The sequence below is a fragment of the Mesoplodon bidens genome (genome assembly GCF_964165515.1).
Source record: "Mesoplodon bidens genome assembly, chromosome: X".
Taxonomy (NCBI): Eukaryota; Metazoa; Chordata; class Mammalia; order Artiodactyla; family Ziphiidae; genus Mesoplodon; species Mesoplodon bidens.
In genome coordinates, this window is record NC_138163.1 from 1439498 (window position 1) to 1551801 (window position 112304).

The following is a 112304-nucleotide window of genomic DNA, read 5'->3' on the forward strand; positions in this document are numbered from 1 at the left end:
TAAATGATAATTATGTGACGTGACAGTCGTGTTAGCTAACCCTAAGGTGGTAACACATTGCAACATAGAAATGTATGAAGTCAACACACTGTACGCCTTAAGCTTACACAGTTATACGTCAATTATATCTCATTTTAAATGAATTTTTAAAAATAACAATAATGTAGAATAGTGGCATGAGGGTGGACTAGGACTGAATATATAAGTGAGGAGGGTCAAGGGGGCTCTGTACCTAAAGCTTACCTTCCTGGTGGATTTGTTACCGCGTCCAAGCTCATACTATTTGGCACATGACAGGCCAATAAATGGAGACACAAGGTGTTGAGGCAAGGAACAATGACTTTATTCAGAAAGCCAGCAGACGGAGAAGATCGCAGATTCATATCCCAAAGAACCATTTTACGCAAGTTAGAATTCAGGCTTCTTTTCTACTAAAAGGGGAGAGGGTGTGGCTGGTTGTTGCAGACCTCTTGGTGCCGGCCAGACCTCAGAGAGGATGTGATAGTCCCTTGTTCTTGCAGGTGTCCACGTAGGTCAGGTCACGAAGTTCCTGTAAACCTTCAGTCAGACATTTTATTTTCTGTTCTATAACGTTTTATGTCTATATGAATGAAAGTGTTGTTATGGCTTTAAAGGTTAAGCCTGGGAGGCAGAGCCTTGAGAAAAGACTATTGTACATTTCAGGCTATAGGCAATGTTCTTTTACTGATTGAAGAGACAAAGGTTCAGAGCCAGCATGACTAAGCACAGAGATTAGAGCTAAAGGAATAGATCGAATATGGAGTTAGGTTTGTTCTTCTCTGTTACAGATTCATGGGCGTTTGGTTTTCTACTATTCCTTGGACTGTTAATGTACATGATACATTATCTTTCTTTTGCATATATGCAATATTTAATAATAATAACATTCTAAATAGCAAAAACAATTTTTAAAAATATGACGGAAAAGATCAGTTTAAACCACTGGAGACCTACTGAAGTGATCAGAACTTAAGGGGCCAACGTGCAGGAGAAAGGAGAACCATGGAAAGGTACACTGGTATTTTGAAGCTTCTTCTCCTCTGGGGACATTTGCCAATTCTAGGGCAGTGAAGGAGGCTGAGAATCCAGGCTTCATCCACGTAGATGGATATATCTGGGGACCAAAAAACCAGCACAGCTTTCAGTGGTCTCACAGGCCTGGAGACACAAAATTGGAGACTTAAGGAGCCAAGATTGCAATGACAAAGGAGAGGTAGAGGACTGAGTCAGAAGCTAAGGAGCTAAGCAGAAAGCCTTTCTAAGACAAAGAAGAGTTTTGTCTCATGTTAAGGAAAAGAAATAAAAGGTATTCATTATTAGAAAAGAAGTCAAACTGCTGTTATCTGAAGACAACGTTTTCTAAGTAGAAAAATCTCATAGACTCTACCAAGAAAAAGCTGCTAGAAGTAGTAAGTGAGTTTAGCAAGGTTGCAGGATACAGGAGGGAGGAACTTCAAAAGGGTATGAGAAAGTTTTATCAAACTGTACACTTTAAATATGTGCATTTTAATTATACCTGAGTAAAGTCATTTAAATAAAGATTAAGTGAAAAAGGAGATGACTGACAGATAGGTAGAGACAGAGAAAGGCAATGCCTGAAGGCCCTGAAGAGGTTGGAAGATGACCACAGTGGGGAGTCTGTAATCAGAGTGGGATGCTTGAATCACTGATTATCAAGGTGGGGGCAGTTATAGGAGATAACAAAGCCTGGAAAGTGGCAGCAGAAGTGTATGGCTGAGGTAGAGGTCACTTCTGTGCCCACTACATACTCCGTTATTTTTGCCTGAGCACAACCTCCCTCACTCTTTGCCTGGCCAGCTCCTACTCATCCTTCAGGTCTCAGCATCCACGTCCCTTCACCAAGGGCACCTCAACTGGCACTCCTGCCTCCATCTAACTTAAGTTCCTCTCTAACATACTCTTGTAGCAGTCTTGTAGTACTTGCCTTTCTCAAGCACTTAACATAACGATTACATATGTATTTCTGCAATTCCTCCCACAATTCAAAGCTCCATGACGGCAGGAAGCATGAGTGGTTTCGCTGTCCATGGTATCTCTAGCACCTGGGGCAATGCATGGCAGAACACAGCTATATACATATTTATTGAATACGTATTTATTAAATATGTAACAGGATGTTAAATGGAATGTTGCCTGTCTCCTCAGGGATTTAGCCCAAACCTGAGGACAAGAGGTGCTAAGTCCCTGCACGGTCTCCGTTCTCAACAGAAATACATCAAAATGCTTGTTATATAAATCAGCCTCAGATGACCTCTGTGTATTGGCCCCTCGCTTTTCTATTTCTATTTCTCAGGCTGAGATTCATTAGCTCAGAATCCCACTGGTGCCAAATTCCAGTTTTTACACATTAAATAGCCCAAACTAGCAGATTATTAGTCAGTTAGGGCCTGCCTGCCTTGCAATTCCCAGGACACCTTACCCCACATCCGCTGGCCATTGATAAGATGCCAAGCCACTGGTGCCCTTCAGAATTCTCTGACCTAGAGATTCCCTGCCATGCTGCTGAGTGCCATCACCAAGACATTTAAGCCTCCTCTCTGATTCCTCTCCCTTAACAGTTACCTTACCCTCCTCTCCTTCTGGGTGGAGTTTCCTTAGCCCACCCATAAGCCTCTGGATGGTCTCATGCTACGGAGCACATGCAACCCAATAAAGCTTGTTGCGTGTGATCAGCTCCCAAATCCCTCAAACAAACCCCCTACAGTGCTGAATTTACTAAAATATGGCAAAGCCACTTCAGCAAGCACCATCCCATCAATGCTATTTAAGAGAAGATACAATCTTTGGAAGGTAATTTTTAAAAGAAATTTTTAGGAGGAAAGATTGTTTTGGCTTTTCTCCTGCCTTCACCATGAAAGAAGAGAAGGAGGAGTACTCTCTATCCTCAAATGAAATGTGTCCGTTCAGGTCCTGCAGGAAGCCAATATGGAGTTAGAAAGTGCAAAAGATTTATTGAGAAAGATAAAGGGGGGTAGGCAGGAAGAGCCTTCAGACCACAGTGAATGTACGACACCTGTGGAAGGAGAGGGAGATGGAAGAAGGGCTGGAAGGGAGCGCCTTAGACGATGGTGCAGCTCTGAGAAAGTCTTGGCCAGCCCGCTGGGAGCTCTGGTGCAAAGACGGCCCACTGAGGAGTCCCACATTGAGCAGAAATAATTCTAGTAGCCCTGCTCTGCTAAGTCGTAGACTGGGTGCTGCCTGGGAATAGCATGACCTCTGTGTAAATGCTGCAGTGGATCCTGAAAACATTGCATCTGGATGCTGTCAGCTGACTGCACTCCTCTCTTAAAGTGACATCTAAGTGGTGAACTCCCATAGCTGCCCCAGTCTGCCCCTTTTGCCACACAGATCCACTATTCCATATACATATGTTCAGGGAGCAGTTTCTCTGTGGTTCCCACGTGCCTTTCTTGAGTGTCCACTTAGAAGAGAGAAATTGGTGGGACAAAGTACAACGCCACTGATGCAGTTGGTCTTGCAGCTGCGACAGCTACTCATTACCTCCCTCCTCCACTGCCTCTGCAGTCTTGGTCACTTTCCCTCAGCCCTGAGGTTTGAGTCCCTGGTATCCATACCCTTCTCAGGGCAGAATTGCTGCACTTGGCCATTCACAGGCACAAATGGGCAAATGAGTACCAAGAAGTCACCTAAGCACATCCTCTGTGTTCCACACATATTCCTGCCTGCCCCAGCTGTAAGAGCAGTTCTACCTCTTCCTTGATAAGTGTTGGTTACCCCTGCTGAAATGGCGACTCTTCCTGCCTGCTGGTCTCTGGACACAGGGGACAAAAAAATGCCGGGCAGCAGTCATCTCTATAGGTACCACAGGACTCTGGCTGTGTCTCCTGGTGAGAGTGCAGTCTTTAGGGACCAGAATATCCTCCCCTGCAAAGTCCAGAGCTAAGGAGATGTGACACACAGTGTCCACCTGAGTAGGTCACTAGGGAAGATGGAAAGTGGGGCCACTCTGGCTTCCACCCCTTGGCTCCCCGTCCCACGTATTCTTCCTATTGGGGACACAGTGCCACATGGAGGTCTCAGATACAGTGCATATATTGCATTCTGGAGGATGGCACCCCATCACTGCAGAGGATCGCCTCTAAGCATGTGCTTTAGCTGCACCTTCAGCAGCACATTGTGGCATGCTACAAAGGTAGCAGCTTCTGGGTGATGCAATGTGTGATACCAGAGGATCCCACGCTCATGCGCCCACTCAGACACATCCTTCAGTCTGAAGTATATCCCCTGACAGTATACCATCTTGTATGGGATGCCAGGCCTGCATTTTTGGTCCCAGCGGCAACAGGGCTGACCAGCAGCGCCCACCCTCCAGCTCTCTGTGCCTCCGCTCTGTTCTCCACTCACTGAGCTGCCCGTTCTGCCACCACAACGGAACAGGCCCTCTCCTTTGCCAAGGACTTCCTGGCCAGAGGCATTGCCGCCACCATCTCCAAGATGGCTGTGGCCCCAATGGAGTGGGTAAAACTGCTGTGAAGGTGCAGTACACCAGCAAGCAGATCACAGCCGACAAGCAGTACAAGGGCATCGTGGACTGCATCGTGTGCATCCCCAAGGAGCGGGGTGTGCTGTCCTTCTGGACGGACAACCTGGGTCATACACTACTTCCCACTCAAGCCCTCAACTCCACTTTCAAGGATAAGTACAAGCAGATCTTCCTGGGGGCCTTGGACAAGCACACGCAGTTCTGGAAGTATTTTGCTGGCAATCTGGCCTCTGGTGGGGTGGCCAGAGCCACCTCCCTCTTGCTTCGTCTACCCCCTGGATTTCACCAGAACCCACCTGGCGGCTGACTTCGGGAAATCTGACATCGAGTTCAAAGGATTAGGAGACTAGTGAAGATCACCAGGTCTGATGGCATCCGGGGTCTATGCCAGGGCTTCAGCATCTCCGTGCAGAGCAGCATCATCTACCAGGCCACCTGCTTCGGCATGTACAGCAGCACCAAAGTCATGCTCCTTGACTCCAAGAACATGAGAGCGGTGGCCAGCATGGTCTCCTACCCCTTCAACGCCAAGTGGTGGTGGATGATGATGCAGTCAGGGCACAAAGGAGCCAACATCATGTACAGGGGGACCCTTAACTGCTAGCAGAAGATCTTCAAAGACGAAAGGGGCAAAGCCTTCTTCAAGGGCGCCTGTCCAACGTCCTCTGCCTCATGGGTGGTGCCTTCATGCTGATCCTGTACGATGACCTGAAGGAGGTCATCTAGGCCCCACCCCTCTGGACACACAGACCAAGAGAACCACGTAGAATACTTAACTTTTATGGACAATTGACCTTCGAGAAATTTCACCATGTTTGTGATCACGACCATTGGCACACTGTGTCCATGTACTGATTAGGGAGGGAGTGGAATCATGATGTCTTCATGGGTCCACAGGTGAGGCAGCTCCTACCAGACCTAGACTTCAGGTGGTCATAGGACCAACTTCTATTTAAGTATTTATTTTAAAAAATCATGTCTCCCATTTGTACTCGAGCATTATTATCTTTGGCACAGCCAAATATTTGCAGTTATGTTCAATGTTGGGCATTCTGCTGCAAAATAATAAAACCAGGACACAGACAAAAGAAAAACAAAAAACATCCCTTGTACCTCCACCCTAACCCATTTAGGGATTTAGATCTTCCCTCCCCCTTTTCTTTCAGGGACATCCCCAGGTGTGGCTAGAATGTAATTGCCATCCATTTTCAACTTGTACCCAAAGACCAAGCAAATCCATCCAAAAGCCAAGCTTAGACCTTTTCCTCCTTCTTCATCTGGCTGTATGGGATCCTGTGGCCATAGTGTGAGCTGAGGGAGGAGCTCTCGTATGACTGTGATGGGTAACCTGAGGGTCTGTGCTACTGCTCACAAACCTTACTCGTACCTCTGTCCCTGCCCAGGCTGCATTCCAGATGCACCACTTCCATCCGACAGTGAGTTGCTGATCGGCCATCTGATTTTGACTTGACAGGACCCAGCTCATGATGAGAAGTTCCAGACACAGAGTCAGTTGGTGTCCCATAGTCAAGCATCTGTCTCTACCAGGGCCCAGAAACACACCAGAGGCTATTTCTAGAAAGACATAAAATCTCTGATGCTGATGGCATGACCCTCCTCCAGAACCCCAAGGGACTGAGTGGCAATTCTCTTACAGGGGCTGGCCTTGAAATTGACACTGCATCCTTGCCCATTATTGATACCTCTGACACCATGGGGTCTGTCGTATAAGATGGTCCACACGGCTACTTGCACCACAGCTTGGACCTGCTGCAGGTTCCTCTCCCGCACCCCACGCCTGCTGCAGGCTCCTCTCCTACACCCTACCTCTGCTGCAGCTTCCTCTCCTGCACCCCACCTCTGATGCAGGTGCCTCTCCTGCACCCCAGCTCTGCTGAAGCTTCCTCTCCTGCACCCCAGCTCTGCTGCAGGTTTGTCTCCTGCACCCCAGCTCTCAGCCTTCTCTGTCACCTGATGTATGGACTGCAGCAATAATCCTGGGGCCTACCAGGTGCACTACTTTCTTCTTTGTGGTGGAGGATTCAAGACGCAATGATTTGTCTTGTACTATGGAGGGGGCATCCTGGCATGCCTCTGATTACTGGACTCCTAAAAACTTCACTAAAATGTCAGGTCACTGAATCTTCCTAGGGTTTATCTCCCATGCTCTTGAGAGGCCATGTGTCTTAAGAGAGGCCTCTTACTCTTCCTGTCCAGTCAGTATGATGGTGTCAGTGTAACTGATCTGACTGATGTTTTATGGGTTGTCTAGATGATCCACATCTCTTTGTACCATAAAAGAGTACAGATATGACATAGGGCAGGAGAGTTAACATGGTAGTAGACCAAATTGTAAATAAAGATGTCCACATAATTGTGAACTGCTTCTTATCCTTTTTCTTTGATTGGTTGGAATAGAAAGGAATGCACCCATCAAATCAATGGCCACGTTGAACATGGACCTAAGGCCTTATTCATCTGCTTGAGCAATTATACCATGTCCAGCACACAGCATCCACAACTGGAATTATTAGTTGGTGAAGCCTGGGTATACAGTCACTCTATGGAATTCATCCAATTTCTGCAGCGAACAGACTGGCCAAGTAAATGGGGATATGATGGGGACCACCACCCCTACATCTTTCAGAGCGGCTCTAATCTCTGCCATGCTTCCTGTGATATTGTCCGTAATTGACTCTCTTGGTTGTGTGTGGGGGGGTGTGGGGGGGAAGTTCCATAGACTTGCACATAATTTCCACCAATGTAACCTGAGAGACAGACAGACACGCACCCAAAATGTGCTTTGGACATGGAGACCAATGACACCACACACACACACACACACACACACACACACCAAGAAGTCAAGAAATGGTTCATTACTTACAGAATCAAGGGTTCTCAAGAGAGCAGGATAAGCCTCTCAACCGGTTGTGAAGTGACTTGTGATTTTACCACGGTGAGGAGGCAGGGCCGAGGTGAGAGTTCTCACATGTGGTCAGGGGCATACATGGTTCTAATCTCCCTCTGGTGCCAAAGGAAGGAGCACCCAGGCTTTCTTACCAGTTTGCCCAGATATCGGGCACAAGGGGAAGAGTGAGGGCTAGCTGAAAAGGAAATGCCAGATTCTACCGAGAATAAGGGACAGGGGCGGTACTCTTCCCTGAACTGCTGGTGCTCTGGGAAATGGGGGCTCTTAGGACTTGAAATATAAGCCTCAAAATTACCTGTGCTGTGCCTGGCCTTAATTCAGGGAGAGGTTTTGCTAGAAAGAATAAAAATCAAATAAGGCTGAAAGGCAGAACCTGACTGTGGAAAGGGAGACAACGAGAGCCACAATCATGTCACCCGGAGTGTAACAGTTGAGCTTTAGTTAAATGACACAGAGGGTCTGTCTGGCATGAATAGTAATGCTAGATGTCTACATAGAAGAGAGGTGTTGGCTCACCATCATTAGCATCTGGGAGGCAGGAGGTTAGATGACAAATAGGACAGTTTAAGAAGCACCCCTCCCTCACGTTTGGACTGACTGCCAGAACTATCAGTAGGTGTCCACCAGGCTCACCAAGGCCTTAGGGGTAATAATTACCCACGAACTGGAAGCAATACATAATGTGATGAAAGAAAGCACAGGTCCCAGACTTACGAAGCCTAGCTCTGCAACTCGGTAATCTGGACAATCCCCTCAGTCCTCTTCTACTCACTTTCTACCACAGAACAAGGAAAGGCTCCATGAACTCTGAGCTAGGAAGAGGCTCCACTGCTCTGCAGGAAGTCCCTGCCCACCCCATCCCCCTCCTTCCCCCACCTCTTAGGAAAGAGGCCCCTTCCCCACGGATCCTCAGCGCCCAGAGCAGGCATCTCCGCCCGAGGTCCCTCGTGGTTGGAGGATCGAGCCGCCCTCCCCGCGTGTCCACAGCTCCTGGACCCGGCCAGCTCTGAAGGCCAGCGCCCAGAGACCACCGACACCAGGGCACCCCGCCAAATAGCCCCCTTGGCTGCTTGCGGGCACCCAGCTCCCTTCCTCTCTCCCGCCTCCACCGGCACTGCGGCGAGGGTGCACACGTGGTCGGGGGGCTGCTTCAGCCCCAAGGCCGGTGGAACCACCCGTGTCCTCCAGGCCATTGGGGGAAGGGCAGGGAGAGCCCAGGGTGCCCTAGATGGGCGGCCCAGCCCAATTGTGATCCTCACGCGCCATCTATCGGCAGGCGCGGGCACGACCGCGGGAGAAGCGCCGCCGAGGCCTCTCGCGCCCCCGGTAGCCATTTCGCTGTGTGGACGGTCCCGTTTCCCGATAGGCAGCGGACACAAGCTCGGGGCTGCAGGAAATGGCGGTGCGCGCAGGCGCACACTCGCCGAACGCAAACGCGCACCCTCCCGGGGCACGCACGCACAGGCGCACAGAGCACGGTCTCAGGGTCAGGGGAGCTACTCCCGGATCACTAGGGCCCCCAACCCTGGCCGATGCCCTCCTCAGGTGGCACCGAGGGCCCCGGGGGTCCAGAGCCAGCCTCTGGGCAGGAAGGGGTCATCCCCGGGCCCCATATACAGCCTCCCACTCACAGGAACCCAACCCCCCCCCCCGCCTCCTGCCTGCTCCCAGGACACAGGAGTGATGCAGGGGAGTGGGAGAGGGAGGGGATGCCCCTGCCCCTTGGGGGGCCGCCCCGCCGAGACAAGGTGGAGGACAGCTCTCTCTGCCTTTCCGTGCCCCCATCCAGAGCCTCAGGGCTCTGGAACTCCTGCTGGGCGGCCCTCTTTCCCTCGGCCATCCCATAGCCCCAGGTCCCCAAACGTCCCTCAGTGCCTAGACCAGGGCAGGCCACTGCGGGCCGGCGGGGGTAGATGGAGCTCAGGCAGGTGGGCAAACACCCCCCACCCCGGAATCCTGCACCGCGTTCCTGGCAGGGGCCTCTGACCTCACGCCCGGACCCTTCTGTGGCTGGCTGGTCATTGGGAGGGCACATGTGACCTCTCTGAACCATCTGGGTGCCCCGAGCCCCCACAGAGCTGCTAGGGATCCTGGAGCTTCAGATCCTACCTGTCGTCCCTCCCCCTCCCCCCAACGCCTAACCTACTGGTTCCCGGGGACATCCCGAGGTTCCTGGGGACCCAACCAGCCACGGCCTGTACCCACAAGGCCCTGCCGCCCGGCTCCATCCAGCCCAGGAAACCACACGAACCCTCTTGGACCCTGCCGGGACCGTACTTCCATGCCGACTTGGGGCGCCAGGCCACTGCTGCTGCCCCCAACCCCGACCCCACCACAGCAGCCCCTGCCCTCCCGTCCTGTCCTCCCCACCCCCGCAGCCAGTCGTCCTCTCCTCTGGCCCCCAAAGCCGGCCCCACCCGTCCAGCAGGAAGCCCTCTCCTCCGGCCCCCCCACGCTTAGCCATTAGCCCCACCCTCTGCACCCCGACTCGAAAACGCCCCCCACCAGCCACCCCAGCAGCCAGCGGCCCTCCCCTCGGACCCGAACACAGGGGGACCCTTCCCTCAGCCCCCCTTCAACCCGCTGCCCTCCGCCGCCGCTCCCCCACTCCCAACCGAGCAGCCCGTAGCCCTCCCCCCACCTCCACTCCTTCCCAGGGCCCCCGGTACCTGCGGAGTCCAGCCCCCGGCAGAGCCCCCGCCTGTCTCCTGACTTGCTCTGACTCTGTGGATGACTCCGGAGTCCCGCTCAGAAGGGGCTGAAGAGCTCGTCTCAGCAGTGCAGCCAGGAACTCTGCAGCCGACGGTCCCAGGCACTCTGTGCGAACGCCCCGTGGGTTTCCGGGTGCTCCCGGAAGCTCCAGGAAGATGAGGGAGAAAGTTCTAGACGTCTCTTTACAGAGAAAGTGGTTGGATGACAAGAGCACGTGAGGAGGCGCTTTGCTACGGAAGCAGCAGTAGCCATGCGCCCTGAGGGCCTGAGGTCCCAAGGTTTGGCGCCTCAGGAAGCAAAAGACACGCCCATTGGCCTTCCACCAATAGGAAGGCCTCCCTGCAAGGCTGTGGAGTTGGGGGAGCAAACTTGGCGATGCAGAGCCCATTGTGGCAAATAACTCAATTTGTCTTTACAGGTGGTTTTCTACTGTGATTGATAATGTCATAAACCTATTCTGATTTCTTTTGTTTCTTTTAGTTTTTGAATTTTATTTTATGTACTTTTTTATACAGCAGGTTCTTATTAGTTACCCATTTTGTACATAAAATTGTACATTTGTGAATCCCAATCTCCCAACTCATCACACCACCACCACCACGCCCCCACCATTTTCCCACCTTGGTGTCCATATGTCTGTGCTCTACATCTGTGTCTCTGTTTCTGCCCTGCAAACCGGTTCATCTGTACCATTTTTCTAGGGTCCACACATATGCATTAATATACGATATTTGTTTTTCTCTGACTTCCTTCACTCTGTATGACAGTCTCTAGATCCATCCACGTCTCTACAAACGACCCATTTCGTTCCTTTGTACAGCTGAGTAATAAAGCAATAGTAATAAAGCTCTTCTTTATATGGACTGATTTCTTGTCTAGTTGTATCAACTAGCCATCCTCTCACATGGCACAAGAGGATGAGGCAGCTGTCTGGGGTCTCTTTTATAAGGGAGCTAATCTCATCCATGAGGGCTCCCCCCTCATGGGCTAATCACTTCCCAGCGCCCCACCTCCAAATCCCATCCCTTTGGGGGTTAGAATTTCACAGGTGAATGAGGGGGAGAGGGTTACTGATATTCAGTCCGTAGCACTGTCAGTCCAACTATTGTTGCTCCTATGTTCCCTTTTTCCTGCTCAGATAATCAAGTTTTTCATTTACATTTTAACTTCTCTACTGCCTTTTCAGGCAATTATCAGTTTTCGCTAAAACTTTACAGTTCACCTATGCAATGGAAGAAGAACCCTCACCATGTCTGGGTCTGCAAAGTGCCTAGCCTACCCTCTCACTGGAGAGGTGTCCCATGGGTGCTGAGCAGGAATTCGACTCTGGACCCCCACCCTCGCCCGCAGCAGCCCTTTCCCTCCATTGCCCACAGCAGAGGCCACACTCAGCTGAAACTTTCAGGGAAATTTATTAAACAGAAACATTGACTGAAACCATTGAACAGAGGGCATAACAACACACAGAGGAACTTCTAACGGCCACGGGAGCCAACGGGTCCTGGCACCCCCACCCCAGGGTCCCCAACAAGGTGCCCCCAATACACCCCACCCGGCAGCCCTGCATCCCCCCACAGTCTCCCTTCTTGAGGGCCCCGCGGGTGGCCTCTCCCCAGGAAGATGGGCGCCGGCAATGCCCGCTGTCCCCAGGGCCGACCCTCTATTTCTGGCCCACCTTCCCGGGGCCGGGCCCCGACTGATGGCGGGCACAGGACAGTCCCACAGCAGGGCATGCGCCACGAGCCGAGGACGTGGAGTCCCGAGGAACAACGGGGTGGCCCAGCAGAACACAAGCCCTGGGGGGCCTCCCGCAGACCTCCTGCAGCTGTGGTGCAGGTCTTCCTTCCCAAGGTCCCAGGTAGGCTCCCAGGTCCTGGGGTGGGCGCTGGCTGTGACCGTGTCTATGCTGTCCTCCCTGCTGGCTCCTGAGACTGGCCTCGGGGTCTCCGCGCCAGGCAGGGGTGGGGGGAACTGCTCAGAGGACACACGCACATTTCCACAGCAAGCAGCGATGGGCCTGAATGTATGCCCAGAAAGCACACGTTGAGCTCACGACACTGGCCCACAGAGACCAGAGCCTTGGCTGGCACGTGGCACACTTCAGGGCTCTGCGGGGGGATGATGGCTAGGGTGTGTGTGCTGGGGGGAGGGGAGCGGGGACGCTCCCTGGGTCCCTCTGGGGCCTACAGGGACACATTTGGGCTTGCCAGTACAGGGAACAGCCTGCCCCAGAGGGGGGACACTGAATAGGGGTCCCCTCTCGGGAGGAAGGCCCAGGAACCTTGAGTGGCCCCTAACGCCTCCCAGGCCAGTGTGGGTGGCAGCCATCTGCAGGTGCCCCTCACCTAGGCCGGGGCTGGCCACTGAGGGCTGCTCCCGGGTGGCAGGCTTTGGGGCTGGCGCTGGCATTGGCAGCTGGTGAGTTGTGGTTCTCCAGGCCAGTCCCAGGTCTCCAGTGGCCACGCACAAACCTAGAGAGAACAAAACACTCCTCCCTCCCTCCAACAAATTCTCTTGGACCCCGCCCCGACCCCCTCGCCCTCCTGCCCCGACCCCTCCTCCTCCTCTGGAACATGCTTCCCTGCACCCCCACTCACACCAAAGCCAGTTGTGGGGTACTGGGCAACCAGCTACTCAGCGCCCTGCCGCCAAGCTGAGCTGACGCTCTCGCCTGGGATCGTCTCCTCAGTGTTTGCTGTCCTTGTCCCTACTGCCCTTTCAGGCTGCAGGGGGAGGAGACTTGCCCCTGCGCTCACTTGCGCAGAGGCTCCAGGGTGCTGCCTTCCTGGGGCTCCCCTCGAGCGGTGTAGATGATCCTGAAGTTGGACCCTGTCTCTGCCCCACAGCCCTTCCTCGCCAGCGCCGGCGCCAGCGCCGGCTCCTTCTGGCAGGGGCGGCCCCGGGGGAGGTGCCTCTAGGCCCCGCGTGGCCTGGGGGCCCACCAGCGTCATTAGCTCAGAGCCCACAGGGTGGGCGTTTGAGGGTGGCCAGAAGACAGGGCTGATGCCAGAGCCCCCGACTATACCTTTTTCAGCCTCTGCTGTGCTGGGGTCTCTCTCTGAGGCTCGGGTACCCCTCGTGCTGCATATGGTGGCTCCCCTCTTGTGTCGCCGGTGCCTCCCTGAGCTGATTTTGGCTGGGTTGGCAGAGTCCCTTCCAGCTGGTGGATGCCGAGGGGACTGGGCCTGGCTGCCCTGCCCCTCTGCCCCAGGCAAGGCCCCCACTGTTTCTGTGGACTGCCCCTTCCCCTCGTTATAATATTTGTGTTGCCTGCTAGGGGAGGGGGTGCCTGGGTATCTTGAGCCTATGCTCCCTAGGGCTTGGGGTGGCTCATGGCCCCAGCCCCCATCTCGTTTCCCAACTCTTCTGCTGCAGGCTGAGGCTTCTGCTTTGCCGGGGATTGGCCCTCATCCCTAGGACACGCTGTCTGGCTGTGGCCTTCCTCCCCAGTCCCGCAGCAGCATGGCACCTGCGTGCGCTTCAGTGACAGGGTGGCCCCTTCCTGGACGATCTGCGTGCTGCTCTCATCAAACAGCCTTGCCTGCTCCCTGACCGGAGAGACGGGGACACTGGATTTTGCCAGTACCTGGGCGCCAGAGGCCGTGCGGCCCCTTTCTACTTGCCTCTGCTTCTCCCTGATCAGTGCCGTGGCGGCCTCTAACTCCTCCTCATCTCGAATGAGCTTCATTAACTCCAGGAAAGTGGGCGCATGCCCTCGCTGCTCCATGAGCTTGAGCTTGCCCTGGAGGGAGGTGCTCATGGAGGCCTGAGCCAGGATGTATTTCAGGCGAATCACGTCTGCCCTTCCCACTGACTCGGGGCTGTGCTTCACAGCGTTCTGCAGCACGGGCTCTAACCGTACCAGAAAGGCAGAGACTTTCTCTCCGGACTTTTGGAAGATCTGGAGGAACTTTAACTGTGAGGTTCTATAGTCCTCTTTATTCCCGAAGATCTGCTTCAGGGCGTCCAGGCACTGCGCTACAGTCATGGAGTCGCTGTTGGCCCGGAGCGCCCGCATGATGGACAGGGCGGGGCCGTGTAAGCTTTCCAGCAAACGCCGCTGCTTCTCTACCTCAGACACCTGCCACATCTGCATCAACTCAGTCACCTGCTCTAGCCAGGCTTCAAAGTTCTCTTCGCCTGGGCCTGGGAAAGTGTTTCCCGAAAACACCTTCAGTTTTCGGTACCACATGCTTCCTTTCAGAGGCTGCAGGTCTGGTGGCTTGACTTGAGCCAAGCCTTTTGGCTCTATGTCCTCAAGGTACGTCCCCACGGTTCTGACCACATCTACCATTCTCCGGCCCTCATGTTTCAGGAAGTAGTTCAGTCTGTTGATAAATTCATCATCTGACGTACGGGGTTTCACCACCACTTCCCAGGTACCTCCCTTTCCTGGGATCTGACTGGGCGTCGAAGCATAATTGACCGTGTCGGCCAATGCAATGAAAACTGCCTTAGAGTTGTCTTCCCTTCTGAACATTGTGCCCAGCACACTGTAGGCACCCAGGGGCTGTAAGCCCGCCTTCAGGGTCTCTTTTATTTCCTCTTCACTACACTCCACAGGGATGCCCACGATGAGCAGGGCCTTCCTGGGGTCCAGGTCCATCCCTTTGCACCAATCCTCCAACAGATTCACAGCCATTGCTCCCTCTATCTACGGACTGATCTAGTACACGGGGCAGTAATCAGCTCACAGAGTCTGACCAGGACTCAAGGAATTCTGAGTCAATGCCAAGTATGAAGGCAGAATCGTTCTGGGTTTGCACAGCCTATAATGCAAATGGGGTGAGAGCATCATTAACGCCCACCCTCCCACCCCGACTAAAAGCCCATGCACTACGCCCACTTCTGGTCACAGAGATTCAGGCCCTGCTTTTCAGGGCTTCCCCAGTCACTTGGTGGAGAGGTGTCTTTAGGCCAAGCTCCCCGCACCTCGCCCCCTCCCTGCTCACCTCTGCTTGCCGTGGACTCCTCCTCAAAGTCCAAGGACTCTTCTGTGTGTACTGGAGGTGCCTGTGGTGAAAAGGCCAGCGTCAGGAGGAGGGGCCTGACAAAGCCCGCCAAACGGGAGAGGACAGCAGGCTGTCCCACTCCCTGGCTCAGGGCTGTTCAGGCCCAGGGCACCTGGTACCCACTTCTCTGGGGCAAAGGTTGGAGGACGGAGATGTGGAGTTCCCTCCTTTCTCAGAAAATGTCTGACAAGTGAGAAAGATGGTTGGAGTTCTGCACAAGGCAATGAAGCTGGTGGCTGTGGAGAACGTGTGACAAGCTGCGGTGTTGCCATGGATACTGAGGACAGCGTGGACCATGGGTTTCCATCGCAGAGGGCTGTTCTGTGGTAAGGTGAAGGGGCAACAGGTGATGTCACTGGCCTCCAACCAGAGAAGTGTCCTGTTGTTGTTGGAGGGGAGGGGAGATGGGGGGTGGGCAGCAAGGATCAAGTGCTGAGAAACAGTAGCCTACCGTTTCAAACTGTGTGGAAGCTAGAATCAGGGAGAGAAAAGGGACCCAAAAAGGGTCTACAGTGCCACACTGCTGAAACAGACAACTCTCGCCCTAGGTGTGACCCTACCCTGCAGACCCTGTAAACCTTGGCAGGCAACCCCACCCCTCCTGCTTTTTGCCAGGGTTACAGAAGCCTCTCTCAACATAGGTCTATGTCACAGCTGTTCACCATGCTGATTAGGGACCCACCGGCAGTGCAGATACGGGGATTCCACCCACACTCAACACTAGGCATGCCCTCCAGCTCTGCCCAGAGGCAGTTCCTGGTGCTGGGGAGGTGGTACTGCTTCGCTGCATCTGTGCAAGGCAAGGCAGAGGTACTTCGCTATGGTTCTACCCCACACGCCCCTGCTCGGGCTGTGCCAATTCTGAGCCTACAGAGGCTCTCTGGTACAGGGATACAAGAAACGGCTCAGGGGGCTGGGGGTGTGTGTGTGTGTGATGAATTGGGCGATTGGGATTGACATGTATACACAGATGTGTATAAAATGGATGACTAATAAGAACCTGCTGTATAAAAAAATAAATAAAAGTCAAAAATTCAAAAAAACAAAACCAAAACTGCTCAACTGGTATTCAGGGCTAGTACAGGAGGAATCCTACAGTATGATTATTGCCCCGCCCTCAAATCCACCCCCTCCCTCAAACTTCGCCCCCACTGACGCACGACGTAGGCCTTAAGCCCCACCCCTGATGCCAAGCCTCCCCTCACGGAAGTTTGATCCCACCAAGACCTACCCCCAACCCAGGCGCCACCCCCACTTAAGCCCAGCCCCTGACGCCAAGCCCCACGCTTACGGAAGTTCGATCCCTGCCCCCACCGAGCCCCACCCCTTCCCATGTCCCAACCCCCCTCACTCAAGTCTGATCCCTAACAAAGCCCTGCCTCCACCCAAGCCAAATCCCTGCCCCCACTCAAGCCATGTCCCACCCCTTCCCAAGCATCATCCCTGTCCCAAGCCCTGACCTCACTCAAGTCCAACTACTGTCCCCAAGCCTCCGGCCCTCATTCCCCTGTTGTCCCCACCCACACCTAAGCCCACCTCCCTAAGCCCCGACGACCCCTTCACACACCCGCTACCTCAAACATTCCTCATTCCAGAGCAGGAATACATCTGGTCAGTGGAAGTTGCTGGAGGCCCGGGGAGGAACGGCTGAAGCCACTCTCCCTCTAGGATAAGGCCCAGAGCCACTAGTCCTGACCGCAATGGCTGTGAGCAGGGTTAGGTGTGGAATAGGTTCCCCTGCAATTCCTAGGCTGGTCGCGGTGCCTGGAAATGGCACGGAATTGATGCGGCGCCATGCCTGAGGTAGTGGGATCCCACGTCCAGGGGAAACCTGTAGCCACCAACCCCTGGGACGCCAAGGGAGATGGCAAGGGTCATTGAGCGGAATCCCATGGGGCTTGGATGGCTCTCTGTGCCCCGGGCCCCGACCAGTACCTGCTGGAGATACCTACAGGCCGAAACGCCTGTGCTCCACAACCACCACGCGACCGTCACCACTGCTCGCGCGGTGCACACTGGGTCGGGAGCCCGTGGAAAGGGGCTGTCCGGCTACAAACTCCCCGCCCACCCTCGCCCCGCAGAGCTGCACACGGCCCGCTCGCGCCTGCGCCCTAGTAGCGTAGCGCCCACCATCCCCCCCCTCGAGAGGTGGAGCTCTCGCCCCGCCCTGCACCAGTGTACGCAACTAGGCGGACAGAGTTTGAATTCAACCGGGGCACCTTAAACTGCAGAGCTGGACAGAATCCAGCCTTGGACTGTGAGCAGGGTTAGGTGGGGAATAGGGTCCCCTGCAATTCCTAGGCTGGTCCCTGGAAGGAGACCGCCAGAGCCACCACGTGCCACGCCAGGCCCAGCAGCCATCGTGGCTCTTGTTTAGCATGTCTATTCCCCATTGGACGGGAGCTGTGGCGTGACAGTCACCAGTCGCTCTCCCTATTTGAATATTCCAAGCGGTCAGCGCAGGGCCGGGTGCAAAAGTAAAAGCCCGGTGGGTGTTTGCTAAATGAAATCCTGATCTTTTTTTTTTTTTAATTGGTCTGTTTTCTAGAGGAGGACGGCAGAAATACAGCTGCTTCCGGTAAAAATGCAAGGGCACGAAAATTTTTCGTATTCACCGAGACTGAAAGCTTTCAAAGAATTACATTCTCCCATTATTCCCTTGACTTCACAGCCTAGTACTACCCACCTAGTACCCAAACTGCTTCCCGCCCTCTTCCAAAGAAAATTTCTTCCACAGAAGGAAGACTGGAATATTTTCCCTGGGGCCCGCGGGACCCTAACTTGCTATTCCGGAAAACGGCGTGGGGGGGGCTCAGGTTATCGCACTGGAAATCTGCAAATCTGGTAGATCTTGATAAAAATGCAAGTTCTGATTCAGGAGGACTGGGGTGGGACTGAGATTCCGCGTTTCTCGAAAGCTAGGTGACTCCCATGCTGCAGATCCCTGACTACGCTTAGGGTACCAAGGCTCTGAAGCCTGTAGTCACTTTTCGGACCAGAAGTTGTGGTCATTTGTTGACAGAATAGATTTCTTTTGCTTTATTCGGGACACAGAACAAGAGGCTTTTCGATAACATTTTAATAAAAATATTAAAAGCAGACACAATTTTAAATTAAAGATTACCTTTAGGTGCAGATATTTCCTATGTCAGAGAAGGGGAACACAGACCTGAACATGCCTTACCTAATTAGAACGTACTATTGAGAGGCTGTTAAATCATTCTCCTTCCCATGCCAAGAAAAAGGGGTTACCTGCTGGTGTCAGAAAATCCTGGACTCCAAGTGGGACATTTCACTTGTGGGCTCTCATAATAGCAGTCCACTGTGGCTCCATGAAGCCCCCACTCAGCCACGTGGCATTACAGGTATGACAAGGTGTCATAAAGGGTGATACCATGGGAGGAGAGGTTCTGACCGCCATCCTCGAAAACAGCGGAGGTTAAGAAATATGTATGAAAACATATAACATTATATTAGTTTCAGGTGTATTTGTATATGTTGCAAAATGATCACCATGATAAGTCTAGCAAACATTTATCACCACACATAGTTTTTTTTTTCTTAGCATGAGAATTGTAAACATCTACTCTCTCAGCCAATTTCAAATATATAATACAGTACAGTATTATTAACTATAGTCTCCATGCCGTACATTACATCCCCAGGACTTACTTATTTTATGTTTTTGTGTGTATGTATGCGTATATAATGTTTCCTACCCTGATGGTATTACCAAATTAAATTATGAAAGTCTTTCAAAGAGCTCTATTATTATTGGTTTAGAGATACTTAAGTGCTTTTATAAATTGAATACTCAAAATTCTCAGGAATTAATGACAGTGAATTTGTTCTCACAAAACTTTATTTCAGCAGTAGTTGTTTCATATGTAGTATGTCAGTCTTAAAGATAGTTTCCAAGATCTTTTGCTAACTTAAAACCTTACACTTATACTAAATTAACTATGCAGGATGTGGTTTTTTGTTGTTGTTGTTGTTGGTTTTTTTCGGTATGCGGGCCTCTCACTGCTGTGGCCTCTCCCCGTTGCGGAGCACAGGCTCCAGACGCACAGGCCCAGCGGCCATGGCTCACGGGCCCAGCCGCTCCACGGCATGTGGGATCCTCCCGGACCGGGGCACGAACCCACGTCCCCTGCATCGGCAGGCAGACTCTCAACCACTGCGCCACCAGGGAAGCCCCAGGATGTGTTTTTGTTAAATAAAAGAATAATTTTGTCCTAAAGTAAAATGACTGGTTGTTCCAGAATGAAAAAGATGGAAGTGTAGGACAAAACCTGAATGGATATGGTTCTCAGAGGAGATTTTATCTCTTGTGGTCAAAGCTGACTAAAGATCAGTGGGTTTGTTTATAAGATTTTAAAAAATGAGCTATAGGGCTTCCCCGGTGGCGCAGTGGTTGAGAGTCTGCCTGCCGATGCAGGGGACATGGGTTCGTGCCCCAGTCCGGGAAGATCCCACATGCCGCGGAGCGGCTGGGCCCTTGAGCCGTGGCCGCTGAGCCTGTGCATCCGGAGCCTGTGCTCCGCAACGGGAGAGGCCACAACAGTGAGAGCCCCACATACTGCAAAATAATAATAATAATAATAATAATAAATTAAAATAAAAGAATGAAAATAAATAAAATAAAATAGAAAATGAGCTATAATATCAAATAGTACAGTGATGCGAAACTAGAATTTGATTTTCTCTGTTAAAATGGAAACATTTCCTTAGATTATTGGTCTGCTCTTAATAAGAGGTAGTAGAAGGTTTTTCTTTACTTTTTGAGTAATCTGCCTAGAAAGCAAAGATTCTTTCTTTCTTTCTTTCTTTTTTTATTCAGGACCCTTTTATTCTCTAGTTTTGCCCACATGGAGACGCCCTCCTTGAAAAGGCGCTAAATCCTTCCATTCACTCTAACACCTTGTGCTGAAAACATGTGTTCCAAGGTTTCAGCTACGAGATCCACATTCTTAAAGCCCTGATTCTTAAACCTCATCTAGATTTCTCCCCTTGGATGGGGGGGAGATGACCCAAACACAGAGAAGAACAACTCAGAACTGTGGGCTCTGCTTGCCCAGAAGACCTTGCAGCTCCCCTGACCACCCCACTGGAGCCAGGATTAGGGCCCTGAGACGAGGGGCACCTGCTGGGCTGCTGCCACTGCAGATGGGTCACGCTGCCATTGGGCGCCTTCCTGCCCCACTGCCACCGGCCCCCAACTCCTGTCCCCTTCACTAGGCTGGCTGTCACCTTTAGTTTCCCTGGAGTCTGGGGATTCCAGACGGTCTCTGCTCACACTTCTGTATCACGCCTGCTGCCTCAGCACTGCTGATCCACACCAGGGGGGAAAAGCACACAGAACTGCTTTTCAACACACCAACGTTCCATACCAAAGTTATTTGATAAGCCTGCAGGTTCTTCTTCATCGGAGGACATTCCCAAGGCCATGACTTCCCCTGGCTCCCCACTGCCCTTGCCAGCAGACTGGATGTGCGTGGCCGCCGTGCTGAGTTGGGCACACCACCCTGGCTCCACTCAGGCGCACTCTCCTGGAGAACTGAGGGTGGTGCCCTGGGCTCATCAGCAGGACCTGTCCCGAAGCCAGTCCTAGAGTGACAAGAGCTATACCTGCAGGTCTATTCCACTGACCAGCCACCGAGGACCGAGCTGGGCCCTCAGACCCGGGTCTGGATTGTGTTGGCTGGTCATTCTTGCCTAGGTTCACAGGCCACCAGCCAGTGTCCTCCCTTTCCTGCTCATCACCGCACCAGCGGCTCACTCCTACCTGCTGCCGTCACACGCCTGGAAACCTGGTGTTCCGGGGCCAGCCAAGAACTGAGACCCCAGCAGACCCCTAGTTCCCAGCAGGCAAACTCCCCATTAAACTACTGCTGCCTAGCCGTGTTCTTGAGGCTGCAGAGCCGGGAGTGTGCAGAGAGCATCGCAAGCCCGGACGTCCCCAGCCCCGAACCCACGAGGCTCCGGCGGAGCCACAGGAAGCTCACCACACACCGCCGCCCAACACAGGCGACCTCTGCGCCCGCTTGTCCCGTGGCCCCGGGTGCACCTCCGGCCAAAGAGTCTTTCTTATCAGAATAATTTTCTTTGCTTTATGTTGACTTTGTCATAGCCTTCAACCAAGTCTTGTCACTTTTGAAAGAACTAAGGTTCTTTATAATTGCATTACTTCCAAAGATGTACTTTTTAAATATTTTGTCACTTTGGTTAAATAGACAAGTAGTGTTTCTTACTGACACATGATCTTATTTAACCAAGTGTTCAAACCTTCTGACAACTTTTTTATCTTACTTTCCCCACACTCAAATCCTAAGCGATATATTCTTTTTTTCCTCTTCTTTCTTTTTCACTGCACTGGGTGACTTGTGAGATCTTATTTCCCTGACCAGGGATTGAACCCTGGCCCTCGGCAGGGAAAGTGCTGAGTCCTAACCACTGGAACGGCAGCGAATTCCCCTGAGTGGTATATTCTTGATCTCAAAGCTTATTTGAGTTTTCCCAGATAGAGCCTGGAAAATCACAAAGTATCTCTTACCTTGTAAAAACAGAGGTGCCAGAAATAATTAGGTTTATTTGATATATTGAGTTTCATGGGAGGCTTTTTCAAATCGTAAGAGATGCCTAACCTTCTGTAGGTTACACTTCTGTGAGCGAAATGTTATTAATATAAATGTTTTAGAAACCATATTAATTTCCTGGAGGTTTGTCAATGCCCCCCTCAGTGTTCATGATATGTCCTGGTGTTGCTTTGCCCGATATTAAACAGTGTAGTGTTATCAATCATAATTGTATTATCTTTTAAAATGTTGCATGCCACAGAAACAACAAAATTTCCTTGTCAATTGCATTATTTTTGCGATGAACTCTCATCAGATCTTTAACCATGAGCATTTTAAACCTTTTGTCATGCACTAAGGCTTCCCTGAAAGCGCTTGCAATCAGCTACAGGCCAGAATGCTTCACCTTCAAGAAAAAGGGACTGTCTCAGACCCCCATGGAAAAGACTATGCCAGATGCTCTGAGGCACAAGCTTCTGATGCCATTACTTAAATAACTTTGAAATCCTGTCACTGGATTAAGCCAGAATTTCCAGAACTCTAGTGAAGAAGCTGATGGGTTCATGAGACTGCTATCCCACGACTGAGCAGAGCAAGAATTAATTACATAGGACTTAATGAACTCATGAAAGATGGTTATGGGTTTTGTTTGGAATATTGCTGATGCTTTCATGCTCTATATTCTGGATATAAGGAACCCTTTCTCATTTCTCTTAAGCTATCCATGACTGATAACAATTTAGTAGACTATACTTTCATAAATGGACACAAACCATTTATTTTTTCTTCCCTGCCCAATCCCTCTAGAATTTGGAAATTATTTTTGAGCACTCTTATTTTCATGGTAATACAGTTACATGCCTAGGTTCAATAAGAACCTGCCTTTCTTATTAACAGGACATAATTGGAAACACTGGTTATATAACCAAGGCTTTGACTGGAATGTCATATTTGTAAATGATGTTCATAGAATCACGTATGACCTGACAATTTTAAGGAACTTGCGTTGAGTTTATGAACCCAAGTCTTATAAAACTCCCTTGGGAACCTGGTACTTGGCTTACAGAGTTCCCAGCCTTACAGATGAGTAAGGAAGGTCTCTTCCTGGCAAGTCCAGGAAACTCAGGTTATTTTGGGTACCTTGAGAGGAATTCACCAATATGTATATATAGGAACCACGGGTGATATCTGGGTGATATTAAGTTCTTGGCTTGGCTTACTAGCCTTGAGAGGCTTTAAAAGTCCAATCTGAAATTCTTTGTAAAAACTTACAGCAAAGCAAACTTTAAAAGGGCTCCATGGCCAATTACCATCCTTGCTGCACCTGTGCAAATAATGAGGTCAAATCTAGTAAGACCAGAGTTAGTTTGCAATCAAGAATAACCTTATTTGAGATGATCTTTGATCAAAAAGAGGGTGACCATTGAGAGAAATTTTGCATTTCATTAGAACATTAGAAAATACTATGAGATGTGGGTTATGACATTCTGGTCTTGTTCATTGTCTCTGAGCTATTTTGCCCCTCTTTGTAAAACTTCATGGTTTTGGTACCAGGTAAGAATTTGTAAATTGGACTGAATCCTGCAATCTTGCGCACATTGTCAACACTTAATAAATTTTCAGTTATTCCAATTTCTTTCAATATCTGGCTACAACCCTCCAAACTAACATTTCTCATTTTCCTCTCTCCCTCCTGATTTGGCACCAAAGACCTAAAAGCTGACTGCCTAGATCCTTATGAAGACTCTAAGTTGTCTTTAAGCATAGATGAATTGGAAAAAAAAATGCTTGTTAATCAAACTTTGGTTCAGCTTCTGTCCTTCCTCCAGGCCCCTGAACTTTGGCCCACCCCCAGTCTGAGTCAGCAGACAGCCCCTCCTGAGAATAGACTGGACTCAGTGGAAAATATTCTCTGACCTGCTATGCAATCATGCCACCATTTCATCCCACTTCCCCACATCCAATTCTTTCTAACCTTGCTTACTCTTCTTTAAAAAAGAAAAACTTTTCCCCTAACTTTTCAGATGCTTGCAGAATTTACTATCACAACATTCTCCCTATTGTAAAAGTCCCCCTCCCTCTGTTGCAAAAGTCCCTTTCCCCTCTTTCAACAATTCTTCTGAATAAAAGTCTCTCCTTAATGAGTCTGTATTTGTTTTTTTATTTGACAACAGTTAACAGACAATAAAACACATCCATTTTAAGTGTACATATGATGAGTTTTGACCAACGTATACATTCGTATATACTCACCATCCCTCCATCGAAGGGCGCATACTGTATGATTCCATTTATGTAAAACTCTTTATATAAAACTTTTTATATAAAATGCTTTAAAATACAAAGTAATCCATAGTAGCAGAACGCAGATAGGTGGCTGCAGGATAGAAGGATTCCAAAGAAGCAGGAGGAAAGTTTTGAGAGTGATGTATATATTCACTATTTTAATGGGGTGATGAGTCCACAGATACATACATGTGTGAAAACTAATTTTAAAAAGTGAATACTTTTTTTTTTTTTTTTTTTTTTTGCGGTACGCGGGCCTCTCACTGCTGTGGCCTCTCCCATTGTGGAGCACAGGCTCCGGATGCGCAGGCTCAGCGGCCATGGCTCACGGGCCCAGCTGCTCCGCGGCATGTGGGATCTTCCCGGACCGGGCCGCGAACCCGTGTCTCCTGCATTGGCAGGCGGACTCTCAGCCACTGCGCCACCAGGGAAGCCCAGTGAACACTTTTAATGTGTGCAGTTTCTTGTGTGTTAAATATATCTCAATAAAGCTGTTAAAAATATGAGTGTGCAGATAATCTTCACTGGAATGGCCTGTAGCAATCTCTTACAGCTCTTTAGAAAGAGACTCACACATTCCCAAGCAGAGAGTTAGACGCAGAAGGCACCCAGAGGAGGAGGTCACGCTGATTACGTTATGAAGAGTGCAGCAGACAGGAGTTCCTGGGCAGTGGGGGGGTGGGATGGGGAGGGAACACGGGCAGCATTCATGAGCAGGGCTCAGTGTTCAGAGGATGTTCAAAAGAAAAGGAATCCTGCAGATGGCATTAGATAACGGGCCTGGCACACAAAGTGCTCCTTGGGCGACAGCACTGTGCAGAAGGTGTTCAGAGACAGAGTGTACAGTGAGGAAGGCCTGGAGCAGGGATTCTTCATGGGACAGATGACATGGTAGGAAACGCTCACAGGTAGAATGCATGCTGCAGAAGCCATTCACAGGCAGGGCATGCGGTACAGAAGGAGGTTGGGTGGAGACAGCATTAACAGGGAAGCCCATCAGGAAAGCAGTGCCACTGTTTCCCTAGCAGGAAGGTTTGAGAACAAGGAATCAGTGGCTTACACAAGCAGTAGAAGGCTGGAGCAGTGAAGGTCAGGGAGACTGCTGCTGGTACAGGAGGAAAAAGCCCCCAGCAATTCCACCTGGAGGACTGTCATGGATAATTCGCAGGAGGTTTCCCAGAAGCCACTGGGAAAAAAGCCAGGTGTACCCTCTTTTTGACACCCCATATTTTTCTTACAAATGATAACAACAGTGACACTATGCTTCTGCTTAGCATGATGCAAACCATACCTCATATACATGAATATGCCTTTGCCTTCTTCAAGAAGCGGGGACGTCAAAAGTCCCATTAGATACACTCTCAATTCTCTGGGGGATGTCTGTTCTTTCTCTAGTTCTGTCATAATTACACTTTGACATACTGTAACCTATAGGTTAAATTATATGATTAAGCACCACCCACACAATTTAAATGCAAGATTTGGAAATGGGAGAAAGAAAATGGGGCAGATTTAAATATATAATAGCAAAGCAAGACGAAGTATGCATAGCTTCTATAGCTGTTATTTTTGCAACTGGCCATGAGGTCACAGTATTTGTAACTTCCTTTCCCACTAGCATTTCAGTTCCCTATGACCTCATCTAGCTGGTCGTGGTTGTCTACCTGGCAGTAAGATACAAACCTTTATTCCTAACCAATCTGATCCCTTAGTGGTCCTGCCTGCATGAGTCATTACCGTCATCCGTTATCTTACACTATTGGACATGGGAACACTAAGAGACACTCCCAGAAGACTTTTCTCCTAGGTTTCAGATGTGGTCCTTGCAGCGACCCTTTTTCCCCTCGATAATCAGGAGCAGTCAGCCAGCAGGTAGAATAACACCCTTCTTGTTGATTCAGTGGCAAGAGGGGCCCCAAATGGCCAGGTAGCGATCTCAACTTTGAATTCAATGTAACCAGTGTTGGGCCCCCTGGTGGAAGCTTTCCTCCCTTGGGAAGTTCATGGGAAAAGGATATTGTGCAGAGAAACATCACAAGAGAAATGTGGTGTGTGGAAGTTCACAGGCGGAATACATTCATAAGCAGAGGACCCCACATGGGGGTGCATGGGTTGGGGGCCCTCACAGGTGTGGATCTATAAAGGGGAAGGAGGAACAGGGGAGGCTGGGTACTGGGGATCAACTGGCTTGGTGGGAACCTGGTCTGCTAAGTCATTTTTCAAAATAACCCTCCCCTCTTTTTTTCCTAGGTCTTGGTGTCACATGCTATCAGCAACAGAGTCCTAGGCCTGGTCAGGAGCCACTGTTAGAGCTCTTGCCTCTGAAGTGGTAAAACCTCTTCTTCCTTTGCCAAATGTACTCATGTAGCCAAGATGGTGGCTGAGGTTGGGGTGACAAAGTAGCTACAGGGACACTAGTTCAATACCTACTGAATACTAGGTCCCAACGTCCCTGCTCAGTTGTAGAGGGATTCCTCTGTCATGTCTTCTATCTTTGGACTGACTTCTTGACCACCCTTTTTGGCCCCAGGCTGGATCAAGACATCGATGACATGCAAATTATATTTTTGGATACAAAACCTGGAAGCATGGATCACGTGATAGGCAGAGTGACTATTCAACAGGATTCTGACAGCTTGGGGCACCAGCCTTAATGAGCAAGATGAAAGTCTTGCCTGTCGGTACACATCTGGAGGAATGGGTTCGGACGTGCAGTTGGGGGGCACCTTTGAGGGTAAGAGATGCATACTCAGAATTCCTGTCAGAGCTGATGGGACCAGGGGTGTTTAAATGAGAGAAGAGTTGACAGAGGAAGAACCCAACAAGCGTATTTATCAATTTTAGGGGCTGGCGTATAAAAGAGGGATTACAGATTACCAGTGGGTGGTAGTTAAAGGGAACAGGTTGTAACTCAGCTGAGGAACGCATTTCCACAGACAGAATGGGCTTGTAAGGGACTGAGCTCTTGGTCATTGCAAGTGTTCAGTAAGGACGAGGCGGCCACCTGTCGACAATGAAAGGAAGGATGGGCCCAAAAGAATAAAATATTCTTCATTACGATCTGACAGGTCTGGAATTGCACACTTGCTGTGCATGCATAGTTTCTAGATAATGCTGTTTATTTCTCTTTAGATTTGATACTTCTTAAAAGTACTTGCTTCTGTAGAGAAAACTTTGATACTCCTTAAAGTATTTATTTGCTTTTGTAAAGAGAGTGGCTTCAGGTAATAGGAGAAAATAGATCACACAGCCAAATACACCAAGTTATTACACCTATAAAAGGAAACGTTAACATTTACACATGAAATATCTTACCATTTATTATAATTGTGTACATTAATGAGTTAAGCAAGTATGATTTAAAATTCTAGGCAAATAAAAAGAAGCGAAAGTGTAATGCAACCACCTCTCTTCCTTAAGTCTGAAGAATTCTGTGCCATTTAAACATGAAAGAGATTTTTTCAGATTGGAGTCAATATCTTGCATGTTGGTTCTAAAACTCTCTTAAAGGCAGAGTGTATCTAGAAGGTAGGGAAGCCAGCCTATCTTGGACCTCTTTATCCTGCCAAGACTCAGGGGTGCTACCTCCCACCCAAAGGCACGACCTTTCTTTCCCTTTCACTCATTCATTCAGCACCTATGTGTCAGTCCCTACCATCTGCGAAGTCCCAGGCTGAGGGCTAGTCTTGAGGAAAACCAGCTCATATTTTGTACGAGTACATGGCCAGTTTTCCACTCCAGAGCAAATCTGACGCACATCTATGGAAATAAATGGAACATTCCTCTCTGATCATTTGGCAGGAAGAACAAGTACACCAGCCAACGTGCATAGGGCTCAGAAACTGGAGAGAGATGGAGAGGCATTTTCTAATTAAACCAAGAGAAAAGGCCCTCATTTTTCATCAGAAAAACTGTCAGGTTGTCCTTTCGAGGAACTTACACAGTGATGCTGGTCCCAAAGGTAGAGGGGCCCAGTCGAACCTGAGCAGAGCATCAGCTGACTGCATGAATGGGCCTGCATCTGTCCAGCTGGCCAACAGGTATCCCTGTTCCAAGTACCTGGGGTTTCAGTAGTTGCCACTAGCTTGGGACAGAGTCTGGACTGGAAAATGGGAGGTCGCTGAGGGCCCTGTGCCCAGATCGGCTAGCCTACTGGAGCTTCCCCTGGGTTGACAAGCTCTTCTTTGGGAAGGTCTGTGAGTCAGATCTGTTCCCAGCTGAGAGTATTTCAGTTCAGAAGTGTTTTCATGGAAAAGGGAGGTGAGAGGGCCAGTTTGGCCCTTCTGGTATTTTATGGGGACCCAGGATGCCCAGAGGAGGGGTGCAATTCCCCACCTTCCCCTCTTTGTAAAAGTGTGCCTCAGGGAAGGCTTGAGGGCGTGGTGTCACCTCCACACAGCGCTTCGCATATACTCAGCATTGACTCAACGTTCATGTCTGTCATTACCGTTACTAGAGGGAGATAGCGATGGTTCTGCACGATGCAATGACCCCCTCTCTGAGCCTCAACATACTCATTTGCAAACTGCGGAGAAGAATACCCTCTGTACAAGATTAGCATGGGGATTAATGCCACCGCTTTGTGATAACGCCTGGTACACAGTAAGGCCTCAAGAAATGTTAGCTGGTTTTCTCCCTTCATAATCCTGCTGGAGTCTATAGACCCTAAAACTTGCTTTAGGGGATTTCTGTGTAAAGTTTAGCGATCGGAAATTGAGGGCAAAGTTATTAATTAGCTAGCAAGATTCAGACACAGATTTCCCTTTGGTCAGTAGCCTCTTAAGAATCACATTCTATAGAATTTAAACCTAACGTGTAAACTTTCTAATACATGTCCACATGCCTGCAGGACAAAACGCAACTATATTGAAAGGTAGGTAGGCAGAAGGTCATTAAAATCTGCTATATAACTCAATCAAAAGCAACTAACTAGTTGTAAAAGTATACGGAAAGTTTAAAAAATATATATGGCAAATAGACAAGCTAAACATTAGCCTGTGTCAATCCCTAGCATTCAATGTCTGCAATTTACCCACCAGGGATCGTCAACAGTCTTTAACCCCTCAGAAGCTTCAGGAGGTCTCCTTCTTCTGTCAAGTTCCAAAGGCACACTCACAGCTGTGAACCTGAATGTGATTTGCTCTCTGTCCCAAAAGTCAGGATACACCGAACCCCACACTCTTGTCCGTGCCTATTGTACCAGGCCACCTAAACTCATCAGGGAGCTGGCCAGTCTGAGGGAAGCCAAAATGGAATTATTGTTCAATCCTCTTTGCTTGAGCCTGAAGTAACATAATGGATGGGAAGTGCTTTCTAAGCTACAAAAAGCTACACACACAAGTAATTATCATAACATCACTAAGACATGGATGCTACTGGATGTAAGCAAGTTCAACTTAAGAAGAGCAAAAACATGAAGCAATCAAATGGAGGAGAGAGGAAGTGAGGGAAGAAGAGTCAGCAACTTGGGGCAAGCGGGGACAGTCAAACTTGTCCAGGAGTTATCAGCTTCTTCTTAGCCTGGAGGAGCCAAAAGAAAATAGAAGTATTCATGAGATTGGAAATACACACCCAATCCAATGAGCAGTCACAAGCCCTTGGGGAGGGTGACTGCTCCAGGCATCAGGAGTAACAGTCCAGGTCAATGTGTCTTCTGGAGAAAAGGCAGAACAGGCTTGTAGCTGGTGGAGGGCCTGGTTGCTACCGATTCCCATTGCCTTCAAGGGAGATATTCTGCTCTGTGCTTCTAGTTGAGGAGGAGGATCACTGGGCCCCATGAAGCTCAGACACTGGGGTCAATTCCACTGGCTTTTAGCATGCAAACCTGTCTTCAGGCAGAGTTCACAATGTGGCCCAGAAGCTGCCCAGGCACCAGGACTGCACCATCACTTCCCACATATGCCTATGTATCCTGGCCTTGACCTGCTGCTGGTCCCCAGCTATATATCTTGTTTTACTGAATACCTTGGCTGAGTCCTGATCTGATGCTATATGAGCAATGGTGGAGGCGACTCAAGGGAATGTGGCAGAGAGCCCCACACCTGAATCTGAAGTCCTGGGTTGAGGTCCTGATTCTGCCATCTACAAGCCAGGTGTTTTCCTATGTCCTTTTGCTTTCTAGGTCTTTACTTCCTTGTTCCCAAATGAGGCTAACAACATAGGCCTGGCCAGCATCCTAGGGCAGCTAGAGGGCTTAGCTGAGGTGCTGCATGGAAGATGCTTCTTGAGAGGAAGAGACAATGACTCCTGCAACTTGGAAATGTCCATGGGGAGGGTCTTTATCTGCGCCACCTAAGACTTCAAAGTATCACAGGGCATAGGGACACAAGGACTCGGGGTCCCCTGAACATAAAGGCTAACAGAGATAGCAGTGTCCCAGGTCAAGACTCAGGGAGAGACCAGAGCACATTTCTTCCCTCTAGTAAGTTTCCAGCACCCACCTAGAAGAGCTTCTCATAGCATTTCCCACAGTGGATGGTGTCACGGTGAATGAAGATCTGATCCAGAAGCTCACCCATTGGTTTACTGCAAATCCCACACTGAAAGAGAAAACAAGCTAGAGGTCAACACACAAGTGAAGCAATATAAACGAGTGGAGTGGGCAGGCTCCAAGCTGATGGCACATCCTGGACTTCGAAGCAGACAATTTAAAAATGGCTAACAGAGACAAAACCCAAACAAAAACAAAAAAAAACCTAACAGGCAGAATGATCACACAGTGGTTAGGAGCCCAGGTTTCAGAATTGGGCCTGGGTTTGAGCCCTAAATCCACTACTTATTAGCTAGATGAGCTTGGGTAAGTTACTGAGGCTCCCTGAGCCTCCATTTCCTCATCTACAGGAGGGCTTTAATTGTGACATTTAAAGTGCAAAAGAAGGTGACATGAAGGCCCACTGAAAGGTAAAGCTATTTCAGCAGTCCAGCCACTCCAGCATGTCTCTCCAGTGAACGTCTAAAGGATGAGAACAGCCAGCCATCTGCAGCGGACCCTCCTGGTACGAGGAGTCAGAGCAGGGTGACCTGCAGACAGTCTCAACTAAGAGGAGACCAAGAGTCCCCATATTTCTGGGACTCCAGCTGTCTCCAGGCCCAGCCTGGACTAAGGCTTCTGGCTTCCAGCTGAAAGCAGTGGAGAACAGCTGCTAGGATCCCCAAGGCCCTCTGCTCATTCTCACCAAGCATCTTTCTGATGGCTCTTTCTTCTGTTTTTCAGTTCCTGTCTCCTGGCCATTTATTTTTTATTTTTTGAATTTTATTTTATGTATTTTTTTATACAGCAGGTTCTTATTAGTCATCCATTTTATACACTTCGGTGTATACATGTTAATCCCAATCTCCCAATTCATCACACCTCCACGCCCACCCCCCACTGCTTTCCCCCCTTGGTGTCCATACTTTTGTTCTCTACGTCTGTGTCTCTATTTCTGCCCTGCAAACCGGTCCATCTGTACCATTTTTCTAGGTTCCACATATGTGGGTTAATATAGGATATTTCTTTTTCTCTTTCTGACTTAATTCACTCTGTATGTCAGTCTCTAGATTCATCCACGTCTCTACAAATGACCCAATTTCATTCCTTTTGATGGCTGAGTAATATTCCATTGTATATATGTACCACAACTTCTTTATCCATTCGTCTGCCGATGGGCATTTAGGTTGCTTCCATGACCTGGCTATTGTAAATCATGCTGCAGTGAACATTGGGGTGTATGTGTCTTTTTGAATTATGGTTTCCTCTGGGTATATGCCCAGTAGTGCAATTGCTGGGTCATATGGTAATTCTAGTTTTAGTTCTTTAAGGAGACTCCATACTGTTCTCCATAGTGGCTGTATCAATTTACATTCCCAGCAACAGTGCAAGATGGTTCCCTTTTCTCCACACCCCCTCCGGCATTTATTGTTTGTATATTTTCTGATGATGGCCATTCTGATTGGTGTGAGGTGATACCTCATTGTAGGTTTGATTTGCATTTCTCTAGTAATGAGTGATGTTGAGCAGCTTTTCATGTGCTTCTTGGCCATCTGTGTATCTTCTTTGGAGAAATGTCTATTTAGGTCTTCTGACCATTTTTGGATTGGGCTGTTTGTTGTTTTCAATATTGAGCTGGATGAGCTGTTTATATATTTTGGAGATTAATCCTTTGTCTGTTGATTCGTTTGCAAATATTTTTTCCCATTCTGAGGGTTGTCTTTTCGTCTTGTTTGTAGCTTCCTTTGCTTTGTGAAAGCTTTTATGTTTCATTAGGTCCCATTCGTTTATTTTTGTTTTTATTTCCATTACTCTAGGAGGTGGCTCAAAAAAGATCTTGCTGTGATTTATGTCAAAGAGTGTTCTTCCTATGTTTTCCTCTAAGAGTTTTATAGTGTCCGGTCTTACATTTAGGTCTCTAATCCATTTTGAGTCTATTTTTGTGTATGGTGTTAGGGAGTGTTCTAATTTCATTTTTTACATGTAGCTGTCCAGTTTTCCCAGCACCACTTACTGAAGAGACTGTCTTTTCTCCACTGTATATCCTTGCCTCCTTTGCCATAGATTAGTTGACCATAGGTGCGTGGGTTTATCTCTGGGCTTTCTATCCTGTTCCATTGATCCGTATTTCTGTTTTTGTGCCAGTACCATATTGTCTTGATTACTGTAGCTTTGTAGTATAGTCTGAAGTCGGGGAGTCTGATTCCTCCAGCTCTGTTTTTTTCCCTCAAGACTGCTTTGGCTATTCGGGGTCTTTTGTGTCTCCATACAAATTTTAAGATTTTTTGTTCTAGTTCTGTAAAAAATGCCACTGGTAATTTGATAGGGACTGCATTGAATCTATAGACTACTTTGGGCAGTATAGTCATTTTCACAGCGTTGATTCTTCCAATCCAAGAACATGGTATATCTCTCCATCTGTTTGTATCACCTTTAATTTCTTTCATCAATATCCTATAGTTTTCTGCATACAGGTCTTTTGTCTCCTTAGGTAGGTTTATTCCTAGGTATTTTATTCTTTTTGTTGCACTGGTAAGTGGGAGTGTTTCCTTAATTTCTCTTTCAGATTTTTCATCATTAGTGTATAGGAATGCAAGAGATTTCTGTGCATTACTTTTGTATCCTGCTACTTTACCAAATTTTTGATTAGCTCTAGTAGTTTTCTGGTAGCATCTTTCGGATTCTCTATGTATATTATCATGTCATCTGCAAACAGTGACAGCTTCCCTTCTTCTTTTCTGATTTGGATTCCTTTTATTTCTTTTTCTTCTCTGACTGCTGTGGCTAAAACTTCCAAAAGTATGTTGAATAAGAGTGGTGAGAGTGGGCAACCCTGTCTTGTTCCTTATCTTAGTGGAAATGCTTTCACTTTTTCACCATCGAGGATGATGTTGGCCGTGGGTTTGTCATATATGGCCTTTATTATGTTGAGGAAAGTTCCCTCTATGCCTACTTTCTGCAGGGTTTTTAAATCATAAATGGGTGTTGAAATTTGTTGAAAGCTTTCTCTGCATCCATTGAGATGATCGTATGGTTTTTCTCCTTCAGTTTGTTAATATGGTGTATCACGTTGATTGCTTTGCGTATATTGAAGAATACTTGCATTCCTGGAATAAACCCCAGTTGATCAAGGTGTATGATCCTTTTAATGTGTTGTTGGATTTGGTTGGCTAGTATTCTGTTGAGGATTTTTGCATCTATGTTCATCAGTGATATTGGCCTGTAGTTTTCTTTCTTTGTGACATCTTTATCAGGTTTTGGTATCAGGGTGATGGTGGCCTCGTAGAATGAGTTGGGGAGTGTTCCTCCCTCTGCTATATTTTGGAAGAGTTTGAGAAGGATAGGTGTTAGCTCTTCTCTAAACGTTTGATAGAATTCGCCTGTGAAGCCATCTGGTTCCGGGCTTTTGTTTGTTGGAAGATTTTTAATCAGAGTTTCATTACTTGTGAGTGGTCTGTTCATATTTTCTATTTCTTCCTGGTTCAGCCTTGGAAGGTTATACCTTCCTAAGAGTTTGTCCATTTCTTCTAGGTTGTCCATTTTATTGGCATAGAGTTGCCTGTAGTAGTCTCTTAGGATGCTTTGTATTTCTGCGGTGTCCGTTGTAACTACTCCTTTTTCATTTCTAATTTTATTGATTTGAGTCCTCTCCCTCTTTTCCTTGATGAGTCTGGCTAATGGTTTAACAATTTTGTTTGTCTTCTCAAAGAACCAGCTTTTACTTTTATCAATCTTTGCTATTGTTTTCTTTGTTTCTATTACATTTATTTCTGCTCTGATCTTTATGATTTCTCTCTTTCTGCTAACTTTGGGTTTTGTTTGTTCTCCTTTCTCTAGTTCCTTTAGGTGTAACGTTAGATTGTTTGAGATTTTTCTTGTTTCTTGAGGTAGGCTTGTAGAGCTATAAACTTCCCTCTTAGAACTGCTTTTGCTGCATCCCATAGGTTTTGGATCATCGTGTTTTCATTGTCATTTGTCTGTAGGTATTTTTTGATTTCCTCTTTGATTTCTTCAGGGATCTCTTGGTTATTTAGTAACATATTGTTTAGCCTCCATGTGTTTGTGCTTTTTACATTGTTTCCCCTGTAATTGATTTCTAATCTCATAGCATTGTGGTCAGAAAACATGCTTGATATGATTTCAATCTTCTTGAATTTACTGAGGCTTGATTTGTGACCCAACATGTGATCTATCCTGGAGAATGTTCCATGCGCACTTGAGAAGAAAGTGTAATCTGCGGTTTTTGGATGGAATGTCCTATAAATATGAATTAAATCTATCTGGTCTGTTGTGTCATTTAAAGCTTGTGTTTCCTTATTAATTTTCTGTTTGGATGATCTGTCCACTGGTGTAAGTGAGGTGTTAAAGTCCTCCACTATTATGGTGTTACTGTTGATTTCCTCTTTTAGAGCTGTTAGCGGTTGCCTTATGTACGGAGGTGCTATGTTGGGTGCATATATATCTATAATTGTTATATCTTCTTCTTGGATTGATCCCTTGATCATTATGTCGTGTCCTTCCTTGTCTCTTGTAACATTCTGTATTTAAAAGTCTATTTTATCTGATATGAGTATTGCTACTCCAGCTTTCTTTTGATTTCCATTTGCATAGAATATCTTTTTCCATCCCCTCACTTTCAGTCTGAATGTGTCCCTAGGTCTGAAGTGGGTCTCTTGTAGACAGCATATATCTGGGTCTTGTTTTTGTATCCATTCAGCAAGCCTGTGTCTTTTGGCTGGAGCATTTAATCCATTCACGTTTAAGGTAATTATCGATATGTATGCTCCTATTACCATTTTCTTAATTGTTTTGGGTTTGTTTTTGTTGGTCCTTTTCTTCTCTTGCATTTCCCACTTAGAGAAGTTCCTTTAGCATTTGTTGTAGAGCTGGTTTGCTGGTGCTGAATTCTCTTAGCTTTTGCTTGTCTGTAAAGCTTTTGACTTCTCCATTGAATCTGAATGAGATCCTTGCCAGGTAGAGTAATCTTGGTTGTAGGTTCTTCCCTTTCATCACTTTAAGTATATCATGCCACTCCCTTCTGGCTTGTAGAGCTTCTGCTGAGAAATCAGCTGTTAACCTTATGGGAGTTCCCTTGTATGTTATTTGTTATTTTTCCCTTGCTGCTTTCAATAATTTTTCTTTGTCTTTAATTTTTGCCAATTTGATTACTGTGTGTCTCGTCGTGTTTCTCATTGGGTTTATCCTGTATGGGACTCTCTGCACTTCCTGGACTTGGGTGGCTATTTCCTTTCCCGTGTTAGGGAAGTTTTGGGTTTTTTTTTCTGCTTTAAAATATACTCTTTATTTTTTTCAATTATAAAGATAATACATTATCCAAACAGATAGCTTAGGAAGCACAAAAATCCACCCAGGAAAACAACAACAAAAGCCCCTCCATCCTACCAGCCAGAGATAAGCGTTGCTGGTGTCTGTGACAAAGGCGCACCTGAGGCCATGCACCGTGTACAGATGATGCCTTTTAAGTCCGGGCAGAAGACAGAAGAACTCACACTAGAAGGAAGGCTGCATGCAGTAAGGCTGCAAAGTTTCTGCACATAGAACGGTGGCCTTAAAGTCTCCTCCCCTTGACCATTTTTGATGCTGCAGAGCCCCACCCACCCAGGGACACAGGAAGAGCTCGTCCCGGCTTCCTGGGGACAGGGCTGGCCTCTGCTCCTCTCAGCCAGACGCCCACGTCCATGGCGACATGAGATGCCCCAGGGCTCCACGGGGCATAGCTGGGACCTGCGGGCAGGGACCCCGAGACTGTGGGTGTGACCATGCATTCCAGAGCGGGCACCAGGAGACAGGGCTGGAGTCCCAGCTCTGCCCCCACTGCCCTTGGACCAGGCAGTCTCTTGGGCCTCAGTTTCTTCGTCTATAAAATGGGAATAACGCCTACCTCATGGGCTCCTGAAGGGACTAAATAAAACATGAGAAGCAGGTCACAGCACTGGCACATCTCAAGGGTCAATAAATGTCACAGTACCCATCACTCCTTCCCATTAACCTGATTCGTGCCAACCCTGTGGCTCTCATTTTTTAAAAAAAACGTCCCTCTGAGCGCTGACCAAAGCCCGGTGGGTAAAGGGGAGGTTTATCATATCCAGAGCCAACCCGAGTCTAGATCCAGCCAGGCCTGCCAGATGACGAGAAGCCGTGAGCCAGGGGCCTGGACCCTGGACCAGAGAAGAGCAGCCCGGTGAGGGCTCTGCCAGGGCCGCGTTCATGCTGCAGAGCAGACAGGGCCCAACAAAGGACGGGCCTATGTGGAGGGGCCCCGTGGGGGGCCACCGAGGCCACCCGGCAGACCTCGGAGGAAGGAAGCCCTTTCAGCGGCCAAGCTGGAACCCTCCCTGCAAAACAATGAATCCCCCATCATTGTTTTGTCTTTAATCACATTTTTAAACACTTAGCATACAAACATCTGTTCCCTGATGTTTCGTCTTTGTGCGTCTGTCATCCTCAAGATGAAAGTCCAGAACCTTCTGCACTAATTTTAAAGTCGGGCTGGATGTTTAGTAATGAACAAAGCTGCTTAAATTTCCCTCTAATTCTGTCTAAGTCTTCATGAAGTTTATCATAAGTAGGGTCATCATAAGGGAATTTCTAAATCATTTCAATCAACGATTCTAAGACCTTCATCTCTTTGCTGTCTTTCTCAGTGGCCCAGCCGTGCAGGAGACATCTCCACGCAAAAGCAAAACCTTGGTAGCACCCGATCTCAGATCCGATTTTAGCTCCATGTAATGTGCCATACTGTCTTCCTTCAATCATACCCAAACTACTTCCTTCTTTATAGCCTTCCTAATAACCTTCCCCATGAAACCGGGCTTTCCATCACATCTCAGGAGACTAGCAAGGAGAAATACCATCAGATGATCACAAAATGTACTGTGACTGTGGCGCCTGCAGTCGAATAAAGGCTCTGACTTTGAAGGCCCAGCAGTGTAATTGGCACCATCATAACCTCTCATCCGCCATCACGATGGCGTCGAACATGTCCTGACTCCCGGCCATGGTGGCAGCCAGCCCGCCCCCCACCCCCACCGTCTCAAGCTCCAGCGCCATGTGCTACGGCCACAGAACCAAGAGCCTTGGGCACGGACGCCAGGAAGTTTTTGACTATAATCTCTTCAAATATTTTCTCGTGTCCTTTCTCTCTTTTCCTTCTGGGACCCCTATAATGTGAATGTTGTTGCGTTTAATGTTGTTCCAGAGGTCTCTTAGGCTGTCTTCATTTCTTTTCATTCTTTTTTCTTTATTTTCTTCCTCAGCAGTGAATTCCACCATTCTGTCTTCCAGATCACTTATCCATTCTTCTGCCTCAGTTATTCTGCTATTGATTCCTTCTAGTGTAGTTTTCATTTCAGTTACTGTGATGTTCATCTCTGTTTGTTTGTTCTTTAACTCTTCTAGGTCTTTGTTAAACATTTCTTGCATCTTCTCGATCTTTACCTCCATTCTTTTTTCGAGGTCCTGGATCATCTTCCCTATCATTATTCTGAATTCTTTTTCTGGAAGGTTGCCTATCTCTACTTCCTTTAGTTGTTTTTCTGGGGTTTTATCTTGTTCCTTCATCTGGTACATAGACCTCTGCCTTTTCATCTCGTCTATCTTTCTGTGAATGTGGTTTCTGTCCCACAGGCTGCAGTACTGTAGCTTTTCTTGCTTCTGCTGTCTGCCCTCTGGTGGATGAGGCTATCCTCCTGGCCATTTTTTCACTGTAAATTTATCAGCCCTCTGTGATTCTAGTTACTGTAGACCAGGACTTGAACCTCAACTTAGCCAGCTAATGGTGCTGATCCATTTAGGGGGTCACCTCTGGGAACACAGGAAAAAAATCAACAATCTGGGCTTGCAACATGCCTCACACTGCGGAGAACAGGAACCCTAAAAGGTTGTTGTGATGCTGTGGCCATAAGTGTCTTCTCTTTCTTCCTACATATAACAATACAAACTAGTATTCCATTTTATTTATTTATTTTAGTATTTATTTATTTTAATGTTCATTTATTTATTTACTTTGGCTGCACCGGGTCTTAGTTGCGGCATGTGGGATCTTTGTTGTGGCATGCGGGATCTTTAGTTGCGGCATGCGGACTCTTAGTTGGGGCATGCGGACTCTTAGCTGAGGCGTGTATGAGGGATCTAGTTCCCTGACCAGGGATTGAACCTGGGCCCCCTGTGTTGGGAGTGCAGAGTCTTACCCACTGGACCACCAGGGAAGTCCCCTACAAACTAGTATTTTAAAATGTTATGTCAATCTAACAAAGGTAAGATAAACCTACAATTAAGCACAGTGACAGATTAGTTTATACAAATGAACTTGAGCAATGGAATGGCATTTCCTGGGAGGCTGCAGGGTGTAGCTGAGACAACACTGGCTCTGATGTCGGAACCGGGATTTCCACCCTCGGTTCTGAGCAGCTGTGTGATCTTACGAAAATAATATCCTCTTCACCTCTGTGCTCATGGACCCCAAGGGTGGCTCTCAGGCACCCTGCCCACATTCCAAGCATTCCCCAAGAATACCAGGCCTATTTTGCCACAATTCCAAGTTCCCCAGCCCTGTGTGAGCTCCAATCAGGCAAGTTTAAAATCCTGCCGCTCTATGCCTCCTCCTCCCAGGCCTGCCAGCCTCCTGCTTGCCTCTTCATCCCTATTCCCTCTGCACGCACGATGGAGACCTGTTTAGCTACCTGGAAAATACCCTTGGACACCTCTTCACCTCTGATTCTGGACCCACCTCCCTCACAAAGCCTTCCTGGGACTCCAACCCACTCCAACTGCACCCTTCACCCAACACGTGGTTCTGTGAGACCAAATGTGCCCAGAGTTGCTTAGGTCTGAGACTCCCGTAATTTTGCTCTCTGTTTAACAGGGGTGCCCTGAAATTAAAGTACATAACCAGAAGTTGACAAAATATTCTAGACCTCTAGAACTTACTTATCTTGGGTACCTGACACATTGTACCCTTTGACCATCACCTCCCCATTTCCCCCCTCCCCAGCCCCTGGCAACCACCCTTCTACTCTCTTCTATGGGTTTGGCTGTTTTAGATTCCTCACATAAGTGGTACTAGGTAGTATTTGTCCTTCTGTGTCTGGCTTACTTCACTTAGCAAAATGTCCTCCACGTTCATCCATGTTGTTGCAAATGGCAGGATTTCCTTCTTCCTTTAAAGGCAGAATAATATCCCATTTTGTGTATATACCACATTTCCTTTTTTAATGTACTTTTGGCTGCGTTGGGTCTTCGTTGCTGTGCGTGGGCTTTCTCTAGTTGTGGCAGGCGGGGGCTGCTGTTCGTTGCAGCGCGCGGGCTTCTCATTGTGGTGGCCTCTCTTGTTGCAGAGCATGGGCTCTAGGTGCGTGGGCTTCAGTAGCTGTGGCACGTGGGCTCAGTAATTGTGGCTCGTGGGCTCTAGGGCCCAGGCTCAGTAGTTGTGGCGCACGGGCTTAGTGGTTCCGTGGCATGTGGGACCTTCCTGGACCAGGGCTCGAATCCATGTCCCCTGCATTGGCAGTCAGATTCTTAACCACTGCGCCACCAGGGAAGTCCCTATATACCGCATTTTCTTCACCCATTCATCAGGCAATGCACAATTAGGTTGCTTCCATGTTTTGGCTATCATTAACCATGCTGCAATGAACAGAGAATACAGACACCTCTTTGAGATCCTGATTTCAATTCCTTTGTGTATATACACAAAAGTGGGATTGCTGGATCATCTGGTAGCTCTATTTCTAATTTTTTTGCCTGGCTTTGCTGTCAGGATAATGCTAACTTCATAAAATGAGCTTGGAAGTATTCTTTCTTCCATTTCTGGAAGAGTATAAAAAGGATTGGTATTAATTTTTCTTTAAATGTTTGGTAGACTTGCCCGTGAAGACCCAGCCTTGAGTTTTCCTTTGTTGAGAGGTGTTTGGTTACTGAGTCAATCTTCTTATTATTCGTCTGTTTAAGCTTCCAATTTCTTCTTGGTTCTGTCTTGCTAGGTTGTGTGTTTCTAAGGATTTATCCACCTCTTCTAGGTTGTCCAATTTATTGGTATGTAATTGTTCATAACAGTTTCTAATAAGTTTTCATGTAAGTCCAGGAATCAGGGAAACAGAATGTTCTTTGCCAAATGACATGTCACAGTCTCTCCCTGCAGCACTCCTGAGTCAATTCTGGATCCACGCAGATGGAAGAGCTTCCTACCACGTGGCCTTTTGTTCCTTTCCTCCAGTGTTCTGGGCCCCTCTCTACCTCGGCCACTGCTCTGGCCAGACTCTATGTGGACAAGCAGCCTCAGCATTGCCTGGAAACTTGTTCGAGAGGCCAATTCTCAGGTCCCACCCAGACGTACTGAGTTAGATACTGGGCTGGGGCCCAGCCCTCTTTGTCTTAAGAAGCCCTTCAGGGAATGGTCAGGTGTGAGATGCACACTCCAGAGTGAGAACTGCTGCTCTAGACCTCGTTACAGCCAATAAGTCATACAGCCCACTGCTTGACTTCCATGTCTTCCAGCTTATTTGGCTGATCTCTGCCACCGCTGGAACCTCCATTACTGGACCAGTTCACCGCCTCACTGTTACTGTTCCATTGCACACAGACCAATCCCTGCCAACTCACCTGGCATAGTCTCCACCCCAGTAAATGCAACTGCCCCTGCTTCACCCTTGTTGCTGAGCCTGGCTAGGGAACAACACAGTACATGCTGATCGGTCTCCATAGGAATGAATGAGCCCTCCCTTCAAGCGGGCTCTGCACAGCCCATCCACCCTCCCTGTCTCTGAGACAATATTTCACAGACTCCCCTTTCTTCTCAAGTGTCCAACACCCCTTGCCCACCCTCACTCATAGATGATCATGTTTTCTAATCGACTGAGAAAACAGAAGCAAGTACTGAAGTTCTTCATTCTTCCACAAGCCAACTTGGGAACTTCTCTGTATGTGACCCAGAGATTTGGCCTTTCCTATTCCTGCCATGTGTCAACTGGTACCCATCTTTCTCTCCTACAGATGTACATCATGATCACCATCAACGTCTCTTTCTCCTGCATCATCAGTGTCTGCTCACTACTGTATCGCTCCCATCAGCATCAACCCATGCCTGGCACCTCTGCCCCACTGTCTGCTTGCACTGCTCCCTTACAAAGCCAACCCATCAGGAGAGTCTTCCAGGCTCACTCTGTCCATTTCCACATGAGCCCACTCCAGTCAACCTTCTATCCCCGTCACTCCAGCAAAACTGCTCCAACTGAGGTCACAGATGACTACCATGCTGCAAAATTCAAGGTCAATTCTCAGGCTTCATCCCATTTGATCTCTCAGCAACCACTGACAGGGTGACCAATGCAGTCTTTGGAGAAACTGTGTCACTTGGGGCATCGCACTGTGTGTTACTTCTCACCCTCCTCTGTGGACCCCCTCCTCTTCCCAACCTCTAAATGCTAGAAAGCCACAAGGCTCAGCGTCAGCCCCCCTCTCCACCCACTCATACCTTAGGTGATTTCATCAGGTCAGGGACGGCTCAGGGAAAAAGCATGCCCTGTGGACTCCCAGCTCCAGCCTTACCCTGGAACACAAACTCACATATCCCAACAACCATCTGAGCTCCTCACGTAGCTCTCACTGAGGCATCTTCAATTTCACTCATCTCCGCCTTCCCTCTGCTCAAACCTGCTCCCCTCTAGTCCTTCCCTTCTCGGTAAAAGGTGCCACCATCCTTTCAGCTAATGGCTTGGGCCCCAAACTTTGCAATCTCCTTTGACTCCTCTCATTTTCTCATAGCCACAACCTGCCAGCTCTATTTTCAAACAGTATCCCCGATCCAGGCACCATCTTGACATGTCCCCTGCCAACTCCCTAATCAAGTGACTGCTTTCTCTAGCTTGATCTACTGCAGCAGTTTCCTAACTGATCTCCCTTTTCCCATTCCTGCCCCTCTACAGTCGCTCCTTCACCTAGCAGTCAGAGGGATCCTTTGAAAAGCATGAGTCAGACCCTGTCTCTCCACCACCCAAACCGTCCAGTAGGTTCCAACTGCATTTACAATAAAACCCAAAGTCTCTCTGTGTCCTGAAAATACTCCATGCTGCTGCCCCAGGGCCTTTGCACTTGTTGGCTGTCTGCTGGTAATAGTCTTTCCCCAGAAGACTGCTTTTGTTTCCCTCACAGTATTAAGCACATAGTACTCCTTTCAACTTGGGAGCCCATTCAGCTCCCAGTTCTGCAAAGCCTTTGAGATGGAGCACATTCATACAGAGATAAAGCCTTCTCCACACTCTCAGAACCCATAAAGGCTCCCGAGCTCTGGATGATGTTCTCAGCAGCACCGCCTGTCTTCCTTACCTTAAAGCAATAGTCATGGCAGCAAAGGCCAAGGTGTTCTAAGGTAATCTTTGGACAGTCTCCGATCTCCTGGTTGCAGTAAGTACAGACCCCTCCACTTGTTCTGGGAAATGAAAAACAAGAATCCACGGTCAGGCTGGTACGCAGACTATTGATGTGATGCAGCCAGATCCTGTGGTTTGACGCAGCCAGGCTTAGGCTGCTGCCAGGATTCCCAGCCTGCCATCTTTTTCGGTAGTGTGAACTGGCCATATAGCCTTGGGCCAGACTGGGCCGCAGCCCACTGTAGACCCTCACATTGTTTCCAGAAACCAGTCCTGTATCTTCACCCTACTCTCTATTGTACGTCTGGCCACCGCGATCTGATTCTTATTCCAGGCAGCTTGCTTGTCTCTGTCCCTCTGCCTAGCATATCTGCATGTGGGGCTATTCCCACCTGGAATAGGAAAACATACGTCTTCTCCTATAGGAGACACGTCTCTGTATGCCCTGCCTGGCCCCTTGTCTTGATGGCCCTTTTCTTCATGCCTGGGAGCACTGAGTGCTACCTGGAGTATCACAGAGGCAGCATGGGACCAAGGACTACCACAAAGTCAATGTGGCTGTAGAGCCTGCTGGGACCTCATACTGAAGTCCTAGATACCGACTTGTAGATTGAGTATCTCCCCAGTTCCAGGATCCCTGTCTTTGTTCCTCAAGTCACCCCCTGGTTTTCCTCCTCAGACAGAACCTGTCAAAAGTCCCTGCCTGCCTTGCTGCTGGTCCAGGGCTCAGTCTCTTGACAGTGTTACCCTCGTCACAGCCCCGTTCCTCCCTCTTATTTTACCACCACCAGTCCCAGCTCACAGTTAGTCAGATGGCAAAGTGGAAACACCCCTTACCTGGGAGTACTCAGGGCCCTGGGGTTTAGCCCTAGCTCTGCCACTAACTCACTGCTTTTGCCCTTTGGTCTTAGCTGGATTCAAAGGCTTTCATTGCCACAAGTGTGACACCCCAATGAGGGAGGCAGTGCCCTATGCTGTGGTGTGGCACATCCCATCTGGAAATGGACCACAAGTAGCAAAGCGTCAGACAATAGCAAATGGACTTTCAGCGTGTAAATCTCCCTCACCTGCTTCTCCTCTGGAGACCTGTGAGCTCCCTGGTAACACAGCAGACTTACCTCTCAGAGTATGGAGTAGTGTCACGTGGGAGTTTCTTCTCCATGTTGCCTGAGTCCTCAATGCTGCTGACGCTGAAGGGAGTGTGATGGGAGAGAGGAGAGCAGTAATGAGTGGAGAATGCTTTTCTGATTAACACATGACTCTGCATGACCAGCCAGCATCTGTTATGTCAAATGAACTTGGTGCCAATGAGGCGTAATTCTCTCAGAGAAGAGCTCTTACACTGGGGGCAAAGAAGACCTGCTGTGGTGAGAAAGATGAGAAGGGGGTGGCTAGGGTTCTGGAGAACTGTCAGTTTCACGGACCAGGGGGAAAGGACCATGGCTTTTTGCTCCACATATGCACCTCGGTTATAATGTGACAATCACCAGGGGCCCACTCACAGCAGGAATCAACTAAGAATGGGAACAAAAAAAACAAGGAAACATTCCAACATAATACTGTGCTGGGTTACACAGTGGAATTAGGGGTGATTTTTAAATTTTTTTTCCTTTTCGCATCTTCATTTTTCAATAATATGACTTTTTATAATAAAAAATAATGATCAAAAAAACTATTTCCAGGGAAGGGCAAATAGCTACAAGCTCTGGGATATGGTTTAGTGAAGCTGTCATGCTAACAGGAGGTGTGTGATGACCTCCTGAGGTTAAGTGACCTGCCTAAGGTCATGCTTGGAGAAAGCGGTGAGCCAGAATTTCAGCCCAGCTTCTGATTTCTTTTGAGATTTAAGCTTACCTCTAAGCCTCCTGGAAGGTAAAGCAAAAGGTGAAAACACACTGGACTACACAACTCTAAGTGCCCCATTAAACAAAATACTGGTGGGACTGGAAGAAGAAAAACCAGGAGATGGACAGAGTTCATAGAGGCAAACGCTAAATGGCACCACAAGGAGGGGACTTCCCTGGTGGTCCAGTGGTTAAGACTCCGAGCTTCTGCTGCACGGGGCACAGGTTCAATCCTTGGCTAGGGAACTAAGATCCCACACGCTGCGTGGCATATCAAAAAAACCCCCCAAAGAAACAAACAAAAACAAAAAACCACCTCCCTGAAAAAAGCTATAGAGACAGAAAATAGTGGTGGCCAGGGGCTGTGGCTTGTGGTGCTGGGGGCACTGCCAATGGGTCTGGGGTTCCCTTTTTGTGTGATAAAAATGTCCTGGAATTGGATGGTGGTGATGATTGCACAACGTTGTAAATGTACCAAAAACCACTGGACTGTACACTTTAAAGAGCGAATTTTATGACATATTAATTATATCTCAACAAAGCTACTAGGAAAAATCACTCTTAGGAGTTACAAGTGAAGAAACTGAGGCTCATAAAGGTTGAGCATCTTCTCCAAAATGACCCAACAAATGGGGGTTGAGCAGGCACTTGAACTTGACCCCTACGCCCATGATCATCACTCCACAGCAGCAGTGAAAGCTGGTCTGGAGTCCCCAGAGCACCAATCCTGAAAGAAGGCCAGGATGCACCTCTCTGTTACTAAAATCCTCACCCTAGCAGTGGGGTGATGGATGTGTCATAAAAAAAAATCCCAGGAATACACTGTCTCAGTGTGGGTTAGTTTTTAGCTGAGGTGGCATGGAGGTACCCTTCAATATGGCATCCGGAAGCAAGCAGACAAAGAGATGATGAGTGAAATGTGTGTTCAGATGAGGCAACCTGGCATGCTGGAAGGAGCATGGGAGCTGAAGGGAGGAGCCCTGAGTTCTGGAACAGGATGGAATTAACCAGATGGTTCTTAAGGGCCTCACAGGCTCTATCAAGAGTGATGCTCTCAGGATTTCACAAAAGAAAGCTTGTAGTCTACCAAGAAACAAATACAGGCAGAAACGGATGGTGCTGGAAGTGGAGTGTAGGATGACTTAATGACAAAAGGGGAGCACAAAGGCACCGGGTTAGGTAGAACACCTGGAAATGCATAAATCATGTCCGTGAGCAATTAACTCATCTACCTATTCAATACATGATTACACAGAAGGTACTCTGGGTGAAGTACTTAATGAGGTACTGGGGATGCAGGAATGAGGACAACACAGGGCCTGGCAGGAGAAGGCCGGGACATAGAAAGATCCGGGACTTCTCACCTGCTGTAGAATGAAGACAGTGGCTCCCCGGAAGATACCTCACCAGCATTCACGTACTCCTTCATAAAGAGAATCCCTTTGCTGTAGAAAAAACACAGCAGAACAGAAAAAGGTATACTGGAAGATTCCAGGGGGCTGGGCCTGACCCAAAGCAGGGGTCCAGGACAGGAAGGAGGTGCAGGAGCTCATGGGAATGCCTGGGGGCAGAGGTGCTGGTGCTCTAGTCCCCCGGCAGGCAACAAAAGCAGGAAACAGGAGCTGCTAGACTGCTGAGCCCGCTGTGGACTCGGGCTGAAATCAAAGCCCAGGAGTACAGCCTGCGGCGTGTGGATTTGAGTGCTAGGAAGACGCTCCCCACAGCCAGTGGTGGGACGCTACCCTCCCGAGACTTCAGTCCAGTGGACTTTCAATTCTCCTCTCTGACCACATTTTGTTTCCGTTCTGCCTGGGACTGAGATCACCTCTAAGCCTCATCTTACACTGTCAAATCTCCATCAGCAATCTAACCTCTCCCTTCCCACTCTTGGAGCTCCAGGGTGAGCTCAGGAAGTTGCCTCACCCTGGACAAGCCCCTGGCAACTTTGGGAACAAGGTCTACCTCACGATGGGCTCACCATGACACCAAATTTGGCCCCATTTATATGCTCTGCACTCCAGCCTGCTGGCTTGATGGCAGTAGACGCTCCTCTGATCTCTCCTACACACACACACACACACACACACACACACACACACACACACACAGTTCACTCAGCCTCCTTGTAATGGCTCCCTTCCTTCACTCTAAGATGGCAGGTGAGGACAGGAAGTCAGGTGAGGCAGTGGTTATGCGCCTCTTCTCACAACAGATAACGTGAGAGAGACAGACATAGGCCCTGGCCTCAAAGGGATTTCTTTTGACTTCGCAAGCATGTTCCCCAAGAAACATTAGCAAGGTCCGAAGGATGGCAGAGCCCTAGGAAGTGCCACCTCAGCTTCTCATTGGGAGACTCTGTTCAGGCCCACACACAGGAGTTTATATCAGGGGAACACTTGGGCTACACTCTGTGGTCCCTTGACCAATGGGATGCTGAGAATTGGAGTAGGTCCTAGAGCTAATATCAGGAAGTAACGTGGGACAAAAGCCGAGTCCTTTAGCTCCAGGGAGGAAATAGCCCACAGAACATCTCTGAGATTGTCCCTTCTTACCTGGTTGAGTTAGACTCCAATTCACTTGGGGAGGCTGGCACATAAACCTGAGGCTGCTCAGAGGTGGCAGTGACAGTAAGAGTGACCATACAGCTTGAGGGGTTCCCCATCCTGAAAGAAGTGGAGGGAGAAGCGAGTGTGTCACCACTGAGAGCTGGTGTCGTCCAGAGCCCAGCAGGGTTGTCAGGGGCTAACGCCAAGACTGCCACTTCAAAGAGTTGAAAAGAACGCTGACGTTTTTTAAACAACCCTTGAAAATCACTGAGCTGTTTGTTCCTTGAGGCTCCTAAGATCAATGGGTAAAAGTACTCATTTTATAGATGAGAAAACCCAGGCTATGTGACCCAGGTTACATTGTTAAGTTGGTGGCAAGACCCCGACCTTCCAGTGTGTGCCCAGAACTACCCCTGCAGCCAAGGGCCTTGGCCTATGACTCACTTGGTTACAGCAGAGCTATGGGGCTAGCAAGGACTTGACAGACACAGCCCCGCTCACCTCCTCAATGGGTGGGGCAGCCCCTTCCTGGAATGAGCTTCCCGCCCCCATCCTCCAGTGAAGTTTCTGGAGAGCACATGGCTGAGGGAGAGAGGGACAAATGAATTTAGCTGTCACCAAGGAAGAGAGGTGGATGGACCTCATTCTGGAAGTCACCTACCATAAGAAGCAGCAGGAGACTGACAGGTATAATGGTTTTTCTGAATCTCCACCCCTTGGCATAGCACACAGCCCCTGGCCTGGAATCCAGTGCCCAGGACTTCAACTAGTTTGAGAGTGGGGAGGGTAGAGAACAATCATGATAGCACCTTCCCAGCTCCCAGCCTCATCTGTCCAGACAACGTCACGTGTACCTGATCTCTCTCGTACCTTTGCACATGACACCACTTTCTCCTCTGGGAAGCCATTCCCGGAGTACCTGCCCTGTCACCGCAGGCTGGATGAGGTGCCCTGCCTCAATGTGCCCCGTCACCCTGTGCCTAGGCCTAGGTCACTCTAGGACACAGAAATGCACCATGCAGACTGAAGGAGGTGGACTGGCTGGGAGGGGAGGCCCAGTGGGAACGTGGAGAGACAGACGGGGGATAAAGTACAGAACCAGACAGTCAGAAGAGGACCGAGTACGAGAGGAAGGAAACAGCATCCACTTGTGACTGAACAGCTAGCCAGTGTCTGGCATCCTCTGATCCACACACAGCATGACAGTCGAGGGGACAGAGAGCTGAGGGGGCAAGGGGACCTGAAGCACAAGGAGAAGAGGCAGCGGGTGGGCTTCCCTGGTGGCACAGTGGTTGAGAGTCCGCCTGCCGATGCGGGGGACGCGGGTCCGTGCCCTGGTCTGGGAGGATCCCACGTGCCGCGGAGCGGCTGGGCCCATGAGCCATGGCCGCTGGGCCTGCGCGTCCGTGAGCCTGTGCTCCACATCGGGAGGGGCCACAGCAGTGAGAGGCCCGCGTACCGCAAAAAAAAAAAAAAAAAAAAAAAAAAAAAAAAATGGAGAGGCAGTGGATATAGCAGTGATTAGCAATACAGGCTCTGGGCTGACTGCCGGGGTTCTAATCCCTGTTAGGCCACTGCCTGGCTGGGTGACTATTGGCCAGCTACTCAACGTCCCTCCGCCTCAGCCTCTCAACTATAGAAGAGATATAATAATAGCACCTCTCTCATAGGGTTGGTGTGAGAACTAAATAAGTGAGGACACATAAAGCATGAGAAGGATGCCTGCACATTCTCAGCATGCAGCAAATGCTAATGGTTCCTACCGTGGTGTTACTGCTGTGGTATCTGTGTGCTTCCTGAGGGTGTGCTTGGGGGCCCAGCCATCTTGTTCAGTGTGTGTATGGCCGCTACCTACAACTGGTTCATATGAAGTACTTGCATATCGTCTCTGGGTTATTCCCAAACTCATGAGCACTTTGGGCAAAGATCTCTGGAGAGCTAAGAGAACACTGAAATGGTGCTACACAAGGCACAACTTAGAAATCTTCCAGCCCCATGAATGGCAAGGCACCCCGTATCCTTCTGCCAAGCCAGGTCTTCACACTCCATGTGGCTGCCAGACAGCACGGTTCTCCGGGCACCTTCTCTCTGTCAGGTTTGGTGCTGTGGTTCCAAACTCAAGCCCACAGAGATCTACCCCTGAGATACTCATTGCTTGTCAGCCTCCCATGGGCTCCTAGCCCATCACACGTGCAGAAGGTAGCTGGCACGCCTAGCGTGTTAGGGTTTGTTCTGGGCTATGGGCCCTGACAAAAGTCAGGTTCAGGCAGGCAGGAGTCCAGCACAGAGTGGCCCTTACCTGCTGGCCTGGCTGTCCACTTCCAGGTGCTGCTCAGGATTTCTGGGGCTGCTCTGCTGCTCGGGGTTGCTGGGGTCTGCCGGCTTCTGGGTGGGTGCAGCTGGGTCTCCCTGGTCATCTTGCTGGACTCCAGGCCTCCCTTGCCAGGCGTCTTCCACCTTGGTGACCACATTCTCCTCCTCAAGATCAGCCAAGCTGCTGAGGAAGAATAAGCCCTTGGTTACCAACTACACACTGATATCCCCACCCGTGGCCATAGCAGGCTCCTCTCCCAGGAGGTGGGGCAGACAGGAGCCCGGCATGGCCCCCACCTCGGGAAGAGCTCGTGTCTTCCTCAGGAGGACCCCAGCGCCGCTGCTGCCCTCCCACCAACAACGGCTGTCCCCACGTGTATTACATGAAGCCTGAGCCCAGATGCTTTTGTCACCCCCTCAGTCCAGCAAGGAGGGAGTGCCTTCCCTGCTGTCCTTGGCATCAAGCTCTTTGGGAGATCTTCCTTCCTTCCTGGCCTCACATCACAGCTACGCTTGCACATCCCTTGCCATCCCCATCCCCATCCTGAGGTGCTTCGGAGGGCCTTGTTCTCAGTGCTGCTGCCTCCTCCACGTCCCGTGGGATGGTGCTACTGCCTGCTGGCCTCAAGCACCAAAGATGCCATATGCCCACTGGCCGGGGCCAAGACTGAGTGAGATTATTGAAAACATGAGGCTAGTTCACCATCACCTGGATCCTGGCCTGTCCCGAACTCAACCCTCCTCATGTCAGCAGCCTGCCTCCAATGGCTGGTGGGGCTACCTTAGGACAAGAAGATCAAACCACCAGCTACCTCCAGCCCTGGGACTCTACTCATGGAAGTTAATCCCATAGTAGGCAGGCAGGCTCGCTGCCTTCAAGCTGGAATAACAAGGGAAGTGGAGCTCATCATACCTTTTGGAGAGTATGCTCTCCTCAGACAGTGCCAGCCCCTTAGCCAGCAGAATGCCCTGACACACCCACCCCACCTCTGCCTGTGACATACAGGCTTGAGCTAAAGGCAAACCAAGAAGGCCTAAAGAGTTTGTTTCCCAACTCTGGAAGCCCTGAGCTAGCTTTACCATGGACTTAATCGGACTCCTGTACCAACCCATATCCCCTACAGAATTACAGTAATACAACTTATCCTCACCAAGTCTGTGAAGGAAGCCAAGATTCTCAGGAAAGAGCAGTTTGGATGTCCACTGCGACACATGGACAAGTGGATGACTAAGGCTCCTTCACCCTAGGCCTCAGAGCAGAGTTACTACAATTACAGGCGGTATAACCCACCTAACCCATAAAAAGGAAATCACAGTAAAACAGTCACAGGAAGTCTTGCTGAGCAATGTAACAACCCAGAGGTCTTCCAGGCCCCTAATGAATCGCCTGGAAGTCAAGTGTTTAGAGATAGGGAAGGTAATAAATACTTCTGGCTGTAACCAGATCAAAGATCCAGAAGCCTAATACAGCTACTGACAATTGGACACAATCACACTCTCTACGTGGAAGAAAACAGCCCCTTCGCCTCTTGTGCTACCTCCATGACACTCCCCCAAAGGTTGACAGCAGTTGTCCGCTGTGAACAAATGTGGTTAAAGCTCACCTGTTCCTAATGCACAGAGAACATAAACCTGAAGAGCCCAGACTTGCAACACAGAGGAAAACAGCATACGCTTTAGATGTAAAGTCTAATAATACAAATTTAGTGAGAAGGTGAGCTAATCTATCTTATTAAGTAAAGTCAGGCCAATACGGCTGGTAAAGGGGACCAGAGGCCAGCTTTCTGAGTGTCCTTAAATAGTCTGGTGGAAAGAGATAGTCCTCTGGGACTGGTTTATTTGGCTGTAACTTCTTATAAAAAAAGAATCCAACATTTATGTAGTACTTTGTGCCAGGAAATGTCCTACATGCAAACACATTTAACCCTCACAACAACCCTGTGTGGTAGGATCTATTACGGCCACTATTCTACAAGTAAGGAAACTGAAGCACATAGATGAGTACGATACCCAAAACCACATAACAAGTAACTGACAGAGCTTAGGTTTGAGCCCAGGCACAGAAGTCCGTGCTCACTATACTATACCACCTCTTCCTGTACCTGTACTGTGATGAAGCAAACCAAGTTAGAGTAGGGTAGAGTTCCTCAATTTTGGACAGCTCCACTGCTCTGCAGGAAGTCCCTGCCCACCCCACCCCCTCCTTCCCCCACCTCTTAGGGAAGAGGCCCCTTCCCCACGGAGCCCCAGCGCCCAGAGCAGGCATCTCCGCCCGAGGTCCCTCGTGGTTGGAGGGTCGAGCCGCCCTCCCCGCGTGTCCACAGCTCCTGGCCGCGGCCAGCTCTGAAGGCCAGCGCCCAGAGACCACCGACACCAGGGCACCCCGCCAAACAGCCCCTTTGGCTGCTTGCGGGCACCCAGCTCCCTTCCTCTCTCCCGCCTCCGCCGGCACTGCGGCGAGGATGCACACATGGTGGGGGGGGGCTGCTTCAGCCCCAAGGCTGGTGGAAGCACCCGTGTCCTCCAGGCCTTCGGGGGAAGGGCAGGGAGAGCCCAGGGTGCCCGAGATGGGCGGCCCAGCCCAATTGTGATCCTCGCGCGCCATCTAGTGGCAGGCGCGGGCACGACCGCGGGAGAAGCGCCGCCGAGGCCGCTCACGCCCACGGTAGCCATTTTGCTGTGTGGACGGTCCCGTTTCCCGACGCACACCGGACCAAGCTCACGGCTGCAGGAAATGGCGGCGAGCGCAGGCGCACACTCGCCGAACGCAAACGCGCACCCTCCCGGGGCACGCATGCGCAGGCGCACACAGGACGATCTCAAGCTGGTCTCGACCCAAAAGCGTGCAGGCATGCGCGAGTCGGGGACGCACGCACAGGCGCACACGTTCTGTGCCGGCGCGCGTGCGCAGGCGTACAGTGCGTGCCGGCGCGCGTGCGCAGGCGTACAGTGCGTGCCGGCGCGCGTGGGCAGGCGCTCACATTGCGTGCTGGCGCGCGTGCGCAGGCGCAAACGTTGTGTCCCGGCGCGCGTGCGCAGACGTACATGTTCGTGCCGGCGCTCGTGCGCAAGCGCACACGTTCTGTGCCGGCTGCGCAGTTCCCTGCAGAGCAGGTAGGGACTCTGTCCCCCTTTTTTTCTTCCCATTGCAGAATCTCCTGGCCTCCCATGACATCGTGACAGCTCTAGGACAGAGTTTGTCAGCCTCACCATTACTGACATTTTGGACTCGATAACTGGTGGGAGCTGTCCTCTGCACTGTAGGACGCTGGGCAGCATCCCTGGTCTCCACCCACTATCTGCCAGTAGTACCTTCTTCCCAGTTGTGGCAATCAACAGTGTCTTCAGACATTGCCAAGTGACTCTTGGGGGGTTGGAGGTGGGCGAGATGCCCCTGTTTCAGAACCACTACCCTAGAACAATTGAATCTAAATCTCTCCGCGTGGGTCACAGGATACTTTAAAAAAAAACAACAAAACCACTTCTCAGGTGATTATCAAGTGCAGCCAGAGTTGTGAAACACTGATCAAGAAAGTTTGTTTTGATTTTGCGAACTTTTAATCAGAGAAAATTAGTTCTAAGCCTGGGCTCTACAGTTAGCCAGATCTGAGCTCTATTCCTAGCTTTGCTCTTCATAGGAGCCCTCCGTTTCCTCCACTGTCAAACTGCATAATAAGAAGCCAGATCCTTCCCCAGGTTTGGGGGATATTACATGCGATTGTGCAGATGGCATGCTGTACACATTAACCATCTGAAAGTTACTGGTTCTGGGTCTTGAGAATAGGCTCCAAAGAACAGAGTTCATAAACTAGCTTTTCAAAGTTTTTCCTGGGGTTTTTCTTAGAGCCTCTTCAGTTGCGACTCGGCTCTGCCATTTGGAATCCCTTGACAAGTCAGTTAACCTTTCTATGCCTCAGTTTCCCCACCGTATCCATTTCACAGGGTTGCTGGCAAGTGTAAAGCACCTGGCAGAGCGCACTATAGGTGTCAGTTTTTGTTTTCACTCTGTTAATCGTCAGGGCAATTTGAAACAAAAAAGTCACATAATAGGGCCTCATACCTTAGAGATCCGTTACCCACCCCACCCCCAGCATCACGGTTTATGTAGGGGTGACAAATGTAAAAAAGTAGCTGTAATGTGGTGTGAAATGGCAAAAATTCACTCACTTTTTAAACACCTAAATCAGACCGTGTTCCTCTCTGGCTTAAAACTTGAAAGAGCATCCAATCTCCCTCTCATGGCTTAACCAGGGCACGGTTCCATCTATGGTCCCCCTCGCCGGGTAATCTACTTTATGCTTTGGAACCTGCTAAGTGTGTTCCCAAAGCAGGGTTTTAAGTCTGTGTTTCCCTATCTGCAGCTCTTTACTCCTTGCTCTTCCTAGAGTTGTTGGTTCCTCCACTCATCTAAGTAGTACCCTCCTCACCACCATTACTCTCTATCTTAGCACCCCGGCTATTTCTTTCAAAGCACTGTTCTTCCCAGGAGTCACAGAGACCTGACTTCCAGTCCTTTGTTATTCATTATAGTTAGGCACAAAGCTCACATGATTGTGGGGAGGCCCGTATGAGACACTGAGTACAGGGCTGTGCGCACATTAGGTGCCCCAAAGTGAAGTAGCTGTTGTGATTATTAATGATATCTGATACAAAAGGCCAATCAGCCCCTGCTTACCTTGACAAACCTCATGTTCCATGCTTAGCTACTTACAGTGCCCAGTAAACACCAGGTTATTTGGAGTCCTTTATACATCCTGTGCCCTTTGCTTGGAGAACTCCTATTCACCTTTCAAGATTCAGCTCAAAAGCCACCTCTCCCATGAGGCTGTCCTGGGGCCCCCTTCCCCTGTTCCAGTCTGGACCAGGTTTTGTCCCCCATTAGCCCTGTCCGATTTGTCTGTGTACTCCAGTCTCCAGCACAGAGCAGGTGCCTTCCAAGTGGTGGCTGACTGAAAGAGTGGTTGACTTCCTGACTATGGAGGACTTCCTGGCAGAGGCCAGAGGTTTCCAGCTGGGGCTTCAGCCCTCGCCACGTCCCTTGGGCCAGCTCACGGGCCTCACTGGCCTCACCTTCCCAGCCAAAGGCTAATGTACACTTGAGCCGCCTCTCTCCACCGCACGAGCTCAGCACTGTTGGCTGATGCCTTACCCCTTTGGGTCCGTCTCCATGTCCTCCAGGTATGCTGGGCTGTTGCTCTTCCTGTCAGCCAGGACAGCAGAGGCAGAAGTGGAACCAGAGCTGAAGGAGGAAGCACACAGACCTTCTGAAGCCTCAGACCAAAGGAGACTTGGGGCCCAGGTCTTCCCCTTCCCAGCTGCATTCTCACAGGAAAGGAGGACCTATGTCTGGCTGTGACCAGCTTGGAATTCCTGGGGAAGTGTCCTCCTAGTTTGGGGTTCCAGCATCCTTGCATGACCTACACCTCCCGGGGCTCTGTGGGAACCTAGAATGATCGTTCCTTACTAAATGTTGCACACACCCACAGCAAAATGGCCACTTCCCACTGGTGGATTGGTAGATGAAATAGGGCAGAAGCCTGCAGCCTGGGAATGCACAACCTCTTCCCACTGCACCTTTGCACCTTCCCAGCCACCTCCACATGCTCCCTGGGGCTGAGCCCTCTACTGCCGGCTGGCTGTCCCTGGGATTCTTCCCACTGACTTCTCCTAGCAGGGTCTCTTCCCAAGCTACACTTCTCAATGCCCTCTTCTCTGCCACCTCAGCTTGGGTCCCTATGGGTAGGTGCTGAGTTGTCTGGGTCCCCTGACTTATCACCTGTACCCACTCCTCCACTGCCCCTGGTGGGTGGGTTCGCCTCCCAGCCTCCTCTGTCCTGCAGTGATCACCTGATGTGAAGATGGCATGGAGCTGAGAGGTTCAAGGGGGACCCTGGGGTGCTGGACGTGAGGATGAACCCTAAGGCCATCTGGCAATGGGATTGGTCATTAGGCAGTTGCCCCACCCTTACCTGGTGGCTGCTGGTCCAGGCTTATGAGGCTGCGAGTTGGCACTGGGCACCTCCTGATCATCCAGGAGAGGGGTAAAGACAGCAGGTGAGCACAGCCTGTGGAAGGAGGCCAAGCCCGGTCTTGGTTCAGGACTTTGCGTCTTTATGTCTACACCCCCTGAGAGGGTGGCTTCTGTTCCCAACAGGTGATGGGCACTAAGGAGTTCCTCAAATGGATGCTTGGAGCACAGTCCTCACTCACATCCTACAGCTGACTGACACCAGGACAGCACGGCCTCGTGGTGAAGTGCACACTCCCCGAGGGGGCACATTACTCTGATTCAAATCACAGCTTTATTAAGCTTCTGGCTATGTGACCTTGGGCACATCAACTGACCTCTTTGGACCTCAGTTGGATCATCAGTGAAATGGGGTGACAACTGTGTCTGCCTCATACATTTTCTGGGAAGAGTAAATGAGTCAATAGATGCCAAGTACTTAGAATAATGCCTGGGCCCCAACATGTGCTAAAGTGCTCCTGTGATTATTACTGGTCCCTGTGGCCATTTGTAGAAGCAGCAACACTTTGCAGTCCGTCTGTGCCCATCAACTTGATACGGATTCAGTGGGTGCTGTACTATGCAGCCTTCCCAGGTATAGGCTGAGTTCTACATCTCTCTGTGATTCACAGCGTGCCAAGCAGTTACCTGTGCGAGCCTGCACCCTCCGCTTGAATAGCATGCTGAGTTCCTCATATTTGTTTCCACACCCACTTACACCAGTTGTACTTGCAACCATAATCACTGAATTCAATTATTAAGTAAACTCACAAAAATGAATGGAAAAGGAGAGTGGGTGTTTTTTTCATGACAAACAACCTTTTCTTTGCAAAGACCATAAAAGCAAGTCTCTTAAAAATCATTGTCTACAGAAGAGACAATGTAAAAGGCTGTTAAAAGTCATAAAAGTCTAGAAGATATTCAGATAATTTTGCAAGTTAATATGAGCTTTGGCTTTATTTTAAGGAAACTGAATGCAGAAAGCAAAGACTTCATTTTGTGAGGGGGCATAAGCAAGAAGGATGTTCTGGATGAATATTCGAAGACGAAGCAGTCAAGAACCAAGCCCAGTCATGTTGGAGCAGAGAATGGAGTCAACCTGCAGGACCGTGCTGGCAGCACCGTGATGCAGGCTGAGGGTGTCGGGCTCTTGTACAGTCCTCCCCACTAGCAGGAGCTCAGAGAACCGAGGCCCCGGCCCCATGGCGTTTCCTGGCACCGGCTGAGGCACAGTGGGCAGACGCTGGGGCCTGTCATCCTCTTCCTGTGTTCGCTTGTGCTACTGATTTGGAAGTCGGGCCTTGGCGGTCCAGGCATCAGTTGCAAACTAGTGAAGTTAGTCAGGGCAAGGGGGTCCCGGTGGGCTTGGGCAAGTAGGGGCAGCTGAGAGGGCCAGTTGGGAGAGTGGAGATTCTCTCCTTGGCCAGACTGCTGTAGGGCAGGGGTGCGGGCTGACAGTGTGCCTTGGTGGCTCTCTGTAGGCACCGGCTTCACCATTGCTCCCTGGCCATCTGTTCTGAACCATAAGGGCTTTAGCACAGCTTGGAGCTGAACTACCTGTGCCAACATCTGTACACCTAACCTTTGTCCCCACGGATGAGTCATGTTCGGTTTGGAACCACTTGGGGACAAGTGGGACCTTGCCACTCCCCATATCTCCTGAGAAAATGGCCCCTGACTCTACCCAGGTCCAAGAAGTCAGAGCCCAGCTAGACACGCTTGTCTCCTACTTTGCCTCACTGGGGCCACTGCTTTTCCGCTCACTGAACTTGAGAGCAGAGCTGGCCAGAGGAGGAAGGTGGAGGAGGCTTTGGGGCTTCTGGAAGGGATGAAGGACCGCCTTCCAGCTTGCCCTCACAGCTCAGCCAAGAAGCAGGAAGGCAGCGATTCATCTATCATTCCCTCCTTCCCCACATGTTCATCCTACCTGCCCAGGCCCGCCCTCATGCCAACTTGGGAGGAGCTTGAGAGACAGTGGAAGAGGGTAGGAGAAAGAGCAAGATTGAAGCAGAGGTAAATCTCAGAAGTGGAAAGTCCGGGGATAAAGGATGTGCTGGCGGCGGGAGTGCTGGAGATGTGAGAAGCAGTAGACGGGACTATGGGAAATGACCAGTGCCCCGCCCCCAGCAGCCCAAGCAGCTGTGGCGACTTGACCAGGAACTGGAGAGAATCAAAAACTTGGGGCCACGGGCCTCCCCCAAGTAGCTCACCCTCCTCTCCCAGAGCTGATGTCTGCTCCAGCCAAGCCTTCAGGTGTGGAGCCCATGGCTCCGGATCCCACGTTGCCATCACTTGATCTGTTATGGGAAGAGAAACATTTGCTGACTGATTGGGTTTTCATTTAATGTAACTCATATGTCCTGAGAGTGGGCCTCAAGGACCAGAGGCCCAGGCCTTCAGCTGCCAGCCTGCACTGCTCCAACTGAAGCCAAGCTGATATCAGCAATATTTCTGCCTTTTTTCCAAACTTGATGGGCTGGGAGCAAGAGTGGAGCCAGGAAACAGAGCAAGGTGGCACAATGGGGGGCCAATGACCAATGAAACAAGAGGCAAGGCCTCGGGGTCCACTAATAAACCACAGAGCCCAGGGCAGAGACAAGGTTCCCCGAACAATCCTGGAGCGCCTTCCCTCATTCCAGTGCTGGGGCTCCACAGGGTCTAGGGCTGCGCACTAAGAAGACAATGGCAGGCAGACAAGGCTGTGGGTTCTTATCCATTACTTCCTGTTCAGGAAGTGCCCAACTGTGAGCGACTGCTCACCGTCCCCAGGCTCCGCTGGTCTGGCTTGAAGGACAGGTCAGTGGGATGGCTGTGGGATGGCTGGGGCACAAGCAGCCCCTCTGGACTCAGCATCCCCTGCTATCATTCTGCCTCCTATCCCTGCACCCCCTCCGCATCTCCCTTCGCCTACAGGCCACCCTGGAAGGCCCTGTTAGATGCTCTGCTGGGGTCCATGAATCCTTTGGTCACTGACTTCCCGAAACCTCCAGCTTGGCGGCCTTGCTGGCCTAGAGTTTTGTCCTCCTCTTCAGCTGGCTCCCTGAGGAATCTTGGCAGGGGCCTGCCCTTCTCCAGGCCTCATGCATTCCTTCATTCATTCTTTCAGCAGATATTCATTGAGGACCTGCACTGCCCCCAACACTGGGGACACAGTGAAGAATGAGACAGTCCTGGTCCCAGCTCCATCCACTGACCTTGGATGGGGGGACCACATGGGCTCCGTGTCCCTGCACTGAGTTACCTTTCAGAGTCTGCATCAAGGCCCTTGAAGGCCCTTTCACCACTCAAGTCTCTCTTGGGCTCTCTGGGGTTGGGGGCTTCGTTGTCTTTGGAGCCTGGGGAAGACCTATGGTGGAAAGAAACATAAGTTAACTACCCATCAGCCAACCATACTTAGGTGGGCGCAGTTACCTCATCCCCAAATGCCAGCTTCCTCCAAAGAGCGCAAATCCGGATATTGCAGGATTGGCTAATTATCAAAATCTACCAACAGCTAATGTTGACTGAGGGTCAGACCCCATTCTCATGACTCTGAATGCATTAGCTCTCCACATCAACCCCACAACATGGTCACTGTTCTTTATCCATGCCCACTTTCCAGATGAGCAAACTGAGGCACAGAGAGCCTGGAGTGACTTGCCCCGGGTTCCACAACTAACAAGGGGAAAAGCTGAGATTTGAACCCAAGCAGTCTGACTTCAGAGTTCCAGACTATAATCTTCTATGGTGTAAGACTGATCCTAACCCCTGATTCAGCCTCCCTCTATTCTCTCTGAGGTCATCAGGCAGCCTCATGGTGTCAAACCCAACAGAGACACTCCCATCATTCTCACCATTCAGGACCACTGACCCCGTGGGCCACTCCCGCCTTCTCTCCACCATCCGTCCATCATAATTCTGTGTCACTGGCTTCAATGTTGGTTTTCCCTCTCCATCTGCATGCTCTGCCACCTACCTTGGTCACCTCCTCTGCTCCCATGGCGTCAACTGTCATTCTTAAGCCAGTGACGTCTGCCTGTTCCCACCTCTCCTCTGTGCTCTGACCCGTACCCTCACTGCTTCCGGGACTGGCCCTCAGGCACCTCACCCTCAACATGGCCAGAACTGACCACCCTCACCAGCTGCCCTCAGGGGAATGACCAGGCAGCTGCCACCTCCACGATACTATCTGTGCTCAGTTTGCTGGCTCCTCTCTCCTCGAGTCCCTTGACTTTGTACCCCATGTAAATATCGACATTGAACCCCATTATTTCTGCTCTCATCCCTCTGCATAGAACATGGAAATCTCTTGAGCCCTGATCTCTGTCCCAAAGCTCAACCAGAAACCCTCAAAAGCCTCCTGGTAATTTGCACTTGGATGCCTACAAAAAAACTCATCATATAGTCATTTGTAAAGTACTAAGTATTTATAGCACCCCTTCCTGCCCCCTCCCCTTAGTTCCCACTAGTGTAGTGACTTATGGAGCAAAAAGCACAGGGAGGAAGTCAGGCAGTGGGGTGGGAGTCATGGATCTGCCTGCTCTTGGCCGTGTGGCTTTGAGGAAGTTACTTAAGCATTCATGGTCTCAGTTTCCTCATCTGTAAAATGGGCATAGTGATTGCATCTACATCCTGCATGGGGACACGTGTTAGGCTGTTTGGGACAGGGCAGGGCTTAGTGAATTCTAGCTTTCCCTCTTTCTTCCTTTTCTCCAACTTGACTTTCCTGTTAGAAAGTGGGGGAGGGGTGCTCCAGAGGATCTCCAAGGGCTGTTACAGCTTTGTCACTCCCAGACAAAATGCCAGAGGCCTTATGGGGCACACAGCACAGACCTTCCTGAGAGACAGCCTGGCTTCCTGCTGCATCTCTCAGGGTCACTTTGCCCCTGTTTCTCAGGGACTGGTCGCCTTAGGGAAACCAGTGAAGCAGCTTCCAGTGTTGCCTTATTAAAGACGTTGTCACACTGGGTGATTTTCAATCATTCCAGCAGGAAATGCTCCTGCAGTCCTGTTCTGGGCCAGCCAGGCCTTGAGCTCTCCAGGAGCTTGGAGTCCTTGGGGCAGAGCCATCTGTGAGTGGACAAGTGTGACTCCGTGTGGAAGACTCTGGCGGAGGGGTGAACACAGCGCTGTGTGAGCTCAGCGCGGAAAGCCCCTCACAGAAGCTGCCTCAGAGAGAAACGCAAGCAAAGGAGGTGCTACAAAGGGGAGACATCTGAGCTGAGACTGAAAAATGCAGATGGGAAAGGGCATCCTACAGCCTGCACAGGCGAATGGGGCTGGGGGAGGCTGGCGGGGAGGGCCCAGGGAGGAAGGGTGTATGAGGGGAGCCTGGGGAGGGGGTGGATGAGCCCCGCCGGGCAAGGTAGAGAGTTCAGGCTGCAGAGCCTAAAGGGGAGGGGGCATTGCAGGGGTTTTCGCCAGGGACTGGCACAGGACTACTGCTGCCCTTTGGAAATGGCACCCAGGTAGAAATATCAAGGAGATTCTGGGATGGAGCGAGTGATGAAGGAGGCCTGGCCCCAGGGGAAAGGCACTAGGGACAGAAATATCTCTAAAATAGAATGGATAGAACTCAGTGCCTGACTGCGGCGAGGGTGTAGGGAGGGAGGAGCCGGTGAAGACAGTCAAGGGCCCCGGAGATCGGAGCTCCCACCGCCCCAAGGATTAGCCTGGGCTTATGCTCTGGCCTCCCTCCCCAGACTCTGGCTTCACAAGGTGGGGTCCCAGCCTGTCGGCTTCACTGCTGTGAGCTGGGTGAGTAGCTAAATGAGCAGGAGTCAGAGCCCCTCCGGGGACAAGCGGCCCCTCCCTGCTCGCATCTCCCTCTGCCCCCACCCAAGCTTCCCTGGGGCCCAGCTCCCAGCCCCCCAAACCCTGCCTGCATGTTACCTGACTGTCTGCCCCCTACCTCGGGGCAGGGGCTGGGCCTGCCGTGCTCCCTGCTGGTTGTGCCCTCCCCGACCCCCTCCCTTGTCCCTTGAACTGTCAAGGCTGACCTAGTGACCCCGCCCTGTTCCTGGTGCCTCCCCCCGCCACAGCTGCTTCAGTGGCTTCACGGGGCTCTGCAATGCCCAGATCCCCACCCAGCACAGCTGGCTGCTCCCATCCATAGGGCCCAGCAGGGTGAACCATCACTTCCAGGGGCTCCTGGCACACGCTCAGCGTCTCACTTGTGTCTGCGTCTGCCTCCCCCACCAGGCAGACAGTCAGCAACTTCAGTGCGGGGTGGTCGCCGTTGGGTCCCCAGGGCCGGGTCTGGTCTCCCATGGACCAAGTGCTCGCTCCCCAGGAGTTGTGGAGTGAAATGGGATGGGGGCAGAGAACCCAGGTGGCTCAGGTCTCCTACCAACCAGCCACCAGGCCTCATCACTTGCACCCTGACCCTGCTGCCCCCAACTCTAGAATCGTGTGTAAGGAGCCCAGGCAGCAGCAGGGCCCCTGTACCTCATTTCTTCTGGGTCTGGGGCCACCAGGCAGAGTCCCGCCCCGGGTGTTGTGATCTGCAGGCGGACAGTCTCCTCACCTCTTGCGCTGTGACCAAAGGAGAGTGTCAGAGAGTCGGTGGTAAGAAAGGCCTCCGCTTCTACATCTGTGCGGGGGATCCAAGGGCGTCCTCTCTCAGGAGCCTCCTGGCTAGTGCAGTGGGACACCCAGACCCATTGCCTTCCCCCCTCCCCCTTGTTGTTTCTCTCTTGTCTCCTCTTTGGGCTGAGCTCGGGCCACTGACCTCCAGGTCCCAGAGGAAAAGGATTGAAGGACCCCCTCACCAGTCTCCCATCCTCGACCCCAGCCCCCTTCAGACAGGCTGCTGATCAGTTGCAGAGGTGTGCCCTGCCCGTGGCCGCACTGCAGCATCCAAAGTGGCTAGTTGTGAGTTCAGGGGCTGATGGGAACGGGTGATGAACAAAATGCCCAGGAAACCTACAGACCGAATTCGGAGTGAGAGCCAGTGGAAGGGGCATGTGGGAGACTCAGGGGATGAAGGTCAGAGAGAAGGTGCCTGTGAGCTTGAGACCAGGGAGGATCAGACAGTCTCAGCCCTCAGAGGGTCCCTTTGAGGGTTCCTGTGCTCAGAGGCTGGTCCGAGGGTGACTGCACACAGCCCTCCAGTTCCAGTATATTTTTCGCCCCCACTGCAGCTCCTGACGCCCAGGAGGATCGGGCCGTGGTGATGGCTAGGGCTGGAGAGAATCTAGAACTCCCTGGCTTTCTGGGGTTCCCCCTCACTCCAAACCACACCCGCCCAGGTCCACATCACAGCCACTCACTGTTTCCTTTGGTTGCACCCGGCCACCAGGCTGCAGGTGGGGGTGAGCCCCAGGTCTGCCTTGGTGAAGCCCCAGCCCAGCAGGGGGCAGGATGAGGGCCGAGTGGCATGGGCCGTGCACAAATCCAGCCCCAAAGGCACCCGAAAGGCTCCATGGAGGAGTAGGCCAGCCCAGGCCAACTGGGGGCATATAAGGGGAGGAGGTGGAGGCCGGCGGGGGTCTTAAAAGCAGAGACCAGATTGAGTGTGGCAAAGGGAAGCCACAAGATGGGCTTGAAGTGGGGATTGGGGGGGTGGGTCTTGAGATGATCAGCCTGGCACGTTAGAAAGGACACTCCGGGGTCCCAGGAGGAGGAGGGGTGGGGGAACAGGGTGGAGACAGGGACTTGAGTCGTCCGAGTAGTCCTCTTGGAGTTGACCGTGGCATCTGGCTCCAACCTAGACTGGGAGCTCGTGGAGGCCAGGTCAGTGGGCTGCTCACCTCTGTCCCTCCTGGACACTGCAGATGACCAGAGGAAATGGAAGGGCTGCCAGAGACAGGGCCTCTCTGCACGTGAAAGAGCGGCGAGGGCCTGGTGCACGCAGATCGCTCTGATCTCCGCCTGTCTCCATGATAACCACGAAGACAGCGTAAAGCCCTGGGCTGCTGTCGCTACTCTGTCCCATCTAAAGGACATGGTGCCAGGGAGCAAGGACACGTCCCACTTGGGGACATCACAGGCAAGTAAAGCATACCTTCTCCCTGGCGTTTCTAGCTATGTCAGAGAGGAAATAGGGACCCCAGCTGGCGCCTGTCCCTCAACGCCTTGCTCCTGAGCGATTTCTTCTTAAAGGCCCAGCTCAAATGGCACCTCTTCCAGGGGTCCTGTTACACGTTGCATTGTGTCACCGCTAAAAGATATGCTGAAGTCCTAACCCAAGTATCTGGGTGAATGTGACCTTAATTGGAAATAGGGTCTCTGCAGAGGTAATTAGCTAAGATAAGGTTGTACTGCAATAGGATGCCTCCTAATCCAATATGGCTGGCGTCCTTACAGAAAGGGGACATTTGAACACAGACACACAGAGGGAAGACAGCCACGTGATGATAGAAGCAGAGGTTGGAGGGATGCATCTACAAGCTAAGAGGCGCCAAGGGTTGACTGCACTACCAGAAGCTGAGAGAAAGGCCTGCAACAGATTCTACCCCAGAGCCTTCGGAGGAGCACACAGCCCTGCTGACACCTTCCTTCACTTAACTTCTGGCCTCTAGAGCTGTGGAAGGACAACTTTCTGTTGTTTAATCCACCCAGTTTCTGGTACCTTGTCACGGAAGCCCCAGCAAATTCATACAGAGGCAGTAGCTCCTTCTCAGGCACCCACAGCGGCATTTCCCTCTGAGACCAGCAGGTGCCGATGTTGGTCTCTCCATTTGTTGAAGAGCCCAGCAAATCAGGAAGCGCCCAACCATACCAGCACCCAGGCAATGTGCAAAGGGCTTTATGTGTACTATCTCATTTAGGATTTGGGACGGCCTCTGGAGGTACGTATCACTGCTCCCTATTTTACACATGAGGACACTGGGGCACAGACAAGTAAAGTGACTTGCTCAAGGTCACACAGCCAGTACAGGGTTTTGCCTTGTGCCAGAAGCTGTGCTCTTACTCACTGCTCCCCAGCCCCTCTGCCAGGCAGCATGTTGGGGCCCAGCCTCCAGGCCCCACTTTGATCAGGTGAGGCAGACAGCCAAGAAAGCTTGAGCAGCGCTGTGATGGGGCCAGCAGCCAGGCCTGGGGCTCTCACACAGGCCAATTTCTCTGAGAGAAGGTATCTGAGTGAGCTCAGTTTGGAAGGTGGGGAAATGAAATGAACCCAAGAAACCAGCCCCATGGTGCCTGGAGGGAGGGCCGTTGCCACAGGTGGCCAGTGGAGGGGGGAGGGGAGGGGGCTGATGGTGGAGACAGGAGCTCAGATTTGTACACTTGGTGCTGAGGAGCCTTTGAGGCACCCAGGCAGGTCAGGAGTCCAGAGGAAGACGGGGCATCCTTGTGTGGCACTCCTTCTGTTCCTCTCTGAAGTCCCTAAAGGGTTTGGTGCCTAGACAGGGGCGCCCCTCCTAGTTGGCTGAGAAGCTGGCCTTCAGACCCAAGCCAAGGGGGGTGTGGCAGGGACATGCTTGGGGAGGGGCCTGGGGACCAGGCTGTGAAATCCTCCTTTCCTACTTTGCCATAAACCAGCCTCCAGAACTGTGAGACAATACATTTCCATTGTCTGAGCCACCAGTTTGGGGGACTTCATTATGGCAGCCTGAGCAAGACAGACAGCCATCTTGCTAGGACAGCAGGTGATGGGTAGTAGACATCTGAAGGAATTTTCTGGAATAAATGTTAAAATGCCTCTCAAATGATAATATAGCACAACCTACTTCTCCTCCTATGTTCTTTCAGAAGGCATCTGAAACCAACATTAATTGCTTTCTTTTATTCAAAAGAGAAATTAAGGAGAATTCAGAGATGTGCATTGTTTTTGCTGAATTGTGTCCCCTCCAAAATTTATATATTTAAGTCCTAATCCCCAGTACCTCAGAACGTGAGCTTATTTGGAATAAGGTGATTGTAGATATAATAAAGATGATGTCATACTTGAGTAGGTTGGTCCCTAATCTAATATGACTAATATCCTTATATGAAGAGGAGGTCAGGACACAGACACACAGAGGAAGACCTTGTGAAGAGACGCAGGGAGAAGACAGGCATCTACACGCCAAGGAGAGAGGTCTTAGGAGAAACCCTGCCAACACCTTGATCTTGGACTTGCAGCCTCCATAACTGGGAGACAGTAACTGGGTTATTTGAGTCAGCCAGTTTGTGGTACTTCGTTACAGCAGCTCTGGCAAACTCAGCCCCCATATTCCATCAATCACCATGTCCCATCAATGCTACCTCGTGAAGAGTTCTCAAAATTTCCTACTTGTTCAAAAGTTCTTACGGTGTCCTGTCTCCCTCCTGGCACAGAAGAGGTGGCCCCAAGGACCGAGGTCACATACAAATGGTTGTGGGGCTTGAGTCGGGGAGGGGCGTGTGGGACATGCAGTGGCAATTCCAAGACCTGTAACAGCCCCAGAGGCAGTGGCACCGTCGGCAGGACTTAGCATGATTCAGCTCAAAGTACAAGGAAGTATTGATTGCCTTTTGCCTGCAGACAAGAGAGAGCCATTATCTGCCCGGACACTCTGGGGCTCAGAAATCAGGGCAAATCAGAGCCCCACCTGGAGTGAGATCACCCACGCTCAGCCTGTCCCTGCCCTGTCACCCCGCTGCCAGACCCTCCCACCTGATGGCCTCACAGAGCAGAGCCAGTTCTTGGCACCCACCTGGGCTCCTGAGTCCCAGCGGGGCTAGGCAGGCTGGGCGTGCACTCCATCCAAATCGCCCGAGACAGTTTGGCTCTGCCCGCTTCCGCACTGGCAAAGAAGGAGGCGGAGGACAGCATTCGCAGGTTGAACTTGACCAACTTACAGGAGAGCCTTGAACAAGCCTAAGAATAGCAGGGCTCGTGCCCTGGCCACAGACCCTCTCACATCCCACAGCTGGTACTTTTCCTCAGGATGTTGTGGCTGCCACTGGACTCAGTGGTGGACGGGTTAAGTTGACACAGTTTAAGCACTAAACAGACAAGACTGAAGCACTCTCTCCCAGGAGACCAGGCTGTTTTGCGCCTTTCAACCCCAGGACATCCAGCCAGAGAGGCCCTTACTGATTTCTGTGCCCCATCCTGTCACTGGGCATACAGGGACACTGACCCTGAGGTCCTGTAGGGAGGTGACCTGGCAGTCACCAGCCCTGGGCAGAGATGAGCAATTGATTACCTGCTCGAGCCGGGAGGGGATCGTGCCAGAGCAGGTGGGTCCTGGCTCTTCTTGGAAGGCCTGTCCTCATCCACTACCTCAACCCTTTGGGCAAGAAGAGAAACAGGTGTACTGCTGTCCTCAGGGCACTTTTGGCCTGCGAAGCTGCCCTGGACCTTGCTGACCCCGAAGGACATGCTTTCTTTCAGTGGTGTTTATGGCTTAGCAACTGCAGCTTGGGATAAGGACAGAACACTGGGTTGAATAGCATCCCACCAGAATTCATGTCTTTCTGGAACCTGGGAATGTAATCTTATTTGGAAATACAGTTTTTGCATCAATTTGTCATCAAGTTACAATGAGGCCACACTGGGGTAGGGTGAGCCCTAAATCCATGACTGTTGTCCTTATAAGAGGGAAATCTGGACACAGACACACAGAGAAAAGAAGGTCATGTGATGATGGGGGCAGAGATAGGAGTGATGTGTCTACAAGTCAAGGACGGCCAGCAACAGCAGATGCCGAGAGAGAGGCCTGAGATGGCTTCTCCCTCACAGCTCCCAGAAGGAACCAAGCCTGCCCACACATTGATCTCGGACTTGTAGCCTCCAGAACTGGGGGACAATCTGTTCCTGGACTTTGTGCCAGTTCCCACAAAGTGCCGGTTTGTGGTACTTTGATATCGCAGTCCCAGGAACCGCATACAGCCAGGAGGAGGACAGCATTATCTGTCACTTGCATCATGCTGCCACCACCCTCTGCTGGCTGTATTCTAGTCAGCCTTTTTGGTCTTCCCCCCTCCGTGCCTTTGCACAGCTGGGCCCTCTGCCTGGAACACTTGGTATGCCGAGTCCTCCTTGTTTTTCAGTCCTCACCTCGTCATGGATATTTTCCCTCTCTACCCAACAGAATACCCCTAAATTTCAACTGGCCAGAAGTTTCTTCCCTGTCCTCCCCAAATATTCCCTTTTCCCAGAAGATGTCCTGTCAACTAATGGTGCCACCCCTCCCTCAGTCAGCTGGAGTGTCTTGATATCCTGATCATGGCCCACTGAACCCTGTTCACCCTTTAGGGACCATCTCCAGTGTCATGGTCACTTCCAAGGGCCTGGTCAGGCAGGGGCTCCCAATGACAAGCCTCTGGACTCCAGCCCAGTGATCCGTCCTACCAAGGCACTGTCCAGCCCACCCCTGGTAGGGTGGGCAAGAGGGCAAAGGAACAACTTTTCTGTAGCCCAGTAGCTACTTTTGCTGCAAAACCCCAGAGGCCTTGGAAACGCTGAAGCTCCATCTTGGGTCGGGGGCCGGTTTCTCTCAGCCAGGCTCCTGCCTATGCAGCACTGGTTGCCAGGGTCTTATGTGCCACCACAGCCACCCACGTGCTTCCTTGGCTTCCAAACAGAAGCCGCCAGCCCCTCACAACTCCCTCTACTCAGGGACAGTGACCGCATCCCACCCTGCACCTGCTCTCCCCACACTCCACCCCTGCCAGTGGAAGACCTTCCCTTCGCCGACACTTACCTCTTTGCGATGAACGGGACCGGTGTCTCCTGGGCAAGGCTGCTGGAAGAAGGCAGAAAGGTGACGAGTTGGGCAGAACCCACAGACAGGTGACATCAGTCCCAGTACCTTGCCTACCCTGATGGCGGCAGCCAGATCTCTCAGGTTTCCAGAAAGTAGATCTGAGAGTCCCAGAAGGTCTGGTTAGGAGGGCCCCTCAACCCCCCCGTCACCAGCCAGAGGAAGACCAGAGCCCTGAGGGGAAAGGAACTGGCCCAGAGCAGGGAGCGGGCTGGTGGCTGAGCCACAGCTCACCTGGCGCTCTTCTTGGCCGCCGACAGGACGTAGGAGTGCTCCCGGGGAGCTGTCTTCCTCACCACACTGCTGGCAGCCTCTGACCTGGGGTGGCACAGGGAGGGGGCATCTGATGGCATGAGGACGGGCTTGCTCTGCCAGCCTAGCCAGGCAGCTACTCGGGAGGCAGGGGGAGCTTTAGGGAGCTGCCCAAGACCCCACACGTAGAGGGCAGCAGAGCAGGCAGTCAATGCCTGGCAGCCTGGCTCTGGAGCTCTCGGCTCTTCCCCGGTACCTCCGAGGCCTGGGGACCCTGCTACTGTTGACTCCGCCCTTAGGACTGCCTGTCTGCTGGGCCTTCAGTGTGGGGGGCTTTGGTGTGTTTCCTAAGTCACGGAGGGGCCAGCAGATGTTGGGAGTGAGGGCAGGCTGAGCTCGGGGCCTAGCTGCTGCCCAAGCATCCAACCCTCACTTTGGGACAAGGGGCATGGGCACCTCTGGAGCCTGGCCCTGCCCCCAGGCACATACAGGAGGCTTCTCCCAGGGCACCATGCACTGCCTATTTTGGTCCAATTTGCTCAGGAACCTTTTTAAAAAAGTATAGAAGTTCCTCATTACCTAGGTTCTGCCCTCTTAGAAGGTTCATAAGAGGGTCCCCTGGGCTGGCCCAGCACTGAGTGGGGTAGTTCTGGGATTCCAGGAGTGCCAGCTGTGCTGGCAGCGACCCTCCAGCCAACAGAGTAGCACACGTGGTGCACCAGGCTTCAGAGACTTGGGTCCCGCCCTGTCCATGGGACGCCCAGCAGGCACCGTTACCTCCGTTTCTGCTCATCAGAAGAGAAGGGCACCTCCTCGTCTTCAGCAGCCACTGACGCTGAGCTGCGCCTGATGTTGTAGGGTGCCCTGCGGGGGGGGGGGTTGAAGAAGCTGGCGGTTATGGCCCCTCCTCCCTCTACGTCTGCCCCTGCTCCCTGTCACAGGCTGCCACCCTCAGCGGCTTGGCTTCCTGACTTACAACAATGACAACGCCGAAAACAACACGTGTTGGCATGGTTGCCCCTGGACTCTGCTCGTGCCACTTCTTCCTCTTCGAAAGCTACACTTGCTATCTGTCCCTGTTCCAACCCTTACTGTACCCCAGGACCCAGTTCAAGCCTCACCCCTTCTCCAGAAAGATTCCCTAGCTGCTCTGTGCCACTGGATGATGGTGACAAGGGACAAACAATATAAAGATGTGGGGCCCTGGGAATGCGGACCCTGGGCACACAGGAGAGGGGCTTGGACAGGGGCCACAAGGGGAGCTCCAGAGGGAATCTCAAAGATTTTTATCCAAGAAGCAGGCCAGAGTTAGGCACAAAGTGCCCATAGGTGATAGGCTGCCAGGGCCAGCAGCATGCTTGGGCTCACCAGGTGCCAGCCCAGCTCGGCGCAGCCCAGGAAACAGCTAGGGCCATGACCCATGACACTTTCTCCAGACCCACTAGCTCCTTCTACAAGCTTCCTACAGCCCCTGCTTTGCTTCACATCAGAAGTATAATGTGCACACTGTCCAATTTTCTGGAGCTTGTCAACCTCTGGTGGGTTCCAGGCCACAGTGGCAACGGGCAGTGATGTCAGGCCGACAGGACTAGCACTCCTGTGCTGTGCTCAGACCTGGCTGTGCTCAGAGGCAAGCAGCCAGCTGCCCTCAGTGGGCCCAGTGCTTGGGCTCGTCCTTGGAGGAGGGAACCAAGTTGGGTCCGTGACTGCATACTCACAGCTTCTTGTAATCCTCTGTGGTCATCCTGTAGCCAGAGGAGGAGGGGCGGGGAGGCCCAGCAGCAGCTGCTTTCCCCAGAGCGGCAGTGCTGCAGAGGCAAGGAATTTCTGTGAGTCTACCTGCAGGGCCCCTCTTGCTTCCAGATTTGCCTACATGGCCCAGCGGGCAGGTGGCAGGTGGACAAGGGGGTGCTGGCGCCCTTTCCTCTCTGCTCTCAGCCCTGCCAGATACCCAGAACATCTGTGCAGGGCAGCCCTCTTGCCACAGACAGACTCAGCCACCTTGGTCCTGCTTTTCTGACGAAGCCCAGGTTCAGCCTGGTGCCAGCTCGGCCTGTTGGGAAGAAGGTGGCCTAAAGCACACAGTTCAGCAAGTCAGGGCTCCCGCCCAGCCGCCTCCTGGTGCCTCTCTCTCAGTGACCAGGGCCAGTCAGGACTGGCCCAAGGAGAAGGGCACTGGTAGTGGTCCAGGGCCTTGCCTTACACAGGAAGAGACCCCCCACCCATCACCCCCTCAGTGACAGGCAGAGGACTCTCTCTGGCCTGAGCGTGGCCTGGGCCCTCATACCTCCCATGGGCCAACTGGCCAGCACCCTGTGAACACACCTTTTTGGAGCTCCGTTGGCCTTGGTGAAGTGCTGCTGGGGCTGAGACGAGCTGTCTACAGGCTTGGTGAACACTCCCCTAAAAGAGAGCCCGGGAAAAGCAGCTCCGTGAGCCCCCCTGGGAGAAGCTGGGGGCGGTGCGGGCGGGCATGGGGAGGTGGGCAGGGTCCTGTGGTCACCTACCGGATGATATAGCCAGTGGGAGCCCTCGTGCTCGGGGGCCTGCCAAGGGAGAAGAAGGTATGATGTGAAGCCAGGCTGCCCAGTGACGGCAAAGTGGGTTGGCGGCTGGGTGTCCCAGTGCAGGCAGAACAAGGGGAGCGACAGTGGCCAGCTGCTTCCCAAGAAGTCCAGCCATGCCTGCACCCCTAGCCGGGCTGCCTGTCCTTCTCTGCCTGTCTCCCTCATGCTCCCCAAGAAAGGTACCCCAGGCCGATTCTTCTGGGCTCTGGCTCACAGCAGGTGCCCAGGAAGGCATGTTCCACGGCTGGGCATTTATACAGAGGTGTCCCCTCCAAAGGCCGGTTTCTGCCTGTTCTGACAGCCCGCCTCACCTCCACTCTCAGAGCTGACCCAGCTCAGGTTGGAGGCTCTGTGCTCAGAGGTCTGGGGCCGAGGCGATGGCAGGCAGAGCCCCTAACCTGATCTGACCCCCTACTCTGCCCAGCGCCCTCCAGGAAGACTCATGAGGGCCCAAGGGGCATTGCTGCCCTTCCCTTCCCGCTCTGCTTGAGCCTCCCTCCCCCAGCCCGTGCGATGCCCACACCACAAGTCTTGATGGAAGTTTGGGACTGGAGGGCACGGCCAGGGCTTGGTCAGTGCCTGGAAAACATTAGACTCCACGTGCTGGGCACCTTCCGCCTGGGAGGGGGCTCAGAGGACTCAGGTGAGGGGTGTGGGCAGGCAAGAGCTGGTGGTGCTGGGGAAGCAGGGCTGTGAGTTCTGCGAACAGAGGCAGGAGACAAGGACTCGGCAGATGGCTCTTCTGTCCAGGAGCAGAGGAGCCTGGGGCTGGAGCAGCGTGAGAGGGTCTTACAGGGACCCGGCCCAGGCAGCTGGGAGGGGCAGTGCAGAGCCCCAGTGTTCTCCATGCCCACGGACCCTGTCCTTAACAGGGCATGGCCTCCTGGACGTGACCAAGTTACAGGAACACTTGGAGTGGAACCCGAGAAAGAAAGGTCACTTATCCCACGTGTTTTCCAAAAAGACTCCCAAAGCAAAGCCCAGGCTGAGAACTGCACCCCCAAAGTAAACATACTCCCCAAAGAACAGGTTATCTTTGAACTGTGCTCAGGCTCTGGCCAACTGCCGCTATCACAATCCGCAATTCTCTCTTTCATGCTCATCTCTCTGCTCAGCATGTGCCTGTGTTCCCGGCTAGGATGTCAGTTCCCTGAGGAGAGGGTTGTGTCCTCTGTGCTCAACACAGGACCTGGCAGGTAACAGGTGCTGAGTCATTGAGAGATTACGGGCAAGGGCATAGTTACTGAAGGAAGCCCCTGTGGCTAGCAGTGAACTTGGACCCCTGCCTTCCAGGTGCTGCCACTGCCTGTACCACCACCCCAGGAAGGCACTGGCCCTGCACTCAACTGCCAACTGCTGGCTCTTTGAAGCAAGGATCGAGCCTGAGTTTAGTGGTCCCCCTAACCCTAACGCCACACTTCTCAGGAGTAGTTCCTCCCCATATGGGCAGGATGTGCCCACCCTTCAGAGCCTCCCTGGATGCCATTATGCAAAAGTCCTTGAAATAGAGAGAAGAGCTGGTTCCCCTCAGCCAGCTGTCAAGATATGTCATCTTGAACTTGGGAGACAGTTGGGGCAAGTGTGTGAGTCTCCCCTGGCACTTGGGATGCTGTGCTGATACAACAAAAAAGTGACAAGGAAGCTCGTCTTAGAGCTTGCAGGAATTTGCATAAAACTGAAGTTGTCCAGACCTGTGGGTATTGCCTTTTTAAAAATGTGCCTGATAATGTGTATTATGCAGAATACTCATTTGCTTTTATAATCCCATATGCTCTGGCAAAACTTAGCATTTTGGAGCTAAGACTTTATTATTATGCTCAGTGACAGTTTTCATCCCAGTTGACAGCTGGAGCCATGGACCTGGACCCAGTGACTCCTGCACTCCTTTTCCCAGGAAGCAGCAGGGTGGAAAAGCCATCCTTCCTGTGGAGTTCAAATGACTCAGTGTCCGCCAAAGGCTGCAGTACAGGGCCCACCCATCGGCCATCTGGGCACCACTTCTTACCTGGCCTTCGGGACCTCCCCAGCTGAAGAAAAAGATATGGCACGACTCCGGCCTGAGGGCAGCTCACTGAGGAAAGAGGGGACACAAAAGAGGGTGGGCACTACATGTACCCCAGGAACTTGGCCCACCATTCCCATCTCACCTTCTCCTTCCCTGGCCTGCGTCCACACTGCAGAGGCATGTGTGTCCACGCACGCCCTGGCAGCTGGGCCTTTCTCACCCTGTGACTTAGATTGAGTGTGGCCCATGGAGCGCCACCCCACGCCCAGCCTGTCGCTGCCGGCCCTCCTGGCCTACTGGACTTACAGGCTGTGGCTCTCCGGTTCATCCTGCTTGGTGATCCAGCTCTTGTCCCCTTTCAGCGTGGTGCGAACCTTCATCTGCTTGAGGACATTATTGCGCTCCTCCTCGCCTGGTGGCAGAGGCTTCCCTGGTGGCGGCAAGGCCAGGCAGCATCAGAAGCGGAGCCCAGCCCCAGGACCCCGAGGCCTCCTTTCCAGCCCTCCCAGTACATTGCTGTCACTCGGCTGCCCAGGCAGCGCTGTGGCCTTGCAGGGCAGGCCTGGAAGGAGGCAGCCACATGCCAAGCCCAGGACAAGAGGGCACCCAGGCCTCACCTTTGCTGCCTCCTCCGAGAGCTGAGATACTCATGGTGTTTGCTCTGAACGTCCCTTCTCGGTGGATTCAACAGGGCTCCTGGGGGCAAAGGCAAGCACATGGCTTGTCACTTCATGCAGTTATAATGGCTCGTGGGTCACCGTATGGTCCTTGGCAAACTGAGACCACGCAGACGGTCCTTTGGGTGGAGTCTGGGCAGAGGCCGCTGCTGGGCTGCACACTGGCAAGCAGGGGCTCTCTGTTGGAGAGATGGCTGAGGCAGGCAGACCACCAACCCTCTTAGAGACCTCTGATGGCCAGACTCCCGCCCAGCGAGTGTAGGGGAGGGGTGGAAGCAGTGGCCGACACTGGTGGACCCAGGAGGAGGGATGGGGGAAGGAAGGGGACAGGCTGGGGGATGGTCGCTTTGAGGGACCATCTCTCTCACTCCTTAGTCGTCATCTGACAGACCCTGAACGGGTCGTCTAACCTCTCCAGCCTGCCTCAGTGTCCTCATTTATAAAATGGGAGTTAAAAAAAAAAGTCTACCCCTCAGGACTGCTGTGAGGACAGAAGGCACCAATGTTCTTGCAACTGCCCAACACTACCCAGGACAGCAAAGATCGAAGTGACTCTCAACGTGTCCTTGTTGGGAGAGGGGACCCTCGGGGGTCCTTAATCAGCACCAGCACAGCCTGGAGGTGTCAGCCCTGTGTAGTTCGGGGGTTGGGTCCATCTCCGGTGGGGAAAGCCTGGGCCCCCACTGCCAACTCCTCGTGGCCCTCGGGCATGAGGTCATGTTGGGGAAGCAGGGAACGTCCTGTGCTCTGCTTTCTCTTCCTCTGTCTTTTCGCCCTGCCCTCCCCCATTGTCTCCTCTCTGCCCCTGAGCCAGGTGCTGCCCTTCTGTGGCCCGTGAAGGGTGGGCCGTCATTGTCCCCGACACCTTCCAGCTCCAGGAGGCGCTGGGGTGAGGAAGCCGGCTCTCCAGGATGGGACTGGCCCAGCACGGGTTTAGTCAAAGCAGTGACCCGCCACAGCCGGCCCCTTGGGCCTCAGGAGAGGGGCTGGAGGCTCAAGCGAGTGGGCGTGACAGGAAGCAGGGGCCCTGGCTCTGCCCACACAGTCCTAAGGCACAGCGACCTCCCTCTTAGGGGCCTGCCACCCTCTGGGCCCCTCCAGGGCCAGGCCCTGAGCAGCCGGGCCATGCTGCCAGCTGGCAAGTCCTGGGAATGTTTTCATGGAGGTCACGGGCACACTAAAATGGGCAGGGCAGGGGGCCAAGAGGAAACCAAATTTGCCACGTCAGCAAGAGCTGAATTTCTCATAAACTGCACCGAATGAGCAGCCCAGCAGGCCCGAGCCCTCTGAGTGCCGGGAACGGCACCTCATCACTGCGAATGGGAGCCCCGTGTGCCTAGCCCTGCACCAAGGGTGCCACGTCAGGGTTCTACTGAGCAGAGCTCACTCCATAGGTGATCCTCGGACCACACTGCCCAATTGTCCCATCCCAGCAGCCCCTGGAATGGCCCCACTGGGCCTCCTGAGATCTTGGTCCCTCCGTCTCCTGGTGCTGCTGACTGACCGTGTGGCCTTGGGGGAGTCCCTCGCCTCCTCTGGGCCTTGGCTCATCAGTTTCCCCTCAACAAGCCTGTTGGCCACGTTGCCTAGAAATTTTCTGTCAAATCAGAAGCAAATAAGCCACTTACTTCCAAAATCAGGGCAGATGCATGAACATGCAGAATGAGAGAGGCAGAGGGGCCATTGGGGACTCCCAAGCCAAAGGGGCAGGGATGCACCCAAGAGCCCACAGCAAAGGGTGGCTTTACAGCTTCTTGTCCCACCTCACCAGACAAAGAGCAGGACTGATGCTTCATCTCAGAAGTCAAATGTCTTTTTTCATGGAACAAGAAATCTGAGTCAGGAAGCAGAGTCTTCTCATGGGACTGAAGAAGAAGGCAGCGCCTTAGGACAAGGAGACTTTAAGGTGATGAGTCCCAGCCAGATGGATGCACACATGACATCTGAACCTATGTCCCAGCTGGACAGCTGGCTTCTCCCTCCACTTCACTGCCCGCCTTCCCTCCCTGCAACAGCCCTGGTTCAGGCTGCAGTGACTTCTGCCATCCTTCTGGCAGCACTCATCGGCCCCTGATCCCTCCTGGCCCACATCAACCGGTGCTTCTCACTCAGCTTCTGCTGGTCCCCTACTGTCTCCAAGACTGGGGGCAAACTCCCCAGTCCCCTGACCCAGCCACTTTTCACACCTCAGTGTCAACAGTGTGCTCCAAGCGGACCACGTGCCTCAGCATCCCTGGAACATGGCCCTGCCAAGTCAATCCCTGTGCCTTTGCTTATGCCGCTGGGCTGGAGGCTGGCGGGGGCCGTGTCATGACTTACCCAGTAGCGCCACCACTCCTTTGAGCCAGGTCTCCTCTCAGACCCACCATCCACTCCCCTTGTCTGACCCTTCTCAGAGAGGAGGGCAAAGTAGCCGCCCAATCCGTGGGCGATCAGAAAACCCTCACTGCAGACAAGAGCAGCTTTGGAGGATGGGGGGCAGGTCAGTCAGGGCACCTTGTTGGAGGACAAGTCTCCGTGTGTGTCAAAAGCTTTAGAGGGGGCAAGCCCCTTGATCCAACAGTTCCCCTCACAGTAACCTCTCCTAAGGATTCAAGTGCATAAGTACAACACAGTATACAAGAGGGTGTCATCCCAGTGTAGAATATGATGGTGAAAATTTGGCAATAATCTAAATTCCCAGTAGTTGTATTTAAACGTATTATGATCTACTGTTCAAGCAAATAATATGCACCCATTACACATGATATTGATATATGCTATATTTAACAAGCCTTCAGGTATATTGGTTTCCATATATCATTAAATGAAAGGCAGCTTTTAAAACCAGATGTGTAGGATGCGTCCATTTCCTTAAAAATACATTTACATAAAAATGCCCAGGAAAAGAAACAACTGAAAGGACATATACAGAAATATTTTGCAGAAGCACCCTTGGGAGCCGGCTCAAAAACACAAGAGACGCAGTAGCAGAGAATGAATGCACTTTGCACGTGCAGGCTCTCTGCTCGCTCCCTCACTTGGGGAGAACTGACCAGGCATCGAGGATCCACACCACCCCCCTCCAGCCTGGCTGACTGTAGCCTTGGTCCTGCCCATCCATGGGGCCTTGGGATGTGGGTTGCCAGCATCCAGTCCAGGCATCAGGGCAACCCGCCAGCAGTAAGTACACCATCGTCTTGCTTCACTGTGAGCAAACTGGGATCGGGGAGGTTGGGAAACTGGCCCCAGGCCACACTTCCAACCCTTTCAGAGGGTGGTGGGCCCAGCTAGAATCTGAGCCCCAGCTGTGGCTGCACAGTAGCCCTGCTGACCCCACACACGACGTCACGGAGTGCTCCTTGGAGCAAAATCCTGGGGTCCAGGCAGCTCAGCACCAGTATGGTTCCTCCAAAGGAAGGCACACGGCCCCAGCAGCTGGCTCACACCTGCTGCAGGGAGGAGACTCTTGGACTCAGGCCAGCCATGCACACGGTGCCTGCCTGGACTCCCAGCCTCACTACCAACTCTGAGCATCCGACCCCAGCATCCTCTCTGAGGTGGGCAGCCCTCGCCCTGCAGCCGCGGACTCTACCCTCTCCACGTCCAACACGTCAAGGTCTCTTATGCCCAGGGCTTGCACCTGAGATGCAGGATGCAAAATTCAAGAAGACATGGGAAGAGAGAAACTGTTCTGCACCTCCCCACTCACCCCACGCAGAAGGTGGAGAAAGAGATGAGATGGACGCTACATCACTGGAATGTTCCATCTCCAGCTGCCTTCAAAAGTGGGGCAGGAGGCCTCCCGCCTGCCCAGGCCTTCCAGTCTTCCTCTTCGTCTGGGCACTTGGGCTTCTCCCAAACGGTCCTAGGCCCTCCTGGCCCACGAGGCCTGCCATCAGGAAGGGCCACCCAGCCTGAGAGCAAACACTGCCCCCCAGGTTCACAGTGCTGCTCCTCGTCCCTAAGGGGCCTCACGCGGCTGCAATGCTGTCCCACTCTCTGAGCCTCATCTGTGAAGTGGTGCTGAGCTACCAAGCCCGTGAAGCTACTCGCGGGGTCTCCTCTTGGAAGGATGCCTCCAAGCCAGAGCATGTGCCACTCGGTGGAATTTGGTGCCAGTTCTGCCCCATGCCATGGCTTGGTGTCTGGATGCTGGCGGGTGTCCTCACCTCCCAAATGGCCCATGTGAGCACCGGTCTAGTCAGGGCAGCCACTCTGTGCACCATTTCAGGACTATGGCCCCACTTCTACCTTGAGAGGGAGAAGTCTTCTGAGTCTTTAGGAATTCTCACATCGCCTTGCCCAAGGGCCTGGCCTGGGCCACCGAAGGAATGGGTGGCTTATGTGCCACCTTCTACCGCAGCTATCCCTCATGGCACAGCCCTGGATCCTCACTAGATGAAGCCTCACTAGGCAGGACCCCTTCCCATGCTAACTCCCAGGGAAAGGGCTTCCAGCCCTGACTGGATAGCCAGAAGCAAGGAGCCAATGAGGGGCGTGCACGGAGCCTGTGGTCCCAGCCACAGCGAGCCTGGTGGCATCAGAGGCCAGCAGAGCTGATGCAGGCAGACCAGCATGAGGGAGGGAACTGGGAGGGCTGGCAGACCGTGATGCAAATGCTTGGCTGATGTGTAAGGAGACAGAGATGGAGAGAGAGACAGCGAGCAGGGGTCACCCTGTCACCCCACAAGGACGTGCTGTGCCTCCAAAATGAGAAAACTAACTCAGAGAAAGTTTTCTAGAATCGCCAACCTGCCTGACACCCCATGTCGTGCACATCCACTTTCCCAAGCAGGCCTCTGCGTGTCTCCCCTTGCAGCTAGCAACTTGACAAATGGCCTCGAGCTGCTGTCCCCACAGCTGGGACGGGCTGGCTTCTTCCAGACAACGGGAAGGACACCAAGGTCAGGGCAAGGCGGCCGGGCCTGAGAACACGGGCAGCCCTGCCCCCCGGTCCCTGCCCAGGATCCCTGTGGCAAGGGCTTGTGTGAAAGGAGACGGCAGGCTGAGTGACTGCTCTTCCCCCGCCCTGGATGGCAGTGAGATGAGCGGAGGGCAGTGCTGGATGCCAGGCAGGGACCTCCTAGGTAAACTGGGAGGGAAGAGGAACAAAACACCTTTAGCCATGCTTTCCAGGAGCACAGAACATCGTTTCACACGCAGGAGCTGCAGCCAGAGGGCACAGCTGTTGGGGCTTGTCTGCAGGTGTGTGTGCTGGGCGCTGGCCACTGTGAACAGGCGGGCGTGGGCGCGCCACTGGCAGAAGAGCGAGGGGCGGGGCTTCTTCCCCAGAGGTGAGCTGTGACACTCTGCACCCAGGGAGCTGACAAGAAGCCCGGCTGTTTCCTCACATGTATCGACCTCCTGCGGGACCCCATCTCCGGCGGGCAGGGATCAGACGCAATTCTGTCTCTTGGCACCAGAGCCCACGGCTCAGCTCCGGGCAGACTCATTAGGCGTGGGTCAGGAGTCAGAGTGAGGAAGCAGCGGGACAAGGCAAGAGGGCAGAACCCACACGGTGACCCATGCAGCCAAGCCTAGCGACCAAATACAGATGTGACGAGGACATCTGGAAGATGTCATTGAGGCTTTGGGCCACCCAGGGGCTGGTTGCTGGGCCAACTTTAGGCCACGTTTCCGTAAAGCTCTGTCTGCGGGCATTTTTATGCGGCTCTGGGGCAGGGACTGCTAACAGCCGCAGGGCCCCGAATATGGCCTCCCCCATCACTTCAGCAGAGACACAGCACTCCTATCTGGGGCGGGAGGGAAGAGGTGAAGTGGTGAAAAGTCCCTTGTTTCCCAGCAGCTTGTTCCTGAGACGGGTGGACCCAGCCAGTTCTGATGCTTCAGCTGGGCGCTACCGGGGCGTCTCAGAGAAGACAGCTGGCCTGGGAGGAAGCAGACTCCTTCCTTCCACGGGGCCTTGGCTCCGGATGAGGGTGTCATGACTAAACCATGGAAAAACAAAACCTGCCAGGGGGACCTCAGCTGTCACACCTGTCCCCTCTGGCCCTCTATGACAAACAGCCTGAGGCTCCGGGCTGCCAGACCCTGCGTTGCTCCCCTGGCCAGAGTCCCTCCGTGCCTCCCTCCTGGCCCAATTCAACCTGGGGGCTGCCACCCTCAGCGAGAAGGGGGTGGGAGGGAGGGAGGGAGGACACCTGTGCATGACCTCCCAGGCCGTGCCCCTCCTCACCTGTCCAACAGCTCTACCCACCAGAAGACTTGCCCCGCTGATGGTGGCCACCTCCCAGAAGAGGCACCTGGGTCCTCTTTGGGTGTGTTTCAAGCAAGTGCCTTTAAGCTTCAACATAAGGGTCCTCCCTAGTGTGTAAGTGCCCGTGAGAGGCCCCTCTCAAGGCCCTTCAGGGTAATGAGGTGTCCCAGAATTGGGGCAGTCTGCATTACCAGGGGACGGGTGACACCCAGGTAGTCAAAGCCCAGCTGCTGGAGAGCCCTGCCTCTACCCAACGGGCAGCAGGTGCCTTCACCCACCCTGTCCTGCCTTAGAGAGCTTCCCTCCACAGTTGGCCTGGCAGCCCCTTGAGCCTGAAGGGGGCGGCAGAAACACAAGCTGCTTGCTCAGAGCTGTGCCCCTCCTGTTTCTTCCAACTCGGGTGCAAGGGAAAGAGCAAGAGACACGGAGTCCAAGTCCTGTTCTGCCAGAAGAGGTCACCGGACATGTCACTTATCCCCTCCGGCTGAAGATGAAGCCCCAGTTTCAAAGCGCTCCCTGACCCCTGCACCTGGCCCTGGGGGGAAGGCACAGGCTTCAGCGCAGCTCATCACCAGGGCCACAGCCTCCTGTCCTTCCTCTGCAACATCCCCGGAGGTCAAAGGCCTAGCATCGTAGGGAGGGCCCAGGCTGCGCTGGGCTAAGAAAGGCCTGGACCCAGATGAACGATGCTGAGGCCCCAGGCAGGACGTATGAGGGGGCTGGGGACCCCTGTTTGGGTGTCCTCGTCCAGTCCTTTCTCAAGGCACGCACTTGGCTGAGTGTCAAAGTTTGGACCCAGGCTGACTTAAGCCAGCACTGGGTCAGCTGACCTGATTCCCCAGGCCAAAAGGGCTGGGACGATCAAACGTCCCATTTTATGAGGCAGTCTCCTGAGACCAAGTCTCATGAATGAGGACATCCTGATTCCCAGTCTCAGCAGCTGGCAAGAGGACAGCCAGCAGACGGCTTGCTTTCCTCCAGGGGTTCCTGGGATCCAGAGATTCTCAGCAGCAGTCCAGGGGGAAGGGGCCCTTCAGAGGCCTTCCGGATCGATGGCTGAGCAGCTGGGTTATGTCCAAGCCCCTCAGTTGGCTGCACAGCACACACAGCTCCCAGGAGCCCTGGCCGGCCTCTCTGGCCTGTGCGAGCGACAGAGTGGAGCATCTCGCCGGCCCGTGATGCTCCAGCCCCAGGCCTCCTGCCTGGAAGCCAAGGGGTGGCAGGAAGGAGGCGTACCACATGGAAAAAAGAGCTGGAGGAGACTTGGGTTCCAGAGAGGGAAAATGTAATATGGAAAAAAAAAATGCATTGACTGGGGGGAGTATTTGTAAATGTGCTTTACAGGTAAATGACTTCTGCATGAAAGTCTGGAATTTCACCTCCCCTCATCCCACCCCCAACACCCCAGAATCTAGACTTCTCAGCGTCAGCACCAGAGGGGCCCTGGGAGGCAGACGTGTGAGGCTGGTCAGCTCCCTCCGGGTGGTGGGGAGCTTGAGCCCCAAGAGGACAAAAGGAGCCACAGCCACCCAGCCACACATCACTCCTGTGCCCATTTGCTAGCTCTCAGCCGGCCAGATACAAGCAACTGCTTCGGGCAACTGGGCCATTTCAGAGGTGGCTTGGCCTCAAGGGCCAGCAAGGGTTTCTGGCCGGACCCTCTGAGATGTCTCTGTGGAGGCCAGGGGGCTGGGCGGGGCCAACATGCTGGGGACAGCAGGGCCCATGCATGGGCCTCACCGCACACAGGACCCTTTGCCGGAGCCACGTACATGAGCTATTCCCAGGGCCGTGGCCTCCCCTGCTGTGCCAGGAGAAGGGGCCCAGACAAAGCCCAGGAGCCATCTTGTGGGGCCTGGGCCAGCTCTGTCCCTCCCACCACACACCCAAGCTGTCTCTGCAGCCCAGAACCAAGGTGGTCTTAAGCTCATCCCAGTGGGGCAGAGACGCTGTCCACATCTGCACAGACACTCAAGGGGGTTGAAAGGGACCCAGGGGTCATTGGAGCCCACTTCCACCCCAAACAACTCTTCCCACCCCAGGAATACACCCTCTCTACTGCCACCCATTCAGCCTTTGCCAGAGCAGGCCCAGTGACAGGGAAGTCCCCTCCCTTTTCCCCTCACTGACATTGGCCAAGGCTGATTCCTTCTGTCCTAGTCACAGGTGCTCACGAGTGACGCTGCCCTCTCCCTTCCCAGTCCCCTCCTTTCTCACCTTCCTGTCCACCCCAGACCCAGCGTTCCCTGAACTCCAACCCTATCTCTTATCGCTGTCCTCACTTTTGGATGAGAATATGGAGACCCAGAGAGGAGAAAGTGTTTGCCCAAGGCCACATATTCATTTATTCCATAACCCTTTATAGAAAGTGGAAGCCAGGCGAGGTGCTGGGTAGACAGACAGACAGGATCCTAGAGCAGCACTGCATTTCCCAGGAAGGTGCCCCTGGCTCGGGCCCTTCTGAAAGAATGAAAGAACGAGTAGGAGCTCACTGGGCAGAAGTGATAAGGCAAGTCCTGGTTTTTTGTTTTGTTTTGGTTTGGTTTTTTCAGTCTTAAACCGGGCGCTGCCTGATGTAAGCATTTACACCAGGGATACCCGTTCCGCTGCTGGGAATCCTCGGTCACATCAAGCTCCGTGGGAAACGGACCTAGTCATCAGAAAGTGGCGAGCTGAGCCAACGATCACAGGGACCAGACCAAGGCTGCTGGACCGAGCACGCGAGGTGTGCCCACAGACGTGGCCAGAGCCAGGGACTGCCAGAGACAACCAGCAGCAGCGTGGGGCCTGGCCACCGTTGGCCCTGGAGGCCAGGCCTCCTCTTGGACCCAGGGTGTACCACAGAGCCCCACAGCCACCTCAGCTGCCACCACCAGCAGCCCCAGTTCCCGGCTCCCTCCTGAAATGGGAAGTGAGCACCCTCCCCACAGGAAAAGCCTAGGCAGTGTTTCTGAAAGCGGCCTCTGGGTCCCTCTGGCATCCAGGTCACCGGGGACATGTGCTTAAGTTGCAAATTCCTGCTCTCCCCACCCCCATTAGACTTTGAGAATGACACCCACAGGGCCTCTCGTCCTTTCATTTTCCAGTCCCTTCTCCACCCAGCCCTGCCCCTCCTGCTTCCCTACCCCTGCCCTCCTCAGCCCTCAGTCTGCCCTGGGCCCCAGCGCCAAATACGGACGTGCGTATCTGTGAGATAAGGTGGCCTGGCTCTGTTCCTAATCCTCCAATGAGTTTTGAGTTTCTCTCTGTGCCTCAGTTTCCCTTTGGAAAAATGAACTGACGCCAGCCCTGCCCACCTCCTGACCCTGCCATGACCACTGGAAGGTGACAGTCACACAAGTGCTCCCACGTCAACTTCCCCCTTCCTGAAGAAAATGCTCAGAAATGTTCACAGTGGGGGATGCAGATAAGGGAGTTCTTGGTACCATTTTTACCACTTTTCTGTGAGCTTTTGATTAATGCAAGATAAAAGTTAAAAACAAAAACACTGAAAATTGTCAAAGAAAGCAAATCAGATATGAGTAGGCATCCAGAAATGACCCAAGAATTAAGTGGTAGCAAATCACTGAACTGGGGGCAGACACAATATGCATCGTTGGCATATAGACTAGCAGGGCTTTTAAAACAGTTTCTCCTCAGGTGGGGAGGCCACAACCCTCCCAATCTGGCCTCAACCTCAGCCCTGGCGACCACGGCTCCTGGACGAGGACAGCTCTCACAGCATACGGGTGACAACCTGGGGCCTCCAGAGCTTTCGTGATGCGCTCAGGTTTGCACAACTAGACTGTGGCCGAGCTGCTGTCTTAACCCAGTCTGACCTCCGAGCTGCGTTCTTACCGCTAGGCTGTAAAGGCGCCTCTGTGTCCTATCACACACCCTACGACCAGCCATCTCCCGTCGCCACTTTACAACCCTCAGCAGCAATGGTGCCAACCTCTCCTGAGTGTCACTTTCAGGCGCATGGGTCCCTGCGTGGCTGCTCTTGTCCTGGCATCAGCCAGCTCTCTGCGGGCGCAGCAGGAATGAATGCAGAATCCCTGATGGATCCCAACCTTAGGGGCCCAGAGACCCGGGGTGCCATGTGGGCTGCTGCTCAGGACTCTCCCCCAGCCACGGTCCTGTCCAATGCCAGGGGGGCCTGGCAGTTGGGGCAGCCTTGCTCAGCAAGCAGAAAGCAAGCTGCTGTTACGCATGAGCTGGCACCTCATGAGCTGTGGCTTGAAGCAAGATCCAGACCAAAGGGATCAGTCAGCCGTGGAGGCTGAGTGGGGATGGGAGACGGCAGGCTTCCAGCTTCCAGCTTCCAGGGTGCACTGGGCCAGATCTGAAACTCTTTTGGGCACGCAGCTGAGGGCAGTTTGGGGACCGGGTGCCAATGTCTATGTAGCCAGGTTGCAGGCCCGCTGCTGGGGGCCCAGAGTCTCTGTCCTGCTTGGTTTCAGAAGGCCACAGGGGCGCTAAGCACAAACGCAAGGCAGGCTGAAGGAGGCTGAGGTGAAGCATTGGCTGCTCCTGGGGTCACTGCACTCTGTCTGGAATCTGGACTCGAGTTGATGAGGAAGGGAGGTTGGACAATTTCTTTACTGAGTGGCCTGTCTCCTTGGGGCAAGGCTTGCACCTGATTTCTCTCCAGGGCCCCACTGCCTAGCTCCAGGTGGAACATAGAGGGCTTAGGAAGAACTGGCTTTGGTCTTTCCTCCTGCTGCTTCCAAGTCCTCCTCCTCCAGGAAGTTTTTTCTGATCCTCCCCTACCCCAGACTCCCACAGCCCCTTGTGCTTATGCCACCTCTGTCGCTGACTTGTGCGTGTCCAGAAGGTGGAAATGAACAGATCCAGAGCACCTACTGAGTGCCTGGCTCTGTGCTGGGTGCCTCTCATCAGCTCCCCACAGTTGAGTACAGAGCCCCCAGCCCGGCCCCGGCTTCTCAAGGCCAGGCCAGGAAGGCACACGGGCTGGGGCTGGGAATTAATGGAAAGTGGGGGTAGGGCAGGTGAGGTGGATCTCATCCTGGGGCGGCCCAGGGGTGATGAGGTGAACAGGCCAAGTACCAAGGCCTACCTGCAAGCTGGCTCCTGGGCTGTGCATCCATCTCCCGGCCACCTGCTTCTAAGTGGTGAGCAGGGCCTCTGAGCTGCCCCTGGTTTTTTGGATGAGGCAGTGGAGGCCCTGGGAAGGCAGGACACTCCTCCCCCCCCCCCCACACCGCCGCCTTCCACCACACCTCTAAGTGACCTGGTGAGGAGGGAGTGGGAACCCAGAGCCCCTCCCCACTGTCCAGGCCCTGCTCCCGTCCCCAGCCAGGTACCACGATCAGAAGTCCAAAAGGCCATGAGGCCCGGGCACGACTGGGTCCAGCTGCCAGAGGCCTGAACCACCGCTAGGTAGGTTGTGAGGGGCTCTCTCCCAGGGTTCGCTGAGTGGTCCTGAGATGTGGCCTTCCACGATGTCAAGACTAAGTGCAAACGGCTCAGTGCAAACACAATTCCTGTTGCGCCTCAGATGTCCCAAACCCCAGGCACGACCACTACCGACCTCATCTGAGACCCCAGCAGCCCTGGGTGGGAAGCGACCTAGTGTCTTACCCCCTTGGACCGTGGAGCTGCTGCCTGGGCTCAGAAGCAGCAGAGTGGACAGAGCAGCTGAGCTTTCAGTCTCTTTCCAAGGCAGAGGTATCACTCTGCCTTTCCAAAGAGGACAAGGCTCTTGGCTCCCCTGCCCCCATGAAACAATCCAGCCACAGAGCCTGCTCACTGCAGATCCCGTCGATAACACCCAGCGGCGCTCGATTCGGCGCCTTCTGTCTGAGAAGCTACCTTCCCAGTGGCCCTTCAGGGACTGCCCTGTGCCCAGCACATGCTCATCACAAGCAACCGGTAAGCCTCCTGCTCTGGGCTCCAGGGTGGGCTGGACTCTGGGTCTCAGTTTTCTCATCTATGAAATGGACACAGGGAGAACTAGCTGATGTGAGATAGCACCCTGGCTCCAGGCCATTTACTAACAATCAAACCCTCTCTTCCAGAAAGAGTGAGGACGCCGGGACCAGGCCAGCCTTAGGTGCCTCTCTCCTCAGTCTCTTTGCTCAAAGTGAAAACCAGAAAACTAAGTACCCTGCCTCAGCCGGCAGAAGCCCAGGAGGGATGCTTAGAGAGGGTGAAGATTATGGATGGGGAAACTGAGGTCCCGAGTTGTCCCTGTCACCCGGCTCATCACTGGCCGGGTTCCCCCCGCTGACTCTGCCGGCCGCGCCAACGGCGACTCGACAGCCCTACCTGGCACAGGTGCCCAGCTCGCGGGGCGGGCGGAGGGTCGGGCGGGCGCGGGGCGCGGGCTCCCTCAGGTGGGCAGCGCCGGCCGGGCCGGGCCGGGCCGGGCCGGACAGCAGACGCGGGGTGCGAGGCGCGGCGGGGAGCGCGCAGGGCGGCGAGGAGGCGCGGACTGGGCTCCGCCTGCAGGAGAACAAACAGGTTTTCTCCTGCGCCCGAGCCTCGCCCCTCGCCCCTCCCCTCGGCCGGCCCCCTTCCTCTGCCCTCTCCCGGGGTAGGTAGATGCGCCTGGCACATTCCGCGCATTCTCCCGCCAGTGTCCTCGGCCCGCCCGCCCCTTCCCGGCCCCGCCCCGCGGGGCTGCTGGAGAAATCAAGGCCCGGGTTCCCCGCACCGAGCCCAAAGCGAGCTCCAGAAGGCTCTGCCGCGGTGGAAAACTTCCAGGCAAATTCCTCCGGGCTCGCGGCCCCGGGCTGGGAGGCCTCCGCCACGTGAAGAGCCCGGGCTGCCCAGTTGCGCCCCTGCCCGCGCCCGACGCGATCTGGCCCCCGCTCGGGGCGATGACTTGCACAGATGCTGCGGGTTAATTCCGTCGAGAACTACTGTTCCTAGATCCATTTTACAGATGGAGATCCCAGACAGGGGCGGGGAGGGGGGGCTGGGGGATGTCGGCTGAGATCATGCAGGAAGTCCCGGAGGCTGGGAAGGAGAAGAAAGTGGAAGAGCCTGCTCCCCGGCCGCGCCTGAGAAGTTCTCACCCTGGAAAACCATCCTGGGGGGACTTGGGGTTCCCAAGACACTGCAGTGAACACCCTGTCAGCCAGCCAGGCCACCTCCACAAGCTGGGTGGGGAGACACAGGCAGACCCCGAGGGCCAGTGAAGCTTGATAAGTGTCATTCAGTCCTGCTTTTGGAGTACTTGTGTCATTGTCATGCTTGCGGAGTACTTGTGATGGTTAAGGCACTGGGCTGGGGGCTAGGATGGAGGGAGCGTCAGACAAAGCCCCTAACCCTACCTGTGGGGCTTGTCCAAGAGACCGCACAGAGTTGGCCTATGAGGATGACAGGATCAAAACGATGGACCAACAGGTTCTTCTTCATCGATCCCTGCCAAATCGATGTCCTAAAGGGCCCTCCAATCCATCCACTTCTCTCCATGCCCACTGCCATCACCCTAGTCCAGGCCTGGGACTCCAGGATCAGCCTCCTCGGTGGTTTCCCTGCCTCCGGTCTTGCCTTCCTCCCCGTCCAGTCTCCACACAGAAGTCACTTTAAGACTTTACATGTGGCTCCACTGCCTGCAGCTCTTTGATGGCTTCCCATTGCTCTTGAGATAAAAGGAAACTCTTTAAGGGGCTCAAGGATTTGGCTGTGCCAACCTCTCTGCAGACCCAGCCCCTCTCTCCCTCGGTTCAGTACATTCCAGCCACACTCACCTCCTTCCCCCTTCTGAATACATCCTGTCTCCCTGAGGCTTTTGCTCCTGGCACCACTCAGACTCCCCAGAATGTCCTTTGTCCCCTTGTCTGGTGAGTGAACTCATAGTCATTCTTCAAAACTTTACTCAAGTGTCTAAATCCTCTCCTGACTCTACAGGCCACCCAGGGTTGGGGGGGGAAGATCACTTCCTTCGTGCGCTCCCCCCCCCCCCCCCCGTTCCCTCTGACTACATCAATCAAGCATAGTGGCTGTCACCTTTTATTGTTCTAGATGATGAGCCTGGGGAGGGTAGGGCCCTGTCTGAGTCATCACTGGGACATGGAAACCAACATGGCAGGTTGGAGGGGATTGAGAGGTGATTGAAACTCAGGAAGCTGTCCTTGTTTTCTTGGGCTTTATCAGGTAGGGAGGAGACTGCCCTGTGTCTGTGTGAATATGTGTGTGGGGTGTGAGGGTGGGGATTGTATATGAAGTATAACGTCACCTCAATTCATCTGTGTCTCTTGCCAACAAACGTTTCTCTGCTTCCAGTCTGGTGGCCAGCATCTAACACCTTCCAGCCCCCTGACCTCACGCTGCTGGTGGCCATGGACTTGGCTTGGCATCCTCGCTCCGAAACATACTCACTATATGACCTAGGGTGTGTTTCCCCCCTCTCTGAGCCCCCTTACCCTTCCAGAGCCCCAAGCTTAAAGAAGTAGAATGGAGAGGACAAGAGGTGAAGGAGTAGAGGTGAGGATGAGAAAGAGGGTGGCCCTTCTCTCTAAGGCCACCAGTAAGAAATGGTAAGCTCACTCCCGAGCCCTGAGTCTGGTTAGCCAGCTAGAGAGGACAGCAAGAGTGCTGTTCAAAGCCACCAATGGCCAGTCAGCGAGGGCTGCCCCGGGCTGGGCTGCCCTGGGGCCTCAAGCTCTTCCCATATACCGGGTGATTCAGCCCCTGCCAGGTCAGATCCGCCATGACAGTGCCAGTCGGCCTTTCCTTAACTCTTCCCTCCCTGCCAGGCTTCCAGCCCCGCATCTGATCTTGCCTGCAAACGGGTTTGACTCGAATGGTAAGTGCCTTGCCCTGCCCTGCCCTGCCCTGCCCACCTGTTCACTGTCCCAACACAGCCCCCACCGCCCCTGCCAGGGCCACCCCAAGCCACGTCAGCCAGCGTCCATCCGTCTTTGACTCCTTGCCCTCGGGCACGTGGACCCAGACACACCAAGTGCTCTCGTCCCAGCAGGCCACTGCACGCGAGGTCCCCTTGCTGGTGACCTCTCACCCATTTTCAGCCGTAGCACTGGCTCCTTCATGAGCTTCCCCTTGGCCCAGAGCTCGAGGGCCAAGACCCTTGTGGCTGCTGGCTGCCCCCACACTGGGCTCACCCCCTGTCCGGCTTGAGCTTGGCCCTGTCCTTTTCTACTCTCAGCTCCTCTTGTGCCTTGACACCCATCTCTAGCTCCAAGGCTGGCCAGCCGCCCACTCTGGCAGAGTCCTCCTGAAGGCCCCCAGCTTGGGCAGTCTCCCCACGACAGGCAAGCCCTCAGCAAGGTCCTGCTCTGAGGCTACCAGTGCTGCCTCTAAGTAGGGTGGGCTGGAGGGTAGGGCCAGGCTGGGCTGCCTGGAAGGTAGAGGCAGGAATGGGCAGGCATTGACCCCCTATATGCTGAGGGGAGCCATGAGCCGTGAGCCGGCAATGGAGGCAGATTTTTTGGGAAGCAAGCAGATGACAGGGGGACAGGTGACTGTCTGGAAAGAAGTGGCCACCAGGGCTCCTCCGCCCCAGGATGGCCCCATTCAGATCTCCAGGGCTGGGAACAGAATGCAGGCAAGCCAGTCTAGCCGAAGAGTTCCCAGGTTAGGGAGGAGGACCATGGGTGGGGCCCCGAAGCCAACACACGCAGAGTGTCCCCACATTGGAGGGGAGTGGAGGCCAACAGCTGACCCAAACCCTGTCATGGTGCAAAGGGGGAAACAGGTCCAGAGAGGGACGGCATGCAGCAGCGGCCACACAGCCAGTCTGAGGCAGAGTTGGGACTAAAACCGGGGCTCCAGTTGCTGTGGATGGATCCCTCACCCGGCTAGGGTTCTCAGGTTCACGTGTAGGGAGGGCCGGGCTTCTGTTTGCACCCTAATCCCCTCCTTCCTTCCCTTCTGCTAGGGCCCGCCCTGACACCTCATCCTCCTAAGCTCTTCAACCAGTCTCCACTTGCTGGGTGACTCCACTGGCTCCAAGCAGGGTGGGTCCCCTCGGGGCAGGGGTCTCCAGGCATGGTTGTAGCCACAGGGGCCCCTGCGGAGTCCCGAACCTGCAGGCCAGGCCTCTGAGTCTGTAAGCAGCTCTCTGTGTTGCTGGGAAGTGGTCCAACCCTGCACTGCATGGACTGAGACCCCGCCCGCCCGGTCTTGCCTTTGAGGCCCCAGCTCTACCCTCAACCTGCACCGCCCCTCCCTGGCAAACGTACATACTCTCGCTCACCAAATGCCCCATTTAGGACCTCCCGTCCCCCACCGCACTGCAAGCCCCACTGCACCCAGAGACCAGTCAGACCCAGTCCTGGCTTGGAGTAGCTCCCAGCCTGGTAGGGAAGGCAGACCAGTTCAGCTCCAAGGGGCAGAATCCACACCCGAGGATTTCTTGCTCTGTGGACAGTGGCCCCACCAGGAGCAGGAAGGTTGTACAGGCAGGCCTCCCCAGACACATGGACATCTCCCACCCCTGGAGCCTGGACTCCCCACTGCCTTTTGAATCTACTACTTTGGATAAGCCCAGGAAACGCTCAGCCATTGGTCTTGGCCTGTGTGACCTGATGCCCCCGGAACGCAGACTGCCTTTTGTCTCTGGCTCTGAAGCAGCCCCAGACCAGGCCTCCGGAGCACGAGTGCACGAGCCGAGCCAAGGCCTCGCTGGCAGATAATCCCCACATGCCCTGAAGAATGGCTTTTTGCTGCTTTAAGAATCATCCACAGATCGGAAAAAGAATGTTCTAATTGGAAAACCTCCCCGCCATGGTTTTCCGGAGTTTTAGTACAGTTGGCCGGCAAGGAGGCTCCTGGGATGAGGAGGAAGGGAAGTCATGAGGAGGAGAAAGTGGGCTGGCTGCCCAGCGCCCCCTCGTCCCCCGAGCTCAGCAGCCCGGGGAATCTGGAGGCTGTCTGGTCCTGCTGGGAGGCCCTCCGCCGAGCCAGGCCCAAGCCCTGTCCCCCAGGGACCCCACTGTTGCCCCAGAAGCCGCCCAGGCCCGCAGGACCCTCTGGCAGGACCGATGCCCCCTGGGCATTGTGAGCATGGGCCAAGAAGAGGAAAGGTGTGGAAGCAACCACCTGCGCAAGAAACAGGAAGGTGCCCCCAGACCTGACTGGGGCCCTGGGCTGGGAGACCTAGCCGACGATGCAGGATGCATGGGAAAACTGACTTCTGAACAACTAGATCTGTCTGGAGAGGGAGGACTCTCTCGCTCAGGGGCCCTGCTAAGCCCGGGCTGGCTAAATGACTCGTGGGAGAAGCCGAGGCCACAGCGACCTGAAAGTCTGCCCAGCTCCAAGGGTTGCTGATTTGTGCCTTTGGGTCAAGCATTGACCTTGCACTTGGGCAATGCCCACCTGGGAAGGGGAAATGCAGTGGATCCTTGAAACTCCTTCACACGGGAGCACCAGGTTACTGAGACTCACCTTAGTTTTTCCAAAAACCTCCCTGTGTGCTTAGACTGTAGCCTGTACTTGGGGACTATGAACTTGACCACATGGCTCTAGGCTCCCTGGCACTGTGCCCTCCACCGCTCCCCTTTCTCCCCCGCTTGCCCCCTTTGTGACCCTGAAGACTGCAGCTCCCTCACCAGCACACCTCTGTAGAGCTCCACTGGCCACACGTGGCTATTTAAATTTAAATGAATTACAACGGAATAAAATCGAACCTTCAGTTCTTCAGTCACAATAGCCACATTTAGCCCCATGGGGCCAGTGGCTCCTGTAATGGACAGTTCATCACCGCAGAAAGTTCTATTGGACATTGCCACTCTAGCTGCTTCACTTCTCTTAAGAGGGAAGCTCTCAACTGCCTCCTTAACTGAAGCCGGGGTCCCTCCACTAAGCGAGGTGCCCCCGTAACCTGACCCAAAGGAGGCGTTTCCTTCTCCCACACCCCACCTACCTTGGGGTAGACTATTCTGTCCTTGGATGAAAACCTCTCCCCCATCGAGGCTCAGACCAACTGGCTAACGCACTCTCCAACATTCAGTCAAGTCTTTGCAGTGGGCTCATTCTTCTTTTCCACCCAGACGTCACTGCATGTGAGAAAGTGATTGCAAGAATGGGACAGGACAGCAGTGAGGTGGAGTAGTGAGTGTGACGCTTCAGCATCCCTGCCTGTGGACCATCGACCCTCAACCCTCAGGCCTCCCACTTCCTTGAACCTGACATCTCTGAAAATACTGTCAAGTCCACGGCAGCTGCCTCTTCCCACAGGGACAACCTACATCTTGTTGTCACCTCTGGAGACTCTATGCGGGGCTTCCACTTTCTGACCCCTGTCTCCTCTCTTTCTACTGAGCTTGTTCAGCTACCTCCTGATGAAAGATACCACCAACTATCTTTCCAGCTTATGGAGACCTCCTGTCTGTTGGTCTGCTTTCTTCCCATCCATTAGCCCTTACTTCCCTTCCTTTCTCTCCCTATCCAGCATAGAGTCAATGGCCCATCACTTCAACACCTCTTTTGCTAACATCTGAATTTCCCTTGCTTTGTTGTCCCTCTGTCACCTCCACCTGACACTGCATCAAATCTGGACAAATCTAAACATCTGCTTTCCTCCTGCCTGCCCCAAGGTGACGAAGGTGCTGGCAAAGTTCACACAATCAGGCAGAATGGTGCCAATGTAAATTCCTGGATCCCACCCCTTCTCACCTCCGCAATGACTTTGTCTTTGTAATTATCCCTTTCTCTTCTGCATCATAAGAAGGTCCATCTTATTTGGAGCATTCCCTTCAAAGTTAAAAAAAGAAGAGTCTCACTTGACCCCACTCCCACCTCCAGTTAGTGTCCCATTTCTCTGCTCCTCTACTGAGCAAAACTCCATGAAAGAGTTGTCTACACTCTCTGTCCCTGCTTCTTCTCATTCTCTCATAAACCCATTCCCATCAGAATTTCAACCCTACTGCTCCCTTAAAATCGTTCTTGTCAAGGTTACCAGTGATCTCCATGTTGCCAAACCTGGTGCTCACACCTCTGTCTTCGCTTAACCTCTAAACCACAGTTGATCACTCTTTCATTCTGGAAAAACATGCTTCTCTTGGCTTCCCTGACACTCCACTTCCCCAAAGGTATTGAAGGTTAGGAGCACAAACTCTGGAACTGGACTGTCTGGGTGCAAATCCTGGCTGTGCCAATCAATAGCTGTGTGACCTTGGGCAAGTTACTTTACCTCTCTAGATTTCCATTTCTCACCTGTACAAAGGAGGTGAGAATACCAGCATCTACCTCCTGGGGTTGTTGTGAAGGTTATACTGGTAACAGATAAAAGTACTAACAATAGAGCTTGTTACATGGAGAGAGGCTCAATGAAATCACCACATGGGTGTTGACGGGGTTCAAGACACACCACCCCCAAACATGGCACCTTGGCATGTTGAATATTTTAAGACGAAGGAGTTTGAAAAATTGGCAGAAGCAAGGAGGTCTCTCTGACCTTCCCCACACTCCTGCCCTTCTCCCTGGAAGCAGGTCGTAAGACCCTCATGTAAGAGGTGCCCTCCCCACACCTGGAGAGAAGGAGTATCCTTATCTCTAAGACAGGGGTAATGCCAAGAAGAATCCACACAAACAGGCCTTGCTAAGTTCCCCCCAGTTTACTACACTTTGCTCAAACTCTTCATCAAACCTAGCATCAAAACACTCAGGATTAACCATTCCTTCAGGTCTTCATTTCCTTACGAAGGCTCCCAAGCTTATGTTAAACAGATGTGTGTGCTTTTCTCCTGTCAATCTTTCTTTGTCAGTCTAATTTTCACACCTAGCTGGGGACCCTGAGAAAGTCGAGGAAACCTTTTTCCTTCCCTACAATATCCAAGGTTTGACTCAAGCTAAACACATACAAATAGAGCTCTTGTGCCCTATTCCACACCCTCCAAACCTCTCTTCTCTAGGTCTTCCTCATCTCCATCAGTGGCACCTCCCAAATGTGCACATCCAAAGGCCCAGGTGGCAAACTTGATTCTCTTTCTTTCCTTCATCTCCTACATCCAATCAATCAGCAAGTCCTGATCGCGGCTCTACCTTCAAAATATACCCAGAGCTTGACCACTTTTGCCCGCTTCCACTGCCACCACCATCCTAGCCCAAGCAGTCACTCTCACTTACCTCCTCCCTGGTCTTCTGGCTTCCACTCTTGTCGTGCTGCATCTACTCTCCTCGAATCAGCCAGAGCAATCTCCCCCTGTGCTCTCAGTCTGAGCGATATGGTGACTTAATTCACCCAGCTCTCCAAGCTGGGAATTGGGGTACCGTCTGAGACTCCTCTTTCCCTCTCTCCCTCCAGCCTCTTCTCCCAACTGTCAAGCTCCAAGGTCCCATCACACTGGACTTCTTGCTGATCCCCACATAAGCCTTGTTCTCTGTCTCCAAACCTTAGTGTTGACTGAGGTCTCCCTGCCCTGGTTAACCCCTACTATGTGCACACCTCTAGCACGAAGTCATCCCTAACCACCAAGACCCAGCACTCATTACCCTGCAGCGTCAGTGTCTCCTGTCTCTCTCCTCCCTTCCACTTGGATGTAGGAAACATGTCTCATACTCACCTGCTCACCCAAGCACCTGGTAGGGTTCCTGAGCGCGCACACAAGAAATATTTGCCAAATGAATGAAGAAGGGATAAACGTTCATGTCAAATGTGGTGTATTATCAAATAATACACTGGCTTTTCAAATCAGTGAACTAAAAGTGTATCACTCAGTGGATGACGTTGGAACGACTGGCCATGTGGAAAAACAAGCTGGATTTCCTACCTCATACTCCACACCGAAATAAACTCCAGATGGCTCAGAAATTTCATGTAAAGAAAAATGAAACCATAAAAGTACTAGAAGGAATCCTGGGGTGGGGATGGCCTTGCTAAGTATGTCATGAAAACCAGAAACCATAAAAGAAAAGACAGAGAAATTAAAAACTTCTGTATGGCAAAACCCATCATAACTGTAGTTAGACAAATGACAAACAAAGAAGAGTTATTTGCACTGCATGTGACAGTGAAAGACTTAATTTTCCTAAAATAAAAAAGGGCTTCTTTCAAAGCGAGCAATAGGAAAATGGGCCAGCAAAGAAGGGAACAGACAATTCACAAAAGGAGACTTACGGGAGCCTCCATTAACATCATGTGAAGGAAATACAAGTACAGACTCAGAGAAGTTAAAGTTAAATTAGATCTGCAAAACCCGGGGTTACCTGAGGTGTGGGAAAATGGTCACCCTCAGGCCCCAGGGGCCCTAGAGGTGGGAGGATTAATTGTTGTGACCTTTCTAGAAATACGTAACAAAAAGAACGTTGAAGACTCCCTTTGACCTAGCAATGCCAACATTCAAAAATTCCTTCTGTGGGGCTTCCCTGGTGGCGCAGTGGTTGAGACTCTGCCTGCCAATGCAGGGGACACGGGTACGAGCCCTGATCTGGGAAGATCCCACATGCCGCAGAGCAACTGGGCCCATGAACCACAACTGCTGAGCCTGCACATCTGGAGCTTGTGCTCCGCAGCAAGAGAGGCCGCGGCAGTGAGAGGCCTGCGCACCGCGATGAGGAGTGGCCCCCGCTCGCCACAACTAGAGAAAGCCCACACACAGAAACAAAGACCCAACGCAGCCAAAAACAAACAAACAAACAAACAAACAAACAAACAAACAATTCCTTCTGGGACTTCCTTGGCGGTCCAGTGGTTAAGACTCCGCGCTTCCACTGCAGGGGGCACGGGTTCGATCCCTGGTCCGGGAACTAAGATCTCACAGCCCGCATGCCGTGCGGCGTGGCCAAAAACCAAAACAAAACAAAATAAAACTGATTAATTGTGCTGTACACCTGAAACTAACACGACATTGTAAATCAACTATACTTCAATAAAATTAAATTTAAAAAAATAAAAATTAAAAAAAATTCTTTCTATTATCTGATATATATATATAAAATGACATACATGTATATTATATAAAATGTGATGCATCTAAACGTCTACCCACCAGCCAGTGCCATTATCTACACCTTCTGCCCTCTGTCCTAGTACTTGGGATGACCTGTACTGGCTTGGGCCCTTGATTCCATCTCCTGCCACGTAGTCAGGGACGGCCCGCTAACATTTTTTTCCTTTCCTCCTGGGTCATCAATTATTTCTTCTTGGCTGGATCATTCTGATCAGCATGCAAACATGCTGTAATTCTTCCCGCCATCAAAAAACTTCTCCTTGTTTGCATCTTCCCCTCCAGCTACTCTCCATTTATTTCCCTTGTCCGTTTCTCTGTAGCAATCCTGGAGAGAACTATCTACACTTCCTGTCTCTGACTCCTCCATCTCATGGCCAGCACTTCACAGAAATGGCTCTTGTCAAGGCCACCGGTGCTCTCCATCTTGTGAAATCCAATGGTCAGCTTTCAGTTCTCATTTTACTGGATATGTCAGTTGCATTGGACACAGGAAACACTCCTTCTGGAAACACTTTTCACTTGACCCCTTCTCATTGTCCCCACCCTGTCCAACCTCTTCACTTTGGAGGGTCCCAGGACTCAGTCCTTGGAACTCTTCTCAATGATATTCATTTTTATGGTGTTTTCTATCCATCTCGTGTCTTTAAACACCATCTGAAGACTGGCAACTCCCAAATTTACATCTCCAACTCAGGCTTTTCCCCTTAATTTCAGATTCCTATATCCCAAGGCCTATTCTATGCATACCTATTAGACACTGTACTTGGTGTCCCAAATGAAACTCCTTATCGGCCTCTCCAAACCAGTTCCTTCCACAGTTGTACCCACCGAAGTTGGGGATACAGAAATCTGGCCACTTCTCCTCATCTTTACTATTTGGTGGTTTTTCTGTTAACGACAAGGCTGCTCTGGAATCCTTGTACACGTCTGACCACATGGGAAAGAGATTCTTTAGATGAGTGGTTCTCATACTTTGGGGGCTTCAGAATCCCCCAAAACAGAGGGCTTGTTAAAACCCGGAGTGCTGGACCTCACTCCCAGAGATCCCAATTTGGTTAGGAATGTATTTGCATTTCTAACAAGATCTCAGGTGATGCTGATGCTACTGGTGGGGAAATCACACTTGGAGATCCACAGCTCTAGGGCATATTATACCCAGGAGTGGAAATGCTGGGTCATAGAGTATGTGCATAGTCAACCTCACAACAGAACACTGCTCTTCCTTTCGATCAGCAGTGCGGGAGAGCGCCCAGTGTTCCACATCCTCGCCAATATCTGGTGTTGTCAGAGGTGTTACGGTTGCCAATGTAATAGATACGAAGTGTTAGCTCATTGTGGGTTTTGAGTTACTGGCATTTATCTTCAGGTGGCAACTACATGTTCTCTCTCTCAACTCCATGGAAAATGCCTATAAAATACATTGTTGAACAAGAGGGAAAAGGCAGTTTCCATGAGATACGTGACAGCATGTATAGTGTGATTTCATTTCTGTAACATTGTCTGAGGCACTGAGAAACATCTTGGAGAATATTAACACTTGGTATCTCCAGGACATGGATTTTGAGCTACCTTTACTTTCTTTTCTTGTTTTTCTGCGATGTTTGAGTTTTTAGAAAAATGTGCGTATCTCTTTTTTGTTTAAAAAAGTGATTTTCAGGGGCTTCCCTAGTGGCGCAGTGGTTGAGAGTCCGCCTGCCAATGCAGGAGACACGGGTTCGTGCCCCGGTCCGGGAAGATCCCACATGCCGCGGAGCAGCTGGGCCCGTGAGCCATGGCCACTGAGCCTGCGCGTCTGGAGCCTGTGCTCCGCAATGGGAGAGGCCACAACAGTGAGAGGCCCGCGTACCGCAAAAAAAAAAAAAAAAAGTGATTTTCAAAAACTACATGATTATATTTCTGGAAGCTTTCACATGAAAATGATCAGAGCGGCTGCCTCTAGGCAGTGGGTTTGTGTGGGCCAAGTGGGAAAGTACTTTGTCGTTTCTTGAGGGCCACGAGAAGGGGCTACTTCCTCCTCACAGTAGCTCCTCTGAGCTACTGGCCACTGCCATGTCAACATACGTGGCTCAGTCCCTTCACAGAGCACGTCACGTGGTCGTCGTGTGGTTTGCCTCTGTTTCTCACACAGCCCGTGAGCTCTAGAAGGCAGAAACTGGCTCCCATTCATACCCCTCCTCTTCGCGACAGGCCCGGGGCCTGGCACACACTCAGTGCTCAGTAAGTGTTGGGTCAACGGAGTGGAATCATCTCCAGTATAGAAAGAACATGGAGATGCCATTTTGCAAATGCTCGTTTTCAAAAGTCAAGGTAGAGTCACAGCTGGAGGTGTCCCAGCATCACTGTCCAATCTGCAATGGTTCAGCAGGCCCGTCAAGAGGGGCCCTCCCCAGGGAGTGGCTTGGAGGAGGTGACACTCTGTTGAACACATACTTTCTCTTTAATAGAACAGCCACACAAAACACAAAGTGTATGGGACTTCACAGTGTCCACCTCCCTCCCCTCCTCCACTGTGGGCGGCAGGCAGAACCAGCCTTCAGCTGTCCTTGCATGATTACTGAGTTTGGCCACTGTTAACACTTGTGTGGGGATAATATTTGTAGGAGCCCAGTAAATACTTGGTATGTTTATTAAAACAGGTTAAATTGTGCCTTTTCAAGTTACATCTTAAAAGTCATACATACTTGCTCTAAAATATCAACATTGCATAGGATTGTATGATGTCATCCCAGAAGGTGCTCCTGGAGCTTCCTCCCCTGCCGTCTCCCCATGACACAGGACAGAGGGAAATGACATTGGGAGGCAGGCTTCAGGTGGCCTGCACCTTTGTCTCGTATGGGAGACAAAACTGCAACAAGTCACTGAGTCCTGAGGCAAGAACTAGTGCCGGCTGGGACGGGGCAGAGGGCTGTTGGGGGAAAAGTGAAAGAGATGGTCGTGGGAAGAGTGGACTTCAGGGGAGCCTGGCCACGGCAGAGACCCATTTACAAAGGAGTTCCGAGCTCCCTTTAGCCTCAGGCCTCGGGGAAGGAGGAGACCGAGATGGCAGGTGAAGTCATGTCCTCCTGGGGTGGCAGAGAGCTCCTTCAGGTCACAGGTCTTGGCCCCTGGCTACACCACAGGGGACATGGGCTGCTCGGTCGATGTTTGCAAAAAGATGGAGAGAGGGAGAAAGGGAAGGAAGTGGGAAATCCCCTGTCGATGAAATGCCACCAGCATCAAGGGTCTTTGCTGTTTATTCCCTACATGTAAAAGTTGGACCCACAGCAGCTTTTCTAAGGCCCCCCTGACTATGAAATCAAGACTCCATGTAAAGCTAAGTAAATGTGGGGTCACATTTGTCCGTCTTCAATTAGCTCATCTTGTGGCCACTTTGGTGTAGGTTTCTTGCAGCAGCAGGAACATTCCTATGTGGCTGGGATAGACTTTCATCTCCTCTTTCCCTGGCCCCCACTCCCAGCTTTGACAAGGGAGACCGCCACCAGCCCTGTCCTCCCTAGGTTCAGAGGAGCTGAACCGTTTGCCCCATCCACAAAGAGAGAGGCAGGTGTTTGGGGGCATTAGAACAAGAAATGGGCTGAGCCCAGACGGAGTTTGGGTCGGGAACGGGAGAGACACAGAGAGGGTGCCTGCTTGCTTCAGTTGCTTGCGCAAATCTTTTATTCGGGACTTAGAGAAGCCTCGTGAAATAGTTGAGGAAGGGAGTGAGCCTGAGGGGCCTGTGCAACAACCAGGTGGAGAAGACTGACTGACACTCAGATATTACGGGGCTGGGGCTCGGAGGCACAGTCCAGGGTGGAGGCCAAGCATGTGCGGGCAGAGGTAGCTTGCGATGGCCGCTGGGCGGTATGGGAGGGTTGAGTGTGTAGAATGATAAGGAAGGCCAGGGAGGAGCCCCGCCCAGCTAAACTGAAAGGGAGCCCCCATGAGGAAAGAGACTTTGAAGAAGGGGTCAGAGATCAGGCATGGGCAGTCACATTTGTCAAGACTCATCCAGTTGCCAGGAAGCCTGAGCAGAGGGGAACAGGACGCCTGCAGCTCTGACCTGCTTGATCCCAGGGGCTATTCGCAAATGACTGATTCGTTCCCACTAAGAGCCGGGCACTCTTCTAGTCCCCCGCTGAAAATGAAACGTGCGGCATTAAGTGTCCTCACAGTCTAAAGGCATCCACCAACAGTGGCAGCCCGATACCTTCCACTGAGATGTTCAAAAGGTGGCAATACAGGCCTTGCCATTGTCACCAGCCACTGCCACAGCTCCTCCCCACCCCCATGCCTCTCCCCACCAAGGGAGATAAAAGAGCAGGGGCTGGCTTGACCACGACAGGGAACTGACAGTGGAGATGCTCCCCAAAAACCCTTAAAAGAACTCAACACCTCCCCCCACCCATGAAAGTGCCAGCATCCCTTAATTTTCCCAAAGAGGGTACAGTGGCAGGAGGGTCTCAGACAGCCAGGGTCTCAGGGAGGCTGCCCTGGGTGGGAGGTGGGGAGGGGAGAGTTAAATCCAGTCTGAGATTGACACTTTAGTCTCCTCTGAATTTCAATAACCAAAAAGGAGAAACTTCTGAAACCTCACCTCTGAGGGCAACACTATGATTATCCCCATTTTACAGTTGAGGAGACCGAGGTCCAAGGTCACACAGCTAGTGCATGGTAGAGGTAGGATTTGAGCCTGGGCTGTCTCCAGAACCTGGACTCCTAACTTCCACATCTATCACCTCACTGGGTTCAAACAAATAACCCTGGAGAACTGCGTGGGGAGTTTCAGGAAGTTGGAAAGGATACCAAGGATATGAAGGCAATTGAAGAACGTGCATTGAGTTCAAATGCATTTCATTAGAAAGTTTAAGTGTTGGTGTGCTACTTACTTCCCAAATTGAATTTCATTATTTACGTTAATATGAATTGGCCCTGCAAGACCCAGTGTGCAACTGCACTCTGGTGCCAACACCAGATGGTCATGATATAAGGTCCTTTGACTGTGGCCACTTGGCTAATATTTTGTTGAGGGTTTGTGTGTGTGTGCGTGTGCGTGTGTATTTATGGTGAGTGGGATTGGTCTGTCATTCTTCTTTTCCATTCTGCTCCTATTAGGGAGCCTTCCTTCTTTTCCTAGTCTCTGGAAAGTATTGTTTTTGTCAGACTGGAATTTCTTCCTTGGTTGGTTGATAGAATTCACTACTGAAACCATCTTTGCCTGGAAGTTGTGTTTGGGCAGGGAGTGTATCAGTCAGGGTTCAACCAGAGAAACAGAGTCAGTAGGAGATACATAAAGATATGTATTGTCAGGAACTGAGGGCTGGCTAGGAAGCCCGAAATCTGTAGGGCAGGCTGTGAGGAAGGACAGGCTAGAACTCTCTGCTCTTAGAACTTTTCAATGGATAGAATCAGGCCCACCCAGATTATCCAGGATAATCTCCCTTAAAGTCTATTGATTATGGGCTTTAACCACATCTATAAAATACCTTCACAGCAACACCTAGAAGAGTGATTGAGTAACTGGGGACTGTAGCCTAGTCAAGTTGGCACGTAAAATTGGCCGTCACGGGGTTGGGGGACTTCTAATTGCTGATTCAATTTTTAAATGGTTGTAAGACTATTTGGACTTTTCTAAGTTGCATTGTTTTCTATGAATTGTATTTTATTTCAAACTTTCTGGTTTTGCTCATAATTTCCTCTTATTATCATTTAAAGTCCACAGCATTTAAAATTACAGCCTCTTTTCTATTCTTGTGTTTTCTGTCTTTTTCCTTGATTAATCTCACCAAAATTTTGCTAATTTTATTAGTCTCTTCAAAGAGTAAATTTTGGTTTTGTTGACCCTCTGTATTGAGTTGTTTTTCTTTTTAATTAATTTTTGTCCTTATCTTCATTCATTCATTCTTTTGGGGGGGTTATTTTGCTCTTCTTTTGCTAATTTCTTGAGAGGAATACTTAACTCATTAATTTTAGCCTTCTTTCTTTTTGAACCGCACACATTTGTGGTTAAAATTTCCCTCTAAGCACGACCTTGACTGCATCCCACAAATCTTGGTATGTAGTATTTTCCCCATCAAAACATTCAAAACATTTTCAACTTTCTATTATGAAATTTTGACCTACAGTTATTTAGAAGCATGTTGCTTAATTTCCAAACATGTCACAAATTTTCCAGCTATTTTTTGATACCAATTTGTAGCTTAATTGCATTCTTGTCACAGGGTATATACTTCATATGATTTCAATCCTGTTTCCTGTAGATACTTTTCAAGTTTTTCATTCATTTCCTTAAACATAATAAATGTAGTTCTTTTATAGTATGTGTCTGATAAGTAATGGTGTTTGGGGGGTACCTGCCACAGGGGAGCTTAGGAAGATGGGCAAGTATCATACTGTGGAGGATATTGCATATCTCACTACGAGCTAGAACATTTACTGGAGGTCAGTATTGCCCACCCTTTAGTCACTTGCATGCTATTTTCACCAATTTTTGCCATAAAAAGAAACATTACAATAAAAAGGAAATAATATGACAAATCCTCCAAAATATTATTATCTGATGAATGCTTTAAGGCTGAGGTCTGCTCTCTTATTGTTAAAAATAGAAGATTTAGGGGGCTCCCCTGGTGGCGCAGTGGTTGAGAGTCCGCCTGCCGATGCAGGGGACACGGGTTCGTGCCCCGGTCCGGGAGGATCCCACATGCCGCGGAGCGGCTGGGCCCGTGAGCCATGGCCGCTGAGCCTGCGCGTCTGGAGCCTGTGCTCCGTAACGGGAGAGGCCACAACAGTGAGAGGCCCGCGTACCACACACACACACAAAAAGAAGATTTAGCGAGCGTTTGAGGACCTAGTGAAACACTAGCAGCACAGTGCAAGGCAGTAGGAAAAGGATGGATTTTCCAATAAATATTATCTGTAACACGACATTAAAAACACTTTTCTCATCATTGCAAAAATCATCAGTGGATGCTAAATATAGGGGAGGGGGCAAGTTTCATGAAAATTATTTGCAAGATCCTGAAGTGTCTCTTGCAGATTGCTTATTAGTTGTAAGGGGGGAAAGTGTAACTACACAGGGGAGAAATTGGCTATCACTTTGATTGGGCAATCAAAATTAATATCATCTAGATGACACACTTTTAAGGACTCAACGTCACCTAGTTGTGTATTCATATGGAAAAATTGCTGATGAATCCCCACTGCACATCACATAAAAAAATTAGTTCCAGACAGGCTGCAGATCTAAATGTGAAAGATAAAACAACAAAGCTTTTTGAAGAAAAACATAGGAGAATATCTTGGTGAACTTAGAGTAGTCAAGCGTTTCTTAAACACAGCAAGAAAAGTGCAAAGTATAAAATAAAAATTTGATAAATTGAACTACTTGAAAATGAAAAACTTCTGTTCATCAAAACACACTGTTAAGAAAATGAAAGGCCACCCCCAATATGGAAATCTCCACAATACAGAAATCCAGAGAAACACTCGTCCAGAATATATTAAACAAATAACTACTATAAATCAACAAGAAAGACAGACAACCCAATAGGAGAGTGGGTAAAAGATCTGAACAGGTATTTCACCAAAGAGCATAACCAAATGGTTCAACATATGGAAAGGTGGTCAGTTTCATTAGTTCTCAGGAAATGCAAATTAAAACCATGAGATCTAAAATTAAAAGAGACAGAGAATACCAAGTGTTAGCAAGGATGTGAGGGCAACTAGAACACTCATGCATGGCTGGAGGGAGGGTAAATGGGCACAAGAACTTTAAAAGACTGTTTGACCTTGTCTACTAAAGTTGAATATGCGTGTTCTCTGACTGTTGTAGAAGCTGGGAGTGGGAGCCAGGGAAAGAGGAGGTAAAAGTATATCCCAAACACTCTGAAGTGTTATGGGTTGAATAGTGTTCCTCCCAAATTCCTATCTTGACGTTTTCACTCACCATACCTCAGAATGTGACTGTAGTATTTGGAGACAGGGTCTTTACAGAGGTAATTAAGTAAAAATGGGGTCGTTAGGGAGGGCCCGAGTCCAATATGACTTCTTATAAGAAGAGGAAATGAGGACCCAGACACACACAGAGGGAAGACCATGTGAGGACACAAGGAGAAGACAGCTGTCTAAATGCCAAGGAAAGAGGCCTCAGGAGGAACCAGCCCTGTCCACACCTTGATCTCAGACTTCTAGTCTCCAGAACTTGGAGGAAAGAAATTTTTGTTATTTAAGCCACTCAGCTTGTAGTACTTTGTCATGGCAGCCTGAGCGGACTAACACAGTATACATTCAACACAGTTGCATATATATGTGCAACAAAAGGCACACACAAGGAATATCCATAGCAGCATTATTTATAATAGTCAAAAGCAACCCAATGCCCATCAGAGCATTTCCACAGAACTACAAACGTATGGATGAGGCTCTCAAACATAATGTTGAGTGAGAGAAGCCAGACATATAAGGGCACATATTGTGTGGTTTCATTTATGTAACACATGAAAGTGGGCAAACCTAACGTCTGCTACTAGATATCAAGAGAGTGGGTCCCCTCAGGGAGGGGACCTGGCAGATGGACTTGTGGGGTGCTGGTAATATTCTGTTTCTTGAGCTGGGTGCTTTCGTACAGATAGTGTCCTCTTTGTGAGCTGACATCAAGCTGCACACTTATGTATGATATGCATACTCTTTTTAGTGTCTATTTTGCTTCAGTACAAAGTAAAAAAACACAAGGACACCAAACTTGGAGTTTTTGTTTTTATAAAAAAATAATCTGAAGGATTGGAAGATAATTGGGCAGGGATGGCCTTCCTTCCTTTGTTATTGGACAACGATGTTTTTTTTTTTTTTTTTTTTTTTTTACCACTGATGGTATCCCAGGGCACCCACTGGGACACACAGGTGAGGGCAGCCGGAAGCCTTTGCCTAGTGTTTGGTGGGGATTGGCAGGACCAGACCCGCCTGGTGCATGGAGCCCCTGGTTGTTGGGTGGGGGACAAAGGGGAGCCTGTGCGGAGTCAGGGAGACCCGGGCCAGGGCTGCTTCCCTCCTCCAGGTTAATCAGTGGCGTGCCCACTGTCTAACCTATTGGGGCCCCCAGTGCTGTGGGGACAGCCCCAGCCCTGCCCCTCCCTGCCATGCCCAGTGGGCCTTGGTCTGAGTTTCTCCCCACTGACTCGTGGCAGGTTCCTGCCTCCAGGCCTTGCAAGCAGCTACCTGCCCGGCTCAAGTACTGATCGCCCGCTGAGGTCCTGAACATAAAGGGTGGAGGGATTCTTCTCTTTGGTTCTACAAGGCAGGGTTGCAGAACAACAGAGGGCCATCCTGTGGTGGAATACTTGAAGGTACATCTGAGTTTTTGTAGGCTGTTATTTAGAACCTCCAGTAAGACCATTTCAGTGATGTGGAACAGTGAAGGGCTGCGTGGTTCTCCCTCTCTCTCTCTCTCTCTCTCTCTCTCTCTCTCACACACACACACACACACACACACACACACACACACACACGCTTAATCACAGAAACCATTTGGGTCACATGTGCTTGATTGACCAAGAGTGCCCACAGCTGGCCGTTTTCTGAAGCCCGTGGAGCTGAGGGGTAGAGGGGCCTCCCAGACTGCTGTTCCAGGGATGGTTGTGAAAGGCACAACATGTTTCCACAAGATGAAGCTCACAGCCCAGCAGTCACCAGACTTCACTTGTGGCTAGATCTGGGCACAGAATGGAGATGATGTCATTAGAGCTTCACATCATTTCATGCAAATTAACCGAGAGTTAATTAGTATGTCCGCAATGCTTCGAAGCCAAGGAGCGCTGTTTATTCTCGACTGGGGTGGAGCACTGATAGATGAGCTTCTATCCCTGACTTGCTGTGAGGCTACTAGGAGATAAGTGTCAAAGCGCATATAGGAGTGTCCTGGGCCTGCCACAATATAGAGTGCCATATGCAGGGCAGGGTGCGGGGGAGCTTTAAACAACAGACATTTATCTTCTCAAAGTTCTGGAGGCCAGAAATCTGAAATCAAGGTATGTGCAGGGCCGTGCTCCTTCAGAAACCTCTAGGAGAAAATACTTCCTGCCTCTTCCAGCTTCTGGTGGCCCTAGGCTGTCCTTGGCTTGTGGCCACATCACTCCCACCTCTGCCTCCGTCTCGACATGGCAATCTGTGTCTCTCTTTCCTCTCCTCATTAGGACATCATCTTATCACATTAGGGTCCCCCTGAAAAATGCCCTCGTCTCAACTTGCTTGTCTACTAAGACCCCATTTCCATATCACGTCACGTTCACAGGTACTGGGGGTTAGGGCTTCAATGTGTCTTTTGGAGGAACACGAGGCAACGGGTAACAGTGCCCGTCTGGTTTCCAGTGGCCAGTGAGAGCTTTATTCCTGTGACTTTCCCTCCCTCACTACTTTCCTCAGCACAGACTTCTAGAAGGAGCTGGACAGAAGATCTAGGATGGGATTATCATTGTAATAGCTATTCTTTCATGAGTAGGCTTTTCTTCTTAGACTAATCTCAGCCCTCCCTGAGCCTTGACCCCTTATCTGAGCAATGAAGGGGCTGACCTAGGTGCCCTCAATCAGTTCCAGACCCTAGAGGAGGAAAGTCAGCCGACTGGGTGCTGGACTCTGGGCCCTGAAGACTGCTAGGCAGAGCCTGGCTGTTCCCAGGCAGTCTTAGGCCAACTTGGACTCATGGAGCTTGGGTCCTGGAGAATTCCTTCAGCCCTGGGTAATTACTGCTTTCTCAGTACTGTATTGCTGGGCTTTCATGCCAGTGGCCTACTACAGCAGAGGCCTCCTCTAGCTAACCCCCAAGGCAGCTTCTGCCTTCTCTTCAATTCCATTTAGTTCAGCTCTGTGGAACACTCATGCTGAGGTGGGGAGAGGTAGGCTCCAGGGTGCCAATGCCTGTACTGGCAATTCAAGGGTCACAGGGAGGTTCTGAGTGGGCCCTGTCTTGGAGGACTCCTTAGTCTAGAGGGATGCAGGTATAAGAGCCAGGAATCTTGGGCTAGTGCCAGTGGTAGAGGAATCAGGCACAGTGGGAGCTTGGGGGAGGGCACAGCGGGACCTTCAACTGGCCAGGCTGCCAGCCCAGGCAAAGGGGACAGGAGGCATTCCAGGAAGAGGCCCTTACGTGCTACCATGGGTCTCCCTCTAAAGCTCCTGAGCAAAGTGCGTGTGGAACCCCCGAGCCATAGATGTCAAAGGTTACCTTGGGCCCCTCCACACCGAAAACAGCCTCTCAACATCCAGTAGTCTGAGCCAGAACTGGCTTTGGAAAATTGAGCAGTCAGACAGTCATGTTAACAGGACAGGGACCTCTGGAGCCCTTGGCACTGCAGTGGCATGGGGCACCCTCTCCTGAACAGCCTGCAGTGCCGTCGAGCCTTGGGTCTTGTCCCTGCCTCTCTTGCAGGGCCCAGTCTCTACAGGTTTGTTATCAGCACCACATGGGCCCATACTGGGAGCCCCTTTAGTTGGCTATGGCTAGATGGCCTTTGGCTGGTTGGCCTTAGCTTAGCCTCTGAGCTTCACTCCCCTGAATGCTAATCCCAGCCCCAAACAGGGCACAAAGAGCATGTCCAAATCCCAGTCCCTCCCCTACTGGGACCCACGGCCCAGTCCAGGATCAGAGGCCCTGGTCCTGGTCCTGGTCCTGGAGGCAGTGCTGGAGCAAACACTTGCTCACCTGGGCCACTGGATTCTCAGGCCTTTCTGAGCCCTCCCTACGGATCCACCCACATTTCTCAGCACCTTCTAAGCCAGTGCCATCCTATTAGTAACCTCCATACAGGTTTTACAATCGTCACTTGTGCCAAACTAGCCCAGTGAATGATCTGAATAATATTTGGCAGACAGGGCTCCAGGGGTGTAGCAGTTTGCTCAGAGCCCTTGGCCCAGCAGAGGCAGGTTAGACCGTTAGGTAGGCAGCCCTTTGGCGCTTTACCCAGGGCCTCGTCTCTTCCAGCCAGCTCTGCAGGAGCTGCCCCACACTGGATTCATGGCTGTTGAGCCTATCAGGACTTGTCTGTCCTTTGGCCCCCTCTTCCAGCTGGAGGCCTGTCACGTACCTGGGCCCCTCCCATGCCTCAATGGCCTGCTCAGCACCCTCTGTGTGCATCTACCCATAGTGTTGCAACTCTACCTGGCCACCGCCTAAGCTAGTTGTCTCACTGCCTTGTACTTGGGTTCAGACAGAACTTCATGCTTGACTGGTTTTGCCAGATGAATGTTAGAGGACTAGGACACTCCTACCCCGCTGACCACCAGCCCAGAGGAATCCCTTTCTAGATCCCATGTACCTCATTAGCCACTGTGGTAGGTTGATTAATGGCTCCCAAAGATGTCTACGTCTTGAGGAGAAGGAGATGTGGCAATGGAAAACAGAGACTGGAGTGAAATAGGCAAGAAAAAGGATTTTCACCCCAGAGCCTCCAAAAGCAACCACCCTGTTGACACTTTGACTTTCTGTCAGTGTAACTGATTTTGAACTTCTGACTTCTAGAACTGTAAGAGAATAAGTTTCCATTGTTTTAAGCCACTGAGTTTGCAGTAATTTGTTACAGCAGCCACAGGAAACTCATACATCTAGTATTCCCATCCAGTGCAGGGGATAGGGGCTCAGGCCACTCAGGATTATCCTGGGAGAGTGGAAAGCCATTGGGGAAAAGAATGTTGGGTCAGAGGGCAGCCCGCCTGGGGTTAAGGCACAACTGTGACTCAATCAGCTGTGTGTCTTGAGAAAACCCCTCTCCCCCGCCCAAGGCTTTGGGCTTCCTTGTACAAAGTGGGGATCAGAATAAACAGGATTGCTGTGAGGATCAAAGGAGAGAACACTGATCCGTGTGTCTGTTCATCCATATATTTGGGAATGTGCTGGCTGAGGAGGTGCTGAACAAAAGCCAGCCCTCTGCCCTCCTCCCTAAGACCCTGCTCCTGTCATCTTGCTCTGCATTCCTCTTTGGCCTTTTCTCCAGTCTCCTCCTATCAAAATCATTTAACAAATCTGGAGTGTCATTGGTGTGACTAGCATCATCTGGGTCAGGAGTTGGAGGGTTCTTTCAAGTCAAAGAAAATCTGCCCTTGAGAAGACAACCATCAAAGAAGAATACGGAGGGGAAGATGAAGGAAGGATTCGAGTTGCATGAGCAGGACATGGAAATCTGCCTTGGGTACAAGAGTACCACTGACTGATAATGCTTGCTGCCTCAGGCTGCAGCTTCTCTGTGACCACTGAGCCCAGTTGTAATGAACTGTGATTCTGTCATTAATAACTACCTCTTCCTCCCTGCAACCTCATCTCCTACCATTTCTGGAAGGTGGAATGCTATTCTTCCTCAAGTTGGCCAAATCGGTCTCATTCTATTTTGCTTTGTTTTGTTTTGTTTTTTTTTTGATAGTAGCCATCCTAATGCGTGTGAGGTGATATCTCATTGTGGTTTTGATGTGCATTTCCCTAATGATCAGTGATGTTGAGCAGCTTTTCATGTGCTTGTTGGTGTACTGGTCACTCTTAAGCAGAGGTTGGCAAACTTCTTCTGTAAAGACGAACTATTTTAGGCTTGTGGGTCACGTGATCTCTGTCATAACTGGTCAACTCTGCCGTGGTAGCACAAACACAGCCATTGACAACATGTAAAAGAATGGACGTGCCTGTGTGCCAATAAAACTATATTGACCAAACCAGGCAACAAGCGGGATGTGACCCTGACTTCACAGTTTGCAGACCTCTGCTCTTGAGGCAAGGAGCACTTGAGTTGTTACTTTCTCTGTGGGACTCACTGACAGTAAGGGCTCTGTCTTGGTCACTTCTGTAACCCTTTGGACTTAGCAGGTGGTCAGTTAATGTTTTCTGCATTGATGGTCCCCGACTTCCCCTGCCACAGCCAATGGCGCCTGTGTCTCCTAGCACCTGCTAGACAAGGCATATTGCAAGAGTTCGTTGGGAGACAGGCTCCAGTAGAGGACAAAAGGAGGGACCCTTTTCCCTCCTTTCCTCCCTTGCCCAGGTCACTCTAGAAAGTTCTCTGGGCTGAAGCAGCTAATGTGAACAAAACTGCTGGGGCTGAGTGGGTGCGAGGCAGACCCAACAAAGGGAAGTCTACTTTGTGTCCACCATAATTTGGAGTCTTCCGAGATCAACAACTAGGTAGTGCTTATGGAAAGAGGTGAATGCTGGTGATGGAAGGTTCTAGTGTCTCCCAACATGCCTCTTTTCTTTCTCCCCATTCCTAAATATCTATTTGTGCCCTCTGAGTCCTTCACTTTGGAAAGCCTCAGATGAGAGCCTGTGTCCCTTGGTGGTGCATTAAGCTGCCTGAATCTAGATGGTAACATGGGGTGCGCTGGCCTGGGGAATCGGGAGCCCATGGTCCAGCCCTGGCTGTGCTCAGTGCCTGAGTGCCCTTGGCTGTGGCTGCTTCTCTCTGGGGCTCCCCCAGCTGGTCAGTGTGGGTGTTACTGGCTTTCTCCTCTCAGTGCCCTTCCAGTCTGGTGACACTTACTGATCACCTTCTCGGGAGTAAGCACTACACAGGACTCCAGGGACAGAGAAATGAATCAAAAGCCCCTGGCCCTTGAGCAGTGTAGCGGCTCATAGGAGATCTGGGCAACTGAGCCAGTGCTTACTGTGTGATTGAGAAAGTGCTCAGATGGCAACGCAGGCCAGGATTTGTAGGAAGCCAGAAGAGAGAGATCTTCATGGGGGAAACCTGTGAGGAGGAAATGCTGCTGCAGGTGAGGTCTGAAAGAAGGGGATGTGGGCCCAGCTGTGCAGAGGAGAGTGCTGCTGAGGAGCCACGAGGAGCTTAGAGGCTAACTTGCTGGGGTTATGTGGAGGGAGGGAAGGCGAGGGAAGTCACATCGAGAGGCATTTCAGTTCAGGAGGAGGGAGAACCTTCTAGCACCAAGGCTGTCTCACCCAGCAAGTAGAGAGGAAGCCTAGAGCTCCTTGTCAGTGGGGAGAAATGCACACCAGAGTTTACAGGGCTGTGGCCAAAGGCCTCAACCATTCCTGTCCTGTCTGCTGAGCCAGCCTCTGCCTTGGTTCCAGTCCTTCCCTGGTTTGGAGTCATGGACCCCACAGATGGAACAGCTGGCCACAGGCACCCCCTGTCCCAGGAACACACGCAGATTGGGATGGGCTCTGCCCCCTTGGCTTGTCTCTCTTGGACCCTCCATCCAGGGCAGGCTTCTCTGCAGCTGCTGGCCCCCAGCCCACTGGCTCGAATTTTGTGTTGGGCCACAGTCATCTGTGAAAAGCTGATGACAGCTCTGTGCCTCTCCTGCCAAAAGACACACACTCACAGATGCCCCAAAGGCCATGTCCAATTTATGGGGTTCACAGACCTCCCGAGTTCACACACGAATGCCAGGCCTGGAACCTCTGCTCCAACTAGGCCCGCTGGCTGCTGTTCCCCATTCCTTGGACTGTTTCCTCTGCTTGCAGCTGTTACTCTAGGATTCTAGGCCAGGCAGGTGCTTACCCATGCTTCCTGACCTCCCCTCTGTGCTGTGGGGACACTGGTTGCCTGTACCTCCAAGGAGCTCCTGCCTGGCGTGGGTAGGAGAAAGCACACAGAGGGAATACAGTAAACGACGTAAAGTTCGAGAGCCTCGGGCCGGGAGCCCAGAGGAAAGAGATGGCTTCCAGTCGGGAGGCTCAGGGTAGGCATTGGCGGGGGAAAGGGAGCTGGCCATTCTGGACTTGGGGCCACATGGGGGAGAGGACGCTGGAGACGGCGGGGGCAACCTGGGCAAGGGGATGGATGACAGGGCCAGAGAAGTTTGCCTAGAGCACAGCAGGTGGGAAGCCCAGGGGAAGAAGCTGGCAAGGTGGACTGGGCACGAGCCATTATGGACTGGCTGCAGAATGTGTTCAGGAGAAAACTGGGACCCACTCAAGTGTTTTCGGCAGAGGAGAGGCAGGATCTAGTTGTGTTTTAGGAAGGACACCTGTAGGGGCGTAGAGTCTGCATTGGAGGGGACAGACAGATCAGCTCACCCGTCTCAGTACACCTGACCCAGGTGCGCACGGGGCCACGTGTGGAACTAGGTCAGCATGGATGGGGAGGGGAGAGGGCCTGAAACAAGAGAGCTCCCGAATGAACATGCAGAACCGGGTCTGGACTTGTAGCTGTCCCCAAGCTGGGAGACAACGGCCTTCCCTCAGGCCTGAGGCTGCACAGGGGTGAGCCACAGGCCGGTTCGGTTATCCAGTGTGTCATTTTAGGGACGTGCACTGCACTGCAAGGCTCTGGTTGGCAGGAAAGGGACAGGGTGGGAAAGTGGATGGAAGGTGGTGGTCCAGGGATCCGGGCAAGTTCAGTCTTTTGGGGGCTGACGCGAGGTTTTAGCTGTACTCAGTGGCCTGGTGGGAGACCACTTCAGTTGTTCTGAACCATTGTGGGGGCTTGTGAAACAGAGTGCCAGGCCTGCCCTCCAAGTCTCAGTTCAGGTCTGCGGTGGGGCGC

The 112304-nt window shown here is 51.7% G+C and overlaps 1 protein-coding gene, 1 long non-coding RNA gene and 1 pseudogene across 10 annotated transcripts in view; 1 reads left to right on the forward strand and 2 right to left on the reverse strand.

Annotated features, from left to right (window-relative positions):
* Positions 1 to 5321, forward strand: part of LOC308608859 (ADP/ATP translocase 3-like) — an 11977-nt pseudogene extending 6656 nt beyond the window's left edge. Inside the window, exon 4 of the transcript in view lies at positions 4412 to 5321. The product of the transcript in view is annotated as an ADP/ATP translocase 3-like (transcript). The remainder of the gene's footprint in view (positions 1 to 4411) is intronic.
* Positions 5322 to 14550: 9229 nt separating this feature from the next.
* Positions 14551 to 17219, reverse strand: LOC308609091. The gene is made up of 3 exons (XR_014014268.1): positions 17151 to 17219; positions 15143 to 15203; positions 14551 to 14959 (listed from the first exon to the last, which is right to left on the reverse strand). It is a non-coding gene; the product is annotated as an uncharacterized lncRNA (long non-coding RNA).
* Positions 17220 to 27252: 10033 nt separating this feature from the next.
* ZNF185 (zinc finger protein 185 with LIM domain) lies at positions 27253 to 86337 on the reverse strand. Of its 8 annotated transcripts, none has more exons than XM_081221886.1 (24): positions 86255 to 86337; positions 73726 to 73804; positions 73415 to 73538; positions 73109 to 73174; positions 71044 to 71082; positions 70862 to 70939; positions 70255 to 70344; positions 69314 to 69400; positions 68519 to 68602; positions 68225 to 68263; positions 66725 to 66808; positions 66230 to 66319; positions 62055 to 62141; positions 58870 to 58974; positions 57839 to 57925; positions 55591 to 55686; positions 54771 to 54860; positions 49608 to 49805; positions 47315 to 47425; positions 46127 to 46207; positions 44037 to 44108; positions 42875 to 42977; positions 30504 to 30602; positions 27253 to 29583 (listed from the first exon to the last, which is right to left on the reverse strand). In XM_081221886.1, the coding sequence occupies exons 2-23, from the start codon at positions 73757 to 73759 to the stop codon at positions 30504 to 30506; spliced, it is 1944 nt and encodes a 647-aa protein (XP_081078012.1). In that variant the 5' UTR covers positions 73760 to 73804; positions 86255 to 86337; the 3' UTR covers positions 27253 to 29583. The 8 variants fall into 8 exon arrangements, with proteins under 8 accessions (XP_081078012.1, XP_081078011.1, XP_081078009.1 ...); XM_081221885.1 differs by having other exon boundaries at positions 49608 to 49802; positions 68225 to 68266; XM_081221883.1 differs by having other exon boundaries at positions 68225 to 68266.
* Positions 86338 to 112304: the final 25967 nt, after the last annotated feature.

What these genes read in the sequence shown, in the direction of transcription:
- ZNF185 (XM_081221883.1), bottom strand. Translation starts at nt 73,759, where the DNA reads ATGAGTATCTCAGCTCTCGGAGGAGGCAGCAAAG. An exon ending in TCTCGGAGGAGGCAGCAAAG is followed by an intron (nt 73,539 to 73,725) that starts GTGAGGCCTGGG and finishes TGCCGCCACCAG; the next exon opens with GGAAGCCTCTGCCACCAGGC. An exon ending in CCCACTGGCTATATCATCCG is followed by an intron (nt 70,940 to 71,043) that starts GTAGGTGACCAC and finishes GCTCTCTTTTAG; the next exon opens with GGGAGTGTTCACCAAGCCTG.